A 144,179-nucleotide genomic window follows, 5' to 3' on the forward strand; every position below is an offset into this window, starting at 1 on the left:
TCAGTGGCCCAGGTTCACAGGTTCAGATCCCAGGCACAGACCTACACTGCTCATGAGCCATACTGTGGTGGCAACCCACATATAAAATAGAGGAAAGATTGCCATAGATGTTAGCTCAGGACAAATCTTCCTCAGCAAAAAACAAAAAAAAAAGAAGAAGAGGAAAGAAAAGAAAAGAAAAAAGAATAACTGAATTTAGTGTTCCCCTGAAGCCAACAGGTATGGTAGTGCCACACACTCAGAGAAAAGATTAGCAGAGGAACAGATTTGGGGATGCAAAAGAAAAGGGCTCCTGTTTTGATGTTGTTAGATGTGAAATTCTTTTAGATATCTAAGTGGAACAGTCAGGTAAGCTGTGGGAAAAATTATTGAGCTCAAGGGAGTCTTCAAGACTGAATATATATGGGCTGGCCTGGTGGCACAGCAGTTAAGTGCGCACGTTCCGCTTCGGCCACCCGGGGTTTGCCGGTTTGGATCCCAGGTGCTGACATGGCACCACTTGGCACGCCATGCTGTGGCAGGTGTCCCACATATAAAATAGAGAAAGATGGGCATGGATGTTAGCTCAGGGCCAGTCTTCCTCAGGAAAAAAAAAAAAAGGAGGATTGGTAGCAGTTAGCTCAGGGCTAATCTTCCTCAAAAAAAAAAAAAAGACTGAAGATATAAATTGGAAGGTCATCAGCTTGTTGTTGTTTTTTACAACTATGGATCCAGATGAGATCACCCAGGAAAGAGTACAGACAGATAAGAGGACACAGGAACACGCCTGGGCACTCGACAGTTGAGAGCTGCAGGAGAGGGGTGAAGGTTTCCCATTGGTGCTATACCAACAACATAAAGCCTTCACTGAAGTCAAGGGGGAAATTTTGCCCTTTAAAGTACTCTCCTACCATTCGGGGAAGTGCTCAGAGCTAAGTCAAAGAAGCAGGTGAGGGCTCCAGCTGGGGAGACTCTGCAGATTCTGGAGGAAATTCAGTCCTTAGAGGAGGGGTCTCATTGCTGCCCACACCCAGGCCCTTTTTTATTATTTAATTTAATTTAATTTAATTTAATTTTTATATATCATTAGAAAAGATAAGGAGGAAGGAAGGGGAAATATCTGTCTCTCACACGCTCACACACACACACACACACACCCTTGAAACCAAAAGTGAACAGCAGAGAACATTACATCTCAGAGCTATCAAAGATCGTGAAGAATGGAATGATCAACTCAACATTCTAGTCTTCTACCTCAACTTCCCCTTCTTCCACCTCTCCATGTCTTTTTTCTCTTTATATCCCATAAAGAAGCTCGACCAGAGGAATATGTGGATTTGCTCGGGGCAGGGCACACCGTTCTTCCGTTCTAGTGGAGTGCCTTTCCCATGCTCATGTGCATATGAATCACCTAGGGATCTTAACAGAATACAGATTCTGATTCAGCAGGTCTGGAGTGAAGCCTGACATTCTACAAGTCTAATGAGCCCCTAAGTGATGCTGGTGCTGCAGATCCAAGGACACACTTTGAAGAGTGGAGTGCCAGTAGTCCCCACCCTGCCATGTTGCAGAGTTGAGCTCTGAGCCCTGAGGCCTGGAGATTTAGAAATATGATTTACGTTGGCACCTTGAGTGAAAGTTCTCCTTTCTGTGGATCGCTCACATTAACGAAATTTACACATGTAATGCACACAGGCAGAGAGGCAAGAAAATGGGCTATAATGAGAAGCAACGATCACAAGGATCAAGTTGTTTAAATCCATATGGCCAGCCATCATCGCCCTTGGACGGATCACAGCCAAAGTTAAATAGTAATTAAGATACAGATTGAAAAGCATGGAATCAGAACAAGGATCGTCGGATGAATTGAATATGCGTATATCTCACAATTTCTTATGTGTCCTCAAATTCAAATTTGTTAGTTAGTGCCTACCTCTCTGAATCTCTTTTTCCAGTGATTTCAAGTCTAATGGACCCCAAGCCAAGACATACAATCTTTTCCCACATTTGTTAGAACAGTAGAAATTCTTCCTCTGGAACATCCACTTAAAGACAAGCATATTATTGATTTGTATTTACGGAGTTTAGATATTTGAACTACAAAATAGTAATAAGTACTAATATTTAGGGAATGCTTGCTATGAACTAAGCTCAGTGTCACCATCTTATGCACACAATATCACCATAAGGTAGATACTATTATTTGTCTTTCCTATGGAGGAGAAAGGAGAGGCCATGAAAGATTTAGTAGGTGCCAGAGCTGGAATTTATAGCCAGGCAGCCTGGTTCCCAAGGCTGAGTTGTTAACCAAGAGTTGAAAAAGACTTCACTGCAACACTATACAGCAATTTGTTTTGTAAGTATCATATGTGAAAAGAACCTATAATACTGGAAGAAATGGATTCACTTAAAAGTATATATTTATGTAAAATAACTAAATTGTGGGCTTTCGTATAGTTAAAATGAATGAACTATAGCTATCTCAACATGGATTAACTCAGAAACATAACAGGACTACATATAACAAATAGAATATGTATATGACGATTCCATGTATGCAAAGTTAAAATGAAGATATCTGAAACTTGAAAATAAGATAAAAAGAGGCCTCTCAACATGGTCCTAGAGCCTTGTCTAACAAGCTTATCTGAGGGTCATCTAACACAACTTTTGCTTAACTTGCTATTTACTATCACGGACCCTGCTCTGGAAAGTAAACGTTAATTAATTTACTTATTCATTTATTTATTTTTTGGTGAGGGAGATTGGCCCTGAGCTAACATCTGTGCCAATCTTCCTCTGTTTTATGTGGGATGCCACCACAGCATGGGCTGATGAGCAGTGTGTAGGTCTGCGCCCAGGATCCAAACCCGTGAATCCCAGACCGCCAAAGCAGAGCACACGAACTTAATCACTATGCCACCAGGCCAACCCCATAAACATTAACTTTTGAAGGTTGGTAAATTGCAAGTGAGCTCTGTCCAGTAGAAAAGATAATCCTAAAGTTTATAGGTTTTTGACCTGTAGGACATTAGAGTTTTTATCTAATTTAACGATCACATTTCGTTTATTAAGTTGATACTCTTGTCTCTCTTACCCTCCTTTGAATTGGTTCTTTCATTGTGCTCCTTCCTTCACTCCTGAGTTCAATACATCGTTGACGTGTGCTCACTGCATAAATCTAAAGAGGTTATGTTTTTAACTCTTTGAAACTTATACTTCAACAAAGTTCAGAAACAGGCAAAACTAAACATACTTTTTAGGGATATTTACATATTTGGTGAAATTGTAAAGAAAAGGAAATGATTGACAAATTTCAGAAAGTGATTACTTTTTGCAAAGATAGAAGAAGATGCGATCAAGCCGGAGAAAAGAGAATGCTTAGAGATGTTCTGTTACTTAACCTGGGTTTGGGGCATATAGCTATTTGTAATATTATTAGTATGATTAATAAAATGTATGTATGGGGCTGGCCCAGTGGCTTAGTGGTTAAGTTTGCACGCTTCGCTTTGGCGGCCTGGCATTCGTAGGCTCGGAACCTGGGCACAGACCTACACCATTCATCAAGCCTTGCTGTGGCAGCATCCCACATAAAATAGAGGAAGATTGGCACAGATGTTAGCTCAGTGACAATCTTCCTCAAAAAAAAAGAGGAAGATTGGTAACGTGTTAGCTCAGGGCCAATATTCCTCACACAAAAAATAATAAAATAAGTAAATATATAAAATGCATGTATGATGTTTTCTTTTATAAGTATGATATTTTTATACAAATGCCTAAAACATATATCAAAATATTTTATTTATAGTGACTATATTCTATAAACTAATTAAAGAATTTTAAGTATATATCAATAGTGTTTATTAAAATACCTGATTTTTCCTGAGTATATATTGTCATAGTTGTAACTTTACATTTTAAAACAATCCCTAGCCATGAAAATATAGAAAATAGAGAAAGCTTTGATGACCCATGCTCTCTTCCATCATCAGGTCTTTGCTGTGGTGGACCATTCATCCATCCATCCATCCATCCGTCCATCCATCATTCATCTATCCATATGTTCATTCATCAGTCCACCCATCTATCTATCCATCCATCCATCTATCTATCCATTCATTCATCAATCTACCCATCTATCCACGTACCATCTGTCCATCCATCCCTCAATCCTTCAAACACTTATGAAGTACCTGCTTTTCTAATATACTTTCATAAGGAAGATAGATACTTACAAGTAATTAAATTGTGATATATGTTAAGAAACAGAAATATAACAGAAAACCATAGAATATAATACAGAGGACCTAATCTAGTTTGGGGAATCAGAGAAGGTTAGTTAACACCTAATACTTAAATCCTTAGCTTAATATTTTGTTAGATTAATTGACATCACTTCCTTTAGAAATGTTTTTCTTACCTCCCACGTCTAAGAAGCTGCCACATTTCTAAAATCACACAGTCAGAACGCAGCAGAGTTGTTGCTTGGCATGTCTGGATCTGGAACCCACCTTCCTTCTACATGCCATTTTGGAAAGCTTCTGGTTTGTGCTGCAAAGGCCTTTGAGTGACTGGAGGTCATAGAAACGTTCGGCAGGATTATACTGAGATCGTTGAACAACAATTTGTAGAAACGAGCATCAGTATCATGTAATAGGTCAGTCAAAAATATTTATTATAATCCTATTGTATATAGAAATAATTAGGTGCTACCAAATTTTTTAAATTCTAAGAAAAATATAGTCACGATATTTGAAGTCTCCTTTATTTAAGCCACTTTGAATTAGATTTCTCTGTCTTATGATCAGAAAAAGGAAATCCGCTGACTCATGTAGCTGAACATTTCAAGAGGCTAAAGCTGAAGTTGACACAGCAAGAGTCAAGCCCTCAGAGAATATCATCAGTGTCAGTAGATCTCCATGAAAATTCTCTCACACTAGAAGTTTGGGCAGAGCAAACACACGTAAAGAATTGTTTGTCAACATATCTAAGAGTTGGTTTGTTAATCACTTACTGTGATTTTCTGTTGCAAGCAAATAACAGAAAGTAAAACAACATATTTCTCAGCTGGCCACAGAAAGACATGTAGGAGAGTTTGGATGTAAACATCTTGTCACTTCGGGCATCAGGATGGGGCGCTGATAAGATGCCTGTCCAAGGTCCTCAAAAGGAATGGGGAGCACTGGGGAGGGAGGTCAGAGAAAAACTCTGCAAAGGAGCTAAAGATGTGAGAAAGATTTTAAAAGAATCTCTTTTCTTGCATAAAAGGTGACAGACTCTACCAGAAGGAGTCATTTGCATCATAAAACACTAGCAGAAATGAACTAGGCTGAGCAACAGGTGCTGTGGGGCTTGCAGTCAGCAGAGGTGCTCACACATTTTAATAAGCTCCAGGTTTGAGCCTGTGTCTGGATGCACTGGAGTCAGCGTGAATGTGGCAGTCAGGGAAAACTCCTCCTGCACAGAATCTTGGGCAGTGGGTTCCATAGTGGTCTTCAGCCTGGGGACCTCACCTGTATGGAGGCTGTAACTTCTAGTTGGGTGACCAAAACAAGGCAGTCTGACCCCTCTTCCTCCCATCTCTCTTGGTTAAAATTGGGGTGAGAACATCCATCTCCGAGTTCTTGTGAAAATTAAGTACGATAATGAACGCAAAGGGTCTGCTAAATAGTAGGTTCTCAAGGTGAGCCTCACTGCCCCTCCCCAATATGAAAAATTAAAAAGTCACTTTAACATTGGAACACTCAGAGTGGACTCCTCGAGGATTATGAATTCTATTAATATTTGTCTCTCAAATAAAAGAACAATTGGGGGGAAAACTGCATCCAGCCAAATCCATTTGAAATGGATGAGAGTTGAGCAGTAAATAATGAAGAAGAATGTAGACAGATCCAGAAAGGGACTTGGACCATTTTGCCGCTAATAGGTGCCACAGACAGTTCATTACTGATAAATGTAGAATAATGATGTTCTTAATGAGTCTTTTCACGCACAAATTCATCATAAAACAAGAGGATGAGGTACAACAAAAAGTCTCTGAATAGCATTCATGCAGCGTGGAAAGCAAGGATAATTTCACATCCCAAAGAGAGCTACAGATTTAACAAAGCCTTCTGAGATTTTCTTCACTGCATTTATAGGCAGAATCCCAACTTAACAACTTTTCTTCTAATATCTCAAAGGTAAATTTCAACCTGCCACACAGTTTGGGGCACCTGGAAGAACCCAGGAGAGGAAGATCTGTAGCCTTGTGCTTAAATGCTTCTGTGGTCCCTTATTATTTATTTGACCTTGAGCCATTTCTATCTGTGCCCTAGACTTTCTCAGTAGTAGCATGAAGACATAACACCTTTTCCGTGTGCCTCATACTTGGATGGTGTTATAGGTGGAATTGCTTTCCTTACAAAATTCACGTGTTGGTACTCTAACCCACAAAACCTCAGGATGTGACCACATTTGGAGACACGGTCTTTAAAGAGGTAACTGAGTTCAAATAGGTCATTGGGGTGGGCCCTAATCAAGTAGGATGAGTGTCCTTATAACAGGAGGAGATTAGGACACAGATACACACAGAGGGAAGACCAAGTGACACAGCAAGAAGGACACAGCAAGAAGCTGGCCATCTACAAGCTAAGGAGAGAGGCCTCAGAAGAAACCAACCCTACCCACATTGTGCTCTTGGACTTCCAGCCTCCAAAACTGTGAGAAAATAAATTCCCCTTGTTTAAGCCACCCAGCACATGGCACTTTGTTGTGGCAGCCCTAGGAAACTAATACAGTTGGAATGCTCAAAAAATTACGTGATAACTTTTGTGCACCTACTCCTTAAACGGCACTTCACTGCCTTTTTTGACAGCTACAGATAAGGAAGTCAGACACAGATGTGTGGAAGTGCTTTTTGAGTTAATAGTGCAAAACATGATAAACACTTTAGAGCATATGTCCACTATGTTCTCCTGCCTTCTATATATATTTCACTTAAAATTCTTTTTGTGCAATGTTCCAAATAGTGGACTCTGCAAAAGTGATGGAACCAAATCAAGCTGACCTAATTTCAGATCAATTCTACTTAACACCTGTAGCAGGCAGACTTGTAAGAGGCTCCCCAAATTCCCATCCCTTGGTGTATGTGCCCTGGACAATCTCTGATGCTTGAGAGTGAGTGGGACTGTGAATGTGATATAAGTTAAATGGTTAGATTAGGTTACATTGTACGGTAAGGGTGATGGAATAGTCACTCCCGTAATAATGCTAAATTGTATTTAAGACTCCATCTTAGCAGACTGAGAGAAGAGATTCCCCTGATGGTTTTGAAGAGAAAGCTGTCACGTTGTGAAAGAGCCACAGGACCAGGCTCTGAGGTTGGCCTCTAGGAGCCGAAAACAGCCTTTGGCCGACAGCCAACAACAAAACCCAAGGAGCTGAATTCTTCCAACAGCCTGAATCAGTTTGGAAGAAGACCCACGTCTCAGACGAGATCACAGCTGTGATCTTGATGTCAACCTGATCTGACCTGAAACCCTGAGTCGAGGACTGACTAACCCAGCCCCAGACTTCTGGCCCCAGGAAAACCTGAGATAACAAATGTGTGTTATTTAAAGCTGCTAAGTTAGTGGTAACTGTGCCGGCAGAAATAGAAAACCAATGCAAGGCCAAAATGCTGATTCTACGCCTGATTTACACAGCACACACGCGCAGACACCCTCTCACACACATACACGCAGACACTCTTTTTAGGAAACTGTGTCTTAATTAGCGTCCTGTCTTACTACATGCTTTTCCTTCTTCTTTGGTAGAGAATCAGAAAATCTGATTAAAGAAAAGAAAACTTCTTTTCAAGCCTGAGGACAGCTTAAATAACTGGACAGGCTGGATTATAGAATGTCCTCAAGGAAATGGACATTTGTCACCAGCAGAGGTTTCCTATCAAGCGATCAAAGGCCAGCCAGGCAGTCCATGGGAAACTTGATTTTGTAAGTAGAAAAGAGTAAAGATGAATATTAATCCTAGCTCTGGTATTTACCATTCAAGCCTGGCAAAAGTTTTTAATCTAATCCGAGTTTTCTCGTCTGTAAAATGGAAACAATGCCCACTTCATGAGATTTTTTTTGAGATATAATCATGTAACTTAACATTCACCATTTTTAAATATACAATGCAGTGATTTTACACAAAGTTATAAAATTGTGCAACTATCATCACTATCTAATTCCAGAACATTTTCATCACCCCAAAAAGAATCTCCATACCCATTAGCAATCACTCTCCGTCCCCCTCCCTTAGTCCCTGGCAAACACTAATCTACTTTCATTCTCAATGGATTTACCTCTTCTTGACATTTTATATAAAAGAATTAAACAATATGTAGCCATTTGTGTTGGGTTTCTTTCACTTAGCATAACGTTTTCAAGGTTCATCCATGTTGTAACCTCATAAGATTTTTGCGATTAAAAAAAATGCCTCGATCTTGCGCTTGGCTCGCTTTGAGTCATCAGTAAATCAGTAAATGTCAATATCTTATTATTAATAAGATGAATATTATAGAATTATGGACAACTAGCTTTCGAAGGCTGTAGAGATCCTTTCAACCTATCATTCCATGCAATGTAGACATCCCCAATCACAACCTCTTTGGCTGAGTATCCTTCAATTTTTTCTTGAAAACCTCCAGGCACTCGGAGCTCATTATTGAGAAAGAGAGATCTTCCCCATGGCTGCGACATTCTGACTGTTGAAAAATTCATCCTTACATTGAAATAAAACCTGCCTCCAACAACATTTACTAATTAGTCCTTGTTATGGGCTGTGTTGTGTCCCCCCCAAAAAGATATGTTGAACTCCCAACACTCAGTACTTCACAATGTTATCCTACTTGGAAATAGTCTTTGCAGATGTAGTCAGTTAAGATGAGGTCATTAGAGTGGGCCATAATCCAATAGGACTGACATCCGTATAAAAAGGGAAATTTGAGGACAGACAGACACCGAGAGAGAGTGCCATGGGAAGATGAAGATCAGAGCAATGCTTCTGCAAGCCAAGGAGTACCAAAGATTGTGAACAAACACTAGAAGCTAAGAGAGAGACCTGGAGTAGATTCTCCTTCACAGCCCTCGGAAGGACCCCTCCTAATCTCAGACTTCTGCTTTCAAGAACTGAGAGTCAACAAATGAGTTTGTCACTTTGCTACAGCAGCCCCAGAAAATAAATATAGTCCTGGTTTTTTGCTCAGGTGCCAACAGGTTGCCTCTTTCTTCACTTGATGACCTTTCAAGTATTTGAAGGCAGCCCACCTGTTCCATCCCGAGGGCTCTTCTTCTCCAGAGTAACAGTCGTGTTCTTCCAGCTGTGAGACCGCCACCCTGCCGCAATCTCCTGCTCTTCTCTGGCTGTGCACTGGCTTAGAAATCAGTGCAAGTTCTCAGAATGCTTATTGAGCCTTGAGCAGTAAATCTTCTTAATATGTAAAATATTCTCCTTTGCTATTTTGTTTGAATTGTTGGGGTCTACACTCTGCGTAGGAAGAATTCATATTATTTAGCACCTGCTGGAATTTGAGCAAACTCAATGAATAAGGTTGGCAGAGGCAAAGTGGGGCTGCCCAGAGTGGAGTTTCCTCCAAAAATATCCCCAATATTGCCCACCATTCTTACTTCTCTCATCCCAGTCAGGCCACCATAATTTCACACCTAGACTTCTGCGACAACCTCTTAACTGCTCTTCCTAACCCCATTCTTGTCCACCTTAGCGTCCATCCTCCACCCTACAGGCAGAGCAATCTTTGTAAAGCACACATTAGATTAGGAATTAAGATCTTTGAGTGCATTTTCACTATAATTAGACTAAAATCCTTACCTTGGTCTACACGGCCCCACAGGATACAGTCCCTGCCACTCTCTCCAATCTCATCTTCTGTCATTCTCCCCCATTCACCAGGATACCTTCTCTACTCCTAAACACACAAGGTCATTCCCACCTCTGAATACTTATCTCTGATCTTTCTTTGTCTTTTTTGTTTTTTAAGGTATGCTTTCTTTTTTTGATGAGGAGGATTGGCCCTGAGCTAACATGTGTTGCCAATCTTGCCAATCTTCCTCTTCCCCACCCCCCAAAGCCTCAGTACATAGTTGTATATCCTAGTTCTAGATCATTCTAGTTCTTCTATGTGGGATGCCACCTCAGCATGGCTTGAGAAGCTATGCTAGCTCCACGCCCAGGATCTGGACCAGCAAACTCCGTGCCACTGAAGCAGAGTGCGTGAACTTAACCACTATGACACAAGGACCCCCCTAATATTCCTTTTTCATGGAACACTTCCCTCCCTCTCCATCTTCACATCTTTATGGCTACCATTCTCACCATTGAGGCCTCAATTCAAATGTCCTATCCCTAGAGAGGCCTCTCACTTGGTCATACTAACTAAAGTAGTGACCCCATCCCATATCACTCTACCCCAGGACCCTGAGGGGTGTGTATGTGTGTGTGTGTGTGTGTACATGAGTGTGCCTGCCCAGGATTTCCCATTTTCCAAAATTGTCTGACATACTTATATGTTTATTATTGATTTTATTGATGACTCTATTCCCAGCATTTAGAAGAGTGCCTGGCATAAATAGTTGCTCATTAAATATGTGCTGAAAGAAAGAATGAACATATGGATAAATGAGAGTTAGTAGAAAAAGGAATTGGGAGATGAGGTCAGCCTTGGAGCAGGACCACCTCTGAATTGTACGCAAAACTGTTGTGCCAATGAAGTGTAGCAAACGTTCTTGGAGGAAAGTTACAGTTGGAAACCCGTTCAACGAGGTGGACTCCTCTCTCATATGCTATGATATCCTCTTCTCCCACTTTCAAGTTCTCATGTACTAACATGAGGGGCTAAGAATAAGGAATCTGGTATGAAACAAACCAGTTCAGAGACTTGAGGGGTCCAAATCCACAAGCGCGGGGCATGGGGTGGAGCACTTCCCTTACTCTGAACATCCTGCCAGGACCCAGGTGGGGTCTTAAACATGTCACATGAGGAAGATGAGAAATTCAGAGTTACTATTTTCCAGGCTTTCCAGGAGTTCCTGAAGATTATCAGTTTTGCCTGCAAACCATTGACAATCCATCTGAGCCTCTTTGGAAGAAATCTGCCAGACAGGGGGTGTTTGTTAAAGGAGGCACAGACAATCCCTGAACAGAGAGCCAGGGGTCTGGCCCAGGGCAGCCCAGCCTCGAACAAATCAGCTCCCAATGAGCCGCCTGAGCGGGAAGTGGCTCACGGCAGGCCACCTTATGCTCCACACCATCTGGCTCCCTGCACGCCCTTCCTTGCTGAGTTTTAATTTCCGAACCAGACGCACTGCTACAATTATACTTTACTTCCTTTTATGCATCCTGCTGTGGGAACACAGAAGCTTCTGGTAATTAAACGTCTACTTTGTGAACGGTGAGGAAGTTTCCGCACTTAACCGTTACTTTATTTGCTGGAGATACAGCAGGGGAAAAATCCCAAGATTTTCGCACCTTAGATAGATCCCAGGTCACCAGGACGCTGACCCATTGACTCTGGAAGCAAATCTGTAATGCGAGAAAGGGGATATTGGAGTTTGATGAAGTCCCGGCCTGGTCTTTTATGAGCCGTGTGCCTTTGAGCCCTCTTTCTGTTCCAGGAGCCAGTTTTCTTCTGTTTCCCCACCCATGAAAGGAGTAAATCACATAAGATAGAGGTAAATTTCAGTAGGATAAAAGAAGCGAATCTGTTTTGTTGACATGCATTCCAAGCACCACCCTTTGTTTCTTTAAGCATATGTAGCCATCTGACCCAGCTGCTCCTATGAAGCCCAGAGATGAGTTCTATCCAGGATGCACACCCTTAAAAATATAAGTACAGTGTTGAAAAATCAAAGGATTTCACATATGTTTTTGGTAATTTCCAGTTTACCCTGAAAAGTTGTGAGATCTGATAATGTGCAAGACGCATGTTTACCTACCAACATTCACCTGAAGCTGCGGCACACCTTTAGCAGAGATCCTGTGGACCAGTAGTTTCTCAAAGTTTTAAGTGCATGTTAATCACCTGGGCATCTTGCTTAAACACAGATTCTTATTCAATGGATCTGGGGCCCCAGATAGTGTGTTTGTAACAATCGCCCAAGATGTGGCTGCAGGTGGGAGTGAAGCCTGTTTTGAGTAGCGAGGGTTTGGACTCCGGAGTGCCCTGCGCCTCTCCCTTTTTCTTCCCCTCCCTGTCGTCTTCCAACCCTGATGCCAAACAACAGGTGCCATTTATCATTACACTCACTCTATTGTCCTTTTTATATTAGGGATATATTTTTCTACACCTGGCCCACTTCACTCATTTGTCATCTGACAAACTAAGAATACATTTGAATATTTAGCCCAACTTTAAAGGGTTTTTGGTAACCCCAGCCTGGTTGAATCAGTCAAAGTCATTCCAGGAAGAAAAGTGTCATCAACTACTTTTAGTGGAGGGAATTTAGGTCACACAGGTAATGGAGAAACTGATAGTGAGTTAGCCCAGAGTTAACAACAGCACACACCATTGAGCCCTGGAGTGGCAAGGGCAAATGGGGGAGGCAGTGTCACCAGAGTCCAGGGCTCAGCGTCCCCAGGCAGATGCTGGGAGCTCGACGAGCCTTTTGGGCAGAAGCTGGAGTCATAGAGAAGATGCAGTTGCTCACAAAGGACGCTGCTTGAGGCAGACAGGAAGGGTGAGAGGTGCCCTGGCTTCTCTCTTTCACCAGGACATAGTCTCCACTAGTCCCTCATGTCGGAAGAACCAAGCCAGAAGCCAGCTGACAAGGGAGCTTGAAAAATGCAGCCAGCAAGGGACAGCATCTACTCCCATACAAAGCAGAAAAGAAGTAAATTTGGACCTGAAGACAGAGAAACCAGGTCTGGCACTCCGCCCTTGGGTATATCCTCACTGTTGTCAATCAGAAGGAAGGTCTTGAACCAGATTTCCAAACAGCCAAAATGTTTTTTCCGTATTTCCTTAAAAATGAAAGGAAAAAAATCATACCACCTTTCAGTATCTACACATTATTCTCATTATTTTTTTTGCAATACCCTTGAACAGTTGGAAAGATCACTTGCTTAGGCATGAGGAGAACTATGGCTCTGGTCTAAACATTGCCATATGATGATTTTTTTTTTTGAGGTACAAAAAGCTGTAGGTATTTAAGTATACAACTTGTTTGCGTGGAGATAAGCATACACTAGTGAAACCATTATCACAATCAATGCCATAAACTTACCCATCACCTCCAAAAGTTTCCTCCAGACCCCTTTGGTTTTTTGTTTGGTTCTGTTTTTCCTTTTGTGGTGACTGTGCTTAATATAGATCTACCATCTTAGCAAATTTTTATGTCTACACTACAGCACTGTTAATCATACGTCCTATTCTGTATAGTAAATCTCCAGAACTTATTTCCCTTGCATAACTGAAACTTTGCACCATTTTACTAACATCTTCCCCTTTTCCCCTCCCCACAGCTCAGGGCAGCCACCTGGCAACTATTGTGTGCTTCTGTGAGTTTGACTATGTTTGCATGGTTTGCCTAGAGTCCACGTATAAGTGGATCATGCAGTATTTGTATTTCTGTGTCTTACTCATTCCACTTAGCATGATGTCCTCTAGATCCATCTATGTTGTTGCAAATGGTGACATACATATTTTTTTTAAGGCTGAATAATATTACTTTGTACGTATATGTCACATTTTCTATGTCCATTCATCTGTCGATGGACGTTTAGGTTGTTTCCATATCTTGACTATTGTGAACAATTCTGCAGTGAACATGGGAGTGCAGATATCTCTTCAAGATCCAGATTTAAATTCCTTTGAATAATATCCAGAGGTGGGATTGCTGGAGCAAATGGTAAAGAATTGTCATATGATTATTGTGACCTTGGTAAATTGATATGACCAATTGGCTTCCACATACTTACTTGTTAAGTGGTAATAATAATGCTTCTCTACTTTATAAGACATTTGTAAATAGAAAAGTAACATTAAAAAGCATTGATCCATTCAATGTGTAATTAATGAATTCCAAGCACCATGGTTTCTAAGGTTGGAGGGTGTCTCCAGTAAGAAGCTCTCCTGAAACCCCAATCTCCATTAGGTATAATGTTAAAGGCCTTATATATGCTTTCAAAGTCCCTGAGTTCCCCATTGTGTTGTTCAGGGTCCTCTTAGGAGACAGAAACCACATCAGTAATTGAACAGGGGAAATTAAAATGTAAAGAATCATTAGTTTGAAACAAGGGATTGATGACTAAGGGACACCTATTTCATAGCACTTATAACACATAGTATTGAGTACCCATCTTGCCATCAGTCTGGGAGTTTCTTGAGAGCAGGAACTGTGTCTCCAGTTAATATGTTTAACCCTAGAACTTGAGGTATCTCCAGACCTAAGTACAATATTTGACTCCCAGTGACTGCTGAAAGATTGTTGAGGAAATGAATGTACGGGAACTTAAAGTCCAAGGGGACATAGAGGTTCAAACTATTACAATAGGTAGCTACACATGCTTTAGAGCAGTTCCAGACAAAGATCCACGAGAGAAAGCTGGAGAGGTGGGAAGAAACATCATAGAGAGAGCAGCAGCAACACACACGAGAGGAATGAGAGAGCGATGCATATTCTGGAACCAACTGGTTATCCATATTTTCTAAAGCATGAGTGTTTTGTTGTTGTTGTTGTTTTCTTTTTGGAGAAAGATTAGCCCTAAGCTAACATCTGCCTCCAATCCTCCTCTTTTTGCTGATGAAGCCTGGCCCTGAGCTAACATCCGTTCCCATCTTCCTCTGCTTTATATGTGGGACGCCTACCACAGCATGGCTTGACAAGCGGTGCCATGTCCGCACCCGGGATCCGAACCAGCGAACCCTGGGCCGCCGAAGCAGAACATGCGCACTCAACTGCTGCACAACCAGGCTGGCCCCTAAAGCATGAGTTTTGAAGGAGAAGATAGCAGAATATGAAGTTGGCGAGAGAAGGCAGGAGCTGTGCCATGAGAAGGAGTTTGGATCTTGTCCACTATAAGGGGAGCCGTTGAAGAGTTCCGTCAGGGGCTGTGACAGGATAGGCGAGATGTGGGAACAGATCATCCTACACTCTGTGAGGGGTGCTGTGATTGACTGGGAAGGGCTGCACTTGGGAAGTAAAATTGGTTGCATTTTACGTATACAGACACAAGTATCCAATCAAAGAAAACCAGCTCCAAAACAAAAAGGCAAGAGAGAATTGTAAGTGCTTGCTGTTAGGAATTCTACATGGTTAATTCAAATATGATAAACAGTCCTGGACACAGTTCCATATTTCTTAAAAGCTGTGTGGCCAAAAGAATCAAACACTGAAAACGTACTTTTGAACTCTTTTCAAAGGAACAACCACCAAAGGATAACGGCCTGGAGCTCAAATTGACCAAAAGATAGGGTACTTCAAGTGCTTTTGGTCAGTGGGGGCTTTGAAATAAAAGCTTAAGTTCACTATATGGGAATTTCAACAAAGTCATACAAAATAGAACTTTCCTTCTATTTCCTTTACTCTTTACCCTAATTCATACGTGACACATCAAATGTACCAGAACCAATGCTATTTTAAATAAAATTTCTTTAAGTTCTTGAATTTAGCAAGTTGGCAATTCATCTAACCCGACCGAGCCTTAGTTTTCTCATCTATAAAAGCAGCACAAATGTTCTCTTTTCATGGATTACATAATATTCCTGTTAAAAGTGATTTTTCTTTAAGAAACTAATTTTGCAAAAAGTGTCTATAAAAAGCACAAGTTTTTACCTTTTATGTACTGTCAATTTGTCCTTAGTGGGTCATAATTTAATGGAATCCTAGGGTAGCATCCCCCTGTTATACAGTGGAAACAGTAGATTTTCCCACACACCATTGGTTTACTTAAGTAAAAATGGATAAATAGGGCCTATCCATGTAATAGAGAAGCATTTACTATAGAAAAAAGAGATTGAGTTTCTTGAGTATGGCATGCTGAGAAAGACAAACCCCCTCTATCTTTGGGAACTAGTCATTTATTTAGCTCTACCTAATTAAAATCAAGTTTCTAAAGCTAGAATGCCTCATAAATTTTACTATGTAACAAACATATAGCTTTATTTATTGTTTAATTAAATTAACTATAACTTGATATTTGCATTCATATCCATCATCCTTTGAAGCGTCTTGGTGCTTCCATTGATATCAAAGTTCATCTCAGTGAGCAACAATTGCCTGATCAGTAGAAAAGGTGGGAAGCGGGAACATTCAATTCCGATGGCTGATGTGAGGACTGAGACCATGCCCATGAAGTGCTTATGGTGAGCCTTGCATGTGGTATTTGAGAAATAGACAGTGGCTGCTAATACTGTTTTCATTTTAATCGTGTTCTTTTGCTGCTATTGATGAGAGCTCCTAGAACATTGTGTAGCACACAGGAGTAATTGATCAATAATTTTAAATTACCTTATCTTACTTTAAATGATGCATGATAAATGATTTATGAGTTGAAGGTGGAGAAGAGGACATTAAGACATAATACTCCACATCCTGATACACCTTCGCTAAATAAAAGTGGTTAAATTAATGTCTGTTACGACCCTCTTAAAAAGTAAATTATATGGATCACCAAGTTATGTATATATAATGGAGCAATTCAAACCACGCAGGAGTTTCAAATGGTCGCTTCCTCCTTGTCTTCTATACTTGATTTTCTTTTTGTAAGAGGAACTTCCATTTAAAGGTTGTCAATAGAACTTCTGTTTTTAGTAAAGCAGATAGAAATGTCAGTTGGAGTAAATGGTGTTCACTCAAGGAAGGACCCCAGGGTGACTCTTTACTTTTGAGAATATGAGGCAGTTAGGCATCCACACTTCTAGAGAAATATTATTAATGTGATTTTTTTTCTGAGAAAGCATCTTTTTTTGTACAGCTTAAAGACTGCTGGAGAGAAGGGTGGGAAACAATTTCTCTAGAGTCTACAGGCCTCTTGAAAGTAAAAGGAAAGAGAGAGAATGCCTGCTATATAGTAAGAGCTCAAAAGTGCGTTGAATAAACTAACAAATGAATGAATTCTGATCTTTTCTCCTATTTTTTTGAGCTTCAAGAGAACTACTTATAGACATTGTTATTGGAGTCTGGAGAAATAGTTTCTGTTATAAACTTTTGGAAAAAGAAAATTGGTACAATGTTTAGGAAAGCTGGTTTGCAGCATAGAGTAAATGCTTTTCAAATGCCTTCACCCACTACAGTTAAAGTGAACTAGTTTTGTGTGGATGGACACTGTCACTGCGAAAAACTAGAAATACAGGAAAAATACTTTTTGAAAAGAAAATCTATTTGAAGACAGCTATTTGAACTATTGAAGCCCAAAGTCCATACAGGTGACCACAATGCTTGGCATTACCTTTCACCTTAACGGATCCTCCATTTCTCAAGAACAGTTGACAGGCTAATAAGCAGAGGAGAGCTTCCAGCGTCCTTATGGGGCTGTGACAGGAGAGTCCTGGAACACATCTAAAGTTAAAGAAAAAATGCCATTCAGTTGGAATTCCAAGTGGCTATGCCCAGGACAAGGGTCCAGACTTCATGAAGACTGAATCCCAAGCTCCAAGAGGAGGCTAAGAAGACACGATGAGGAAATGTAATGTGCTATCCTGGATGGGATAGCGGGACAGAAAAAGACAGCAGGTAAAAGTTGAAGGTATCAGTATTGGTTTATTACTTGTAACAAACTACCATACTAATTTAAGATATTAATAATAGAGGAAACTGTGTGTGGGGTATATGGAAAGTCTATGTACTATCTTCTCAATTTCTGTTAATCTAACATTGTTTTTAAAATATCAATAAAAAACAAAGACATTACATTATATATAAATAGATGAAATACTCTAATTAAAAACAGAAATTGTCACACTGGGGTCCGGCCCCGTGGCCGAGTGGTTAGGTTCACATGCTCTGTCTCGGTGGTCCAGGGTTTTGCCGGTTCAGATCCTGGGCACGAACATGGCACCACTCATCAGGCCACGCTGAGGGGGGGTCCCACACAGCACAACCAGAAAGACTAAAACTAGAATACACAACCATGTACTAGGGGGACTTGGGGAGAAGAAGAAGGGAAAAAAAGGAGAAGATTGGCAACAGATGTTAGCTCAGGAACCAAGCTTTAAAAAAAAAAAAGAAAAGAAAAAAAACTGTCATAATGCATCAAAAAAATTAAAAACAAACAAAAATCCCCAAAACTTTGTGTAACATAAAAGAGACACATTGTAAATACAAAGACATAAAGAAATTGGAATTAAATGAATGTAAAGAAGTATGCCATGAAAACACTAATCAAAAGAAGGCTGACAAATATTAATATCAGAATAAGACAGTTAAAATTTGTCTTTTTAAATATCAAAAATTTTAAATACTATTTTAAGATGTGAAAATAATGATATTTAATGGGAAAAGCTATAAGAGAGGAAGAGAGACATTTTATTATTTAAGAACTGTCAACCCATTAGGATTATATAGAACTTCTAATTGATTTTTTCCTCTAATAACATAGCTCCAAATGCATAGAGCAAATATTGACAAATTTAAGAGAAAAAGACAAATGTTCAATTATTGTGGAAATTTTGTCACACCCTTCTTAGTCACTGACAGAACAAGGCAATGACAAAATCAGAGAAAAAATTGGAAAGGACATTGAAGATTAAAAGTAGAATTTAAAAATTCTAACCTGTTTGACCTAGTACACAGAACACTGCACCTGACAACTACAGGATACTTTGATACACACACGAAACTGAAATCATATAAACTATATTCTGATCATGTAGAATTAAGCTTGAGATGAATAACAAGAAGATAACTAAAATTTCTTTTTAAATTTTGAAAGTAAACAAAAACGTTTCTAAATTAACCATAGGTCAATGAAGAAATCACAATGAAAATTATAAGATATTTTGAACTGAATGAAAATGTAAATAAAACTAGTGAAAGCTTGTGGGATGAGGCTACAATTATAGTTAGAAGGACACTTCTCAGCTTGAATATATATATTATTTGTTTTAAAAAGTTAAAAATAGATGGGATAGATATGCTTCTTAAGATACTAGAATAACGTCAAATTAGCCCAAACACAGTAGAAGAAAGAAAATAATAAAATGAGCAGAAATAAATTTTAAAAAATAATAAATATACAGTGCATAGAATCAATAGAGTCAGAACTCAATTGGTTGAAACAATAAGTCAAAACAAAATCAACAATTCCCTAGCAAGACTGATCAAGAGAAAAAGAGAAAAAAGCACAAATCACCAATATTAGAATAAAGATAGGATAGATCCAGCAGCTATTAAAACAAGAAGTTATTGGGGACAACTTTACCCCGTTATTTGAAAATTTAGGTAAAACTGACAAATTCAGTGAAAAACACAACTTACCAGGACTAACCCAAGAAGAAATAGAAAACTAGTTCATGTGATCATTCATATTAGTTGTAGAAAAATTTTGATAAAATTAATGTCTAATCATTATTTGAACAAACCAAAACAAAACCTTAAGCAAACTAGAAATAGAAGTAAACTTTGCTAATCAAATAAAGGAAATTAAAAAAAAAAAACTACAGCAAGAAAGTGCACTTAGTGGTAACGCATTGAAAACTTCACTCCTGACATCAAGAGCCAGGCAATGGAAGACTACTTTTATTCAACATCCTTCTGGAGGTGGTAGCCAGTGCAATAAGGCGAGAAAAGTAATAAGACTGGAAAATCAGTAATGAAACTACTATTATTCACACCATATTTGCATATATCCATTGAATATGTAGAAAATCTTTTAAAAAAACTATAAGGCATTAGAGCTAAGTAGTGAACTCAGCAATTTCATTGGCTACAAAGTTAATAAATGAAAGTCTACTGCATTTCTATGTAAGAGCAACAACTAGAAAATGAAATTTAAATACCATTTGCAAATATGTGTACACAATTATATACATACCATGTCTATATATACAATTATATGTGCGTGTATGTGTTTCCTAAGATCTCCATAAAGAAATTATAAAAGATCTAAATAAATCAAGGACTATAACATGTACAGATTCTCCTTAAATTGATCTTGAGTTTTGACACGATTCCTAGCAGAAGTAGGGGTGTGTGTTTCAGTTGATGACATGCAAGTCTTCCATGTTACTGTTACTAAAGCGTAAGCGGAAATGAGAACAGCTGTGATGATCAAGACAATCTTAGGAAAGATTTTATGTACGGTAGACATAAATTTTTAAATATGGCTTTCATCGTTTCTAAAAATCTGCAAGAATGAGGAGAGTATTCACTAGCCAGAAGCCAGGTGCCCATCTCACTCTCAGTCCCTAACTCATCAATTTTGTGGGTTCGTTTTCATAACCGAGTACAGGAGGAGATAGCTCCCCCACCATTTTTCCAGGTATAGTTTTAGGATTCAGAGGGGAGGAAGGTTCTTGTACTTATTAGTAAATAAATTTCTTACTAGTAATTAGTATATTATTGGTAATTTGTATATAGTATCACTATATGGTATAGAATACTATAACAGAGTAGGCATCCACGATAAACGAGGGAAAGTCTTAGGAATCTTAAAATGAGTGATTTTCCATTTCCCGTCAATAGACCTGGAGTTATTTTTCGGCTCCCACACAGTTTTTCAGGATTCACTTATGGTCTTCAGTAAGTCCATTGTGGATGCCACAGGGTAACTCCCCTTTTCTCTGCTGGGCTGAAGTTGCCCCTGTGTGGTAAAAATTTCTAGATTTGTTGGATTTCAAGTGATATCTGCTATTCGCAGAGGAAGCAGGTTTATCTTGCTTTTGTTTGCAGTTTTAATTTCGCTGTGGCTTGTTGGTGGATTTTTGCATCACAGAGAGCACTAATTTGCAATGAGTTCCCTGTTTCCCACAAGAGCCAACAAGAGCACGCACAGGGCAGAGCCTATCTTGAGAATGAAGCAGTTTTTTTCCCTGAAATTCCTCTGTGTAGACCCAGGGTCCCACCAGATTGCCATAGAGCCCAGTGTGGGCCTGGCAGCACATATTTAGGCTGAGAAGGACTTGGAATAGAAGTGAGCCTTTGAGAAGACAGCAATGTGTGGAGACGGATGCTGATGCTAGAAAGAGCAGCTGAAGTTATCATGAGCTAAAGTCACGGTTATTTAACCTGCACTCCACACCTTTATTAGGACAATGGAAAGACCTCAGGCTAGTTAGGACCTTTTTTAAATGACATTTTATGCTAACAGATATTTTAATCTGGAAGCTAGTTGATGGCTGTTAGGTCAAATCTTATAATTGCAAGAGGAAAGTGGTTCCTTTTCTGAATTCAAGTTAAACGCATTATCTAATTATCCTCTCTACTAACAAAAAGCTGCAACTCTCCCCCCCCCCACCCCCGAGTTGATACATACTTAAAAGTATAAATGTTGTTCTTTTAATTCTAGATATTTAAACCCTGTGGAAGATAACAAAATGCTTAGAAGATAGTTAGAATTATTTCCAAGTGGATTTTGTGTATTTTATATGCCTTTACCGGATTGGAGGGGTCAATGAAAATACTCCATAACCAATCTATAAATGAAAATTTGGGTGAGTTTGTTCTGAGCCAAAATGTGAGGACCATAGTCTGGGGCCTTCCTTCCCAAAGGAAGAAAGGGCACCAAAGAAGTGGGGTATACAGAGTGGTTATATATCCCCAAAGAGGATGTTTCACATATGATTGAAATGTCCCTTTTACAATAGTCATAAGGCTACTCTGTCTTATGGACACAGCAGGTAGTGGGTCTGCAGTCTGGGTGGACACAGCAGGGTGCCAGGTCTGTTGTCTCAAGCTGGTTGGTCACAGGGTGAGCGCAACAATCAGTTCCTAGCCTAAGGAAAGATGCTTATCCTCAAGGAAATGCCAATGTGGGGGCAGGTTGCACCTTTATCTTAAGGGCATTTGTTCTTGCCATAGGAGATGTTTAAAGCAGATAGACAATGCATGCTCAATGGCCATGTCAGGCCCTTTATGAAAAACAAAGTTAGGCTGAATTAGGTTTATACCAAATGGCTTCCTCATATACTCCAATATATCCTACTGCTTGCCATTTCTATTTGTCAGAGGTCACAATGTATACAATCATTCCACTGATGTTCCCAGTGAGTTAGAAAAATATGTTTTCTAGGTGACAGATTTATAGTCATAGTTTCTTTATTTTTCATTGACGCAATACGTGAATCAATAACACCAACATATTTTGAATAGCAAGACCAAAAAGATCACATTTGTCTTCTATTCACCTTCATTTACAGGCCTGTATGCTAGTGTTTTCTCCCTGTGTGAATCATTAGGGACCCATGACGTTTAGATTTACTGTGTATAAATGATCTCTGTCAGTGTTCTTTTGATACCCAGTTGTCTCAACTTGATCAGTAGAAGCTCACCTCAAATGGGGAATTATGTATCCTTTTGATATGATGCTGTGAAAAGCTATTTATTTGTGAAAGCTATCCTGCTTTCTGGCACAACAGGCTTTATAGGCTCACATTTTTTTAAAAGATTAAGATAACGTTAGTTTTTAACATTATACACATTTCAGATGTACATCATTGTATTTTGACTTCTGTATAGATTTCATCATGTTCACCACCAAACGGCTAGTTGCCATCTGTGACCATGCAAACCGGCTCCTTTATCCCTTTCACCCTCCCCTTGCCTCCTTCCTCTCTGGTAACCACCAATCTATTTTCTGTATCTATACGTTTGTTTGTTTGTCTTCCACTAATGAGTGAAATCCTACGGTATTTGACTTTCTCCATCTGACTTATTTCACTTAGCAGAATACCCTCCATGTCCGACCATATTGTTGCAAGTGGCAAAATTTCATCTTTTTTATGGCTAAACAGTATTCCATTGTGTATGTATATCACATCTTCTTTATGCATTCATCCATCTATGGGCACTTAGGTTGTTTCCAAGTCTTGGCTATTGTGAATAATGCTGCAATGAACATAGGGATGCATATAGCTTTTCAAATTAGTGTTTTCATGTTCTTTGGATAAATATCCAGAAGTGGAATAGGTAGATCATATGGTAGTTCTATTTTTAATTTTTTGAGGAATCTCTATACTGTTTTCCATGGTGACTGCACCAATTTACATTCCCAGCCAGCAAGCTATTATTAAAAAGACAAGAAATAACAAAAGATGGAGAGGATGTGAAGAAAAGGGAACTCTCATATACAGGCTCACTTTTTTCTTTTTATGGTGAGGAAGATTAGCCCTGAACTAACATCCATTGCCAATCCTCCTCTTTTTCCTGAGGAAGATTGGCCCTGAGCTAACACCTGTACCCATCTTCCTCTATTTTATATGTGGGACACCTGCCACAGTGTGGTTTGATAAGTGGTGCGTAGGTCTGCGCCTGGGATCTGAACTGGCAAACTCTGGACTACCAAAGCACAGCGTGTGAACCTGACCACTACACCACTGGGCTGGCCCCTACAGGCTCACTTTTTACCTTTCAATCCAAAAGTGGAATCAGCTACTTCTGCAAGGAACCTGGTTTCTCATGGTGGGAAAATAGCATTGGAGACAAGAATGTAAGCGCTGCTGTGAATGATAGGGAGAGAGAGGAAAGCATTCTCCTGGGCTATGTCTTTGGGAAGAGCTAAAAAGGATTTTCTCTGAATTTCCTTTGTAAAGCAGTGATTTGGTTTTTATATTTCCAATTCAATTCTAATAGTACACTGTCCATACTCTCATTTTTGATTGAAAAATTATACTTCCTTTTCTTGTATAGTAAACATCTTGAAAATGAAATAAACATCACTGCCTTTATACTTTACTGAGAACATAAGAAAACCATTCCAAAGTAGCAATTCAACATTAATGCAAAAGTATAACTACTGAATAAGTTCATTTTGGGGGGAGTTCTTTTTGTTTATATTGTATTTTGTTATAGATTTGCAATCAGATTATTTTGTTCTAGAATAATGGTTCTTAAACTTTATTGTGCATCAGAATTATGTGGAAGGTTTGCTCAAAAAAAACAACAGTAGACAGTTGGGCCTCGCCCCCTGAATTTCTGACTCCTTAAGTTTGGGGTGGGGCCGAAAATTTGCAGTTCTAATAAATTTTCTAATGCTGCCACTGGGCCAGGGACCATGCTTTGAAAATCACTGTTATAGAATCAACTAAAAGTTCTCACTGTGTTGCAGGTATTTATCTGATCTGTGGTGTTAACTTCAGAGCTTTCTGCTGGCTTTCAGTCTGAAGTTGTTGGCATTCCAATAGGTGCCACTGATAAATTCACAGACCAGGAAGGTTGCTTTCATTGTCAAAACACTAGGGAAGAAGAATCTGCTCTGTCTTGAGATGGTTAAAAAAAAATCACGAGCACTGTCTTAAAAATTCTGCACAACAGTCTCATTTCATCACTCTCTAACCCACCTGCAATGACTTGGTACGTAGTTACAAGTACAAAATATCTCTATTTGCTTCCTGGTTGAATAAACCAGTCCTGAGTCCTATTATTTAATTTCTGATAATGTCAGAGCACACTTATTTTCATACGTAACATCCCCTTGTCATTTTAATATAGCAGATTATGTATTATCGCAACGAGATTATCCTAATTAGTAGTATCTTGACACAATACCAGCCAAAGATTTTAATTTTCCACTGGGGGATCAAGAAGGTTCCTAGACCTTAGAATCCCAAATGATTAGCTAGACAAATAAAATAAACACAAGCTCTCGTGGTTTGCTTTGAAATTCTCATATATGTTTCATGTCCTCATTTTAGTTGGAGATAAACTTAGTTTAGGACACCGGTTTCCCAGAGGCATTACCTTGACACTATATAAATTCTACATTCACAAAACCAATCAAATGTGCTATAGAAAACAACCAGTATATATGAAAATAAAATACCATTTTATTTTAAAATATCAGCAATTAGAAACGAGTCGGATATTACAAATTAAAACCATGATTCCCAAGTTCACATGGAAACTTTTCTACGATTCATATAATTTCCGGATTATCTGGATCCTGGTCCTCCTGGAGTCATTTCCTAAGAGAAGAATGTTTATAGCCATAACATCGTAACTGCCACAGTTCATTTCAACTGAAGTGCTGTATTTTAGATCATTTGTATAAAGCTTTAGCTATTTAGTTTTAGAGCAGAATCCAAATGTTGAAGTGAAATCAAATATGCCATGTACCAAAACCCCTGATTTTTATTTCTATGTTAACTGTACTTAATACTACAGAGTATCACACAAAATATATGTTTTTTAGAATCAAGGAAAATTGATAAATGCTCCCATTTCATTATTAAATTTACTTTCGCCACCTTTTTCGTATTTGAAAAGAATTTAATACAAAATCTCCAAGTTTTGCATTAATATTTTTAAAAATATGAGGTTCAAAAAGGAGTCTTTTATAAAGAAAAGTAAGAGGCACTATCATTCCCATTGAGCAATATTTTAAGGCTCTTGGCCTCAGGACCAAGCATTATATCAGTTCCTTGGCCTGTGGTTTGTTTTACCAGTCCCAAATTAAAACTCCACTACAAAAAATATCACTAGTTTAAAAAATGTTTAATTCTTATAATTTTTATTTTCAGATATTTACTGTCATCCCATTGCTCTTGTTAAAAATCATTAGTCCTGCACATATAATGAAAATATTCAGATACGATCTTACCACATTTCATATGTTTCACTACATACATCTTACTAGGTTTTTTTTTTTGGAAGCCTCTTTTCCAAACAAATATATCTCAAGACTAAGGTATTTCCGAACTTCATTTTTATTGCAAAACATGTGTAATGTTTTTTAAACTCCAAGCATTTTTTTAAGGTGACAGATTTCTTTATATGAAAAACAATGTGGTGGTTTTAAAATATGGTCACAAAAATTTGGCATTCCTCCTACCAAACGGTGAGGTATGTGTCCATTCTCCTTGTATCTAGGCTCTGTGTCTTCTCGACCAATAGATGGGGGTGATGCCATGCCAGTTTCCAGGCCCCAGACTTAAGAACCTGGTAGCTTCCATTTCCTGTCTCTACTCTTACTCATAAATCCCTGCCACCATGCTGTGAGGAAGCCCACGCCACTCTGTGGAGGAGCCCACACGGAAAGGAACTGACTGCAAGCAACTTCCATCCAGGCGACTCAGTTATCTTGGAAGTGAATCCTCCAACCCCAGTTCAGCCACCTCAGCTAATGCTGCCTGGAGCAGAGACGAGCTGTCCCCACTACCCACATTGAAGATTTGTGAGCAAAACAAATGGTGTTATCATTACAGTCACTAAATTTTGGAGTGATATGTTATTCAGCAATAGAAAGCCAGAACACTGCTGCTTACAATGATATACTATATAACTGGAACAAAGTTCTAGAGTTATAGATTTACATGTTAGGATCTTCTAAATGCTCTCTGACAAACTAAGACACTTTAAATATTAATATTTTAAAATATTTAAAATATAATAATTGTTCCCCCAATTAGACATTTATAATAGATTACACTAAGCAAGTAAAATTATTCTAATTTGATCTTTTTTGAAACATAGTTTGAAAAAATTAAAGTCAACAATGAATGACTTTTTTCTGGTGATGGAACAGAGTGTATTCTGATTGTGGTAACGTTCGCATCAATCTACACATGTGATAGAATTTTGTAGAACTATACACCTAAAGTAAAAATAAAAAAGACTTCATATAAAAACTTATGAACTCTGAATAAGGTCTGCACTTGAGTTAACATTATTGCATCAATGCCCGTTTCCTGGTCTTGACCACGTATTATGATTTTCCAGGATATTAATGTTTGGGAAAAGCTGGATGAAAGGTACCCCAGAAGTCTGGATTATTTTTGCAGCTTCTCGTGAGATTAAAACTATTTCAAAATAAAAAGTCGTAATAAAAATTAAAGTCTGGACAATAGAAATTCACTTCAGTAAACTAACTGGTCCTGGCGAGAAGTCTGTGGTCCATGTATTGTGAGTAGAAAAACAGCTGCAGTCATGATTTCTAGGACGAGCACTCTTCAGGACTCAGAGACTTCAGCGATGATACTTCAAAGGCTTATTCTTATATTAATACAGACAATTTCATAGAGGAGATTCTGCCATCCTCATAATAGAAAAATACAGATGTGTAGACTCTTGGTACAAGAGTGGTTTTAAATATATTGGCAAGACACAGAGGTGACTGAGGTTTGTTTGGACGCCCATGTTTCCAGTGCCCTGGATGCTTCAGCAACTACAGTTTCCCCAACCTGTCCTGAGGGATGGATAAAAATCTCAAATAGGTGAGGGCTTAGTCTTTATCTTGTGGACTTTTGCAAGTATCTGTAGAAGGCTTATAGTTTCTCCACTTCACCTGAGGTTCTTAATGAGGTTCGGAAACCTCCCCTGGGCATGTTGTGAGGGAGGCAATACAGGAAAACATCATTCTTTCAAAAGCTTCATCTTCCTAGAGATACTTTGTCCCCATTTGGCAAGGGAAAGATTTTTCCAAGTTTTCTCTTCCATGGTTCAGGAGCCATCAAGAGAAAACCATCATTTGGGACCATCTATGGGGAGCTGGCCTCCACTCTTAGTGCATTTTACATGTAGGGGACCATCACAGTTTAACAAAAATTGAGCAGTTGCAAGGTTCCTTAATAACTCAAAGATTCAGAACAATCCGTTTTGTATAAGGATCAAAATGGAGCACATGCAAAGAAAAATTGCATTTTTGAAGAAGGGGAATGGGGTCAGAGAGCAGATGGAAACCCAGGTAGCCAGACTCAGTCGGTGCTTCCCACCTAGAAGAGCAAAAGTCTTCCTGAAGGATCAATAGCTCGGGGATGGAGCTTTGCGGCAGCATCAATCCCCAGGTGGCAGAGGGCAGGTGAGGAGGAGGAAAAATCTGGAGACATCGAGGGGTCTCACCACACATACGCCCAATTTGCACTTTGTAGCCCTTTTCCATTGTTCTCAGGATCCCTGTTGTTCCACGTCTTGCAAGACTACACCCATTTGTTGTGAAAACAAGACAATACAGAAGCGTTAAATGCGGCATTATCATTTACTAAGATATCTGCATGTGGAAAGAGATGAGAGGATACACCAGCCAAAAGCCAGGTAAAGATTTGTCACAGTTCTAAACACTCCAGTTTTCCTCAGGTTTGTTTTATTCATGAGTATCACCCAACATTCCATGTCCCGCTTGCTACGTCCTCAAAACAAACATCCCATTTCTGAATTAGTTTGGAGTTCTGTTTCAGAGGGAGGCCCTGAACTCACAAGACACCCAAACTCAAGGGCCTGGTAACAGATGCCCAAAAAATGACTCAAACATAAATTTTGAAAACAGGGAAAGACGAATAAGTGATGTAGGGTACATACTGGAAAATAGGTGCAAATATATGTCTTGAAAACTAGGGGACACAGTAAACAAGATAAGGGGCCCGTCTGAAATGATATGCTGACAGACATTTTAAAAGGAGCTCATGGAAGTCCCACGAGAGAACCAAGGGGGATGACAGTGAGGGGGCAAAAACATAAAGAATAGTTTTTGTTATCTGAGTTTTTAAATTTTAGAATACGTGACGTAAAGTGTTATGTTTGTTAGGTTTGTTATTTGTTTCTTCTTTATGTAAGAGTTTATTCTCCTTATCAAAGAACAAAGTTGTAGGAATCACTCTAACAGATATCAAGATTTATTATAAAGATATAGCAAATGAGACAGAGTGGTATTGGCACAAAAGTAGATAAATTGGAATAGAGGCAGAACCACGCAGATATGAACATTAGATTTATGAATAAGGTGGAACTGTAGAAAAGCACAGGAAAGACTTTTTTTTCAATAAATTATGCTGGTCAAAAAAATATTCATATGGAAAGAAAATGAAACGTGATCCCTACTTCATACTATATACAAAAAAATGAATTGCAGGTAAACAATATTCTGGAAAATAACATTGAATTATATTCCCATGACCTTGATGAAAGCAAAGGTTTTTATACAGGTGCACGAGGTATTAGTCCAAAGGGAAGGATTGGTAAACTAGATCACACTAAAGTTAGGAACTTTATTTTGTCAATAAATACCACTAAGGGAGTATAAGATTAAGTCAGAAAGTGGAAGATATTGGCAATACATACAGACAAGAAAGACTTGGGTTCAGAATATATATATGTGTGGGTATATACAAATATATATATTTATTTACATTACTATGTCTATAAATAAATATATAATATGCAATTATATGTATATAAATTCTAATAATCAGTAATGAAAAGTCAGAAACCCCAGTTTTACAATGGGCAACAGTTACAAGTATTCACTCCACACACGTGAGGCTACCCAAATAGACAATAAACATAGGACGAGATGTTCAACATCTCTTTTAAGAAATACTAGTTTAAACCACAATGAGAAACCACTATATACTCACCAAAATGGTTAAAATTTAAGAAGACTGGCAATTGCAAGTGTGATGAGGATGTAAACTAAAATTCCTATAAACTTCTGGGAGGCATTTTTACTGGCGTAACCACGTTGGAGAACTGCTTCTAGCCACGTCTACCGGAACTAACATTGCCTACCCTATGACTCAGCAGTTCCTTTCCTCAGAAATGAGAGTATAATGGTCCACAACGTTCAAAGTAGTATCAATCAATAATATTGTTAAGGCAGAAACAACTCAGATGTCCTAGAAGAGTAAACTGAATAAATAAATCGTGGTATAGTTAAAGGATGGAATCCTACACCACGATGGAATGCACATGCGGTTGCCATGTGCGACAACTTGGCTGGGTCTCATAAACATCGTGATAAGTAAAGGATGGCAGACACAAAGGAGTACCGCCTGTATAATTCCATTATATAAAGTTCAAAAACAAGCAAAATTGATCTATGGTGTTAAAGTCAGAGTCATGGTTTCTTCTGGGCAAGAGGGGAGCTTCTGGTAGGCAGGTGGGGTGGACTGTATGAGGGCTTCCCCCTGTCCCTTCAGATCCCTTCTACTGTTTCCGTGCACCAGTCCCCACCCCCAAATACCTCCACCTCTGCTTCCTCAGTGCTTTCAGTGGATAGTACCTGGGGTGGTTCTTGAACAAACTGTCCTTTGGGAGGCCTTGTCCAAAGGCACAGAGAGCCAGAAGGGTCTGGGAATTGATGCTCTCTCCCTGCAGGGCCGTCGCCACTGATTGTCATTGGGAGGGAGAAAGCCTGCCCCCATGTCATCGGGTGGGACAGTTCTCCTTCAGTCACGAGTTCTCCTGCAAGACCAGACTGAAGCCACCTGTGGAGACTTTCCCTTTGATGACACCTTTCTCCCCTTCCCTGCTCTGCTTCTCCTGCTCTCTTGTCTGCTTCCACTGGGAGCACTTCCTCAATGATTCCCTTACACACAGGTTCTCACCTTGGTGTCTGCTCCCGGAGAAACTAACCTGAGTTGGCTGGCAATATTCAGCTTTTGTTGAAAAAGCTGGTTGGATAAAAAGAATATTGGTCATGCTGATGTGTCCCCTTTATGATAATTTATCAAGTTGTACAATTATGACTTTTAGTTTCATATATGTACATTATTCTTCAACAAGAAAAGTTTTTTAAAAAGTCCAAACCTTGTGGCTAGAAAAATCCAGAAATGTGTCCCAGAAAATTTTCTTATAGTTATATAGTGATTTATGTTTAAGAGAATTCATTACAATGTAATTACGATAATGAATAAACAAAAACATTCTAAAAAATTAAGTGATAAATTAAAGTATGTTACATCCATATGATTAAATACCACCCATTTATTATAAGACATTTAAAATTGTTTAATGACATAAAAGTGCCCAATAGGTATTGTTAAAAAAAATATATATCGGGTCAGCCCTGTGGCCCAGTGTCAAGTTCAGGTGCTCCGCTTTGGTGGCCCAGGGTTTTGCTGCTTCGGATCCTGGCTGCTGACATGGCACCGCTCATCAAGCCATGTGAGGTGGCATCCCACACAGCACAACCAGAGGCACTCACAACTAGAATATACAACTATGTACTGGGGGGCTTTAGGGAGAAGAAGAAGAAGAAAAAAAAGAAGATTGGTAACAGATGTTAGCTCAGGTACAAATCTTAAAAAGAAAAAAAAAAGAAAAAAAGTCAAATTCCAAGGCAGTACATAGAATATAGTTCCTATTTAGAAAAATAAAGTTGCTTTATGTATTTTTAATGTACATCAAGATATTATAAGTGGTTATGTCTAAGTGGTAAGATTATGCCTATTTTTTCACTCTCTTCTGAAGTCTTCTCCATATTTTCTCAATTTTCTACAATAAATGCATTCTATACTAAAGGTGATTTCTATAATTCATTTTAACCAGAAATGCAAAAAAAAAAATTTTCCTGCCTCTAAGATGAGCACCCACATCATGGAAAATAAAGTAGCCCTTAAAAATGGAGGATTTCTCGCACTCATTGAGATGGCTGCTATCAAAAACAAAGACGGCAACAGAGACTAACAAGTGTTGGTGAAGACGCAGAGAAATTGGAAGCCTTGTGTGCTGTTGGTGGGAACTAAAATGGTGCAGCCACTATGGAAAACAATATGGCAGTTCCTCAAAAATTAAAAATAGAATTACTGCAATTCCTCTTCTGGGTAACTATCCAAAAAAACTGAAAGCAGAGTCTCAAAGAGATATTTGTACACCCTTCTTCCTAGAGGCTCACAACAGCCAAAGGTGAAAGCAACCCAAGTGTCCATCAATCAATGGATAAATGGATCAACAAAATGTGGTAGAAATACATACAATAGAATATTATTTAGCCTTAAAAAGGAATGAAATTCTGACACATGCTACAACATGGATGGACCTTGAAGACGTTATACTAAGTGAAATAAACCAGTCACAAAGGGAAAAACACTGTATGACTCTACTCATATGAAGTATCTAAAGTCGTCAAATCCTTAAAAACAGAAAGTAGGATGGTGGCTGCCGAGGGCTGGGGAGATGGGGACATGCGGAGCTGTTATTTAATGGGTATAGAGTTTCAGTTTTGCAAGAAGGAAAAGTTCTGGAGATTGTTTGCACAATAACGTGAGCATAATTAAAAATACTTAACTGCACATTTAAAAATGATTAAGATGGTAAATTTTATATTATGTGTACTTCATTGCACTTTAAAAAAAAATGGGTGGGGGCTGGCCCCGTGGCCTAGTGGTTAAAAGCGCACTCCGCTGCAGGCGGCCCAGTGTTTCGTTGGTTCGAATCCTGGGCGTGGACATGGCACTGCTCATCAAACCACACTGAGGCAGCGTCCCACATGCCAAAACTAGAAGGACCCACAACGAAGAATATACAACTATGTACCGGGGGACTTTGGGAAGAAAAATGAAAAATAAAATCTTTAAAAAAAAAATGGGTGGATATTGTTATTGCCATTTAATGGATGGGTGACATGGAACAATTCTGGGATTTTCAGTTTTAACCCTAGCACTGCCCTACAAATGCTCGCTCTGCTAATTAGCTCTGCACCATCATCAGTGGCTTTGTTTAATCTCATCACTTTATGCTCTAGATAAGTGCTGTCCAATAGAACCTTCTGCAGTTATAGAATTGTTCTATCTCTGTGCTGCCCAATGCAATAGTCACCAGCAACGTATGGATATTGAGTGTTTGAAATGTGGCTAATGTGACTGAAGACCTGCATTTTGCATTTTAGTTAATTATAATTCATTTAAGTGGCCATATGTAGCCACAAGTGGCTACCATCTTAACGCTGGTCTAGATTCTTTCCCTACCATGGGACGAACTTTTCCTGTGATGATTTTGAGAGAACAGAAGCAAAGTTCCCCCACTCCCAGCAGTTTCCATTTTGCTCTTTGGCTGGGTTACAGTTACCCCAGTATTAGGATCAAATCCCCAAAACAGTATGCTTCCTCTACCTTTCCCACATAAAGAGGTTCCTCTGTGATCTTCCTTCTCATCTGTTCTGCTGGCAAACATTTGTCATTGTGAAACAGCTGATAATCACTTTGCTGAGTTTCCAATTGTTATCAGATTACAGAGTCCTGTAGGGGATCATTGATGAAGCTCAAATCAAGACAGTTTGAGTAATTTAGGGGTAACTACAGCTCCTCATGTCTAATTAGCTGCTGCCAGGGTACCATTTCTTTACCCAGGAAAGTGAGGCATCCGGAGAGATGGCTGGACTGACTATGGAATGAATTCCACAGAGGAGGCAGGAAAGCAACATTTGGAGGAAGACAGGACAAGCACTGGAATCAGATGGCTGTGGGCTTAATTCCATTTACGCCACGTACCATCTATTATCCTGAACAAGTCCAAAACTACTCTGATACCACCATATTTTGCATCTCCAGGATGAGGATAATTAATACTTTTCAGATGATTAAGCCTGGCATATAATGATCAATCAGTAAATGGCATCTGTTAAAAATGGCTAACTCAATGTCTCCTGCTCTTCTTGTCATTATCTCATCTTCATTTCTTCATTCATTTGGCTGTAATCGAAGTAAGATGGTCGTACCTCCACTTGCCTTTTAATGAAAATGTCCTCATGAACTTGGGCCTTCATTTTGCTTGGAAAAATAATGTTTTGATGATTTATCAAATGACTTATTAGGGTAGAAGGATGTTGCAGTTTCTAGTCACAGTTTTGTTTAGTTTTATATTTTGGGCCTGGAGTTGGGCTGGGGATGGAATTCAAGAAATGAGATATGAGCCAGAAAAGCTGGACCAGCATGAAGAAATTGCAAGGTGTGTGTAGAGGGGAGGTGGGGAGGCCACCACCCTGGTACAGCCAAGCAATGACTTTGAAGACTAGAAATATCTTTATGGATTCTGAAGCTGCTGGCTGCCAAGCATGTGATGCAAATTCCCTGCTTTGACACCCCCATAAATTCTTTAGTGGAATTTGCCTTGCTTATTAGAGCTTTTTGCATGAATGGCTGCTTGTTAGGAAACTCAATGAGAAGCTCAATTCTGCATCTATATGAATGTGAGACTAAAACAGAGAGAGCAAGACGGCACACATCTGGATTGCCCATTCATCTAGATTTTTAATCAACCAGAATTTATTGAAATTACTTTCTTGAGCATCTCATCATGTGAAATATCACCAGGCCCAAGGAAGGAGTTATAGTCTTTGTCCTAAAGAATCTTATGGTATAAAAAGAAGGACAAATATGTTAACAGGAGACCTGGAAGGATGCTGAAGAACTTCCAGTACATCTGCTTCATTTCCTTGATAAGAAAAAAGAGGCCTCAAGACTCAGAGGCTCAGAAAGGCCAAGCTATTCCCACTTAGTGTCAGAGGCAGGGCTTGGAGCTGTGTTTTGGACAAGTAGACTAATGGTCTTCCTTGTTACACTGAGAAAGCCCAATGCCATATCAGAGAAAGTAGAGAGAGATCCTTCCATAATCCTCTCAACTGATCGCAATGACAAGGTGTTAATCAAGCTCAGCTGTGGCAGACACTATAGTTGATTCCCAAAATCTATTCTCTTCTTCCTCCATATCAGAGAAACAAAAAATACTAGTTCTCAGCTAAGACTCCCTTCCCCAACTTCTCTTGTGCTTACTGTGTGGTACTGTGTAGTCCTGTGTGTAAGTTTTGACTGGAGAGGGTGAGCTTTGAATAAAATTGCCCTGTGCAATTCCAGGAAGTCCCACTAAAGGGGTGCAATGGACCCCTCAGACTCATTCCCCACCTCCACTGAAGTTCTCGCTATGACTGGGTAGATCAACTCAAAAGAGATTTATGTAAAACATGCTTTGGCCACCTGTATCCCTCTCAGGTACATGTTTATTTCTTTGTTCTAATTTCCTATGCTATATACTCTCCTTTCATCTTTGGAATATTATTCATCCTTGATGTCTCAGCACAAACTCTACGTCCTTCAAAAATCTTTGGCTGACAACACCAACTTTCAGTAACAGCTCCTGCCGATAAACACCTATAACACTTGCTACTTGTATCACCTAAGTCAAGGTAAAGAACCGGAGCCCATGCACTTGGACGTTTTAGACCCCACAGCTGCCCCTGAGGCTCCTGTGTAAGAGCTCCAGGCCTCTGCAGAGCACCGTCTGTGTGTGTGTGAGTATGTGTATGTTGGTGAGATGGAGGAGCATGGGAAGAGAAAATACGCATTACTGTGGATAATAGAAAGTGACCAGAGAAATGCTGTAAAGCCAACTCAAATCACCCATTTATGGGAAAACACTTGTCTGGTGTTTGAGGGCACAAAAGCATATAAGTATATGTGCAGTGAACCGCTAGATACTCCATGAAGACAAAAGAAGGGAATATGAACATGAGCCTACCTATTTTGTATACAAAGCCTCAAATAAATGGCTGTAGGAAACTGACATTACAGGGTATACTAGTATAAAATGAACATGTCTCAAAGGCTTAATTTAATTCATTAGTTAATGAGAGAACTGGCAAAGATGTTACAACCTACTCAGATGAGAAGTCAAAGAACCACAAATCTGCATGTAGTCAAAGAATGTTGACATAAATTTGTAAAAACTGGTCTATCCATAGGGCAGAAATCAACTGCATTCCACTGGACACAATTAATTTGCTTTCACCCGGGTAAAATTATTTGTACTACTATCAGTTTTCTAAAAGTTAACTTCTACCTTAACAGAGTTGTGAAATAGCTTAGTCAAAGTCAAAAGCTGACAACCTGATAGAATCAGACAATCCTCAGAGGCTCCCTCATGCCATGGAAAGGATATCCTTTAATCTCTTTAGCTCATTCCACAGCTCTAAACTTTTCACTTCACTATGTATTGCTTTAACATACTTCAACCTCCTCTCACTCATTTCTAGCCAGAATTTGTTCATAAGATCTCCTCAAACAGGGGACTCTTTCTTGTCTCCTAGGCCTTTGGTCATGCTTGTCCCCTGCGTTTGATGGTCTCTCCTCTCCTCCAGACCCTCTTTACCTGCCAACTCACCTATTCACTTCTTTCCCTTCCTATTCTCATTTCCAATGTCTCTTTCTCAGATAAGCCTTCCGTGACCTCCCAAATTAGAGGGGCCACCTTTTCTTTTTTTTTCCACATTCCTAATGCTACCTAATGCTAGAGGCTTGCTTGTTTTATGTTTATCAGATCAATGGGGACAGGGATAAGGTCTCCATGTATTGCCAGTTTGAGCAAACAAAAAAGAATTAAAGAACGAATGAACTTAATTCAGCTTCCACATCCTCACATATAATAAAGGAAAGGATGGATGCCTGTCCTGCCTGCTCTCAAGATCAGGGTGAGGATCAGAGCAGACCTATAGACAATGACAAATGGGCCTGACAAATCAAAGGGGTTTTTGTTTTGTTTTTTTATTAAACAAAAACTCTTTGGCAATTTCCATCTTTAACAGTCTTCTTTGCTCATGAAATAACCATCCAAACAGTCAATGATAAGAATCTTGACGAGAAGAATGTTTAGAAGTTGATTTAAAATAAAATTGGTCCATAGGAAAAAGCAGACATTTTAGGCAGCACTGGAAAAAAAAAAAGTTAAAATAATAAACACAAACATAAGTTTGGCTTATATTCGTCAGCAAGACTGTGAGTTAATTCGGTAAATATTTATTTCCTTCTGACACGTGCACTGTGTTCTTTTGAGGTATTTATGGAGGGGCTTGGTACTGAGCTGTTTATTATGATCTAAAAACAAACCAAGGCACACGTGAAATGCAGCCACCTAATTAAGAAAGAAGAAATAATATCCCATCATCAGTGCCTCCCACACCCTGAACTCCAATCACGTGTCAGTCCTCGCCAAAGACACTTGAAAGCTATCAATTCACCGTGGGTACCATACGATGCTCACATGGAAGACAGATCTACTGACTCGTTAAAGTGCACTAATTATTCCACAATTTTGGAAATGAGAACATATGGGAGCTGTTTTCCTTGTGAGTGTTTCTGCTTCAAAAACAAACTACATGAAACTGAACAAGTATTTTCCATAATCTATGCTGTTTGCAAATGCTATTCAAAGTTCACCAAATTCACCAAAATTAAAAATGCTTAATTCCCCCTGGTCAAAGGCTATCTGATATTCAATTCTTCTTCTCACATCTTTTTACTTTTAGTCTCCCTTCTCCCTCTGAGCTGTGTCTACTTCTACCAAGATGAGAGCATCTAAGTTAAAAGTGAAATATTTTGATGGTTCAATTAATTGTTGGGTCAACATAATGTGAGCAGCTGTGGAGACGCTTTTTTTGTCTTCCCGAATAGAGTGGATGCCTTGGTGCTGTAAGAACTCAGCCTTTAAGAACAGAGAGCCCGTTTGCAGTGAACACAACAGTGAGCATCCTAGGCAGGGAAGAGAGGACTTTGAAGGATGAGGAGAGACTGTCTCAGACAAGAAGACTCTTGTTTATCTTTACAGTCATGAGCCACTTAACAACATTTTGGTCAACAATGGACTGTATATCCGACAATTGGCCCCATCTGATCAGTACCACATAGCCTAGGTGTGTAACAGGTAGGCTATATATACCATCCAGGTTTGTGTAAAGACATTGTGTTAGCACAACAATGAAATCGTCTAACAGTGCATTTCTCACAACATATTCCCACCATTAAGCTATGCATATCTGTATTCATGTAGCAGAAATCTCCACCTTCTAGATGGGAACAGTTTAAGATCTGGAGCCCAAAGAAAGCTATATCAAATGAGCCTATCATTCACAGAAGCACCCAAATTCCAAACTAACATTGAGATACTTGAAAACTGAACCAGGTCACAGGAGCATAGAGGTGAGATTATTCAGTGATAGTTTAGCATTATCTAGATGTTTATCTAGATATTAACCATTACATTATTAATGAGATTTTTATTCTTTTGTCTCTCTTCATATATGGCCTTTGTTCTTGCTAACTTGCATTTGCCTGGAGGCAAAAAATGAGAATTTGTCCCAGACAGAATGCAAAGAGATGGAGCAAGGTGATATAGGGCTTTTGTCAAGCAAAAACAGGATTGGGCACTAGGACAAAGGTCCTGCAAGCCAGGCAATGGTCTTGAGAGCAAGTTTTCCAAATCTTTATTTCTCCTCCTTTGGCCTGTGAACAAGCATGTCTAAAGGACCACTGTCAATAGAGTTCTCCTGCAATGTAAAAGAGAGATCCTTCCACCCACAGCAGCAAAGACAGGAAGTCAGCCATTTCATGATAAACGGATATGATGTGAGGACTGTTAATGGTTGAATTGTGTCCCCCCAAAAGATATGCTGAAGTCCTCCCCTCCAGTAATGGTATGTGAACATGACTTCATTTTGAAATAGTCTCTGCAGATTGAATCAAATTGAAATGAGGTCATTAAGGTGAGCCAATGCAATGTGACTGGGGCCCTTATAAGAAGACAGCTATGTGAAGACTCAGAAACACAGACGAATGCTGTGTGAAGACACAGAAAAACACAGATACAGGCACACCACCATGTGACGATGGAGGCAGAGATTGGAGTGATGTATCTGCCAAGCCAAGGAGCACCAAGGTTTTCCAACCAAGACCAGAAGCTAGAAGAGGCAAGGAAGGATTCTTGCCTACAGATTTCAGAGGGAGCATGGCCCTGCTAACACCTTGATATTGGGCTTTTTGCTTCCAGAACTGTGAGACAATACATTTCTGCTGTTTTAAGCGATGCGGTTTGTGGTACTTTTTAGGGAAGCCCTAGGAAATTAATACAAGTACTATGGGAAGAAAAAAAAAAGAGAAAGACAGGAAGAAAGCAAGAGGTGAGTATCTGTGTCTTTATTTCTCCTCTCTGTGCTTCTGTCTGCAGAATGCAGGAACCTCAAGTAAGTACATGTGACATCAAAGACTGGGGTAGGGGTGGGGGTCTCTAGCCAAGCTTCTCGGAGGACTTGAGGGGAGGCTACCTTGCAGGTGTCCTGCATCAACCTGGAGTGCTCGAGGAACCGGGTGGTGCAACGTGTCTGATAAAGGGAGACCAAGAGGTTTAGGTTTCCCGAGTCTCTCCTTGGTGACTTTGCATCATTCCTAAGGGCCGGGAAATGCTAGAACCAACGGTATTTTATGTTAGAATTCCGCATTTGTCTTGAAGTTCCAATTACTGCTCTTGTTTATCTCTTCTTCTCAATCTTATAGATTTGTTTCCAATAAGGTGGAATTTCAACTCCTGATTTTCCAGTGGGGTAACCACTGTACAAGCTGGTTAAGGAAAGATTACTTTCTCTGACACCTCAATTTCTTTTAATGAGATGACCATTCATTGAGTCACCCAGTCTTGATGCCACACATTCAGCTTCAGTGCCCACCTCTCTTAATTATAACGTTTTCTACATCATTCCTCAATTCATTAAATACCCTATCAGGCCTTCTAAGATCAGCCTTCTGCCTGCTTCATTCACTCAAGAAACAAAAAAAGTAAAACAAAGCAAGAGTCATCTTTTCAGGTATTTGGGATTTAATAATGAGCACAATGAAAATGATATCTGCCTTCATAGAGATTTTATAGTCTATTAACAAGAGTAGATATAAACTAAATAATTATCCAGCTAAGTATCTAGTTGAAACTGTCATAATTGCTGTGAAAAGAAAGTACAGGGTTCTATGAGAGGTTGTGATAGAGAACTGGTCTAGTCTGGGTAGTGGTAAGGAAAGACTTCCCTAAGGAAGTGACATTTGATGCAAGATCCTAAGAGTGAGTAGGAGTTACCTGGGTGGAGTTACGTAGGTGTAGAGTGGGAACTGGTGGCAAAAACCTTATATAAAGCCTGAAGGACGAATGAGCATCGAAGGAACCTAGCACAGCACAGGAGAATGGCAGTGGAGAGCCATGGTGAACGCTGTCTACCGGGAGGTTGGAAATGAAGGCAAGGGCCAAATCTATTACCATTTTAAGGATTTTGATTTTTTTAAAAAAAGAGCAGCGGAAAACTGTTATAGAATTTCAACTAGGTGGTGACATCTCAGGCTTTGATCACCTGGCTTCACTGTGAAGAGATGGGAAGGTTGGAACTGGTGCAGGAAGACAAACTGATCTCCAGGTCAGCGGTCCTCAGCTTGGTTGTAAGCGGGCATTACCTGGGAGCTGTTGAATATTCTGGAGGCTGGGTTTCATGCCCAGAGTCTCATGCAATTCACTTGGGTATGCCCTGGGCATTTCAATTTTTGAAACTTCTCCAGGTGACCTTAACATGCAGTCAAGATTAAGGACCGCTGTGATACCTGGATGGTTAGCTACACGAGGGCAAGGGTTTCTTTTTTTTTTCTACCTTGTTTAACACCTCTTGCCCCTGCCCCTGTATCTAGAACAGTATCTGATGTAATGCTTAATAAAGGAAAGAAGGAAGGAAGGAAGAAGAGAAGCGAGGAATGAAGGGGGAAAGGGAGGGAAGGAGAGAGGGAAGAGATGAATGAACAATTTTTTTATATATGTTCCACTAGTTCCATTTATACTGTGATCTCTAAGCAAAATATTTTGCCCTTGCCTCTAGGACAAAGCCTACCACACTGTAGTTATAGTTTCTTTCTCTTCCTTTCTCCTCTCTCTCTCTTAATCTAGCACCCCCTAGGTTTCAGATGTGCTCATGGCTGCCCATCTGGAAACTATATTTCACAGCTTTCTTGGCAGGTTGCTCTGGTCATGTGAAAAAATGTTGACCATAGGATGTGATCTGAAGTTACAGGTGCAAGTCTAAGTTAAGTCCTCAGAGACAAACATGGTTGCCTCTCACCTTTTCTTTTCCCCTCCCAGGGCTAGAACATGGACACGGAGTTTGTGAGCCAGTTTCTACACTGCAGACAAAATCAACACACCTTGGGACAAGGCGAAGTGAAGCAACAAGATAGTGTTGCCAAATGTTTGGCCATGTAGAAAAACATTTGCGTAACAACTAGTTTTCCACTAGACAAAATAATTTTCATTTTTCTATCATTCAGAAGATAAGTATTTGATTGTATACTTTATTTTGATAACCAGCCAGGAAAAATAACATCAGGATACTAGCAATGTCATATTTTAATTTAATATATATTTCCCTCTAATAGCTTGGCATCAAAATCCTTTGGGGAGCTTGTGTATTTTAGGCCAAGTTAGCATACAGAATACTTTGTTTTTATTATGGGAATCTCATATTACTTTATGACTGTATGCCAAATCATATTTAATAAGATATCAATTGAGCAAAACATGCAAATGGATTTTATGCACTCCATGGATGTTCACATGACATCTTAAAAGGAGTCAGCTATAGCAGAGCATTTGTTACAATTTGAGATCCCTGTGAAAACAAGGATCATGCGCATTTAGCCCAACAAGATAATGCTTCATTTCTCCATGTCCATTGACTGCTGGTGACAGATGGCTAATGAAAATGCTTTAGTTGCTCAAAAAGGAGTTCTGGCATTATCCTCAGGATACAGTTCTTTGTTTTTAAATCAAAAGTATTTAAACTCTTTAAGAACAAAATAAAATCAGTGTGTGAGAAAGAGTGGGTGAGCATTCACACCAGCTGGCACACTCAGGCCGCCAGTTGTTAAATAAGCTTATGGGAATCTTTTTCATCTCTAAAATGAAAACTATTTCTGCTGGGTAGAATTAAATGGGTTAATGCACCAAAGCCCATTGGACCCTTTACGTGTCTGTGCCTGCAAACTTCTCATACAAGCAGATCAATGAAGTGGAGGGAATGCCATGCAGCTTCAATTTCTCAAAAGTCGTTTTCAAGAATTCATTTTACATTTCACCTGAACCACAAATGTGGTTGACAGAATAATGGCTTTGCCCTTCAAAGATGTCCATGTCCTAATGCCCAGAACCTATGAATCTGTCGCCTTACATGGTGGAAAGGGACTCTAGAGATGTGATTAATTAAGGATTTTGAGATGAAGAGATTATCCAGGATTAGCCAGGTGGACCCACTGTAATCAGAGGTGTCTTTATAAGAGGAAGGCAGGAGACACAGAGTCAGAGAAGGAGATGTGACGGTGGAAGCAGAGGTTGGAGTGATCTGGGGCTACAAGCAGAGGAACGCTGGCAGCCTCTGAAGGCTGTAAAAGACAGGTAAGCACATTCTTCCCTCGAGCCTCCAGGAGGCGGGCAGCCCTGCTGACACCTTGATTTTAGCTTTAGTAAAACCCATTTTGGACTTTCTACCTCTAGAATTCTAAGACAACAAATTTGTGCTTTTTGAAGCAATTATGTTTGTGGTGATTTGTTATGTCACCAATAGGAAATTGTCTTTTTATAGAGAAAAGTTCATCATGACTCCTGTCACATTTCATATGCAAAAATAAACTCAAAATGAATAATAGACCAAAGTTAGAACTGTAAAATCCCTTCAAAAATACAGAACATCAGCGGCCAGCCCAGTGGCGTAGTAGTTAAGTTTGTGTGCTCTGCTTTGGCGGCCCAGGCTTCGCAGGTTCAGATCCCAGCTGTGGACCCACATACTGCTCGTCAAGCCGTGCTGTGGCAGAACCCCACATACAAGAAAAAAACAAAACAGGGGAAGGTTGGCACAGATGTCAGCTTAGGGACAATCTTCCACAGGCAAAAAGAGGAAGATTGGCAACAGATATTAGCTCAGGGCCAATCTTCCTCACACACGCACGCACAGAACATCTTTGTGACCTTAGAGTAGACAAATATTCCACAGACAGGACATGTAAAAGCAAACTGCATCAAACGTAAAAACTCTTGCTCATCAAAATATACTTTTAAGAAAATTCAGAGGAAGCCCCAGACAGAGAGATAATGTTTGCAATACATATATCTATCAAGGGACTTATATCTAAATATATAAAAACGTATACAACTCAATAAAAAGACAAACCCAAAGCTTAAAATATGGACAAAAGACTTAAACAAACACTTCACAAAAGAAAGTATGCAAATGGCCAATAAGCACTTGAAAGTATGCTCAACATCATTAGTCATAAGAGGAATGTAAACTAAAACAGTGGCTGTCAAGGATGTAGAGTAACTGAGATGCTCACACATTGCTGGTAGGAAGGTTAAATGGTATAACTACTTTGGAAAATGGCTCTGTGGGTTCTTATAAAGTTAAATCTATACTTCTCATATGGCTCAGTAACTCTATTCCCTGTTATTTACTAAGGAAAATTGTAATATTTTTCGACACAAAAACTTGTGAATGAATACTCATAGCAGCTTCATTTATAATAGCCCAAAACCGGAAACAACCCAAATGTCCATCAACAAATAAAAGGATGAACAGATTCTTATATATCCACACAACGGAATACCACTTGGCAGTGAAAAGAATGAACCACTGCTACATGAAACAACAGAGATGGATCACAAGAACGTTATTCAAAGAGAAAGATGCCAGATGCAGAAAAGTAGATTTTATATCATTTTAATCTGATGAAATTTGATGAAAGGTAAAACTAAAATCCAATCTATAGTGATAAGAAGCAGATCTGTGGTTACCCAGGGCTGAGAGTACTAGTGGGCATTGATTGGAAACAGGCAGAAAATATTTTGTGGTGATAGAAATATATTCTGTGTAGATTGCGGTGGTCACATCACGGGTGAATGCATTTGTCAAAACTCCTGTAAGTGGGTACATTTTAATTACGTAAATTCTAACTTTAATCATTTAAAGTAGATTTAAAAGTTTTCAAATGACAAAAGTTTAAAGTATGAAAGAGGGTGGTAATAATGTTAAAAGCCCTCTGCCTATGTCTTAGCAAAAAAAAATTAAGACTGAGATACTCTACTGTGTCAGAAAGAAAGAGAGCCATTAAAGACAGTAATTCAAGGTCTTGTCCAAAAGTGCTGGAGCAGGCGTGAAAGGGGTCCCATTGGCCAAAGATAGGGCAACGTGAACATCAAAAAGAATAATAAACTCAGTTGATTGAAATTTATTTAATATTTAAAAACTATTGGATTCATAACAAAAGAGAGGAGAAGTAGGAGAGGAGATTGAGAGAGAGAAAGAGAGAGGACCCATTAGACACCAGTGGGAATAACTGGACAATTGGACCCACCGACTTCTTTCCATGAAAACTGGCAATTAAAGGAAAAGAATTAAGCATCTATCTTGTATTTCCTGTATAAACTATATGTCACGAAAACCAAATAGCCCTAGATGATAAGGAAAATTTCTTATTTACAGAAGAATTCCAGCTCATAAATATGGAAGAAAGCACAGACGCAGAAAATCCCTATTTAAAATTCCGATTAAAATCATTGGCTCAGGCAATGACTGTCAATGCATGAACAATTAGTAAAAGCTTACCTTATTTTATTATTATTAAGATATTATATTGGTGAGATTGAGCTGTGCCATCTGAACCCATTGATCAATTTTAGCATCAATAATAATGAGACAAGGCAACTTCCCTCCTGCAGTGATACAATATGAAGCACGTTAATGAAATGTTCTTGCCCCAAACATGGAACTTGAGTCTAATCAAGCCCATAGCACTAACGTCTATGGATAGGAAATAGGAAGAAGATATAAAAATCTGTTAAATGACACCAGGAAGCAACCACACAAACCCAGAATATGGGATTGTCTACAGAAAATCTAAATCCATATCTGTGACAACACTATGACCAAAAGAAAAAACTGAATGGGGATGGACTGTATTATCCTATCAATGTGCTATTAATTAACAAATTAATTATAATACATTAGTTAATAATGTGTTATTAGTTCAGGATTAGGCAAAAAGAGCCACAGAACAGAATAGGAAGTTGCTGGTTTGTAACATCAGGAGTTCCCTTGGTGAAATCTGAAACTGGCCCCCCCGTACATGGAAGGCAAGGAGAGACCACAGAAAGAGGCAGCCACTCCAGACTGGAAGGTGGCAGGTTTAATGAGCAAGGGAATTGACATATGAGACTTGTCTTGGGCGGCTGCAAGATGAATCGATCTCCACACCCGCCAGCCAGAATCTTAAAAGTTTACATAGAGGCTTTAACGGGGTTCAGTCACACACACCTTCCAGATGATCTCAACAACACATTGCTCTCTCAAAGCTGCATCCTTGAAAATGGCTCCCATGGGGGAACAGTGGGCAGAACATACATTCCAAGGACAGAGGAGGGTGAGGATTGCCCAGGTCCAGCTTGAGGGTTGATCGGCAGTCATGTCCTCTCGATGGCCTTCTCCAGCAGAAGTCCAGAATTTATCACATAGTAAAGATTATATGTTCAAGTGAGTGGGAAAACTGTAAAATAGCCAAAAAATGGTTTTGTGAAAATTAGATAAATGTTTAGCAAATAATAATAAATTTGTTTCTGCCATATCACTAAAAAACTAATTACAGATGAAGTAAGAACTTAGCCATAAAAATACTATGAAAATGTAACACAAATAAAGGAATGCCTTTTTAATCTTGGAATAGGAAAGGCTTTCCTCATTAAAACACAAGATGCAAAATCCATAAATGGAAGTTCTGATCATTTAAGATAAAAATGTTAACATTAAGGGGTGATTTGAAAAGTGAAAGTCAAATACTTATCTGGGAAAAAAATGTTTTCAACTTATATAATACAGAATTCGCTTAGAGGCTATAAGAACTCCTGCAAACCAAAAAGAAAGATACAAAATAATCCTAAAGAAAAGTGGGGAAAGGGTATAAAATTTCAATTCATACAAAAGGAAAAACAAAAGGAATTAGCACATAAAAATACATATCTAACTTTGCAATAATATGCAAATAAAAATAAAAGTGTATATATAATAGTAAATATGATAAATAATGATTATATAATAAATATATATGATATTTCAGCTCACACTATGGGGAAAAAACTGTCAAGATCATGTCTATTGTTGGCAAGTTGTGGAGAAATGAGTACTCTCATATGCCTATTGTAAGGGAATACTTTTCCCTACTTATGATGTTTCTTTTCTTGTGGGGAAAGCCTCCTTAGCATAACACACCTCTCTCTACCTCTCAATCATTTATTCCTGTAGGACAAAGGATTAATATGATTGATACAATTGGGGAGGTTGGAAAAGAAAACTGAGGAAGACTGCGTTAACTTGGCTTCTTCCTCCCCCCTGTCTCTTGACAGTAGACAGCTCAGAATCAGGAGACACTCTGCTTTGCACCTGCTTGGCATTCTCTGGTCCCGAAGTTGAGAGATCAAGGAGGGAAGGCTGCCCCAATCCAGAGATTCTGGAAGGAAAGTTTGCTTAATGCTAGGATTCAGTATAGAAAATTAAATTGGCTGTCGGGATTTATTCCGGGGATGAAGGGAGGGTTCAACATCCACAAATGAATCAATGTGATACACCACATTAACACAATGAAGAAGAAAAATCACAAGATTACCTCAATAGATGCAGAGAAAGTATTTGACAAAATCCAACATCCTTTTATGATAAAAACTCTCAATAAAATGGGAATAGAGGGAAAGTACCTCAATACGATGGTTTGTTCTTGGAGAAACATTGGGAGAGGGATGTAAAGGAATTCTTTAGCTTAATCTCTACTTGATGTTTTATAATAAGAACATATTCTTATATTACTTGCATAATTTTTAAATAAATTTTGAAGTATATAATAAACTAGAGATCAATAAGAGCTATTTTATTTTGATGTTTTATTAATCTCTCTTGGATTTGACCAGTTAACAATAAAGTGTTTCTTAAACAGTTATTGCAGGTAACATCTAAATAATAACACTATATTTCAATAGTTATAGATAGTTAATAAATACTGTCTCTTTCCTATTTGTGTTCAGAAGTAATTAAAAGATAGAGGAAGGAATCAGACAGAGATTATGTAAGCTTTATTGCTGATTAAAGCTAAATTGGAGAACTTGGCTTAAAAATGAAGGCCATATGCAGGCCGGCCCAATGGAGTAGTGGTTAAGTTTGTGTGTTCTGCTTCAGTGGCCCAGGGTTTGTGGGTTCAGATCCTGGACGTGGACCTGCACACCACTCATCAAGCCATGCTATGGCTGCATCCCACATACGAGACAGAGGAAGATTGGCACAGACATTAGCTCAGTGCCAATATTCTTCAAGCAAAAAAGAGAAAGATTGGCAACAGAGGTTAGCTCAGGGTCAATCTTCCTCAAACAAAAAGAGGAGGATTGCAATGGATGTTAGCTCAGGGCCAATCTTCCTCACCAAAAAAAAATAAAAATAAAAATGAAGGTCACATGAGCTAATACTATACCCAAGAAATACGCTCACTTTCTCAATTAGAAGAAGGGCTTGGAAACTGCAGAACCCTTAAAAGGCAGCCCACCCCTATAAAATTTACCGAATAGAGGAGCAGAGAATGTATGGGACAGCAAATTTGCTTCAGATATGTGGTAGACAGAATTCTAAAATAACTCCCAAAATTCCTGGACCCTGGTGAATACATACCTTCTCCCAGTTATTTAGTCAACACTAATCTAAGTGTTGCTTTACGAAATTTTGGAAATATAATTCAGGTCCAAAATCAGTTGACCATATTATGATGGAAAGATTATCCAGATGGGCCTGACTTAATCTCATGAGCCCTTTAAGACTGGTTTAGAAGTTAGAGACAGGGAAATCAGAGACTTAAGGCATGAAAAGGATTTGATAAGCTGCCGCTGGCTTGAAGATGGAGGGAACCTGTAGCAAGGAAGGCGGGTGGGCTCTAAGAGCTGAGGCTGCCCCCTGGTGGACAGCCGGTATGAAATAGGGAAACCTCAGTCCTACAGTCACCAGGAACTGAATTCTGCCAACAACAACAAAAAAATTAATGAGCTTGGAAGCAGATATTTTCCCAGAGCCTGCAGACGAGACCTGAGCCTGGTCAACACCTTGATTTCAGTCTTGTGATAACCTGGGCAGAGGCCAGCAACACCATGTCAGACTTCTGAACTTCAGAACTGTGAGCTAATAAATGGGTGTTGTTTTCAGTCATTAAGTTTGTGGTAATTTGTTACACGGCCATAGGAAACTAATACATAGAGTAAGAAGGCACAAAGAGGTAAGCCATGGATGCACCAGAAAAGCAGAAGAAAGACTGAGGGAGGGGAAAGAGCCGGATGTTACTGTCATGGAGGTTCTGCCACCTGGAACCTTGGGCACGGGAAGTAAGTGTTTTCCACTTAACACATAATTGATGTTCACCACCAGCTCCAGATAGGAACTTCCTGATCGCTTAGCCCTGCGTTCCCAACAGAAGCTCCATATATATATATTTTTTCAGCAGGACAAGTCTCTCTCTCCTGGACTTTCTTGTGCATTACAAAAGGTTTACTTTCCCTGGGTCTCACCCACTGTCAGATGTATCCCCGAATCACTGCGAGAACAGAAACACTCTCTAACACTTCCATGTTCCCCCAAAGGGGGTGACAGTACCGTTGGCTGAGAACTAATGAAGCTCAACCCCATTATTTGACAGATGAAGGAAGTGAGAACTAGAGAGAGAAAGGGACCTTGAGGAGGTCTTACAACCCCCTAGTGTCAGAGCTACATTTACACATGGGCTTCCTAGTACACCTTTTATTGCAAACCTAAGCTATGAATGCTATTCTTTTAGCAAGTCATTTACCATTCTAGTCACTACAAAAGGATTCTGGGTCCCTATGTCTTCCCCCCTTCACTTTCTTTGAGTGTTTGTTCAAATGTCACCTTCTCAGAAAAGCCTTTGTGACCCTCCTATTTAAAATTGCAAACACCCCCTCTCATTCCAATACTCAGTACTCGTCATCTTCCTTCTCTGATTTATTTTTTACATAGTATTTATTACCTTTTAATAGACTATACAATTTACTGATTTGGCTGGAGGGCTATGTAACCAACACTAGACAATAAACTTGAGAATGAAGGATTTCAATCTGTTGTGCTCACTGATGTGTCCCAGTTATTGTATCTCTGCCTGACACCTGATCAATATTCGTTGAATAAATAAATGAGTGAAGCTATTATTCTAAGTATTCCATATGAGTAATTATTTTCCCTCCTTCTGTTTGGAGAGAAAAAATAAATCTTAGAATGCAGTTAAATCGCATTGTATCTGCTTATAAGTATTTCAGAGGACTAAGGTCAAAAAATACGGTGAAGCAATTTATGAAAATAAAGTATAAAAGTATATTCAGTAAGGAGTTTTTGTGGTACATTTCATAAAACTAAGATATGTAATGAAGAAATTTGTTTGATTTTCTCAGTCAGAAAACATATTTTACTTTCATATAAAATCGGCATGAATTAATTATGTATTTCTTTTATATAAATTAAGTATTGATGAGCTCAGAGAGTAATAATATGCATTCATATTCTTTTTAATTTTGCTGTAAATTATTAGTCTACATTTTTTTCTCCTCCTAACCCCCTCTCTAGACCAGCAAGCTCAACAGCTGGATTTTTTCTTAAAAGGGAATGCTGAATTTCAAAGAATTTAACACACGGTCTCGTCAATTTAGTCTGTTTTAAAAAAATACTGAGTCTTTGAGAGATATTGATATAGTTATACTTTTGGAAATATAAAGATAAATTCGATTTGGTACTTGACCTTGAGCAGCTTATCTTCTATTGGCGGGGGGAGGAAGAATGCCTAGAAAATATTGTGAACAACTGGGAGTGTACATGGTCGGCCATACCAGAAGACGGGATGTGTACTTGGAAATCTTAATCATAAGCATTTGAAGTGTCATATATTATTTAAATTGATTTCATTATTTTTTAATCTTTAACTAGATTATTTCATTTCTTCCCACAGTGGAAGTCCTTACTTAAAAATAGAAACAATATAATGTTTTTGCAACGTATCTTCTCTTCTCTGGGTTTCAAGATTGTTTCAAAAAGTAAATATGATTGTGGTAACTTTCTGAGAAATTCACTGGCAACGTTTATGTGCATATCTATCTTTTTCCTTGTAAATGCAATTTTTTTTCCTAAAAACCAAAAAGGATGCCGACGCGTAAATTTGCTGCCCTCCTGAATATTTCAATCTGAGAACTCAGTGTTAAGTGGAATAAAACTGCACTAAAATGTCCTCTGTAATTTATGACAAGTGATTTGAACATACCAGGAACGTTTTGTTCTTATATAAAGTCTGCTTTTTTATATACATTAAATAGATTTTCTGTTACGTAGGGTGACTGGCAACTAACCAAACACTTACTTGAATTGTTACAATGATATTTTAATACAAAAGATCACAGCATAATCAACCCCAGGAGCACTTGCTGTGTTTACCTGAAAGGAAAATGATGACTTTTTTTCCAAGTAGTTTAACTCGAAAACCTGGAGGACTGATGTTTGCTGGAGGGAGGGGCTTAAATTCCATACACTAGCATCACCTCCTGGTGGAGTATAGTGAGAGAGGGTAAATTCTTTTCAGCTTGATTAGGAATCACTGGGCATGTTTTAAGGGCCCAGTTATTATAACATGGGCATGGAGTGCTCTTTGTGCCTGAGGGAATAGGATTGATGAGTTTATGGAATTAGAGGGATACAGGCGAGCACAGCAGAGTTGAAATATGTTAAGAGGGAACCAGCCAGGAAAATAATAGAACAAGACCAGAGCTGGGGTAGATACTGGTCTCCAGGTTGAACATTTTCTGTTTGGGATTGCCCAACTCTGGATGTCTGCTTTTTGCAGGCCCAGGATGTGTTGATTTCCTCTCTCTCACTACGGGAACCCCATAAGAGATTATCTAGAGGAGAATATCAGTGAAATGAGCACCTGGGCCAGAAAGCAGCGGAAGAGTAAAAGGAAGGAAGGTACATGGATCCAACAGACAGTGCTGGAGAATGAAACTGGCCTACTGAAGAGGAACAGTAAAAGGTTAGCAACCCAGGGAGTCCCCCCGAAGGAGGATCAGAAGAGAAAAGGGAAACTGAGCAAATAGAGATGCTATTTGAAGCAAGAAACATTTAAAAGCTGGGGGCAGACTGCTTCTTGAGAAGTACAGGGCAGAGGTATTGGAGCTCTTGGGGCCCTGGGAGCACGTGCCTCTGAGGATCAGTCGCTTGCGTTCAGGAATCCACTGAGGGTGTTGAATTCCAGCTGAAACAGGTGTAGCTCTAAGCAACCACCTTTCCCAGGAAGCAGATTTCCCAGACCTCAGAGGAAATACGGAAACAGTCATGGCAACAAACTTATTGTCAGGACCGGGAAGGCCTGCTTAAGAGAGAAATGCAACCGTGTCACTTGAGAAGCTCAAACTCAGCAGAGCTCTGGCGTTTCAGAAACAAGACACTCAAAGGGAAAATGGAAAATAAGAAGCTTTGAATACGTCGCAAGGAAATGAAAGGCATTTCAGCCAAACCTGGTGATAGGGGTTGATACCGTGTAAATTCCTAAACTTTGAAGAATAATTGCCAACGTTTACGGCGTGCTTGCTGTGGGCTGGGCACTGCTCTCTTTTACACGGATTAGCCCATTTACTTCTCACAACACTCTGATAAGGTGAGAACCACTTTTAATCCATTCTTTACAGACGAGGAAATTCAGATGCTGAGAGCAAGTAACTTGCTCAGTCACACAGCTAATAAGAGGAGGAGCTGGGATTCAAGCCCACGAGTCTGGCTCCAGAGAAAGCACTCTTAATTACCATACCAGAAATCAAAGAAAGAATGAGTCTGCAAGAGAGGAGCTAGTTTCCCCGGCCTGCTGCGGGATATGCTTGGTGCCAAATTAAACTCTGTCAAGAGAAACCTTCCCCTGAGATGAGTTACATATCCCAGAAAACATGTAGGCTGACGTCTTGGAAGACTGAAACTAAGATGGTCTCTTCTGGTGTGGCAGACACTGTGGTTGATCAGCCCTATATCCAATGCCATCGTCTCCCTACCCGCCTTCCAGCCTGAGGTCGTTATGGAGCATCGTTTCGGTCAGTGAGATGCCAGTAGGAAAATTCTGGTTGCAGCTTCCAGGAGAGCTTTCACTCACATGGCAGAAAGGGAAAGTCAGCCGGTGTGCCCTTTCACGCATTGCCCTGTTTTCTTCTTCCTTCTGGAATGCAGATGTAATGTCCAAAGGGGCGGCAGCTCTCCAGGGGCCATGAGGAGAACCACCAGCTGAAGATGGCACCACAAGAGTAGAAGATCCTGACCCCTTGACAGCATCATCCAATGTCTTCCCCAGCCCTGGACTGGCTGCCTCTGGACCTCTTGTCTGGGAGACAAATAAACCACAATTGTTTAAGAAAATATTCAGATATTTCTTTTGAGCATTTTATGCTGATCTTTCTCTTCTTTCTCTCTCAAATCTATCCACATTTTTAACAACCACAATCTCCAAGGAGGTGAGTCCTCAATTCTGAGTTGTTTCTCAATGGTCTCTTAAGTCCTGGCTCCCTCCAGCTGACTCTGGGCAAGTCATTCCACGGCGCTCACCAGGAGTCTGGCCTCTCTTCCTCTGCTGAATGCCATTGCCTTCAAACACCCTGTCCTTCCCCTTTTCTAATGCCCAGTTTAGACAGGAATATGTCACCTTTCCCCTGCATATCTCTTTAGCTTTAATTTTTTTCAAGAAAGTATGAGATCTGACAAAAAGAAGAGACAAACAAGTTATATGAAAAGTTAGGAAACGTTATATTTTAAACTTTATATATGAACAGGTTGATTAATTTTTTTCTTTGTGTGCCTTTGTTTACATTTTTAAACATGGAAAAAAATTATCTGAGGATAGAAGAGTCATTAAAATTGAGGAAGACGTTTAAGATCATAAAAATATTATAAATGAGTAATTCTCAAAGTAGTTTCTTCTGGATCAGCAGCATCTGAATCACCTGGGAATGGTTAAAAAGGCAAATTCCCAGGCCCCACTCCAGGTCTACTAAATCAGGAACTCTGGGAGTGGGGACAGGAAGCTGTGTGTTGCCAAGCTCTCCAGGAGGTTCTGCTGTGTGTTCAAGTTTGCGAGCCACGGCTCTAGGCTCTCAGGCTCAGCTATCCCCTTTAACGCACAGGAAACCACCCATACACTGAAATGCAGCTCCTGGAGAGCAACGTATTAGTCTTATTTATCTTTGTGTCCCGGACACTTAGGAAGGTGCCTCATACAAAGAGAAAGGTCAAAACATATGCAGGCTAATAAATGAAGCAGAGAACAATAGCGGTACTTTAAGTTTAAAGCAGGTCCAAATAAAGATAGCTAATTCACAAATTTAAATTAGAAACACTATATTTGAAATACCAGGCATTATTCTCAAGATTTGTCATAATGGCTACATCTTTTTTGACATTTTTTGTTTCTACTATGACTTATAGTTTATAGGCAGAAAAGTGCATAAAACATATGTGTATATACACACACAATATAACATTGAAAAATGAAGTAAATACATATGTAACTAGCATCTGGATTAAGAAATAGAATTTTTTAAGTTATTTAGAAGCCACTATGCCTCATCACCTCCGCCAACTCCCTTGAGATCATCTCTACACAAAATGTTGTGATAATCATTCCCTCCTTAATGTTTTCCCATCCACGTGTGGATCCTTCAACAAATGTCACTTAGTTGTGCCTGTTTTTGAATGACCGTGAATAGATTCTTTAGGATGTGGTTCTTCTCCAGATGAGAACCAGCCACAGAGATGAATGGCACTTAGTTCATTTTCACTGCTGTATAGTTATACTGTGTGAACATACCATGGTTTTGTGGGGTTTTTGTCCATTCCACTGTTTATGGGCATTTGAGTTCTTTCCAGTTTTTGTTGTCATGAACATTGCCCAACTACAGCAATCACCATCTCATGGCCATATTTGAGCCAAACATACCCCCTTGCCCCTCCTCTGACATCACTTGACTATTTGGAAGCAATTCAAAGGTTCATATAATTTCATCTGTAACCTGTAAAAATTCTTTTGAGGAATAGAAATTCTTCATTTTAACATGGTCCCATTGACCAATCTTAGTTGGGGGGTGAGGGCATTCTTTTAGACTAGTTTTAAGGAAATAAAGCTTTCCTACTCCAAGTTTATGAAGAAATTTTTCTCTTCTTCCTAAAATCTTCTATTTTTCACCTTTCACATATAAGTCTTAACCCACCCAGAATTGGTTTCTGTGTAGGGGAATTTAATTGCATTTTTTGTTCAATATGTTTACTAGGTTAGCTCTAGGACATTCAGCAAAATATCCATCAGTTCACCACTGGTCTATGCTACCGTGTCTTCCATATTTAGAGCTTTGCTATCTATGTGGGTTTGGCATCTGAACTTTCTGTTGTGTTCTATTTGCTTGTATGTCAGTCCTTGCACCAATAACTCAGTGTCCTTAAGTCCTACTGCAGTCTGGTAAAGCAAGTACTCACTTTATCCTTCTGGAAGGGAGAGGGTGGATATGACTAGTCTTAGACTTTGCAATTCCCATATAATTTTCTAGAATCAGCTCACTACATGACAAAGTAATTGTGATTTTGGTTGATTTGGCATAGGACATCTACACAATATCAACTCTGTGAATCCATAAGCATAAGACATATCTCCATTGTTTTAGCACTTCTTTAGTATATTTTGAAAAGAGTTCTGTAATTGTTTCTTATTCTATTGTAAATTTTTAAATATGATTGCTGTTTGTTGTTAGTATATAGAAATATAATTGATTTTTGTATTGATTTTGTATACAGCAGCCATGCTAAATTCTCATTAATTGTATTATTCTTTCTATAGTTTCTTTTAATATTTGTAGTAATCTATTGGTACATAGTAAGTTATCCCAAAATATAGCGGCTTAAAGCAATAATAGTCATTTATTATTGCTCATGCTTTCTGTGGGTCAGGAATTCAGACAGGGTACAGTGGAGAAGGATGTCAGTGCTCTGTAATGTCCTCAGCTGGACAACTAGGGGCTGGAATTATCTGAATCCTTTCCAGCAATTGACGCTTTCCAGAACTTTCCAGGAATTGATGCTAACTATTGCCTGAGACCTTAGCTGAGGCTGTCAGCTGGAACACCCACATGTGGCCTCTCCACATGTCCTGGGCTTCCTCCCAACATGGTGGCTGGATTCCAAAAGCAAGTGTCCTGAGACACAGCAAGCCGTAGCATTACTTCTGTTGGATTCCATTGGTCTGGGAAAGTCACAGATTCCCTCCCAGATTCAAGGACAAGGAGTCCAGACACCAGCTCTCCACAGCAAGAGTGTCAACCACACTCTAAGCAGTATATGAGATGGCATTGGTGGGCTGTGTTGGAACATACAACTTGACACAATATTGTATCCACAGAGAAATCATCTGCAAATAATGACAGCTGTGTTTCTTCTTCTACAATCCTTGTTTCTTTTCTTTCTTTCTTCCTAACCATACTACACTAGCAGGGAACTTTAATACCATGCCAAATAGAACAGGTAAAGTGGAGATGCTTGGACTTCTTTCTTCTCATCTTAAAGGGGATGATTTTAAACATCCCACCGTCAAGAATGACTTTTGCTGCAGGTTTTTGTTTGGGTGCACATAAAAATGAGACACTGGTGTCCCCCCGTGTCCCCCAGCAAGGAAGGATTTGCTGCAGCCGTAGGGATGCGGTCAGCAGACAGCGTCTAGCTGTCAGCCCCTCAGGGTGCTGTCCGAGCTGAGGTCACGCCCTGCCCGGAGCGGCCTGCTTAGGGAGACTGAGCAAGATGGGGGTATGAAGACCTAGCCATTTTGGCCCAACACAGGATCTTCTGATGGACAGTACTGGGTCTAGAAGGCACCACACCCCCGCAATGTTTTCCGAGACTTTGTCAGGCGTGCGTCACAGTTCACTTCTTCTTCCAACCAATCCTGCTCCTGACCACCTCCCTTCACAGGTGATGATGCCTAAAAAGAATCTTGCTGCCAAACTCTACCTAAGCACATACTTCCTGAAAACCTATCTTGCAACTATTGGCACAGGGAGAGGTAGAATAAAGTGAGCAACGAGAGGAGATTTGGAGATGGATGGCCCATCACCTGGCTGGAGGAGGACCCCATCCCTGGTAGTGAGTGGAACACAGAGAGCTTTGGCAGAAGATGGTGTCCCAATTGTTATAACGTTTACTGGAGGTGAATTACGAGGATACTTTGACTGAAGGCAACACGTTGCAGGGAGAGATCAGGCATTTGAGATTTCTGGAGAAAATAGTAGCTACAAAGATGCAGGAATTAGATAGTATATTTGTTTGCTAGGGCCGCCATAACAGAATACCACAGACTGGGGGGTTTAAAAAAACCGAAGTTTAGGGGCTGGCCCCGTGGCCAAGTGGTTAGGTTCACGCGCTCTGCTGCAGGCGGCCCAGTGTTTCGTTGGTTCGAATCCTGGGCGCGGACATGGCACTGCTCATCAAACCACACTGAGGCAGCGTCCCACATGCCACAACTAGAAGGACCCACAACAAAGAATATACAACTATGTACTGGGGGGCTTTGGGGAGAAAAAGGAAAAAAATTAAATCTTTAAAAAAAAAAAAACCGAAGTTTATATTCTCACAGATCTGGAGGCTAGAAGCCCAAGATGAAGGTGCCAGCAGGCTTGTTTCTGGTGAGACCTCTCTCCTGGGCTTGGAGGTGGCCGCCTTCTCGCTGGGTCTTCACATGGCCTTTCCTCTGTGTGAGAGCACTTCTGCTATCTTTTCCTCTGCCTATAAGGACCCCAGTCCTATTAGGTCAGGGCCCCACACTTGTGACCTCATTTAACCCTAATTATGTCTTCAGTGTCCTTTCTTCGAATACAGTCACACTGAGTGTAAAGGCTACAACATACGAATTTGGGGGGAACACAATTCAGTCCGTAAGAGATGGCTGTTGCTAAGCACCATTGATGCCCTACAAGATGATAGAGAAGGGCGGAAGTGAGTAACAGGCAATTAACTGGAAGCCAGGTTTGAAAGTCAAGGGACCTCTTTGCTTGTGTGCAAAGAAGTAGAAGGACAGAGGAAGCCAGGCAGAGTTGAGTGACGCAGTCCCAGGCCACCACAACCCACACTGTTCTCTGTTCAGATACAGTTCACCATACACACTCCAGCAACAGCTCCTCCACGGTCCTGCCAGCCTCTCTTTCTGCAGTGAACCTTAGAAAGTGGACCTTAGTAGGACTAACTGAAGCCTCCATCAGCGCAGTTGGGCTTAGGGCTATAGCTGGTGCTCATTGTCTGTCTCCTGGATATCCATTCAGCAGGCCGTGGTGGCTTCCCTGGAGACGTGACCCAACCCTCATTCCTGGGGGGGTCAGAGCTGCCCTTGTCCATTTGTGATCACAAGTCAATCAGCAAATTTCCTCAAGATTCTTCCAGCCCCTCTTGCATAACTGCAGCTCTGAGCCCTTCTGCCACGCAGGGTCAATTCCCGTGCCAGGGTGGCAACTCCTCTCCCGAGCTACGTCCAGTTATGCTGTCATGTACAACTGTGCGCATACTTCTTTTAGTCTTTGTCAACTTATCTTGGAATATTTACCTAGCAAAGTATGAATTCCAGGTCAGAGAATAAATCTGCATGCACTTGTAATCAATAATGCCATATCCATAGGTGTTGTCCCATCTTGGATTTCTACCAAAATGTTCCCCACAACCTCACCAACAGAGAATGTTGTCAAATTAAACAAGTTTTGTGGTTTGCTGGTTTTGGCAGGGTTTTTTTTTTTTCAAATTTCAGGCTGATGTTGTTTAAGGAAACCTGAGCTACCTCCTAAGGCCTGGAGAAATTGTGGCAGTGCAAGAATTTAATGAGGCTGGCTCTGTGGCCGAGTGGTTAAGTTTGCACACTCTGCTGCAGGCAGCCCAGTGTTTCATTGGTTCGAATCCTGGGCGCGGACATGGCACCGCTCATCCAACCACGCTGAGGCAGCGTCCCACATGCCACAACTAGAAGGACCCACAACTAAGAATATACAACTATGTACCAGGGGGCTTTGGGGAGAAAAAGGAAAAAAACAAAATCTTTAACAAGAATTTCATTCAGTGAGGTGATAGCAAAGGACCTTATCCTTATTTCAATAAGGAAGATTGACAGGGCAAACTCCCTTGGCTAAGGGAGTAGGTGAAGCTTCAGAAACCAGGTGGAAGGTGCCAAATTCCACACACAGCTGACCGATACTTTCCTCAGAGAACCCTGGAAAGTAACATATTGAATCAGGAGATACCAGAGCTGACGGGGACTTTGGTTCTTATCTACTTCTTCCGTTATAAGGAAATGGTGGTCTCTGACAAAGACAAACAAAGTCAGACACTGGTTAAAGTGGCAAGGACAGATTTTAATCAGTAATATACCACTTGCAAAAGAGTCCAGTGTGGACTGAACCCAACTTGGACCCGCACAGAGATGACAGACATTTTAAAGGAAGAATGAGGATGCAGGGAGGCACGTGAGCAGGGGATCGATAAAGTCACAGAAGTAAAGAAGTAGAAAAATCGGGAAGGGGGGGAGTTGGTTCATGTGAACCCATCTGGGTTTGCTCCTTCCTTCCCACAGAGTCTGGGAGACAGAGGCCCCATCTTGAGGTGTTGGGTGGAACGCACAGTCAATTCTTTTGGAAGCCTTGAGTTTTCTCAGGCAGCCACTTTGAGGAGGGCTGGGGTCATCTTAGGGATGTGGCCTTGAGCTGTTAGAAACTATGTTAGTGTCTGTGCAAGGCTTTCCAGGCCAAAGCTGAGGCCTAGTCAAGAAGAGGGCTCAGAGGAGTCTGGCTAGTGTTTGGTCAAGAGAGAAGCTTCGTCACCTGTAAGGATCAAACACCTGGCCCAAGGTCATCCAAGAAAATAAGGACAGAGTCTGAACCAGGACCCTGATTTCCCGACTGCCACTGGCTGGCAACATTTTATTGGCAGAAATTGTCCACTTACAAAGATTATTTACCCACCCACACAAAGAGCCACCAAATCTAGAAAGCTGGCTACTTAAGCCATTCAGGCTGAAATAAAATAATAATATGAATCCTCCTTTCACTCGCTCTGATGAAAGTGACATATGGAGAAGCCTCTTTCTCAGCACACGCTCCATAATTCAAACAGAAGTGCTGCCTACTTCCTCGTTAGCTAAATTGTATTCATCGCAGAAAGCAGCTTTTGGTAGCAATATCGATCAGCAGGAAGGAAGATGGAAAAAATTAACACAACTTGAAAACTTCAGTCTCTGGGGTGTAACTTACCATCTGGGAATGACTTATTAGGAAAAGAACAAGGAAATACTGTCCATATATTACTTCCCCATTTTATATACGCAGTCAGTCCTCATTAATCCAAGCCCACCAGCATGGAATTGTGATAATTCAGAAACAACATTTGCAATCTGAATGTTCCATGCAAGACATTTAACTTGAGACCTTAAAGTTTCTACTGCAACTCAGGTATGTTTCCCTCCAGTTCTTTAATTGTTTCTATATGTGATCATGTACATAATACCCACAACGTACACAGCAGGCGAAATGAACGTAATCTCTTTTTTTTCAGTTTTCATATTCCAGTTGCTTTGATAATTTTATCCCTCGTTCCTCATCTTAAATTAATAACATATTATATGATAAGAACAATTTCCTTTTCATTGTATGCTATTTTATCTCAAAAAGCTTCTTTCCTCCTAGTAACAGAGAGATGTTTTTTAAACAAATGGTCAAAGTAAAAATTCAATAAAATAAGGGTCTGGTTCACAGCACCTGTCCCTGAGAAATTCACAGAAATATGCTACATAAGACATTTGTTACTGAAGATCCACACTATCTTTCCTTTTGTGTGTTCTAATAATTGAACAATTAGCACTCCACGTGTAAATTAAAATAAAATTACACTCTCCTAAATCTATTATCCAAGTTATTTTTAATAATGTTCTGTTTACTTGCAGTTTCAAAATTATTTTTATCTCACTCCGCTTTTTTAATCAGTTCACTCCTTCAGATGAAGCTTAAATGGGTTGACGAGAGATGCAAACTGTTTCTAAAGGATATGAATTGACCCAAATAATTGAGTGAGAATTTGAAGTTAATGAGAGACGGGATCTACCATGAGGCAGAAACAATAGTAGGAGGTAAATAGCATAAAATGATTCATTTCTTCCATTCATACTCCTTCTGTGTTTGTTATAAATTTCCAGTTTGTTGTGAAGTTATTTCAAATTAAAGCTAATTATCAGCTATACATCAATGCTTTTATTGCAGCAAATATACAATAAATGTCTCCATATCAAAGGACTATGCTGGGGGAAATCCAAAGAGAAAGAACCAGACTCTTGCCATCTGAAGGACTTGTGTTCTGGTTGGAAGGGAAAATGCAAAATAGATACAGAAGCAATAGATGGAGATGTGTTAGTTTCCTGTGGCTGCTATAACAAATTAGCACAAACTGCGTGGCTTAAAGCAACAGAAATTTATTCTCCCATGGTTCTGGAGGTCCGAAGTCCAAATCAAGCTGTCGGCAGGGCTGTAGTCCCTCCAGATGCTCTAGGAGGCGACCCTTTCTTGCCTCTTTCCATTTCTGTTGGCTCCTGACCATCCTTGGTGATCATTGGCTTATAGCTGCATTACTCCAATCTCTGCCTCTGTCTTCACATGGTGTTTTTCTCTCTGTCTCAGTATGTCCTACTGTCTTCTCATAAGGACATCAGTCACTGGCTTGAGGGCCAACACTAATCTAGTTTGGCCTCATATTAATTTAGTTATATTTGCAAAGACCCTATTGCCAAATAAGTTTTCATTCTGAGGTTCCTAGTGGATGTGAATTTTATGGGACACTTTTCAAGCTACTACAGGTGGTAAAAAAAAAAAATGGTGCTAGAGAGATAGAGGTAGAGTCTAAGTTGGACTGAGGACTCTCATAAGTTCAGAGAAAGATGGAATAAAAGGTATGATACCAGGCGCCATGGAAAACAGGACTTTGAAAGCTTTTATGACCTAGGCCCAGTCTGCCTGCCCATCCCCACACCCTATCTCTTCCCTAGCCAAAAAACATTTACTCTGGTCACACAAAACTTCTCACTTCTCCTGAGATATGTGGTAATCGTTAAAACCTCAGCAAAACAACAAATTAACATGTTTATTTGTTTCTGTAATTTCCATTGAGATCCCAAACTTCCCATATGATCCCTAGAGGGGAGCTAGGCCCATCTCTTCTGAGCGATAGACAAAACAAGTCCTGAGACCCGTAGCCCAAAACTCACTACAAACCTAACTATCTACAAGAGAAGCCCAGAGATTCATTAAGTAGATTGATCAGAGACTTTTTTTTCAAGAAAGTTGTCAGTCTAGAAGGATGGGTAGAGGCATCTGTCCTCCTCTCCCTGGGGAGGCACGAACAGCTGTGTAAGGAAGTCCTGAGTTCCAGTTCTGACATAGGGCTCCACAGACTACAGTGAGAGAGTTTTCTGATAAACTAATTTGTGCATTAAAGAGTTGAAGGGCACAGAGATGGTGTTGGACACTTGCCTTTAGGGGAAAGGCTGGCTGGAGCTGCCCCAGGAGCAGACAGAAGAAAGCTGGAGTGGAAACAGCACTTCTCCAGCAATACAACAAGGGCATGCTTCCTATGTGTGTAGGGGACACTGTGGGGGACAGCTGGATTAGGGTTGTCTCAAAAGGACCCTCTCCAAGAGGTCTTCCTGCGGGGGGTAGAAGACACCAGCAGAAAACCACTGGGGGAATCTCACCAGAAGCAGGAACTGAGGCGGATTCAAAAACCATCAGTAGGATCAAGCATCGTCCTTCTCAGGAAATACTGCAAAATGAGGAATTCCAGCCCTTGTATTGTAAGGAATGTCTAAGAGATCCCATAAGGGAAGAGTCAGCATTTAGCTATCTGCAGTGTCAAAGAGCATTTACCAGTTAAGGGAGAACTACAACTGGACCAGCTACATAAAACTGTACCATTTGTTTCATCATCCACCTTCACGTGCAGTGGAGGAGCCAGAAACACCAGATCCAACAGAGATACGGAGAGTGGAAGAATTATCAGTAAGGAAAAGCTAAGTTATGCTGTGGTAACACACACACACACACACACACACCTCTGTACTCACACTACACGTCCATCCCAAGAGCTCTGCTCATCGTTTCACCCAGAGACCCAAGCTGAATACTGCTGGTCTCCAAGAAGAGAAAAGGAGAAGATGGCTAAGCATGAACTGGTTCTTATAGCTCCTACCCAGAAGTTACACAGTTTTATGGCTAAACAAGTCAAACGGCCACAGCTAACTTTAAGTGGGTGTCCAAGTATAATCTTACCTGTTCTGAGAAGGAGAGAGAACTGGAATGCTTGTGAGCAGCTCTAAGGACTACAGAAATGATCAAGAATGACAGAACAGACTGCGTCCTCCCTTTCTCACTGCTGGTTTCATAGCCTATCCAGAGCCCTTCCACCTGGGCCAGAGCTAGGCAGTGGAGCAGACCAAGAGCCCACAGTCAAATCCAGCTGACCCACGGCCAGAGAACTGTCCAGCCGAGCCTAATCTAGGCCAGCTGAACCATAGTCACCCTGCAGGCCGGGAGAATGAGAATAACTGCTCACTGCTGTAAGCCACTGAGTTTGGAAATGGTTGTTACAAAGCATTGTGATGGGACTAGCTGACTAATGCATACACAACAGTGATTTAAAAACTCTTTCCAAACATCACTTCAATTTTGGAAAGGGAGAGATGACAGAATGGACTTGATGACAGAGGAGGGAAACATTTTTTAAGGTGTGTTAGGTTGCACTCCATCAAATTCAGCTCATCCAGCAAATCAGTCATGGCTCTTCTCCGTCACCCATTCTGCTTGTCTTTTTTTCCTGCAATTTTTCTCCATCTGAAAAATCTCTACCATTCCTTGAAGACCCAAGCTACGTGTTACCCCCTCAGTAAAGAACTTCCTGACTTGGCCAGGCCTTGTGTTATGCCTTCCCAGAGCACTTTGTTAAAACCTCCACTTTAGGAGTTAAGACTTTACCTCCTAGGCTGGATTCGGTGACTTTCTATGTTCTGGAAGAACTGTAGAAGATTCTTTCCCCCATCTATCTTCTCTCCTGGACTGCGTGCTCCTTATTCATTCATTTCATCAGTTATTTAACATATATGATAGACTGTCTACTGATGGTACAAGCACAAACAAGGCAAGACAGGGCGAAGCATTGTTCTTAGTGCTTTTTTTTTTTTTAAGATTTTATTTTTTCCTTTTTCTCCCCAAAGCCCCCCAGTACACAGTTGCATATTCTTCGTTGTGGGTCCTTCTAGTTGTGGCATGTGGCACGCTGCCTCAATGTGGTTTGATGAGCAGTGCCATGTCCGCACCCAGGATTCGAACCAACGAAACACTGGGCCACCTGCAGTGGAGCACGCGAACTTAACCACTCGGCCACGGGATCAGCCCCTGTTCTTAGTGTTTTTCTATGTATTACTACACATTTCTTAGGCTATGTTGTTAAGCAACTCTAAGATATTCATCAGTGGAGTTGATTATGAACATTGGGTTTTATGTGCTTTAGGAGACAACCAAATGGAAAGGGGCCAATGGAGATTGAACTTAGTGGTTTTGCAGAGAGATCTCAGCTACCAATGATATCAGGGATTCATCTATATGTGGTAGCTATGGATTTGGGCGACATAATACATTGAGTACACCTGAGTGAACAGATTTCTCAGACATCACAAAAAATGCGTGAAACACCAAAATTTGAATGTAAGCTCCTCGAGACCAGAGACATTTCCATCCACTGTTCCATCCTCATTACCTAGAACAGCGCTCAGCACATCATAAGAAGGTGCTCAGTAAGTGTTTGTGAAAGTTCAAATAAATGAATAAATTTAAGGGCCAGACAGAGAACAAGAAGCATAAAATCAGACCACAAAGAAGTGCCTGAATCAGGATTTGAACTAGGGTATCTGATTCCAAAGCCTGTACTCTCTCTACTGCATCCCGCTGCCTTGCTAAAGGTAAAATGATGACTTAAAGGGCAAGGCAAAACTGAAGTGTAGATGTAGACAGCGGATCTACGCAACGCAAAGTCAAGTCCAGTCTGTTTTTCTTTTGCTAATTTCATGGGATTGCTTTAAGGGCAATGGAGACTCTTTGCTTCTCATGACTAAGACTGTAAAAGAGAAATGCATAGTATTGTCACTTGACCAAGGATTAGACGTATGGTGAAAAGGCTGAGTGCCTCCCTGTGTTCCCGTTATTTTCTGAAACACACACACAGTTCACAGATACAGGAAACAGAAAGAAAGAGGGAATGAGCAAAGGAGGAAGGAAGGAAAGAAAGGAGAGAGAGAGACAGAGAAGTGGAGAATAGCAGACCCAATTTCCCTAAAACTCTGTCATTTAAACCTAATTACACCAATAATGATGCACACTTATTTTAATGAGGATTTTGATTGTATAATTTTTAACAATTAGAATGTGGCAGAGAGTGGTATTATTCAAAAGATAATTACAAGCTACGCTAGTTGAAAAGTCAGAGGAGAAATCCCAGATCATTGCCCTGTTCTCCTGAAGGCCCCCATCTGAGATCCCTCTGGAGGCAGCAGTGATGGCCCTGAGATCTCTCTTGGCAGGAGGTGTCCTGAGTGCACAGGATCCTAAGGTAGGAGTTCACCTTCCCAGGATTCAGAGAGATAAAAATAAGAGAGCTAAGGCTCAGGAACAAACAAAAAACCATAAGCACAAATGCCAATCTATGACTTCCCAGCTGTGCAGAATGGAAAACCCTCCCCAAATTTTCATGCCCCCATCTGCTACATGAGGATGGGGACACCTTCCCCAGAGGACTGTTGCGTGCCTTGCCCATAAAGCAATAACACTCCAAGCACATAGCGGGCACTCAGTGTGCAGCAGCAATTGCTAGAGATGGTGGAGGGAAGGCACCAGCAGAGAAGAGGTGTTTGTCATGTGGACATTGTCATGGGGCCTGAGAATAATAACATCCTTGTTATGGGTTGAATTGTGACTGCAAAAAGATATGTTGAATTCCTAATCCCCGGTACCTGAGCATGTGACCTTATTTGGAAGTCGGGTCTCTGCAGATGTAATCAAGTTAAGATGAGGCCATTAGGATGCAACCCAATACAATATGACGAATGTCCTTAGAGAAGATGGTCATATGGGACACAGAGAAAAGGCTGTGTGAAGACAGAGGCAGAGATTGGACTGATGTGTCTACAAACCAAGGAACGTCAAGGATTGCTGGCAACACCAGAAGCTAAGAATGTGTGTAACAGATTTTCCCCTTGAGCCTTTAGAGAGAGCATGGCCCTGTGGGCACCTTGATTTTGGACTTCTAGCTTCCAGAACTGTGAGAGAATAAATTTCTGCTATTTAAAACTAGCCAGCTCACAGAACTTTGTTACGGCAGCCCTAGGAAACTAAGGCAGTCCATAAAGCGTTTAACGTGGTTGGTGCTCAGTTCGAGTCAGTCTCCTCTCCTTCCCTACCATCCACCTATAGCATTTCCTATTGTCGGGCTGATTCCTCTTGTAGGCCTCGAGTTCCAGTCCCAGGGCGTAATTTACTAATGGCACCACAATGGGCACAATGGCAGTGACTATACGGCAGCTCACCAAGTTTGTCCCCATGACTCATCTTCTTCAACCAGAATCTTTGAAGTCTGAGTAACAGTTTCAAAATGTAAACAGATTATCAATTCACCCTCCGCCAAACCCTTCCCAGGTTTCCCAGGCTTCTCAAGATAAAGACAAAAACGTTTTCCCGGCGTGTGGGGCTGGCCCTGCCCACCTGCCCTCTCGCACTTCCTACCACTCTGCCACTAGGTCTTGGACCTACAGCCACACAGAGGGAGCACAGTGCAACTGAGGAACTGAAAGGCCGGGCTCAAGCCCTTTGCACGTGATGTCGTATTGTCAGAAATGGTCCTCACGTCTCCCTTCTCACAGTTAGTGCCCACTCCCATTCAGGTCAAACTTCCCTTCTTTGGGGGAAACTAGATCAGGTCCTCATTTACAGGTTATTTTTTTGCCACAGGTACCTTTTCTTTATAGCATTTATCACAATTCATGTTTATATATTTATGTGATTATTATATAAATTATTCTCAAGACCCCACTGGATTATAACTCCAAAAAGACAAGAACTGAGGCAGTTTGCTCAGAATTGTATCCTCAGTACTTAGCTTGGTACCTGCCATGTAGAAATAGCTCAGTATACATTGGATGGGTGGGATGACAGATGGATTTGGATGGATGAATGAGTAGATGGATGGATGGGTGGACTAAGTCTTAACCAAAGCATAGAATAAGTCCTTGGCTGAGGCAGCTGGACATCTCCATTACTGAGGACTGGCAAGTACAGAATGTCCTGAACCTAGGTCTGATGCTGGCTTTGTCTTGCCCTCTTAGGTTCCATGGTCATACTGGCCTATTGGCAATTCTGTCCTGGTTTCTATCTACCTGCCTGGGTTATGACCTATTGACCATCTTAATCTTGATGTCCTCTACTGTCTAGTAATCTTCCTGAATGTCATTTTGTGGAATGAATAGAGTTTTAATGCTGAGTATATAAGGGTCCAAAGCTCAGACTTCCCAAATATATGCCATGTGGTTTTCGTTGAGTTAGTTTGCACTTCTTCAATCCTCATAACTATGAAATTATATATTATCTTCTTTTTGTAAATTATGAGAGATTACCTATGTAAAACAATACGGAAACTCTGTTTGAGAGAACTTAAATGACTTTCCGAAGGTTAAAAAGGAATGAAGTTTAAAAACTTGAGATTTCCAAGTCCAGCACTTTTTTCCCCTTCCTGATCGTAGTTTACATATATTTTTAAATCTAGGACACTTTCCATTGTTCTTCAAGGATTATGGCACACTCAGGCACATACACATTTGTTCTTGGTCTGAATTTAAGCTTTTCTTCATTGCTGATGTTCAACTTGAATCCCCTGCTCCCACCTACTAAAAGAAAAAAAGGGTGAAATAATGAAGAGACGAGGAACAAATGAAAAGAGATGTCATATCACAGGAAATCTTGATTACTCCACTTGAAATGCTGTATTATTGCTGAATGCGTGCAGGGAGCTTTGGAGGGAAGTATTCAAAAAATTAACCAAGGTTAAATAATTAGTATGAATGTACCCGGGCTGAACAGATTATAACATTCAAAGAGAAATTTTACACAGGATGGAGAAAAATGTTATAAAATTAAAATTAATGAGAATACGCTTGACATTCATGTGTTAGCTTGGATTAACATGGATATGAAGAAAATGGCACATCCTGCTGGGGAAACGGAGGTGGAAGGGCGGTATGATAGCAGCTGAAGAGTTTTACATGCCTGGAGCCACCCTCAATGCTGCTCTGGATGCTCTTTGCCTGGAAACTCACACTTGTCTTAGGTCAGCTCCAAGTTTCTCATACCTGTTCTGTATCTCATCCTCCCAGAGCTAGGTCCATTTTTATTTTCACTTTGAGTCTTTTTGTTCTGTACTCACAACCAGTTCTGAATTAAGACAGAAGACATGCAACCAGGAAGGTGCGTTTGAAAAGGCATAGACTGAGAGCCAAGTAGATTTGCATTCGTATTCTGGCTTGGTCTGGCTATGTGATGCTGTATTTTTCAGTCTTATTTTCCTTGTCTCTACCATGATGATTAGAAGCCTCTATCACATACTCGTTGGAGGATTTATTGCAATTTAATGCATTGGAACAATATTTAACACAATTTGCTCCCCAATTGGGGGGTTTTGGTTGCAAGCAATGGAAGACGACTCTGGATGCTCACACAGAGAAAAGGTTTCTTTAAAAGGATACAGGGCAGCTCACTTAATTTGCGGGAAGGCTGAAAATTGAACTCAGTTTGGATTTCCAGCAATGTCCTAAAGAAAGCCTGATGAGAAAATTGCTGCCGCCCACATAGAACTAGAGAAAACTGCCCCTGTTGCCTCCAATATTATCACTTCTTCCCTTGACACCCCACCTGGCCACCTCCACCTTTTCGAGAAACTCAGGAAATTTCATTACTAGAGATGAAGCTCAAAAATCTTACACCCCACCTTGAGTGGATGCCATCCACATGCCCCTTCATTCTGCTCATCTGATCTCCACAGCAAAATACACTTGGCCCCCAGCCACTTAATTTCTGCCGTGATTGAGAATAAAACATCAGACAAAAGCAGAATTGAGTGCATTCTCCTTTGATGCTTCTTTATTTCCTCTCTGTCTCCCTCACGCGCTAGACTGGAAGCTCTATGAGGGTAGGACCGATTGTTTATTTCTGTATCATCTGCTCCTAGAATTGGGACTAGCAAGGGTGTTCAATAAGTACTTGGTGAATGAATAAATGAGTAAAAGTGGGAAATGGGCTCAATATCTCTCTTGGGAGTCCTTCCCAGTCAGAGAGATGGGTAGAGCAGAGCCCTGGAAAGTCTTAACCTCCCTAAGGGACCAAGTATGTGGCCTGGATGGTGGGATGGGCGGGGTGGGGGAATAAAAGCAGCTTTGCTCCAGATTAAAGGCACAGATGGTCCTGGCTCACAATGTAGTACCACCCTCACCTTGTGGATTAAAATGGTGCCAGTGTGCCTGCCAAGGTCGCCAACCCAGGAAACGGGCTGGCTACATTTCCCTCTCACAGACCCACATGGCCCATGGTCTCCCTTTCCTGGAGGAGAGCCCTGTGCACAGAAAAGAAAGAGTGCTGAGGAAGCCCACATAACCTACTCACCATGATCCCTCTAGTTCTTTCCTCATCAAGTTCATTCTAGATCCAAGTGACTGAGGCAATGGGCCCTGGGCTGCCTGCCTTAACAAGGCACTACCCACCTCATTATCCTCAGACTCACAGCCCCCTCCAGACTCCTCTCTTCTGCATTCTCCCTTGCTTCTCTAGCCTTCCTGCCTTCCTCTCCCCAGAACTGGGCTGTGAAAGCTTCCCCCGATGATGCTTTAGTTGTCATCTCCTTCCCACTGCGGCTCTGCTGTTACTGGTGTTCCTCCTCTCCTCCCCAGGAACCACCAGGGAACCAGGCAAACCCCTCTCCCCACTCACAGTCAGCCATCCTGACAGGGCTTGAACCAGAACCATCCATTCTCTGACTGGGGGCAAGTAAGGACTCACTTCTCCGGCACTACCTTGTTACACTAGGCCTAAAACAAGTCCCACCAGCCGGTTTGCTCAAAGCCACTACTCCATCCTCAGCTCGATAACTTTTAAATCAATGTGAATAGATCCTACTATCATTAGTGTTAATAAAGTGGAACTCCAAGCCCCAGGGAGAGAGTCACCACCAACCTAAATGACTGGGAGTGTTCTAGTCCTGGTGGATTTGGCCAAGCAGATAGTGACCCTGAGCAAGTTCTTCAGCTTGTTGGGTTTGAGTACTCTCATCTGCAAAATGTGAGTCTGGACCTAGCTCACAGGGCTGTTTCAAGGAGTAAATGAGAAGATGTAAGTCAAACACTGCGTACGGACCCTGGACTATAGTAAGAGCTTGGCAGACATGAGCTATGACAATATCACTATGCTATTTAGTCCATCCCAGACCAGCAGGCTCTGACTTTGAGCTGCTAGACAATTGGTTCCCACATGAACTGAACCTCATTATACTGAGTTCATGGAGGTTTCTACCACAAATAGTGTCATCATAAAGGAATTTGGTCCTGATGCTCAAGGAGTGACCCGCATGCCACCCCAATCAGCAGGACCACGGGGAAGGAGAAGAGCACCCAGTTGTCTGGGCACCATGCTTCAGGCACAGCTTCCTTCGGCAAACCTTTAATTCATGCTGCAAAGATACATCCAAATTGCAAATTCATGGGTAAGTTTTTTTCCCCACTGAAACTGTCATTGGAACAAACTTCCTGATACAGTGCTCCGTGGAAGGCCTCCCCTGGTAGAGATTAACATCATGTGGTCGATAATCACACCTCGATGCTCTACCTCGATGCTCTGGGAAAACCGGCCAGCTGCTGACTGTGTAAATAGAGACAGGAAGAGTGAAATTCCAGTTTTACAATCCAGCCTAAACGTTCATTGTGAGCCATAGAATCTTCCAGATAGTCCAGGCCAAGTCACCCAGGTAAAGAGACAGTTGCATTTTTAAGAAATAAACTCTGCCCACAAAATCAGGAGACCAGAACTAGAGCTCAAGATTAGTAGTTCAGTGACATGGAAACTCCCTTCATCTGTGGAACAAGGACCCATGATGACGCCCAGGGGCCCGTTTCAGCACTTTACCTCCATGGGCCTCCTCCTCCATAAAAACATATTCAAAGTGATCATTTATGACTGCATTGGCATAAAGACAAATATATTAATATTGTATGCTAAAACATTTTCTTTGACCTGAAGTTAATTTTTTCTGTTCCAATTTTGAATGAAAGTAGAACACTTTTGTGGGCCCCTAAAAGTATTGTGAGCCCTAGGCCCTATACCCACTGTGATAGCTGGCTTTTCTCCATAAGCTAAAATTTCCTCTTATAATTAAAAGAGAGGAGTGGTAATTCCTGCTTCTGAGAATTTTCATGATAATTAAATGAGATATTGTATGCAAGTGACCCTATCCCCAGGTGGGCCTAAGCCCCCAAGCAACCTTAGATATTTGACTTGAGTCTCAGTGAATGAAGGAAGAAGACAGATGCGGGTTCAGTGTCGAGATTGTGTCTAGGAGCAAAGAGAGCCTTGGTCGGGGGCATCTCCTGGGCCGTGCATGTTGTTGGCAATCAGTGTGGAGGACGAAAAGGAGAAGGGAGACAAAGAGCCATGCTTAGGACAGCCTTACTGATCTCCAGGGGCTCCAAACATCCTAGGCTGACAGATGGGAACATAGCAAAGGTTGACCTGAGAGCCAGGCAAAGGTGGTGGGAGGGCCTCCTGAGAACAAGGACGTCTTCTTCCAGCTTGAATTAGTTCACAGTTCTGCAGTGTAAACTCATGTCTTCAAAATACCCTTCTTCCAGTTACATTTCTTCACTTATGAATAATTTGTTGTTGGTGGTGTTGTCGTGACTTTTTGGTTTCTGATGTTGAGGAAGGAGTTGAGTTTCACATTTGAAATCAACAAAAGTGAGGAGCAGAGATTGCCAGGGAGATGCAGCACTTTGGAGCCTGAAGTGACCTTGAGATGCAAGCCCCCCTGGGAATTTGGAGAAAGCTGGGGGAAGGCTTCACAGTCCAGCCAGCCCTCTAGGGCTCAAGGGTCAGAGGAGGCTCACAGGGGGCGCACAGTCAGGGGCACATTCCTCTTCTGCCAACAGAGAAACTGCAGTCTCTCAAAGGATGCTCGTTTGTGAGAAACGCACACTCACCTGCCAGGTAGCTCTAAACAAGGTCGTTTGGAACACAGCAGCTACCCTTTGACTTATACAAGCAACTCTTTCCATGGGACGCCATGGGGTCATCACCACCAGAGTCCTGTTTCCAGGCAGGGCTTTGGTCTACTCCAGTTCTCCTTTCCAGCCACCATGACCTTTGACACAAGGGCAAGTTTACAGTACTTCTCAGGGGCTCTAAACACAGACTACAAACAAAAGACTACAACTTTGAGAACAAAGCTGTCAGTGGGACGATGAAAGGTGAACAAGGAAACAGCCCACAAGTGCTCTGAACAATAACAGAGATTATCCGAAACAGTGGCTGCGCGCATCTGCGCAATTCTGCCCAAGGGACCTCACCCCAACCCACTCCCACTCACACACGCAGACACTGACGTGCCAAGTACAGAGATGAGGGAGAGAGAGGATGAATAAAAGGAACAGCACAGGATCGTGATTCAACAGACCACCAGCCTCAGAAGGGACTGGAGAGAGAAGCTCGCGCAGAATGCCGCTTTTTCAGAACAGAAGATGAAGCCGAAAGAGGGATGGCCCAGTGCCAAGGACGCACGGTGGGTCACAGGCGCAGCCCAGTATCTCTTAGCCTTTGCACCTCCTGTTTTAGGATAGGCTATGAGCATGCAAAAAATTAAAAGTTAATGTCAACATGCTTATAGTTTGTAAAACAGAAACAAAAAAACTCTCAACTTGGGAGTCAGAAAAAAAAAAACCCTCAACTTAAATCCAATCTTTGCCACTTACTGACTTTGAGACTTTGGGTGGAACCCTTAACCCCTCGCTGCCTCCCTGTTCGCCTGTGTAAGATGAAATTAGCAAAGCCGTCTCCCAGAAGCAGGTGGCCATGACTCCAGGTGGTTTAGATAAAGTCCCTGAAATAGGGACTAGTTAACAATACGTAAAACAGCAGTAAAAATAAACATAAAAGTAATAAAGTCCACTGTTTAGAGACTATTTTGGTTTACCATTTTAAAAGGAAAGCTAGGCCAAGGGATGCCAGTGGGGGATTTCAGGATTTGGTGTGAAAGTTAAAGCAGCAACAAGGACAGTGATTCAGAAGCCAAGCGGCCTGAGCGCCAATGCCCAGCCCCGCCGTTTCCTGCTGATACCAGGAAAGTTACCGAACCTCTCTGTGCTTTCGTTTCTCCATTTGTAAGTGGTGTAGACAGCGCTGCAGAGGAGCTGTATGTTACACATGTTAACATGAAACACTTGGAACAGTGCCTGGAATATCATAACCACGATATGAGTATTAGCTACTCTTTTTATTACACTCTTTAAATGATTTATTCCTAATCCAGTTGGTCTCCAGTGGGCTTTACAGAGATAAGCATGATATCCTTCAGAGTCTCTGTCTATAAATGAGGTGGTTGAGTGTATGACCCACATTTTATTTCTCCAACATAGGGATTTCCATGCACTAATTCAGAGGAATAACCGTGTTTTTCCTTTACTTCATTATAACACTTTCTGACTTTGGAAATTGTAAGGTAAAACACATTGCTAGGGTCTGAATGTTTGTGTGCCCCCAAAGTTCATATGTTGAAATCCAATGTGATGATATTTGGAAGTGAGGCCTTTGGGAGGTGCTTAGTCAGGAGGGTGGAGCCCTCGTGAATGGGATTAGTGCTCTTATAAAAGAGACCCCACAGAGCTCCCCAGCCCCTTCCACCATGTGAGGACACAGTGAGAAGTCAGCGGTTCTTCGACTCAGGGTAGGTCCTCACTAGAACCGACCACACTGGTACACTGACCTTGGGCTTCAGCCTCCAGAGCTGTGAGCAAGAAATGTGCACTATTTATAGCCACCCAGTCTATGATATTTTGTTATAGCAGCCCAAATTGACAAAGGTACTCTGAAAGTCTTAAGGTATCCATCCGATCACTTAAACACAACCTCATTTTTATTCAGTAAGTTTTATTAACTGCATTCTATATGCCAAGTACCAAGCTGGGTGCCGGGTGCTGGGGTTACAGATAATTCTTTGCTATACCATTCAGCCAGTCACTCACATCTCAAAACTCTCCTGTTTAAAAAAAGAGTTCACTTAACCTCAAACTATCAGACGGTCTTAGACCAAGTTTAGATAAGCTTCAACCACTAAAAATTTCAGCCTACAGTTGAGCGCAATTTTAATTTAGACAATTTTTTTTTCAAGCGAGTCCCAGTTTATCCCATCTCTCCCTTCTTAAAGGATGTAATTAAGTTTGCCAAGTCTCAGCGGCCCTTTGCTGATCTTAAGTCAGAGGTGACTTATACCTCGTCTTATTCCCGGTTATGTTGCAACATCAGTGGATGCTCTCTCCCCCCGCACCCCTGAGTTATGTTTTGAACTTGGAGAGAAGAAACTGACTATTCACCACACATTTCTAGAACCACATCACACATATAATACCTGGTTTTATGAGGAAATAACCCAGTTTTATAAACCTGTCAAGAGAATAAGTTGGATTTTTTTTTAAGGGTAGGTAATGCTTTGCTCAAATAAATGGATTCATGGAAGGCTTTGATTTTCCTTTTGAGAGTATTTTTAGAGCGGTTTTTTTAGAGCATTTTTTTTGTGTGTCTCTCATTCATGAGAGACTGGATGGCATATTTGGAACACAAGACATAAATAAGGGCACAGGAGTTAGAGAGAACAGAGTTTAAATCCAGTCCTTTATTTGAATCAAATCACAGATAGCAGGGAGGAAATTAAATTCTCCTAGTGTTTCAAAGGTTAGCTGACGGTCTGAGCCAATGTGGCACTGAAGGGATGGGACAACCTGGGTGGGGACCCTGACTGCATCCCTTCTGTCTATAACCTTGGACAAGTCACTTGACCTCTCTGAGCTACTCATTCTTTGCATTTCATAACCGAGAAAAATAATAACTATGAGGAGCATGAAGTGGGCCCTTCAAATGTCAGCCCCATCCTCCCAAAACAGAACAAATCAAAAAAAAAAAACCTTCCATTCTGCACCTGGCATTTAGGCTAAAAACAATTCTTTCCCTCAGCTCTGGCCCCCTTGTTGGTGAAGTTGAGTATACAAGCAAATGTGCTTTGGCAAGGCAGACTGTTTTTTCAGCTGAAATGGTGGTGGTTCAATTAGCTTAGCAGTTTGCAGAGAAGATTCATTCAAAACACGGAAAAGCAAACATTGGCAAATGGAAAGTTATTTCCTAGCTTGCTTTGGAGATATTTTGAACACTGAAGCTCAGCAGAAAAAGAGCTATAAGATGGCTTCTTGATCAATCAAGGTAGAAGTGGTCTCAGCTAGAATGACTTCACGGAGAAACAAGGGCTTTGTCACGTGGCTTGTGTGGTGTGCTGTGTTCTCCCGTTTACCAAGACTCGGGGTTCCAGGTCCAGGCATTCCCTCATTATTGCTTATTCTTCTATTTAATAGTTATCATCTTATTCTTCCTTTCTTTATATTAAGTGGTTTCTTCTAGCTCTTCCTCCCTTTACAAGACCATGAGCCACCTGAAGGCAGAATATCTTACTCCAAATCTAAGAGAGTAACAAGCGCTTGCCAGTGCAGGAAGCAAGCAGGAATTCTAAGCTTAGGGGTGAGAGAAGCGCTAGCAAACCTAGCCATGAGGTGTGGCTGGGCTGGGGTCACAGACATCTGGGTTTTAGCCCAGCTTCAGCATGGAGAAAGTCACTGAGCACCTCTGGGCCTCTGTTTTTCATCTAGGAAATGAGAATTATGTCTCCTGGCTTGGAAGCTCTGTTTGAGGAGAGGGTGGCACGTTAAGAATTGGACACTTACTTTTGCTGGTTTCCCTCCCCCTCCAATAATCAGATGATAGACACAGACATCAAAGGGCATCAGTGCCTAAAATATAAAATAAAGGAACATCTACTGAGTACCTACTGTGTGTAGGCAGGCCCTTTCTTGCACCGCGGCAAAGGAGGTGCCCAGGGCTCACCCTTGGGTTCCTGCAATGGCTGACCTTGTGCTGGTACGAACCTGAGGTGAGCGCCTCTTGAAATGTTGAGTGCTGTGTGTCTGCTTGTCTCACCTGGTGCCTGTCCTGCCTGCTCTCTCTTGGCTCTCATGTTCCCTTTCTTGAGCTGCTGGAATAAATCACCACAAACTGGGTGGCTTACACCAATTTATTCTCTCACAAATTTGGAGGGCAGAAGCCTCAAATCAAGGCGTCCCAGGGTCTCGCTCCCTCGAAGGCGCTAGGGGAGAATCTGTTCCTTGCTTCTTCCAGCTTCTGGTGGCTCCACGTACTCATGGACTATGGCAGCCTTACTCCAGTCTCTGCCTCTATCTTCACACAACCCTGCCCTCTTTCTCTGTGTCTCTCTTCTTAGGTCTCTTACAGGGATATTTGTCATTGGACCTAGGGGTCATCTGGATAATCCAGGATGATCTTATCTCAAGATTCTTAATTATATCTGCAAAGATCCTTTTTCCAAATAAGGACACCATTCATGGTTCCTGGGGACTAGGACACGTTTATATATTACAGGAACCACCCTTTAACTCATTACAGCTCTCTTGTTCCTCTCCAACTTCCTTCTCATATTCCTTTTCTGAATTCCTTGCTCTGCAACAAAGAAATGTTACCATCACCCATGTTTGTTAAGAACAGAAACAAGGAGTTCTGTTGAAATGGGGAACATTTATATTTTGACAGATGAGAATATTTACAGCACCTTATGATTCTCATTTGTAATTACAGCTCTCATCAAAAATGTAGTTAATCCATTTAAGCTGTAAATTCAATGAGGACAGGAACTGGGGCCTCTTCAAAGCATGAGCTCTAGTCCTGTGACTCATTGGTGCTCAGGAAATGCTCCTTAAATACATGGACGGAGGAGAGTTGGGAAACTGATAGAGCCCGTTACACAGCTTCTAAGCACATGGTCTAGGATTTACAGTCACCTAGTTTTGGCAGAGAAGAGCATCCTAGAAAGAGAATTAGACTAGAAATCAGAAGAGAGAGATTCTGATCCTGTTCCTAATTCCTAGCTTTTTCATCTGTAAAATGGGGAACTAATTCCTGTCTTGTCATTCCCAAAGTTCATTATTATTATTGGTGAATGCATTCTAAGTCATTGGGTCTTGCCAGAAATACAGTGAAGGCAAGGGGAGAAACTTCGGAAGGTGGAAATAAGCCTGTTGGATGGATCTGAGCCAAACTGCATGGCACGATGTCCAGACACTTGAATCCTCCCTTCCCCTCTCTTTCACAGGGAAGACTACCAGTAGGTGCTGGGTAAAGAGAGATGGGCGGTCGGGGCCCTCACGCCTGGGAACCAGGCCAGGAGCCAAAGCCACTTCGTTCTCTGCAGCCAGCTTCTTTCCTCCTGCCTGGTTTTCCAGTGGTGTGTGTGATATCAGCACACAGTGAGATGCAATTAAAATGTGTGCCATGGAGCATGAGCATCTTTACATTCTAATTACAGGTTAATAGGATGGACCCAGAGAGATCGCCTAATTAATCTTGGAAGGAGAGGCGTATGTTTAACGATCCTTCAATAAAAAAGCTATGCTCCTCCAAGAGGATTGTATTAAAAGCAGGTGAAATTCAGGTGAGAGATTCATTTCTGAATGAATACATACCATCAACATCAAGCTCACCAAAAATTAGTTCCACCAAATATAAGTTCAACTCCAGTTCACAAGCACTGTGTTGTGAAAGTCTTCATCTCTCCTACCACAAACATACACATTTTACACGTGGTTTATCCTTCCTTCCTTCCCCCATTCCTTCCTTCCTTCCTTCAGTACATAATTACTAAGTATATTCAACTTAAAACTGTGACCCGGAACCAATTATTTAACGTGTCACCTTCACCTGAATCCCTGATTGTGACTCGTCTGACAATCACCTCCTAAATGATGCCTCTTACTCGAATTTCTCCCAGTCCTGATCTGAACACCACGATGCAGGGGCAGTGCACATTTCAGTCTGATGACAACATTCTCCTGATTTCACAACACAGGAGGGCTTCGTGGCATAAAGAGTGAACTCAAAATGCCTCAACACAGCTTTCAAGACCTGTTGAAAGATCTTGAAAAGGTCCTTTCAGATCTTTCTTAATATTGTCCTTGGTTACTTGACCACATCAGCTCCCATCTTCTCTCTTCTACTTTTCCCTCACAGGCAGCTGTTTCTCAAACTATGGGTTTGTGTGCCCCCTGCGTCAGAATCACTGAGCTGTTTGAAAAAAAGGTAAATCCTGTCCTTTGGGCCAGAAAGGCTGAATCCGGACCTCAGAAGATAGAACCCTGAAGATGCCTTTTTATGAAGTATTCCAGGTAATTCTGATGCCACTAAAATCTGAGAACCTGTGTTCTGGGAACACTAAGTATTAGGCTAAATTCTGAAAGCTCCGCTCTGTTGATCACCTCTGTAAGTCTGCTTGTGCTGATTTCTCCCCGGGATCCCCCTCCCCTCTTCTCTTCTTAAGTGAACGCTTCTCATCTTCCAAGTCCACTCAAACATCAACAATTTGGAGAAAACTTTTTACTCCTTCCATCAAAGGTTTACACGAGTCTCTCTTTCCTTCAGGGCCCCTCATCCCTTACTCTCCATCTCCATTTATAGCACCCAGTGTGTTTTATTGAAGAGATTCATTTTCTTCACCATATCTCCAATTTCTTGCAGAGAAAAAAAAATGATTTTGTCTCAATATTTTCAACTTGGACTACAGTGCTTGTGTCTTTGTTCTATCATAGAGTATCAATGCTCCTTAAGATTAGGATGACAACAAAATAAATGTGAGGTGGACCTAGAAAGAGATGGGTGTGAATCTCAACTCTACCACCATTTTTGGGATAGATTTATTTCATTAATAGCCATAATTCATCCTCCAAGTATCCACACTCTTTGCCATGGAACTATGAAGTCCCTCAATTCCCAGATAATCTACTGTTCTTCATGAAAAGACACATCATTAATTCAACAAACGTTTGTTGAACTGATATTATGTTCTAACTTATTGTGGGTATAGAGGCAAACATGACAGACAGAGTCTCTGCCCTCTTGGAGGAAACAGAATTTTGATATACTGGTGACTCCAGTCAGTCAGTCATTTACTTCTTTGTTCATTCATTAATTCATTAAACATTATTGAGCACCAGTTGGTACTGGAATTGCAGTAGGTACACTTACCAGCTTTTCAAGAGAACCTTAAAGCAATCCAGATTTTTATGTAAAACTTCCAGATTTTGAAATGTTAGCACAAAATTGAAAATATTAAAACTTTGTGTGGGTGAAACAAAAAAATCAAGGGCCACTGTTTGAGATGCTTCTTTGTAGCTCTCATTGAAATTATCTGTGTGCATTTTACCTCCCCTTTTAGATTATGAATTCATTTGGGACAAGATCGGTGGGTTCATCTTGGTTTTGCCGTGCGCCCAGGTGTTCTGCACTGTGCTTTCAGGTAGGAAGTGTCTATGACTCTTTATGAAATGACTGGTGGGACACAATCTTTGTATTCAAAGAATTACAAAGTGATCAAAGAAATAATAGATAAGACATGTTCACAAATGGCTATTACACTTTAATAATGATGTCAAGGCAACAACAATAATTACTTAGTACAGTGCTAGGCATTGTACTAAGTCTGAACCTATGCTGCCTAATTTAATCATCCCAGAAATTCTGCTAAATGTTATAACCCAGATGTCACCTGTCTGAGTATCCTTAAATGCTCTTGTCTTCTAAGGCCACTTGTCCTGAAATTTTAAATTTAAAATTGCTTATACTTCATTCTCCATAAAGTAGAGAATCCACTATCTACCACCAGGGATCGTGATGACATCATTTCCTATTCAATTCTCACTTCGATTTCCTGCCTCTCCTGGATTCTGGCTCTCATTCGTGTCTCATTTCCCACAGGTGATTTATTCTCATACAACACAAATATGTATTGAGACAATCCCTTTTCCTTTGGTTCTTCAAAGCAACCACAAAATCAATACTTTTCGGAGTTTACTGAAGATTTGAGATTAACAAGTAAGGATTTCAGTGAACATATCACAGAATGAGATTCGTAAAAGAATATTTGGACATACTTTTCTTAAAGTCTCTTTGCCTTGCATAATATTGGGGAATGCTTCTTCTCATTTCTGATTATTCTGCAAGTTGCACAGGATCCCTGTCTCTCAAGACCATCTCAAATGTCTTGAGCTCTGTCACCTCTACACATCTTTTCCACAACTACGCCCAGTTTCTCTAGCTGTCCCCAGGAACTCCTAATTTCTATCAAGTTTTTGGCAGAACAAACCACTTCTTGTGATGGTCAATTTTATGTGTCAGCTTGTCTGAGCTATAGTGCCTAATTCTTTGGTCAACTATCAGTCTAAACGTTGCTATGAAGGCATATTTTTTAGATGTGATTAACATTTAATTCAGTAGACGTCAAGTAAAGCAGATGACCCTCCATAATGTAGGTGGGCCTCACCCAATCCGTTGAAGATCTTAGGAGAAAAGACTGCAGTCCCTCAATGAGGAAGGAATTCTGCCTCCAGACTACCTTTGGACTGGAGACTGCAACATTAATTCTTGCTGGAATTCCAATCTGCCTCCCTGAAGATTTTAGACTTGCCAAACTCCACAGTCTCACAAGTCAATTCTTTAAAAGAAATCTCTTTATATATATTTCTCTCTGTGTGTGCCCGATTATTTCTGTTTCTCTGGGGAACCCTGACTAACATACCTCTTTTTTCCTTGATCTCCTTTCTTGGCATCACCCTGGGGCAGAGGAGGTCATCATCTTTCAGACCCAACTGGGCCTATCGAGGCATATTGGCAAACATAGCCAATTAACCCTAAAGATATTTTTCTAATCTCCAAGAAAGCAGAACAAACTGTAAGCAGATGGTTGTTGAAGAGCATTTTCCCTCTTGAATAGAGTTTAGTTTTGGTTTTGTTTGTTGATTTGTAAAGTGGAGAAAATGACAATCAGAGGAATTATATTCTTTCCCTTGAGCTATTAAATGGCCAGCCTGGCTTTATGAACTTCAAAGTTCATGTCCCTCCACCACACTGTCCCAATAATGTCAAAAGAACTAATAGACTAACATATCATGCACTTTGACTTGGTCAGGGGAAACTTCACTGATAGATGCGCACACTGGGACCCCAAAGGATGGGTTGTCTATTCCAGGGATGGCGGTAGGATGACATTGGGAGAAAAGGCAGGGAGATGAGGAAGTAGGTTTACTTGGGGAACTGGAGAATAAAGAATCTGGCTGGAATTCAGAGTTCACTGTGAGACTACTAATAGTCTGGAAAGCTAGAATGAGCCAGGACAACAACTGCAAAGGAAAACTAACACAGGGAGCAATACTATTCAAATCTTAAGTGCCCTGTGTGTACTGCAACAGGCCCCCTAATTCTGGCACTACCCAGAAGAAATGAAATGATGAGCCTTAATTGCACAGGAATCAAGATGATGACAAAGACATAATTCATAATTTGCAGCCCCTCTCGCATATTAAGTAACCTGCAAAGCATATCAACTTGAAGGTCATTTTTAGAATATGAAAGACACTTGGTAAAGTTAGATTGTTTTTCTCTCAAGCTTCCAAAAAACTCTGTGCAGAAATGTCACTGTCTGTTGTCATGAAGATGGCTACTGATGAAGAAATGCTCAGAAACAGGTGAGATTTCATCAGCTATTAAATGGCCAGCCTGGACCGGCCATGTTGACCTGAAATCACTCTCTCCTGCAAGAAGCTGCCTGAAACCCCACAGCTGCAGTTACCTTCCTAAGCTTGAGGCTTTGATCCCTGGGAGATGTCCTCCTCTGCTGAGAGTCCTTTGGGGCTTCCCATTTCACTTAAAAGTTGAGACAAATGGAGCAGACCATTTGGTCTGGAGCAGAACCAGAAGGTGAAGCATCTTCCAGGCTGTAGAAAAGGCATTGAGGTCTTCATCCTGACATTTCCTTCTAACTCTCCTTCTTGAACCAGGCTGTCATGGTGCCCATCAGCTTCTTATACGAACTGCGCTGTCTCCTCTTCCCCCATTGGTTTGTGCACAAGCTGATCCTTCTGCCTGAAATGCTACTCCCACACTCGTTTTTCTCATTCAGGTTTAGTTCAAGGCTGCTTCCCTAGGAAAACCCTTCACGGGGATTGGACAACACTCTAACCCCAGCCTGCGTGTGTTCTTTCCCATCTCTGGCATCCCTCGGGGCTCTGATGCACACCCGTTCCCACCTGAATTCTTGCCCTTCCCTCAGGTCCCCTGAAGTGTTACCTGCTATCTGCTGCCTCCCATCCCCACTCACGCCCCATGGTGACTACTCTGGCTGCTTCCCCCTCAAATTCCGTTTACCTTGAGGCACTTATATCATACACTGTGTTAGATGTCTTAGTCCGTTCAAGCTGCTAAAACAGAATATCATAGACGGGTGGCTAACAATAACAGAAATTTATTTCTCACAGCTCTGGAGTCTGGGAGGTCCAAGACCAAGGCACCGGCAGATTTGGTGTCTGGTGAGAGCCCCAATCCGGGGTCATAGATGCCATCTTCTCACTGTGTCCTCACATGATGGAAGGGGCAAGGAGCTCTCTGTAGTCTCCTTTGCAAGGACACTGATCCCATTCACGTGGGCTCCACACTCATGACCTAATCACCTCTCAAAGCCCCATCTCCTGATACCCTCACACTGGAGAAATGTTTTAACATATGAATTTGGGGAAGACATAAACATTCAATCTCTAGCAACAGAATGACATCCCCAAAGATGTCCTCATACTGATCCACAGAACCTTTGAATTTATCACCTTCCACGCCAAAAGGGACTGTACAAATGTGATTAAGTTAAAGATCTTGAGATGGAGAGATAATCCTGGATTTTCCTGGAGGGTCCAGCAGAATCACCCACCACGTGAAAGAAGGAAAAGAGGGAAGAAAGTGATACACAGCCAGAAAAAGGCAATGTGACAACGGAAGCCAAGGTTGGAGTGACGGGTTTGAAGATGGAATGTGGGCAGCCTCTGGATGCTGGGGGAGGCAAGGAAGCAGGTTTTCCCATAGAGCTTCCAAAAGGAACACCCTGTGGTTTTAGCCCAGTGAGGCTGTGCTGCACTTCTAACCTTTAGAAGAGTAAGATATTAACTTTGTGTTGTCTTAAGACACAAAGTGTGTGGGAATAGCTGCACAGCAGTAGGAAACTAACACCCGCAGCCCTGCTTCAAGGTAATAGAACCTCCTTTCTCCATCACAAGGCTAGGTCTTCGCAAGCAGAGGGAGCTTGCCTTAGTCACTCTTACATTCTCAGGTCGCATCACAAAGTAAATGCAAGAAATACATTTTTGGTTTTTTTTTTAACTAAATCAATGCATAAATGAATGAATCACCCAGTCTACCAAATTGACTCTTATAGACTTTTTTTTTGCTTGTTTACCTTTTCAAACACATTGAATGTTTTATTAAAATATAACATGCTTGGGGAGGAGTGCACATCAGTGGACAGCGTGATGAATTTTCAAAGTGAATACATCCGGCTAACCGATGCCCAACTCAAGAAACAGAACACTAAGAGTGCCTTCAGAAGACCCTCTCATGCCCCCTTCTGCTCATGACCCATACCCCAAGGGGTACCACTCTAGCAATTTGTATCACAATGTACTTCTTTTTCAAATAATGCATTCACATGGTGAAGAATTCAAATGTTCAAAAAATATATACAGTGAAAACTTCAGTTGTGTTGACCTTCTTCTCTGCTGATTCTCTCCAGAGGCAACCACTGTTAACAATTTACTGCGAATCCTTTCTGAGACGTCTTGTGTATCTGTCACTATATACCTTTTGGCTTTTGAATCACTGTCTGCAGAAGGGTTGTCTTTGGGTTAGCTGTTACTTCTAAGTTTTGCTCTAAGCAGGCATGTTGAGAGCTAACACATGCAGTGCGATTCTCAAGAAAAATAACCTCATGCTAGCAGCTGGGACGCCCACATTGCTTTGCTCACTGGTCTAATGCCCATCTCTGGTCCATCCTTCCCGCCTGATTCACCTGCTCTAAGATATGAGAAAAGCAATGTTAACATGGCTGAAAAGAATGCTGCTCTTGAAGAGAGCACATGAGTAACAGCCCCTTGGAGGCGGACTTGGCACCCAGCTGCCAAAATCAGCCTTCTGTTTAAAGGTGAACAAATACAGGCACAGGATTCACTGCTGGTGTGTGTGCATGGGATGTCAGATGCCTTGGAGTTGTCTGCTTGCTGGAAAAGGCCAGATGTAAGAGAGAACCTCTTTGGGACTGTAGTCACGCAGCTGTCATGGCGCCGCTTTAGCTGACTATAGACAAATCCAAGGCAATGTAATTCTGTTGCCCTCACTGACTGGGAAAAGTGAGCCTCTCTCATCCTTTATGCTGATTTGGTAACTTCCAAATCAACTTCTCCCAGAACTCATTTCTGTACCCTACGAAGGCAGCAAAGGGCAAGGGACAAAGCCCGGATTTTGAAGTCAGTACATATGGGTCCAAATCATGCTCGACCACTTAACAGCCCTGTGACCCTGGGAAGGTCACTTCAGTCTCAGAATCTCATAATGTGTACAGACGAAGGAAAAGAAGGACTTGCCTCACCAGGTAGTCAAGGATATTAAATGAGATAATGTATGCAAAACTACCTGGCACAAAAATAAGTGGTAGTTATTACCCCCCAAGACTTTTGGATTGGAAAATAAAAAACCAAAGCTTGCCTGCTTCTTCCATAAACCAGGTTCCTTTCTATATACATTGTCACCATTACCCCAAGTATTCTGGGAACAAACACAAAACTTGGGATCATCTTCGATTCCTTTTTTCTTTGACCTCTTTAATCAACCACCAATTTCCCCCATCCCTCCTTACAATATCTTTTATCACCAGTTCCTCTGTTCCTGCCCCAACTCAAGCATATCCCTCCTTCCATCTAGTCCAGTGGTTCCAAGCCATGGGCAACTTTACCCCTGAGGGCACATTTGGCAATGTCTAGAGATATTTTTGTTGTAATAACTGAAGAGTTGCTACTAGGGAATATAGACGCTACTAAATATCCTACCATCAAAACAGCAGTGCCCTATGACAAAACATTATCTGGTCCAAACGTCAGTAGAGCCAAGGTTAAGCAACACTGATCTAGGCCAAGTCTTTTTCCCATCTAATGTCCTTTCTATGCTCTCTGCTAGGCTAGTTTTCCCCAAATTTTCTCTTATGATCTGTAACTCACAATGATTCTGTGTGTCCTAGAAGGACAAGCCCAAAATTATGGGATTACTTTTGTGAGTTTACCTGTAAAAAAGGAAAATTAATATTAATAATTAATCTTTTTGAGAAATAAATGTGTTAGAAATTGTTCTAAGAATTTAGTATGTATTAACTTATTTTATCTTCAAAACAGTGCCATTAGAATTAAATTCAGGTGTTCGTTAGGCTCTGGTATTATAAGATGGCTTTCTTTAATTGAGCTTGAGACATAGAGGGCACTCTAAGGATTTGTTCAGCAACAACAGTTAACATCAAATGGACCTGCTAATGTTTGCTGAGTTTGGTAACAGGAAGAAAATGCAAGAGCCCAGCTCAGTCATGGTTAGTCAGGTTCTCATGTGGTTCGAAGCTCATGGGAAGACAGAATAAAATAAAGCCATTGTTTTCATTGTACAATGAGAGAATTTCTGTGGGGCTGAGAATTCTAGATGTAAACGTATGTTCCAGCTCTTTTCTTCCCATGTCTTGACTGAAAAGGAACAACTGAGGAGTGGCAGGCTTGGATCTTTGAAGAATCTGTCTCCTGCCTACTGGAGTGCATGGATCTTATCGAGGTTTCCAATGCACTAACCACATCTTGCTCATTCGATCTGATTAGGATGTCATCAACTTTGTAGGTTAGTGTGATGTTGTGCATAATATCCAACTCTGGACGTTCATGCTAAGGTCCTGGACTCTTCATAATAAGACTATATATTACAACAGAGGGTGGATGAGTTAGTATAGCCCTGGACAGGACAGGAAATATACACTGCTCTCTACGCCAGTGAATGCCACTCCTTCTGATCCTCTTTCTGATTGGAATAAGAATGGATTTGCCAAATTGATGGTCACATGCCATGTACCTAGAGACATGCTGACTTGTTCTGGTAAATATCCCACATGTGGCCCAGCAGCTATAATTGGGACTACTTCTTGGATGAGTTAGCAGTAGGCTACTGTCACCCTCCAGGATCTGGCTGGGTTTTGTAGGAACCAGTCTGGGAAATTATTTGTGAAATAGAAGGGACCACCATCCCTGCATCTTTTAAGTATTTAAGGGTGATGCTATTTCTGCCACTCCCCTGGTATGTAATATTGTTTTATATGTACTGTTTTAGGAGTAGGCAGTTTCAGATACTTCCACTTGACATTCTCTGTTACAAAAGTTCTCACCCCACAAGCCAAGGGATTAATGTGGAAGTTGTGACAACTACTAGGAATGTTGTATTAGTTTGCTCGGGCTGCTGTAATAAAGTATCACAGACTGGGGGGCTTAAACAATAGGAATTTATTTTCTCAAAGTTCTGAAGACTGGAAGTTTGAGACCAAGGTGTTAACATGGTTGTTTCTACTGAAGTCTCTCTCTCCTTGGCTTGCAGGTTGCCATCTCCTCCCTGTGTCTTCATCTGATCTTTCCTCCGTGTGTTTCGTGTCTTAATCTCCTCTTATTATAAGGACACCAGTCATATTGGATTAGGACCCACCCTAATGATCTCATTTTAACTTAACTACCTCTTTAAAAGCCCTATCTCCAAATGCAGTCACATGTGAGGTGCTGGAGGTTAGGACTTCAACACCTGAACTTGGAGAGGTCACATTTCAACCAATAACAGAAGTTTATTCCAATGACATAATTAGAGACCAGAAAAAATGACCATCTGGTGCACCCATGGATCAGTCATTGGATGCAGACCACCCTGGGAAAAGGCATGACCCTGGGGTTCTCTTGAGCTGAAGCCACTTTTACAGGGGACCAGAACCAGAGGGCTCTGTTGGCAGTTCTGTAACTGAAGGATTTCGTTCTTTCTTCCTAAACGTAGTTCTTCTGTGTGACACATCGTAGTATCCACCATACAATGCTTTGGCACTTTGATGACATTCAAATTGACTAATCAATCTATTTGTTGACAGTTTACTTGAACATTTTGCAAGTTCAGACTCTGGTTAATTGAAAAGCATACCACTCCTCCCCAGGAGACTAATGACCGCCCTCATTCTAAGCTTCTGTGGTTTCAGCAACAAGGGATAATCCCCAGGTGGTAAAATAAAAGAATAAATTGAGTGTCAAACAATCCTGACTTCTTATTCCCCTCATGGACTATTCCTCTCATGGAATATCCTTACTACTCACAGAGTGGTCCAAGGACCAGCAGCAGCTGCATCCCCTGGAAGCTCATAGAAATGCAGAATCTCAGGTCCCACTCCAGACCTACTGAATCAGAATCTGCATTGTAATGAGATCCCCTCAGGTGATTCTTACTCTCATTAAAGTTTGAAAAGCACTGCTATATATGACCTTGGGCAATCAATTAACCTCTCTGAGTTTGATGTTCTTCATCTGTAAGCAAAGGCAATTATAACTAGAAGACCTCTTAGATCCCTTCAAGTTCTAAAATGCTGTGACAAATCTGAGCAGAGTTTGATCTTTAAAAGCAACATCGTGCCTCTCATAGAAAATGCATTGAACTTTTAGCCCTCCTTATGCATGAACGTTCTGCTTCCTGCAAACTTGACTTCCATCTGTAATCGACAATTAAAGTCATGGTTGAAAGGAGACTTCTGATAGCCTAAATGTAAAAGGCATCCTTGTTAATATGTCAGCTCTGCACCTTAAGGCTAAAGTAACTTAGAGGTGTCTCAGGGTAATGTGTAAATGTGCTAGCCCAACACTTATTGGAGTTGAGAAGTGATTTGGGCGAAGCCAGCAAGGACTATTATCAATTTTACCATTTAGTGACTTGCCCTCAACAGAGGACTGATGACTCCTGGTTAGCCGGTATAATTTATGGCAATATTTCATTTAGATCCAGACATCAGCATGATAGTGATGGAAGTAGGGAGATCCAAGATGAATGAAAGATAGAAGCTTTAAGGTTGAACACCAAATTATCACCCATTCTTTCTGTAGGGATCATTTGACGCCCCAGGCCCCCTTCTAAATTGAAACTTGCCAAATGACTAAAAACCCCAAAGTACTTGAATCTGCAAATAGAATTTGGTATGAAAAATGGAAACCACAGCTTACTCTCAAAGGATGTGTTCATTTTTTGGTAAAGATTGCGAGAATAAAGTTGCACACTTGGTGAAAACTGTATGGAAATTATTGTTTGAAAAATAGTAATAACAGTAATGCTAATATACTAATGAAAATAATTACAACTAACCTTTATTGAGTATTTTCTCAATGCCAGGAACTTTTTAAAATGTACTTCATTTATCTTTAAAACAAAATAATGAAGCAATACTATTATTATGATCTTTAAACAGATGTGGAAACTGATGCTTAGATTTGGAGATGTTCTGAATGTGCTGTAGCTGGAATAGGAACCCACATAATCTAAGCTCAAACCTCTATTTCTATACTGTCATACATTTCTCAATCATCTAATCTTTGCTGCTTGCCACATAAATGTTCTTAATAAATACGCATGATAGGAATTATCATCTTTATTTTATAGAGAAGGAGAGGTCAATTACCTGCCTAGATTTCCCCAAGTTTGTAGCTGGGCAGAATAGACATTGTATCTACCTGACTGGAAACCCTGTCTCTAGTCTCCCTGCACCATGCCTGGGCCAGACCTTTTCCCACTTGTAACAACTCCAAACTAGTAAACAAAGTGACACCTATCTAATAATCCCCATCAGGTCTTCTCTCCAGGTGATTTATCAGGGCCTTATTTGTGCATGATAAAAATGACGTTACAATTTTAACCTAAGAAGAAATAGATGCTCCAACTTCAAGGGAAATAAAACTACATGGAACAATACTATTTGATTAAAGATTTATCAGAGGATTAGTGTTCCAAACAGAGTGAATAACTCATTCAATATGCAGAAATATCTAAGTAGTTGTCATGTGCGTTCTATGGGTGATGAGGCTTGGTCGAGAGAAGTGATGTGGCAGACACCGTGGGCGCCCACTCTTACCCCATCAGCACTTTGGGCACCGTCTCACTTCCAGTTGCCAGCATCCAAGCTCTCTCCCTGAAGGCCTACTTTTCTTTGGCAGATAAGTTCTGTCTGCATGCCAAGCAGACCAGCAGTGCTGGGGAGCTATTGCCACCCCTACCCTCATCTAGCAGCCCTCAACCATGCCTGGTGTGAGCTGATGGCTTCACGCTCCACCTCCCTCACCCCTCAGGCATATCTCTTCAAGTTCCTCAGTGGAATAAGCTCTTCTCCACAGTGCCACAGTACCCACAATCAGAAATTGCTTGATAACATCCTCCTTATTAGCTTTGTTTCCTTCTCTGTCTCATTTCCCCACTCCCCTCACTTTTCCTAGGATCACTTTCCAAATAAACTATTTGCACTTGAAAACTTAATTTGGGTTTCTCCCAAAAGCAAACTCTGAGACAAAACAGAAGACTTGCTCAAGTTTACACTCATATTATGAGCTGAATGCTTGCTTTATGGCAAACACCAAACTAAACAAGTGTTGGGGATATGAAGATAAACAAGACAGATGGGGCCCATACTCTCACTGAGTCTATAGTCTAGTGGGCAAGACATTGAGAAAGTAATTGCAAGTTATCAAAGGAGGTAGTCATAGTGACACGAAAGAAGCCAGTCTTAGAGATCTGTAAGTAGTGTTCCATTTATTTTGATATTCAAAGAGGGGATCGTGATGGGGAGAATGCTGCAAGCAGAAGAACAGTATATCAGAAGGTAAAGCCAAAGGACCATGTAGTGCATTGGAGTAGCAAGAAGATGGGTGTGGCTGGAAACGAGAGAGGCAAGGAGACGAGTGATGAGGATGCACATGTGGGCAGGGGCCAGATCCAGGAGGGACTTTTAATTACAACAAGGGTTTGGGACTTAATCTTCAGGGCAGAGAAAGTCTGCTGAAGGATTTTAAACAAGGCATTGGAAAGACGACTCTGGCTAAAATGTGGAGACTTGATAGGGAAGAAGTGGGGCCAGAAGGCCAATGAAGAGGTCTTACACTAGAAGTCTAAGACTTTTACACTATGCTTTGCTTCCTTTTGATGACTGTGTCACTTAGAGATTGAGCTTAGCAGCACATAGCAGAAAATCAGTATAATGGTAGCTTAAACAAGTTAGGGGTTTATTTTTTTTCTCACATAACAAGAAGTTCAAGAGTAGGTATTTTTGGCCTTGGCTTATTGACTCAAGGATGTTGGGGATGAAGTCTTTGTGAGTATCTTGTTATTGTCCTTGTGGTCACAAGGTGCTCCAATCTCAACCATTATGTCTGCATTCCAGACAAGCAAATAAGTAAAGGAAAGTGGGGGGACAGGTACTGGCTAGCGAAGTCCACTTGTTAAGGATCCTTCCTAAGAAGTCTATCCAGTGATTTCTGCTTACGTGAGGTTGTCTCAAATTGTGTCATGTAGTCATCTTCAGCCACTTTGGAAAAGGAGATGCAGTTTTTAACTGGAAACCTTGCCACGGAACAAACACCCAACATTCCATTAAAAAGGAAGAAAGGGAAAATGGATATTGGGGAAGCAATTAGCAGGCTCCACCAAATCTATGTCTACAATAAAACAGTCAGATTAGATGATGCAACAAACCCACAAACTATAGTAAGAGAACAACTCATAACGATGATAATAATTCTAATATTGCCTGTGTTTGCAGAGCATTTGTACTTTTCCAAGTACATTTTGTGAATTCAATTCCCTTGTTTAATATACTTAATAAAATAGTGGAGCATAAAGATACTGATGTTTCACTAAGCAGAAATAACCCAAGAAAATCTGAAAGCATGATAAATAGAAATGGCAGAGGAAACAACTTGTCACTAAGACTCAAATTGCTTCTTTCCCACTGATTCTTTTTTCTGGGCTTTAACTTACATTTGTAATTGGTTCTGTCTTCCTGAAGTAGGTACATTTGGCAGTTATTTAAAGAAGGGACCAGAGGTATTGTCGTATGGTGGAAAGAGAGAGATTTGGGCTCAAATCTAGCCTGTGCATTCACGACTCAGCAGAAATGAGCCTCAGTTTCCTCTTTCATAAAATCTGGTAAAGTTTACCTGCCATGTAGGTTTCTAAAGTGTTCAAGACAACTCCTAGCTCAATGTATATTAATTTTAGTGCTTACGTATTTTTCCCTTTGTATGCCACTGCTATTAATTAGATGCTAACCAATAGGAAGAATAACAGGGCAACAAATTTGCAAATTTGCAGAGCGAGGGTGGTGAGTGGCAAATTTCGAGCTGGCATGAAGGGAAAGGATGGTTATGTAACCTGAAGCCAAAATGTGCCTAAGCTTGGGGTGTGAGGTGAGGAGGTTTGCACTATACTCCATATATCATGCCTAGGCAACTGGGAGCACAGCAGGGTGTTAGAAAGAGAGCTATTCTGATGCCAGCAGACTCCTTAAGCGCTGAGTTAAATGCAGGGAGGGAGAGGAGAATGGGAAAACCTTTAAGGAGGAGGCCTCTGATTTTTCTTTTCCCTTAGAATGGTATGTTTGAAGCGTGACCAAAGTCTACATTACCTAAAATAGTCTTCTTTCCTCTGAAAGGAGCTTTGGGAAAGGCGGTTGCCACAGCGACTCACAGCTCCTGAGGAGAAAATCCCGAGGGCCTGTGGGATCGGCCTGTGGGGCAGCCCCTATGTATGCCTTCTGCTTCATGCTCTGAGTCCCAGGCACTTTCTCTAAAGGACTGTAGTCCTGTCATCCTCTATCACATGCCTGCAGATGCTGAAACAAAATTAACTGGACCCGCCCCCCGCTGAGCTCAGTTAAGCTGCTCAGAGTTGCCAGGAGGGAACAGGAAAGGCCACTCACATATATCTCAGAGAGGTTGACATCTGGCCTGGGCAGGCAATTGAATCCAACAATCATTTACCAAACGCAGACTTCATGCCAGGCTCTAAGCTCAGCTCTGAAGACAAAGGATGTTAGAGCCTGGATCCTGTCTCCAGGAGTCCACAGTCAAACTGGGGCGGGCCTCTTAGAAGGAAAGGGAGGAGGCGTCCAGCAGCCTGAGAATCTCAGGGAGTTCTCTCCGGAGGTGGTTTGCTTTGTTTGTTTGTTAGAGTGGAGTGAGAAATAGCAGAATGCAAATATCAGGCCAGGAAGTGAAAATGTCCAAATTCACAGGGGAGAGACAGAGCTTGACATGATCTGGCAGCTGGAAGGAGTATGACTAGAAGCCCAGTTTTGGAAAGATGTGCTGGGTGCCATTTTGAATGCAGAGCTAAAGACGGGACATTTTATTTTGCAGTCCATAGGGAATCAATGAAGGATTTTGACCAAGGGTAGGGAGTTTTAAGATATTTAATTTAATAGTTCAGCAGGGTGGAGAGGGAACCAGAGTGGAGCTACATGGGAGTGAGAAAGATGAGCTAAGGAAGTGTTGTGAGAGTCCAGGGGAACTGGGAGGGACCAATAAGGATGCTCTCCCAGGCAGCGCTGATGGGCATCAAGCAAGAGATGGAGCCTCTTACAATGTGCCTATACAGGTGATCTTCATGACAGTTCTGTCTCCATCTCGCAGACTAGAAGACTGGGGCCCGGAGAGAAAAAGTGGCTAACCCTGGGGGCAGATTCAGGACTCCTTGGACGCAATGCCAATTTGTCAATCCAGGGCGGCATATGGACTCAAAGTTTACAAATGAGGCAGGCCCTAATGGCAGAAATAAGCTGTGCCTGAAACTCCTGCCAGGTTGATGAATATCTTGAATGCTTTGTAAAAGAGATCTTTGGACGTGTGGAGAGAAATGCTAGGGACACTGCTGGGGCCCTGAATTTAATCTAGCTTCCTTCTGGGAGCCTCAAGGACAGATTTTGAAACAAAGTCCCCAGAATTTAACTATCTTTACCCAGTCCCCTTCCTAAGTAACTACAGGAGTCACTTCTTGCTTCATCAACTCTAGGCTGAAGCAGATGTGTTTAGAAAGCGTTAGTGATATTTGCCGGAAAATATAATCATTGCCTAACATTTGTATTCATTTCTTTGAGCTGTTGGCTTATTTCTGGATATTAATTTAAATCTGCTCCTAATATTAATTAGAGGTAGGATTTAATAGTGGTGAGTCATTTTTACTTTTTTTTCCTCTTCTTCTAGGAAAGAATGCTAACTTTGGCAGTCCAGGATTTAAAGTATCTGTATTTCTTCTGGGACTTAAACAACAATGAGTGGGCATTAATATTTGGATAGGGAATATGGGAATGCATTCACAGTGCCTTTTGAAATTAATTAAAAATGTTTTCAGATTTTATAATGGGTTATTTAGCTAAATCACTCTGAAGTAATGAACTAGCGTAAGCCAAGTTTTAATGTAAGTCTTAGGTATTTGAGTGTCTTATAGTGTCTGGTTCTGTCTCACCTCCATATTCATTAGCTCATTTCTCCCCATCCCATCTCCTCTTTAGCATCCGTCATCCCAGCTTTCCACTGCTTGCACTTTAAACCGCAGCACTGCTCAATTCCTTTCACCTTTCCTCACACATCACCCAATTCAAGTCCACGTATTTTCACACCTCTTGTCCTCTTTGCTTGAACTCCCTCTCCATGGCCTTATGCAACTGGAAAATTCCTACAGATTACTCAAAACCTTGCTAAGGCATCCTTTTCTTAGCAAAACCTTCAATGAATCTTCTAGACAGAATTTATACATCCCTTCTTTTATCATTTCTATCCCTCGACCAACTACATCTGTATTTCTAATAAGGTATTGCATTAGGGTATTAATGTCTGCCTCCCCTTCTAGACTATAAGCCCTTCGAGGTATTATTTGCTTCTGTCTCTGCCCCACCGGCTTAGCATAGTGTTCAAAATAGTGCTGACTCAAAACCCTGGACTCAGGTCCCTATCCTACCCCTTTCAGGAGGAAGCAATGTAACTACATGATGAAAGTTGACTTTTTTTTAATCTGCCAAGAAGATTATACTTTCAATTTGTCAACAGTACGGGTTGAATTCAACCATATGTTGGAGATTTACTTAGTGCTGTTATTAATTGCCCACTGAAAGAAATGGCAGAAAACTATAGATTTTATAGCTTGGAATTTACAATTTTCTATTTTAAGGAACACCACTGATATAAAGAATGGAAATGAAATAACGATGATATGGTCCGATTAAACTGTGTGAGCAACACAGCAAAATTTTTCCTACACTGGGAATTTGTCTACTTTTTGCTGTGACGGAATCGAAAGTGAGGACTTCGATAAGGAAGAAAGCCCTACTGTTTGCATTCCTCCTTGGCTTCTGATTGGACCAGGGGACCAACCCATGACGCGCAGCAAGGATGAAGTGTATTTTAGAGACGTAATGAGAACTAGATTCAGAAATCGTAGTCTAAATGGACTTTTTTTTAATAAGCTCAGGAATTTACCAAATGTACCTCAAGCTTACTCTGAGAGCAAAATTTCCCAGAGAACCCTCATAAATATTTTTTTGAAACCTAGGATTTTATAAAACCCAGTGTCAAAAAAATGATTCTCTAGACTCAGAAACATCTGTCTTACTTTCCCTATTCTCCAGGTTATTTTCTTTTATAGCACCATGGGTGACACACACACATAGAACACACGCACAGAGTTTGGAATCTCATGCAGAGCTCAAGTCCTAGCGCTGTCACACGTGGCTGGCTGATGGTTGGCCAGCAGCTCCCCTCTCTCAGCTTTAGTGTCCTCATGTAAGGACAATCGCATCATGCAGTAGCCCGCATCAAGCAAAGCGATTACAGCCCAGCGTCAGTGAGTAAGACTGCTTAAGGATGAAGACTTTTTCTGGAAAGGAGGACAGAAAGTCTCAGAGGGTGGTAGAAAACAAAACTCTGTAGGTGACTGAAGTAAATAAGAAAACTCTATTGTGTCTAGCTTTGTAGTACAAAGGATTTCAAATCTATTTTTCCCCAGTTTTCTATGATTTAAAATTTTCTGAAAATAATTTCTTTGATATAATTTATCGCTTTGCATGCCTTCATTTGTCTGTTCATCCAGTGGAAGGAAAATAACCATGTTCTGAGCGCCTACTAAGTGCCAGGCACAGTGCTAAGGCATTCTCACATACTTAATTCATTTAATTTTCCCCAAATCCCTATGAGGTAAATGCTGCCTTCTTCACATTATGGATAATGAGACTGACTCAGAGCTGGCATTCTTTGCCAAAGGTCACAGGACTGGTCAGTTTGGGTTTCCATCACCATTCCTTCCAGGGCTACCATGTTTGTTCAAATGGGTTGTGAACGGTACCCTGTGGGGTTGTTCAGTGTGACAGCCCAGTTACAGCCCTATGTGACATCAAAGGCCAGTGAGACATGCTACCCAGGATCCTGCTATCCCAAACTTCATTATCACACCAATTCTCAATTGTATTAAATTATGGCACTAAAGTATGGAAGAAAGGACTCCACATACTGGAAAGTCAATAAATTCGCAGTAGTAACTCACTTGTTGTAGACATTTGTTTTGTTCTCAAGAAGGTAATCTGTGTAGAAAAACAAAGCATAATAGTTATTTTAAGGCTTTCTAATAAGATCCAATTTTTTGGGTTTTCCTTCCATAATTCCATCTCATTTATCTTACTCAGAATCCTGAGCTCCCCAGGAGAGCTGAGAACACAGGAAAAAGCAAATTAAGACCCCAGAGCCTCAGGAATACCCTTCAGAAAGTTCATGCTCTGAAGCATAGGCAAATTATCCACAGGACTGACTTACATCTTCCTTTTGCCCTTTTATGCACTTTTTCCTGACTTAGAACCTATTCACTCTTCGGTTAGAAAGGATTCCAAACGGTTGATTATGGATTGACCAGCCCACAGCACAGATGAAGCACCAAATTAGGAGGTCTCAGAGATGCTGATGCAGGAAGCAGGATATGATGGTAGAAATGGAAGAACGATGAGAAGACAGAAAGAAACCAAAAACCCTCACAGTTGGCTATAGTTCACGTGAGGGCAGACATCCACCCAGACTTCAAACGACCCCTGAAGGATTTACTCTTGAAGAGGAGTCGACAAACCAGGCCCACAGGCCAAATCCAGCCTGCAGCCTGTTTCGAGAAAAAAGTTTATATTGGACCACAAACAAACTCTTTTATCATGGCTGCTTTCAGGTTGCAATGGCAAAGTTGGGTAGTTGTGAAAGAGATCCTCTGGGCTATAAAGCCTAAAGTATTTATTTTACAGCTCTTTACAGAAAAGGCACGCCCACTCTAGAATAACAGTGTTACAGGGATTTCTCCCAGTCGTCAGGTTAAGCTCAGTTATGCGGGTCACCGCTACGCTGTAACTGTAGAGAAGCTGTGGAGTGATCTTGCAATCATGGTACTCGCATGCATTTAGAGCGTCATCCACTGAACACAGATTCCGAAAGCCCTTAAAAACACATCGAAGCTTAAAATAATCATCTTCCCTTACAGGAAAATGCACTTACTTGATATTAATGGACCTCTCTGCCAGGAATATTCTCTCAGATCTGTGTAGTATGCACTTTCATTTCATTCAGGGCTTTGCTCAAATGGTACTGCCTCGAGGAACCCCTCATGACCCTCATGACCCCTGACTCCTAACCTAAGTAGACATACTCTTGGTTTCCCAGTGCCCCATCCTCTGCTTTATTTTCCTTCAAAGCACTTAGCGCTAGCTGCCCTTGTATTGTAGAAGCATTTGTGCGTTATTGGTTCCCTCTCACCAGAAGCCAGGATGCCTGGGGGAGGGGCCTTGTTCACATCATCACACTACAGCCACGGGCCCTATGAAATTACCCTGTTTGCTCAGTACATACTTGTTGAATGAATAAATAAATGGAGTCAAGCAATGGCACTAAGTAGACGAGATGTTCCCTTCCTCTTATTAATGGTCAGGAAGGTCAGCAAGAAAAAGAAAAAAAATCCCTCATTAAAACATGAATTTTTTTTAACTCGATGATATACCAAGAAGTCTAATGGAATCATGGATGAAAATATTTCTTCTATTCTATGGTGAGACTATGAGACAGAGTGGCAAAGGCGTGGAATGAGACAGGTCTGGGTTCAAATTCCACGTCTGTTTTCTAATATTTGACCTTTTTATATATAAAATATTTGAATACATGTATTACTTATATAGATATTTATATAACATACTATATATACAAACATATGCATATATTCAAATATTTTATATATATGAAATCTATATACATACATATATATATATATATATATATATATATATATATAATGTGGTTACAATTAGTTACCATGAAGAGTTATTACCAACCAAGAGGACTGGACTTTTTTATATATAAAATATTTTAATATATACATACATGTATATATTCAATATTCAAATTTTACATATAAAACAGCCAAATGTTATACATAGGCGGCTGTGGTTAGCCACCACAGGGGGATTACGAGTGAAGACGAGGCGTGCTGAGTTGCCGTAGGAGAGCTTGGCCCTCAGAGCGCTCAGCGAGTCGATTTACTCCCACTTCCCGCAGGAGAAGTGAGACGTCGCTGCTCAGACCCGCCTCCACGGTTCTCCACTAAGCCCTCAGTTCCCCACTTTTCATTTAGAAAGTCAAAATGAGAACCAGAAGTCGGCTCCCAGGCCAGCACTCCTTGGGTCCCCCTCTCCTTTGTTGGGAGGAGGGAGTGACTCACCTCCGAGGGAATTCAGGAAGTCTCTGGAGGACGGTTGCAATTTGTTGACTGTTTTCCACAGTCTTGTCGGTTGTCATAGCTCGACTTGAGACAGCCCTGCTTCCAGCCACCCTGTCAAACAATGCCTGCTTTATGACTTCAACGGCCAGCAGCCTGGAGTCTGCAAGGGCCGCTGGCTCCCCCTGCGCGCCCAGGACCGGTAGGCGGAGGGGACCAGCAGGCTGAGGGGATGCGCCTCCAAATCGAGGGCGGGTACACGTTCCCTGTTCTCAACTCACCGCCAAATAGTGCAATCGCTCCAGAAGTTTTTGGAAAAAAATATCATTCAGCCTAAAAGGCTAATTTTATGCTCTACTCGAAATGACTGCCAAGTTTTTGAAAAATGCCAGAGTTAAAAGGCTTTTGTGAAAAGGGTGCTCTGGGAGAAGGAAGGAGAAGTGAAGGAATGTTCTCACCCAGACACTACCTCACTGTAGTAAGAAAAACAGAATAAAGTAAAATGAAATGAAAGGTTTGCTTTTCACTTTTGAGAAAGAGCAGCCAGCTCAGCACACAAGGAGCCCTTCTGAAATTTTAAGGACTTCTAATTATAACAAATAAGCCTGGCCTCAGACTAACGTCCATCGCTGAGATTAACAACCTCCAGCTGCTTGGAGAAGTTTAGCTCCTCCGTAGACTCCTTCCAGCTCATGTAGCGAATCCTTGTTTGTCTACAATGTTGAAGGAATGGAGGATTTCTAGTCTATTAATTAATTCAGGTCAGGAATGACAAATAAAACCAGACATGGTTTCAAATCCTGGGTCTGTTACTTCACAGCTGTGTGACCTTGGACAAGAGCTTAGCCTCTCTGAGTTCAATTTGTAAAATGTTGCCTAACTTTAAAGGCTGGTTAGGAAAAGTAAGTAAAAACCTATTTTCAAGGTGCCTAAATGAGCGTGGCTTGGAATAATCTCATCTTATTCCTGAACTTCTGGACATGATATTTTAAGACGGATGTAGGAAAGGGGCTTAGGACCATAACTTGAAAACCTAAGATGGAAGTGACAGATGAGTTATAAGAGTTTTTTATGTGTTCTGGATACAAATCCCTTATCAGACATAGTATTTGCAAATTTTTTCTCCCATTTTGTGGTTTGTTTACATTCTTGCTGGTGTCTTTTGAACAACAAACGCTTCTAATTTTGATGAAGTCCAATTTATTTATTTATTTGTTGTATGTGTATTTGATGTCATATCTAAGAAACAATTGTCTAACCCATGGTCACAAAAATTTACTCTTTTGTTCTCCAAGAGTTTTATAGTTTTGGCTGTTATATTTAGGTCTAATATATTTTGAGTTAATTTTTTATATATAGTATAAGTTAGAGAATCCAACTTCAATCTTTTTCGCATGTGTATCCAGCTGTCCCAGAACATTTGTTGAAAAGATTATTCTTTCTTCATTGAATTGTCTTGTCCAAAATCAGTTGATGATAGGGGCTGGCCTGGTGGCGCAGGGGTTAAGTTTGCATGCTCCATTTTGGCAGCCCAGGGTTCGAGGGTCCAGATCCCAGGCACGGACCTATGTACAGCTTATCAAGCCATGCTGTGGCAGATGTCCCACAAGTAAAATAGAGGAAGATGGGCACAGATGTTAGCTCAGGGCCAGTCTTCCTCGGCAAAAAGAGGAGGATTGGCAGCAGATGTTAGCTCAGGGATAATCTTCCTCAAAAGAGAAAAAAATTCAATTGACGATAAATGTAAAGGTTTATTTTGTACTCCTGATTCTATGCCATTGTTCTATATGTCCATTCTTATGCCAGTGCCCCGCTGTCTTCATGACTATAGGTTTTAGTAAGTTTTGAAATCAAAACATGTGAGTTCTCCAACTTTGTTGCTCTTTTTCAGGATTGTTTTGGCTGCTTTGGGTCCCTTGCATTTCTGTATAGAGTTCATTATCCGCTGGTCAATTTCTGCAAAGGAAGTCTGCTGAGATTTTGATAGGAATTGTATTAAATCTGTAGATCAACCGTGGGAGTACCACCATCTTAACAATATCGAGTCTTCTGATACCTGAACATAAAATATCCTTCCATTTATTTAGATCTTTAATTTCTTTCAACAATGTTATATCGTTTTACAAGTCTTTCATTTCTTTTGTTAAATTTATTCCTAAGTATTTTAAATTTTTTGGTGCTACTCTGAATGGAATTGTTTTCTTAATTTTGTTATCAAATTGTTCATTGCTGCCGTAGAGAAACACAGTTGATTTTTATATATTGGTCTTGTATCAATTTAAGCTCACGGTGGGCACAACAGCCACACATGGACAATAGTAAATAGAAAACTGCAATTGCGATCTGCTAAATTCACAAGTCTAAGGTGTCAGCTTTTTCCTTTATATCCTAAAAACATTGGTTAGAATTACATTTTAAGCCCACATTTATCAGAAAATCATTTTAATTTTGCTTTTCTCTTTGAAAGACATTGCCAGAGGAGATGGAAATCTGCACGATGGGCAGGAGCAGACAGGTGGGAGGCTCGTCACGACCAAGGACCTGGAGGTGGGAACGGGCTCTGCTCTGCGTGGCCTGGCCAGCCCCCTACAGTTTGACGCCATCTTTCCATTCTTGCAGTAAGAGAGCAACGAGCAGGGAAGCCCTTTTCTTCATTAGTGCCATGCTAGGACAATAAGGGGGGACATCCTCTGTCTTATTCAATGTGTTGTCCTCTGGACAATGCTTTCGATTATAGTGAAACCTAAAGAAATCAACAACTTTTGTTCGATCTGTGCTTCTTGTTTTACAGTTTCGGTATATTCTCCCCAAACCACTTCTGCTCCTGTTCCCCAGGGACTTTATTCCATTTTCCATTTTAACACCATTCTCGTTTTCAAAATCACTCATGCAGCACACAGAAATAGAAATGTAGGCTACCTGAGTCAGCCTGAAAGAGTAACTATCCGGTCCCTCCCCATCTGTAAGTGACCCCTGCGACACTACGCTTTGCACACACGTCCCTTTCAGCCCCTCTTGCATGTGTCACAGCTATCGGTTCACAGGTCTGTCCACACAGACCCCTTAAGAAAAAGCGGCATGTCCTTTTCAAGGCTGCATCCTTAGAGCAGTGGCCCATAGTAAATGCTTAGGAAATGTTTTCTGAATGAGCGTGCAAGGGAACTTCCTTGTAGCTTCTCCTTTACCCTTTCTGAGGCCCCAGACAGCTTTACCGAAATAACTGCTTTGGCATAATTTTTCTAAACATTTCTTCTGACATTTCTTTTAGGAAATAATTTTACCAAAAGTCAGCAGAGTTATTGAGCACCAGCCGCGTGGAAGCCTCTGCCATATGTTATGAGAAGTACAAAGAACAGGGCCTTTGATCGAACTGGGGGCACAGCTTATTTAGGTGACAAAGATAAGTGCAAACATTGACTGAGTGCTTACTATGTGCCAGGCATGGTGGTTTGGTGAATATAACTCATTAATCCTTGCAGTAAACTCAAGAGAAGGGCGCTGACATTGTCTTTTTCAACAGGTCAGGGGATGACACACAGGTGGGCTAAGTAGCTTACACAAGGTCACCCAACTCATCGATGGCTGGGCCAGGATTTGATCTCAGACAGTCTGACTCCATAACATATTCACTTAACCCTGTGCACTACTCAGCACATAGGAAGTCACAGGTGACCACTGACGGGCAAAATTTTGCATCTCACCAGTAATTCAGGGCAGCAGGAGACTGTAGGTTAGGATGTTCGTTAAAGTACTCAAAGAGATAGTAGATTTGAGTTGGCTGCAGAAAGCTGGGCGAAATTTACAAACAAAGGCAGGGAACTCTAGGCAAGAGGGAAGGATGGGCAACACCATAGAGGCAGGAGGGGGCCCCAGCCGTTCTGAGGTACTATGGTCAATAGGGCCCGATGCACTGTTCTGGGTAATGAAGATCGAAAAAGACAAATTCCATGCTTTCATGTACCTTATAGAATAAATACGTTCAAAAATAAAGATAGACTTGTCCAGTGGTGATATTTGCTATGAAAAAAAATAATATAAAGGAATAGAAAGGGACAAAGGAGGTGCTGCTATCTTATATGGCGTGTGAAGGAAACAGCCTCTCTGAGAAGGTGACGTTTCGCCAGACACCGAAAGGAAGAAGAGGAGGGAGTCATGGGGAAACCTGGAGATGAGGCATTTCCAGGAAGAAGGAACAGAAAATCCAAAGGCCCTAGGGGAGTGGATTCTTATCGAGTTTGAGGAAAGTAAGGAGGCCAGTATGGCTGGAGTGGAACAAGTGAAAAGTAGAGAGGTGGGAGGTGAAACCCAACAGGTAGCTGGGGCCAGGTTCTACAGAGTTTTGTGGACCATCGCAAAGGCTCTGAATTTTCTTCTGCTCAAGACTTTCCAACAGCCTCCCATCTGACTCAACGGGGCAACATATGGGCCTTCTGTTTTATAAAGATCACTCTGGCCGAAGGCTCCTTGGATCAAGGAGTAAGTGAGCAGGTAACCAGGAATATTGGAGGAGCAATCTTCTTAACAGAAACATTCCTGTAGAGAAGTAGGGAGAATTGAAGCTGGAGAAAGTAGACTGGGGATGGTCTTGTTCGCCACGCTGACTAATTTGGGTTTGACCCTCCAACAATCAAAGGGTTGGAGGAGGACACAATACGAAATACATGATACAAGACTCAGATTTCCTGTCTCAGATGTCTTCCTTTTCTATGAATAACATGAGCACTGATGATTTTCAGAATGTTTTTTCAAGTATATTCGACTAGGTGAGATACAGGAAACCAAAGAAACTCTAAACTAGTAAGGGCATAGCTGTCACCAATCCTGGGACAGGTAAGGTGCATTCCAGACAATTGTATTTTACTAAGAGCAGACCTCTTCTGAGCATTTCCTTTGTGTTAGGCATTCCTGTGCATGCTTCCCTTGGATTATCTCTTTGACTCTTTCCAAAACTCATGCAGTCAGGCGCATCTTGATTGCTCTCACAGAAGTGGAACCTGAGACCAGGAGAGTTCAGATAACTTAGTGATGGTTACACAGTTAAGAAAGGGACACCTGAGATTGTTTTCATTGTTATTTTATAGTCCTTTTTTAATATTTCCATACACTAATATAAATATTTACAGCCAAGTTATTTAATCAAGTGTTTATGGACAATTCCCAGCAACTCCTAACAAACTGTTTGTAGTGGATGAACTAATAATTTCTCTGTAACACGTCCTGAAAACCTGAGTTTGGGAGCTGGGAGAGAAAGTGAAGGAACATCGGTCAATTGAGACACAGGAGGTGACCTAGAAGAATGTGGATCCTGCATTCCTCAGTCCAGTCTTGATGATATTGGACCAAAATAAAAATAATAATAATTGGTCTTAAAGTCAAATTCAGAGTTTTTAAGATAAGACAAAATATATAGTTTCCTTTACAGGATGCTTATAAACATCCATATAATTACTCAGAAGGAAATTCAGTAAGGATTTTAGTCCTCATTCTTCAATTTCCACGGGCTAAGATTGACATCCCGAGGTGCCACACCCAGTGAGTGTTAAACTGTGCTAACGTCAGGTACCACTCTCTCATCCCAGGATTTATTTCGTTACCCAACTCTGAATTTAATATCTGATTATCAGTGTAGCCACCATGAGAGAAGGGCCAGATGTTCTATATCAGCCCTCCATCAAAACCCCACATTTCACTCCTAAAGAAAACAGGACATCCTTCTGGCTTAGGGCATTATATTCAACTTTGCCGACTAGAGATTTCTCCTATCAAACGTGGCTACCCCAGATTTCTCCATAGAAGTCAGACATAGGAGTAATGCGTTCTTCACATTAATCACACAGTATATAAGCCAGGAGCAGGGTGTCAGAGAATCTCTTCTCGACAACATCTTTTATCCATCAGTTTGATTTTATTTAGCAGAAAAGACATCAGAGCTGGGGGCAGCCACCCCTTCCAGCCCTTCTAAGACTAAAGATGATCCCTACTGATGCTGCTCATCTTAGTTTCCTTATCTGCAGAACCAGTGGACTCCTAACTCCTGAACATTTAATACTTGTCTTATCAGATTTAATTGGCGAAACATTTTGTTTTCTTATACTAGTTCAAAAGGAAACTAAATCATTTGTAGGTGACTTGGCAAAATTGAATGCTGATTAAATTCAACTACAATAAAAAATTGGTTTACCTTCTACCTTTCCAGGCAAGGAATAGAGAAGGAAACCAACTACTTCAACATAAATAAGATGGTTGAACCTTTAGAATTTTCCAAAGGATTGAATGGAAATGTCATGAAGAATGAAAGCAATGAGATAGGAGAGCAACATTGGCTTGCATCCTTGCATCATTCTTCCTCTTAGCTCCACCTCCCTTATCCACTTATGTGTCCATCTGCCTGTCTATCCCTCTATCCATTGTCCTATCCATATCCGCCCGTCATCTATCATCCATGTCTATCTATGAACAATATGTGCGGTTGTCTATCCATCTATCTCTCTATTCTTATTTTTAAACTTTCTTTATTTGACAAGCATACACTGGGCACTTATGACCTTAGTCAGTCCCTCTATTAGTAGGGATATCATAGTCAATAAAGTAAAGACCTGCCCTCAGTTAGCTTATTACGGAGAGATTGATGAGTGACTATAATGACACCTCAGTCCGATAAACACTATGAACGAGGTTAGCACAGGTTCTGTGGCGACTTGAAGGGGTGACACCTGAAGGAGACTCTGGATGGATAGCAATTAAACCATCAAGGAAGGCAGGAGGAGCAGGATGCAGAAAGAACAGAATGCACCAAGTTGTAGAGATATAAAAGAGAAGTCAGAATCCGGCCAATCCGGAAAGGTGCATGTAGAATCAAGTTAAATCTTTGATTGTACTTTGAACTTGTTTTCCAACAAGAGTCCTGAACGTAACTGGAACTCTGCCCAGAACACCTGCAATCCAAACATAAATACTGCAGTGTGGTTTAATTTATCTTCCCAGAAATAGGTGACTGCTGATGTCATGTAACACATTCTGGCTGTCAACAGAGACTTGAGTGTATTGTCAGTGCGTAGCATAAACATGAATGCCGGGGTGTCATTTGACACTATCTGGAAAACAGGTTTCTGTTAAGAGAGGAACTGGTGGGAAAAACAAGGAAAAACAAAAGGAAGAAAGCATCCCAGCACTGGATGCGTGTATTCTTTACCACCACTTGGAGAGTTTGCTATTCCATTTAATATGTTGCCATCCCAGGTGAAAACAACAGAGAATTTCAGTTATTATCCAAATGGGATTAAGAATCTGCTTCCCACACTGACGTGCTGATCTAACACACTTTCCTCTTTGGATTTGGTCTTTTAAACACAGCCTATTAAAAGTTGCTTTAATTGGCATTTTGTTAGAAAGTTAATGCAAACTTACCAAAAATAGCTTGTGAGAGAAGCAGATAAGAACACAAAAGAAAAATACATTCTAATTGCATAAATTCTTTTCTTTCAGTCAAGCTTCTTTTCAAAGGCAGTTTTAAAAAAAGTGGCTCAGTAAGTTACCCTTCGGCAGTCTTGTCTCTCTGGCAGCCTCCATTCGCCCTTGAGGGATCTCTTCCACTCCTGCTTCTATCCCTCTGTCCATATGTTGTCGGTTAGAAGTCTTTCTTATTCACCCAACCAATGCTATGGATGATGTATTGCGTATTGCCCCTTGCTACACACTATCTCAGTTGGTTTGACTCTGTTCTGTTTACCCCTTTGCTAAGAAACTACCTGTTCATGTGTGTCCTTTGAGAGCTGTTCATAAATCCTGTGTCACAGAGGTTTCACTATAGTCAATTTTTGTTCTTCTCAAACACAAAGATCCACATTGCCCATCTTGTGCCAGGTAACAAAGGTAAAATAGACTCATAGTCCTCCCCTCCAAAACGCACATTGACCTGTGGGCAAGACAGAAAATTACACTAAAACTCTGCATGTGAAACATTGAAGATCTCCACAGAAACAAAGAGAAAGAGAAACACAGCTCGCTCTGCAGAAGAGCAAAGGGAAGGTTTCCGTTCCCCCTGCCCAAAACACGGACCGTCTTACATGTCAGGAAATGGAATTAATCCCATGGGTCACTCAATTTGCCCAAGTCTCTCTAAAACTTCCTTTATTTGCATACCCTTCACTTGCTTACTATATTTGCATAATAATTGTATAATTACCTTTCTCTTGAAGCCACTAAGAGTCCGTTGAATAGTAAAATTAGAATCTACTTAACTTGGCTACTTTCTCTTTCTCCAGCTGGATTTCTCTTCCTGTTCTGCCTAATGCTCTACCATTCACATGCGCCTTGCTCCTGCACAAACCCACACACCTACTCTTCTCTCTCTGGAGCAAGTGGGCCAGTAAAACTACCAAGGTGTGACTCAGAGACTGCAAGAGGTCATCATACACTGTGATCACCTTCATCGCCGTCACATCAACCATCGCATTTGTGAAGCACTTAGCAAAGATGGTTAGTGTGTATTAGTATGTACATTTCACCAATAGGCTTAAGAAAGCCTCATATCAACTCCGTGAGGTTGGGATTCTTCACTTTCTTTGCAGATGAGGAAATAGGCACTCAGAGAGTCCCCAGTACCTGAGCCTTTCCTATAGGAACTGAGACGCGGGCTGAGGATGTGGAGCAGACACTAGATCAATCAAAACTGGAGCACAGAGTCTGACTCACAAGACTGGTGAGTCTGGGAGTGGTTCTGGAACTGCTTAAATCCCTCGCTCCTGTTCAATTCTAAGAGTCCTGGCTGTGGGGAGGAGGATGGGGCAGAGGGCAGGAAGCAGGCAGAGCTGACAGACGGCCCTGAGTTCCCTCCCGCCCAGCAGCTAGGACTGTTCTGCCTTCTTTGCTCACCAGGCTCTGCGCTAATCCCATTTGACATGTCAGTGCTGCTTAGCGTCTCATGGAGGAGCCAGCTTTGTTCGAGATCCCATAGACACAGAGGGCCCGGCGGGGATTTCAACCCAGGCTCTGAAGTGGTTCAGCCTGTGCCCCCTCACTCTGCCAAGGCTGCAGGCCACACATTAGCTGAAAGTTCTGAGTGTCAGGTCAGCTTTGTTCTGGTCACATCTGACCTTCTGCCTCGGTTATGGAAATGGAGTTTCCTTGTCATCCTCAAGGCCAACTGCCCACGTAGTGGCTGAGTACTGGTCCCAAACCCCAGTCTCTTTCTCTCTCCCTGTACTCCAAGATTGATCACTGGGTTGCTACCCCAACCCTTGGGCCCGAAACCCTATTAATTACCCTTTACTCTCATTATCCTCAACTTTTCCAACACTAAGTCTCATGCTTTCTGCCCCATGGCTTCCTTTCTATCCTCAGATAGAAGCTTTTGCTAAAACCAAACATGAAGCTTGAGCCCAATTCCTTGATGTAAGACCTAGCCAATGCTTCTATCTTAGCACCTAATAATTTCTAAGAATTTCCTAGCCTCATGTTCCTATTATTCTTCTTTCTCTCAAGCCTTATTTTATTATCTTGTATATTTCGGCCCTGAGGCTAATTGAAAGACAGGACCACGACCTCCAGAATAAAGTCTCAACTTCTTAACACACAGAGAGTGTGACCATGATGACATGGACCCCAACAAACTTTCCAACCTCATCTCTCACCATCATCTGCCACACCTGTGATGACCCAGAACCACCAAACTTCTTAGGCTTCCCTGAACACACCATTCTGTTCATCCCACTCCCCAGTTACATTTCTTGAGATGTTTTTTATTCTACTTGGTAAACTCTTATTCACCCTTCAGATCCAGAGCTTACATCACCTCCTTGAAGAAGGTGAAATCTACCTGTCTCTTTGAAAAAGACAGAGAAGGCATGTGTTTCTACTATTACTGATAGTCAGTGCTATCCCTGCTCCTTTCATGAATTTCTATCCTTCCATTCACCTGTCCCCAGAGATCCGTCCAATGGGTGCATTGGTAGAAACGTGAACTGAAATCCATTTGACTATTTAGCTAGCTTATTCCAAGGCTATAAAATGACAGTCCTGGGAGCCCTCGTGGTGTACAGACATCCTTAATAGATCACGGTGCTCTTTCATACCAAGCCTGCCCAATCTCAGGCCCCTGTGTAAAGCAATGTTCCAGGAAACTACCACCAATCAATATGAAATGGAAGATGAATTTCTGCTCATCAAAAGATCGCATGAGGGCCAGCCCCAGTGGCCTAGTGGTTAAGTTCGGTGTACTCCACTTCTGCAGCCTGGGTTCAGTTCCCGGGCATGGACCTATGCCACTCTTCTGTCAGTGGCCATGGTGTGGCAGCAGCTCACATACAAAAAAAAGAAGAAGACTGGCAACAGATGTTAGCTCATGGCGAATATCTTCCTCAGCAAAAATAAAAAGTAAAAAAAGATTCCATGAGAACAGTGAGAAAGGAAGCCTCATTCTGGGAAAAGATACTTACAATGTACGTAACAAAGGATCAGCATTCGGATCTTGTATAGAATGCCAACAAAGGAAAAAAGAAAACAAATGGTACCTTTGCTGCCTTCACTCTAGGAAGGGAGATTCCTCGTGTAGGGACTGGAGGGAGACTTGAGTTCCCTGAGCTTAGCCTTTATGAACATAAGGAATGAACACCACAGGAACACACAACTGTTTGATGTCAACAACAGGTGTGAGTCTGGCTTGTGGCCCCACCTTGGCTCCGCTCACCTGCTTCGTCCCAGAGCCAGCAGACTCCAACGTCCTGCTAGCAACTTGTGTCCCTGTGAGTAGCTGGCAGGGATTTCTGCCTGATTTGATTCTCCTTGACCACGGCACCTGTGGACTAGACCAAGATTCTTATGGGGAGCCAGAAAAGGATGAGCTTTCTGAAGCAGCCCTGACACAAAACATTCGACAGTGAAGCAAATCTGGTCGTTCTGTTTGTTATGGCAGCTGGGTTTGCGCCAGAATCTAGAAGACGCACGGTGAAGACAGTTGCAAGTCATTCAGCCATATTTCTTGCTAAATTGCTGTGCCCTCAATGGTGAGTCTATTAAACTTTTCTTTTGTTAAGCTTCCCTCAACTATGAAAAGGACAATTTGTCAACAGATTGGCCCCCATGAAAGGGAGCCTGAAAGGGAGAGGTTGAGCTGAAGGGTGTCAGGATTCCCTCACCTGACAGTACAGTGCCATTGCTTCTGCTCTGATGTTCTGAGAGGTGATAAGTGAGCGGTGGAACTGGGAGATTACTGGTAGACTGACAGCATTGCATGCAGCAGAGAGGTCAGCCTCTGGTGTCTGGCAGGTTCAGGCTCTGCAAGCCCAGGGACTAGGGGCAAGTTCCTTAATTTATCCAACCTTTAGCTAATTCAATTACAAAACCAGGTGCAGGCTATCTCTTCACACAGTTGTAAGGAGGAAACGAGACGATGCCTGTAGAAACCCGCTGTAGTGCAGGCGCGTAGGAGAGCGGAGTGAGGAGGAATCTGCCTCCTGCCCTATTAGCACTCCTAATAAAAAGGGAAAAAAGTCTGTTTACCTAATGGGCTAGTAGTAAAAGCCATAGACTAACTTTGAAAATGCACTTGAAGGATTCGGGCATCAGCAACATGCATCCAGAGCCAACTAGTTAGGAGAAAGGCACCGATGTATTGTGGACATACGGTAAGTCAGCTCTCTGGGGCCACAGACATCGCTATTCATTCTCTGTAGATCTCTAGCACTTCACTGCGCAGCAACACAAAGCTAATATTCTCTGAAAAGTGATGAGAGCATCTTTGGACAAAATATAACAGGCATCAGGTAAATAGCTCCTATGAATTACGGGCCCACCAAGACAACATGGATGACACGGTGCCTGCACAGAACGAATGAGTAAATCAATGGGTCTTTCAAAAACACACAGATGCAGGGCAGGCCAGGGAGCAGATAAAAGTAATAATCATGGAAAGTGATATGTTATCATGCATTGATTGTTCTGGGAACTTTGCTATCCTCATTTCCTCAACACTTAACCTGGAGAGAAATGGGGAGTATTCTACTCCTCACTCAAGAGAACTGAGGCCCAGAGGCTGCCTCGCTTACCCAATGCCATGTGACTGATACACAGGGAAGCAGGAATCTGACTGTCTCCAAAGCCATTTTTCTTAAGGTTAACTCCAGCCAGGACTGACTGGGACTTACTCTGAGGGGACAGTGAAGGGGAGAAGGTGGGCTGTTGTGAAGAGTGTCCAGGGTAGCGACAGCCTGAAGGGTATGGTGCCCAGGGGGAGGGTTGTGGTACAGGGTCCATGGGCAGACACAAGGTCTGGGCTGCCTTCAAGGCTCCTGCCGTGGGGGAGATTAGAGGGGATGCTGGCAGGGGGCCCCCCCAGAGAGGCAGTGTGGAGTTAGGAAGCTGTGGCTAAAACTGGGAGGGCAGAGCGGGTCATGGAAGACAGTGCCATAGCTACAAAGGCCGTAAGCACAAAGGGACTCTCCGGCAGGTTCCTTTCCCTCCTGTGTGAAGCCATTCCTCAGTCTTCCTGGTCTTGGACTGTGCTCTCTGAAATCTCTTGCACAAGGAATTTCATAACATGAGATGCTGTAGCTTTTACTGCTCTATTGACTTCTGCCATGAGGGAGTGGCATTAAATAGTTCACATTATCCTTTTTAGGATCACGTTGGCAAAAATATATTAGCAGATGTAATTGTCTGACACTTCGAGGAAGCGGCATCTCAAAAATAGGAACCCATGAAGAAGGAGGAAGAGAGAGAGAAAACACCTGTCTCTCTCTGCTTCCTGTGGCTATTTATTTTCAAGATAAGGCTTGTTTTTTTTTTTTAATTTCGGCCTCGAGTTGCTGGCATATTTATTTATCTGCTTATAATGTTTTTTTTTTTAAAGATTGGCACCTGGGCTAACAACTGTTGCCAATCTTTTTTTTCTTTTCTGCTTTATCTCCCCAAACCCCCCCTGTACACAGTTGTATATCTTAGTTGCATGTCCTTCTAGTTGTGGGATGTGGGACGCCGTCTCAACGTGGCCTGATGAGAGGTACCATGTCCGCGCCCAGGATCCGAACCCTGGGCCGCCGCAGCGGAGCGCGCCAACTTAACCACTTGTCCACGGAGCCGGTCCCTCTGCTTATAATGTTGAAGACGCCAGATCTAGGCCCTTGACTCATCAGTTCTCTCCTCTTCTATCTGTCCTCAAAAACTCCAGTCTTTCTTTGTTTGTCATGAAAGTTCAGAGCTGAGAGGAACTGAAAGGGTGTCTAGTCCCCATCCAGAGTTTGAATCCTTCTCCCTGTGTGTTTACCCAAATTCAACCGAAACCACCCAGTGACAGAGGAACAACACCCTCCTCCCACAACAGGCCTTTCCCAAGTGCAGTCAGATCATTACACTTCTGCTTGTAAACCTGCAGAGGCTTCACTTGCTGTTAGGATTAAAAGCGAAAAGCCTTAGCAACCTTGCCAAGCTTCCCCTCATCACAGGACCTTTGCATATGCTGCTACCCCTGTGTACTTTCCATACCTAGTTAAATGCACTTGACCTTCAGTGCTGCGCTGGATTTAGCTTTCATGGGCTCACGAGGGCTGACTGTTAAATTTTCAGGAATGTTACAAGCTGGTTGTTAAATAGAGCTATTATTAAAAATAAAATTACATAAAATCATGAATAAATTGAATTAAAACAAAGGTAGCACTCAAAATTCATCACTTCCTGATTATTATACTACACTTTACTACTATCTATGCTCTTCTATTTCCCCAGCCTTATTGAGATATAATTAACATTGCATAAGCTTAAGATGTATGTGTTGATTTGATACATTTGTATGTTGCAAAATGATTACCACCATAGCGTTAGCTGGTACCACCATCATATCACATAACTACCATTTCTTTTTTGTGGTGAAAATATTTAAGATCTACTCTCTTAGCAACTTTCAAGTATATTATATAGTATTATTAATTATAATCACTGTGCTGTACATTGGACCCCCAGAACTTATAACAGCAAGTTTGTACCCATTAACCAATGTCTCCCCATTTCCTCCTCCCCCAGCCCCTGGTAACCATCATTCTAGTTTCTATTTCTGTGAGTTGAGCTTTTGGTAGATTCCATATCACACTGTATCTATGCTCTTAATATCATTTCTGTATGGTAGAAATGCTATATAACGGTGGTTCTTGTTCTCATCTTTCCACTTCCAACTTTACATTCAGACACGCTAGTGATAGCCTGAAATCAGACGTAGAGTAAACATTTACACTATGGAAACTGACAAATGCTACACATCTGAGCTTGTTCCCCTCACTCCCCCACGCCCAGCCCCTTCAACAGAGCCCATCATTAAACCTTTAGCAGTGTACCACGACTTCAAAATAACTTCCATCCTCACTTCCTGTGGCTGCCTTTCCTGATCCTCAGTCTACATCAGATCCTTATGTGGTGCGATTTCATAGGACTGCATTGTTTTCTTGCACAGTCTTCTCTTTTTGTAATTACACATTAACAGTAAATTGCACTACTAAATATGTAGATTCTACATTCTACAGACCATAGAGCAGCATGGAGAGAGCAGAATTCTTGCTGGATTCTGCACAGTATTATTTTGCTCCTAGCAACAAAATGATGCCAAACTCAGCAGAAGTTCCCAATAAATACCTGAAGGGTGAATATCAAACTCAGATTAATAGAAACGTTTAACAAGAGTTGAAATCTTCAGCCTCTTTTAAGGAATAAGAATAATTTATTATCTTAACAGAGAATGAGAATTCTCAGGAAGAAGCTGTCTTCTTTTGGAGTAACATTGATAAGCTATCTGAGGTTAAAAGGAATGCCTGAGGACTGGGCGTTAGCAGGAGCTAGACACAAAGGATGTGGCTAACCCCCCTGCATGAGAGGAGAGAAATGAGTATCCTGAGAGCGTGAGGTTGGAGGACCAGGAGCTTCAAACTATCCAGTGAGAAATCCCCTGTAGTTGGGTGGCCAGAGAGTGTTTAAGAAAAAAGATGTCTGATGTTTCATTTGAAGTTTTTGTTGATGTGCAGTAAATAACTCTAGATTCTAATCTCCCTCCGTAATTAACCGTTAGTGAAGCCCTGTACATACACATGCTATGTGTGTGCACATGAGTGTAAATTCAAGGAAGGGCTATATTTCACGCTTGAATTAATGCCACAGTATATGTGTGATGGCAAGATAATTCATAAGCTGAAATGATTAAACATATACAGGAGTTGAGAAGTAGAAGTGATTATAATCAAGAAAGACTAGGAATTTCGAGAAGTCTTCTTGGTAGTTCTAGACTTCCAGTTCATAGGCATATGAGATTTGGGGTTGTTTGTTGTTTTGCCTCAGATCTTAAGGTGCCAGAAGACTGGGAAACATTTATTTTAGTAGTGGTCCTATTCCTAACCTAGAGAACAGAAAATATTTCATTTGTGGCTGAACGTTCCCTTTGAGGAAGGGGAGAGGGGAAGGTTGGAGCCAGCCAGACCTGTATTCAAATGCAAGATTAAAAATGCATCACCCAGGTCAAGGCTCATCCTCAAAAGCTAATGGAGGCTGAATTTAATGAGGAGCAAGGAGAGGGGAGGGAGCAGATCTTAAGACATATTTTGGAGATAGGAACATCAATAAGACTTGTTAATAGATTAATGTTGAGGGTGAGGAAGGCAGTGGAGTCATAAAATGACTCTAGGATTTCTGGGTTTAGAACCCGAGGGGATGGTGATATCATTTAGCAAAAGGGGAAGAAACTGCAGGAGCACCATGGTGCAGAAGGAAAGTCTGTACCATGTGAGTTCAGGGGTGCAGCGATGAGCTCCTGTTAGAGCAAAGACAGCCAGAGATGGTGGGTGATGCGGGCTTGGCGAGCCAAGGAGTCAAAAGAAAGATTTCTTGGACTCTCAAGTTCTGCTATTAGTGCTCTTTTATTCAGAGAATAGCATGGGGACAGGACCCATGGGTAGTGAAAAGCTTCAATGTGTTGAGGATTAGGGCTAAATTTATAAGGCATGAGTATGTGACTTATTTTTACCAGACAAAGGAAAGATGATGCAAAAAGTCATTAAGATGGTATCACTGCAGGTGGGGTCTGGTGATTGTGTGGTCGTATAACTTTAGATACAAATCGAGTCATATAGATCGGCATGTAGGCCAGGGCTTGGGTTTCTCTACCTGGCACAGTGCTGATCCACATCAGTGGATATGAGAACCTTTCACTTAAAAGGAGGGGGAGTGCCCAGAAATACTCATGGTGAAGTGGCATGATTAGGGTCACACAGCCCCTGCCAACACTCCCGCCGACTATATCTGTTGATTTCTACTCTTTCACTCAAGTTTTGCTGATCAGCATCCTGTGGTTTACTTGGATAGACTTAGAGATTTGAGTCATATTAATGTGTCTATATTTCAAATCCATTTCTTTTTGAAAAGCAAATGCAGTAAAAAATAATGGCTTGAGACTGCATGTAAAAACTACTCTTCTGGGAAATTTCCAATATGCATCTTTCATGACTTACTTATCTAATCTTTCCTACTTGCAAGAACTATATATTAAACTCTGAATGAAACATTATCAAGTAAATATCATAGAGGAAAAGGGGCAGAGGAGCAGGTAATTGTATATAAATTACCTTTTACAAAAATCTTATCATTGTTCTTATAGTTCAAGGTCTAATGAACATCAAGAACAAAACATGGCACTAGGATAATATAATTTAGGTGTGATCTCAAAGAGTTTATATTATCAAGAGTCACCTGTATTCCAAGTTACAAAGTGCCAAATGGGACACAAATAAATTCAGAAGAAAGAGAAATCATTCTCACTTAGCAATGATCCCAAGATTTGAGTATGAGATAATCGCAGTGATTATATAGTGTCAGGAAACTAACAGAACTCCTATAATATGAATATGGATTAAGATTTATGGCAAATGTATGGCTCCACAGAATAATTAATTGTTGTATGAAGTGATCAAACTTGGATATATTTGGTACACAATAAGTAGAAAATAGTATCACATATATGTGCTGAAATCAGGTGAAAAATGCGTCCCAGTGCAAGGACCACTGAGTAGATGGCAAATATGCAGCAATTAGTTGATAACATTCCTCTTGACCAAGGTAGAGCCTGGACATCTTGTTTGAGGCATCAGGCCGGGTCATTCTTCAATATTAAGGTCAACTATGCAAAGGCACTTATATAACACACACACAAAGATGAAATATTGCTTCGTTGATGTTTCTTCTCCCCAACAGAAGACCTAATTCAAAACTCATGGCACGCATGCATTCTTCTTGACACAATTTGGCAGATACTAGTCTGAAGGAGGCAAGAGGGGTTTTGTGTAGAGGTATCAGGGTTTCTCAACATCATCACTATTGACCTCTTGGGCTGGGTAACTCTCTGTTGTGCAGAACTGTCCTGTGTGTTGTGGGATGTTTAGCAGCATCCCTGGCCCCAATTCACTAGAATGACAGTCTTGGTCATCAAATATTTTTGTGCATATGTATGCTTTTAATTTAGATAAATTTCGTTGAGGAATAAACCTCAGTCTCTTTCTTACTTTGTAACTTAAGACGATGCTTGAATATCTTTCCATGTGTCCCTCTGCTTCATTGATTCTCAACCTTGAGCATAGATCAGAATCTCCTGGAGGGCTTGTTAAAAGAGATTGCCAGGCTCCACCCCAGAGTTTCTGATTCGTTAGAACTGGGCTGGAGCCCATGAATTTGCATTTCTAACAAGTTCCCAGCTGATGCTGACGCTGCTGGTCCTGGATCCACAGTCTGAGAACCATTGCTCTAGTTCATTTCTTCTAGCTGCTGCCTAGTGTTCCATTATTGGCATCCTCAGTATGTTACTCATTCATTCCTCTAATGATGGATGGCCTGGCCGTCTCCTACAAACAGTGCTACAGAAGCATCATCCTCGTGCCTGTCCCTCACACACTGGGTGTGACATTCCCTAGGTCTATACCTAGGAATGGCATTTCTGGCTCATTGGGCGCATGCATGCTTTATTTAAATGAGTACTGCCTGATCACACTGTGGAAAGGCTGAGCCCAGCCACGCTCTACCAGCTGTGCCTAAATAGCTTTATCCCCACTTAACAGAGGAGGAACCAGGAATCAGGAAGTTAATTAAACTCACCCCTTCCGCCCCTGTCATTAACACAGCTAGTGAGTGAAGACTCTTGGTGCAAAACCCAGTCGGACTCCACCCTGCTGGTTTCTTACAAAATGATCTTTCAGTGGCTTTGAGTTCCACCACAGAATTTTCCGCAGCTCTCAGACTGACCTTTTTAATTCACCTCACCGGTAAATTGTTCTTATTTACCCTCCCCAGAGCTCATAGTCTTAAGCTAGAAAAAGAGTAACCATTTTATTGAGAATTTTGCCAGTTAAAAGAGTAAAGGCACCTTGTCTTTATGATCACCCCCAAAGTTGGGTTGGATCTCCCAGCCTGGTCAAATTCCGATTTTTTATGAGAGTCACTCACTGTGACGTATTCTCCATCCCTGCTCACTAGAGCCTCAGGCTTCTGCCTTGACCTCCGCAACACAGGGGTGGCTGGGACAAAGCCATGTCTAAGGAAAGAACTCCAGACTTGATGGGATGCTCCACAGATACCTACTGCACGTGACCCTACAGAAATTACCCTTTACTCATATATGTCTGTTAGAGTTGACAAAGCATCTTCATGGCAATGGTCCCCGACCTCCCTGTTAGGCAATGCCAGGTAGTGTCATATCCAAGTGGAGAATAAAGCTCCACATAAGTGATTCTAGGTCTCATGGCTTATAAGAGATGGGGTTAAAATTCTGGAGTGGGCATTTCCTTCCCACTCCACCTAACTCTGAAACATCTCTGGGCTTCAGCTTTCTCCTGCATAAAATGAGGAGGTTGAAGAAGTTGTTGGTTTTTAATCTTTAAATTACAAGTTTTAAATTACAAGCTTTACAATCGAAATGTTAGTTACACCACATATAGATTGAATTGTGCCCCCCCCCCCCAAATTCATATATTGAAGTTCTAAGCCCGGGAATCTCAGAATGTGACCTTTTTTGGAAATATGATCGTTATAGATGCAATTAGTTAGGATGAGGTCTTACTGCAATAGGATTGGCCCCTAGCTTCCACCAGCGCTAGGAGAGAGGCCTTTTCTTACAGCCTTCAGAAGGAACCAACCCTGCCCATGCCTTGATTTCGGACTCCGGTCTCTAGAACTGTGAGAGGATACATTTCTGTCATTCTAAGCCACCCAGTTCAAGGAACGTTATTATGGCAGCCTTAGGAAACCAATACACACCCTAATATATTCACAGCACCCCATCTGATAGGCCCCATCCTTTCTAATTCTAGGCTCTGCATGTTGCACAGGGTATCTCTCTAGCTGGAGGGCAGGGATAGTGGGGGAGTTGAGGGTTGAACCTTCTCTTTCTATAGCTGGGACCCATCTGGGAGTAGTAACTGTCACTTCGTGTCACCAAGGAGCAGGTCAGGTGTCTGCAGGTGTTGCCAAGTCAGAAAGTAGGGAGAGGAGGGCACCCTCTTCTTCTCATTCCGTACATTGTCTTGCCCATCCGTCTTTACCTTAAATTCACACTGCACCAAATGAAGCTTAGGTTCCCAGGCAAGCTGATACATGTACCAAATGGTGACATAAATGTGGGTCCCTGGCCTGGAATAAAGCCACAGAAAGTGGCGATTCTGGCATAGAGGAGATTGTGTGACTGCATAAGGATGTTAGAATTAAATGATCTTTACAAAGAAGGTCTCACCCCTCGGGCCACAGTTAGTCACCACTGGCTTAAGCAATTCTTTACCAAAAGGCCTTTTTTGCCATCTCCAGGGTATTACGGGAACCTAGAGGAGAATCATGCCCCTCGTCTAGTTTCTTTGGCTCTTCTGCTTCACAAGGGAAATAGGCTTTGAGTTCCAGAGATAGAGGATCAGGGACACACCCACTTGTGCTCTGTCATGCCCACCTCTCCCTCGGATTCCACCCACAGGCCTCCCCCCTTAACCCTTTTCTCTGCAGGCATCCTTGTCTCCACCTGTGTCCTCATCTCACCCTCTTCCCAGAATTCAGCAACCCTCACCTTGGAAACAATACGCATCAGTTCACCCACTGGTATGTTCTTGGGTCTTAGATGTGATCTGTCTCAGACAATTGTATTTGAATGGCCTCTTATTCCTTCTGAGGGAAAGCATGGATTCTGGGCATGAGGTCTGCTGGGTCATCAGGAAAATGGGAGGTTCCTCTCCCATGCAGGGGAAACTTGAGTCCTGGGCTGCATTTGCTCCTGCCTTTGAGGGTCTCTAAGCAAACCCATCTCTTCATCATTGGGGCTATTTTCTCCCAAAGCCACATCTAATTTATTCCTTTATTCACTCAATATTGGGCACCTACTGTGTGTCAGGCACTGTTCTAAGCACTTGGCATACAACGGTGAGCAAAACAGATAAAGTTCCCTGTTCTAATGAGGTTTGGGTTCTAATAGGGGAGACAGAAAATAAACTACAAATATGATCATCAAGTGAGGCATATAGTATTCCAGAAGGTGATCTGAACTATAAGAACAAGGAAAGGTAGACAAGGAAAAGGAGGATGGAATACTGAGGATGGGGGATGCGTGTTGTAGAATTATGTAGGGTGGCAGCATGGGTCTCTTCAAGAGGGTGCCATTCGAGCAAAGTCTTGAAGGATGAGGTGAGGGAATTAACCATGCAGATATTTGGCAGAAGAGCATTCTGAGCAGACAGAATAGTGGGTACAAAGATTGTAGATGGGACTGTGCTTGCAAGGTTTAAGGAGCAGCAGGAGGCCAGTGTGGCTGGAGCGGAGTAAGCGAGAGACACCTATATGACCTCCACGAGAAATGTGTATGTATAATATACAAACCTTTATACAATCTCCTTCCTAATAATAAGTAATTATGCTGAGAGTAGCACTCAACCCCTTGTGTCCCTGTTCTGAAAGGTCTCACAATGTATCCCACAGTATAACTCCTGGGCAAAATCATATATCCCATCCACACACAAAAATGATCAAAGCCACGCTGCCTTCCCTCTGCTCGCCCTCTCTCCCTGGCCCCTGGAATATCCTCAGACTCCTCCAGAGAGCACTAGAATTTCAGTGAACATAGATCAATGTGGTATAACTGGAAGAGACGCAGGAAGTCCTGCAATTGAGTGATTTCCAACCTAGCTGTTTCGACAGACATTTATTATCTACTGTGTACCAGGAAGTAATACGTTAAATGGCAGGCATGATTAGTATTAGTAACATTATTGCTACTGTACAAGAGTCCAAAAGCTGGGAATACTAAGATGAACAAGAAATAGTCCCTGCCTCAAGTGAAAAAAAATGCAAAAATGATTTCCCATAATACGATAAGAGCAAGCATTTCCTCGGTGCTACACACGTTCCTGGCAGTTTTCTGGTCACTTTCCATGTGTTATTCCTGAGACCTGATCCCATTTGCATCCATAAAGTCATAAGAAGAAGGAGATTCTGAGAGGTTAACAAGTTTCCCTAAGTTAAGACAATCAGTGAGTGGGAAAAGTGGAATTCAATCTCCATCCGTTTGATCCCTGAGCCTCCTGATACACTCTACAGGTGCATGATTAGAACCTAAACAGTACGTATACTTAAGTGCCGCAGGAACAGAGAGGAGCAGCCCTTCACTCCCTCTTTGTGGAGTCACAGGAAGTCACAGAAAGCTACAGAACAGTGGGGCATCAGGTTTACAAGTGGGGAAAGCACATTCCTGTGGAGGAAACGCATGCAGAGAAAATGGAAAACATAAAGAGCGCAGCTGAACTAGCGGGAGATGGGGTGGGAAAGGGAGGTTGGGGCCACATTGTGGGAGCCCAGTGATCTCTGTTTAGGAGCGTGGAGTTTACACTGGGGCCACCTGACATTCTATCCTGCTGAATGGGTGATTTGACTCACTCCTTAACACAGAATTGGTGAATTACTCCCCTTTCCCAATCTCTATTTACTTTATCTTTTTTCCTGGGTTGTCAGAAGGCCAATAATTTGGCACCCAGCTCTGAAAACATGCTTCCTTTATGTAGTCAATAAGCAATTATAAAATGAATGACATATGTATTCATATTTTAATGCCAAGCAATATGGCAGGCCTTGGGGATAGAAGAGGCGTTTATCAACATTGGATGGTTGGTGGGTTGGTTTGTTGGTTCGTTGGTTGGTTGGGTTGGTAGCCTACTTGGTTGATGGAATGTATCAACGAATACAGTGAGCTCCCCAAATTCAGAGGCCACGTCATGGTCATTCTTCCATCCCCCCAGTGCTTAGTACCATACCTCATCTATAGTTGCTCTCAACAATTATTATTTGAATGAAAGATAAGATGAACATGTGAGTGGGTATATTTATAAATGATTGAATGTATGAACATACAAGTGAGCGGATGAATTGACTGTAAGAACAAGTGAAAGAATGAACAAGAGTGTCCATGTTTCATCCTATCTGTGTCTGTCCCTACAGAGAGTAGAGACTTTTACCTGCACATACATATTCTCTCTCCACTTCTTTCAACCTCCTTCCCCAAAACACAATCCAGAAGTTGCGCATATTCCTGGGGAGAGGATTATGTCAATGTGTTTAATTTTTTAACTAAGCTCTTAAAATTTGAGATTATTGTAGAATCGCATTTAGTTATAGGAAATAAAACAAAGGGCTCCAGTGAGCCTTTACTCAGTTTCCCCCAGTGGTGATATCTCACAAAACTCCAGTGCGGCATCATCACAATCAGGATATGGACATTGATACAGTCAAGATACAGAGCATTGCCGTCACTATAAGGATCTCCCACGTGCCACACCCTCTTCCCTCCAGCACCCCCCATTCTAATTCCTGGCAACCACTTATCTGTTCTCCATTTCTATAATTTTCTCATTTCAAGATTGTTAAATAAATAGACTCACACAATAAGTAACCTTTTGGAATTGGCTTTTTTCACTCAATGCAATTCTCTGGAGATTCATCCAGTTGTGCATATCAATAACTCATTCCCTTTTATTACTGAGCAGTATTTGATGGTATGATGTACCAAATTGTTTAACCATTCACCCATTGAAGGACATTTGTGTTGTTTCCAGTTTTTTTAACTATTACAAATAGTAACCTGTATTTGTGTATGTGTTTTTGTGTGAACATAAGTCTTCATTTCTCTGGGATAAACACCCAGGAGTGCAATTGTTAAATGTTAGTGTTTTAAGAAACTGTGAAACTATTTTTCAGAGTACCTGTACCATTTCACACATTCCCACCAGCAATGTATGAGTGATCCAGCAAGGATATGGAAAAACTGGATCACTCATACATTGCTGGTGGGACTGTCAGACAGTATAAATACTCTGGAAAATAGTCACTAGGTTTTATTTTAGCCATTCTCATGACTACATAGTGATATCTCAATGAAGTTTTTTTCAATTATTTTTTATTGCAGCAGCATTGGTTTAGAACGTTATATAAATTCAGGTGTACGTCGTCATGGAAGTTTTAGTTTACATTTTTCTAGTAGCTAATGGTGTGGAACATCTTTTCACGTGCTTACCTGCCGTCTGTGTATCCTCTTCTGTGAAATATCTGTTCACGTCTTTAGCTCATTTTCTAACTGAATTTTTTTTCTATTGAGCTTTGAGAGTTCTTTAAATAATCTAGATATTAGTACTTTGTCAGATACGTGATTTGCAAATGTTTCCTCTCAGTCTATAGTTTGTCTTTCACCCTCTTAGCAGAGTCTTTCACAGAGCAAAAGTTTTAATTTTGATGAAGTCCAACTCATCATTTTTTTCTTTCATGCCCCAGTATGAATTATAATATAATTATAAGTATAATTCTTTCAGCCCTGGTATTTTGTATTTTTTGAGGAATGGGTCAATTTTATCTAGGTTGGCAAATGTGGATGTGTAAGGTTGTTCATAATGTTCCCTTATTGTCCTGCTGATGTCTTCAGGATGTGTAGTGATATTCCCTCTCTGCCAGCGGTAATTTATGTCTTCTCTCTTTTTCCTGTGTCAGTCTTTCTAGAGGTTTGTAAATTTTCTTGATCTTTTAAAAGAAGCAGTTGTTTGTTTCATTGATTCTCTCTAATATTTTTCTGTTTTCGATTTCGTAGATTTCTGCTCTTATCTTTGTCATTTGCTTCCTTCTGCTTCCTTTGGGTTTATTTTGTTCTTTTTCTAGCTTCTTAAGAGAGGAGCTTAGATTATTGATTTGAGATTTTCTTTTCTAATATATGTAGTTATGCTCTAAATTTCCCTCTCAGCATTGTTTTAGCCATGTTCCACATAGTTCTGTATATTGTATTGCCATTTTCATTCAATTCAATGTATTTTTTAAATTTCCCTTGAGATGTCTCCATGGATTATTCAGAAATGTGTTGTATAGTTTTCAAGGATTTGGAGATTTTCCTGTTATCTTTGTTAGTGATTTCCAGTTGACCCACATTGGTCCCAAAACATACACTATGTGATTTAAAATCTTTTAAATTTGTTGAGGTTTGTTTCATGGCCCAGGATGTGCTCCATCTTGATATATGTTGCACAGGCACTTGAAATGAATGTGATTCTGCTACTGTTGGGTGAGGTGTTCTATGAATATTGATTAGATCCTTTTAATCAATGGTGTTGTCAAGTTCTTTTATATCCTTGATGATTTTCTGTCTGGTTGTCCTATTAATTGCTGAGAGAGGGGTGTTGAAGTTTCCAACTATAATTGTGGATTTGCCTATTTCTCCTTTCAGTTCTATCAATTTTTGGTTCACATATTTTGCAGTTCTGTTTTTTGGTACACAGACACACACACATTTAGGATTTCTATATCTTCCTGATGAGTTGGCCCTTTTATCAAACAATGTTCCTTTCTGTCTGGTAATTTCCTTTTCTCTGAAGTCTTCTTTATCTGATATTAATATTGTCCTTTGATTACTATTTTTAAATTAATTAAAATTACAAGACTAATATATTTTTCCATCCCTTTGCTTTCAATCTGCCTATAGCATTGTATTTGAAGTAAGTTTCTTGTAGACAGCATACAGTGGAGCCATGTTTTTTAATCCACTCTGCCAATATCTGTCCAGATTAAACATAAATCCAATCATTTACATTTAGTGTAATTCTTTATAGATTAGGGCTTTAAAGTACCATTTTATTTTTTTGTTTTCTATTTGTTCTCTCTCTTTGCACTTCTATCTTTTTTTTCCTAGCTTCTTGTGAGTTAAGCAATTTTTTAGAATTACATTTTGATTTCTCTGTACTGTATTTGAGTATTATCTTTTTGAATAGCTTTTCCAGTGGTGTGAACATCATATATACAAAACTTACCCTAGTCTACTGGTGTTATTTCACCAATTCAAGTAAAGCGTAAAAGCCTTACCCTCCTTTACGTCTGTCAACACTCCCTCCTTTATAGTTGTCTTAAATATTTCTTCCACGTAATACCCTCAAGGTCCATCCGTATTGTCACAAATGGCAAGATTTCAACTCTTCTTATGGCTGATTAGTATTCTATTGTACGTATATACATATATCTATCTCACATATTCTTTGTCCATTCATCTATTGGTGGGCACTTAGATTGTTTCCAAGTCTTGTCTTGTTAATTACTGCCGTTCTGACGGACGTGAGGTGATATCTCATTGTACTTTTGATTTGTATTTCCCTAATAATTAGCAATGTTGAACATCTTTTCATGTGCCTGTTGGCCATCTGTATATCTTCTTTGGATAAATGTCTTTTCAGATTCTTTGCCCATTTTTTAATTGGCTTGGTTTTTTTGTTGTGAGTTATACATAAAATAAGTCAGATAGAAAAAGCCAAATACCATATGATTTCACTCTTAAGTAGAAGGTAAAAATAACAACAACAAACAAACAGATAGATATAGAGATTAGATTGGTGGTTACCAGAGGGTAGGTGGGAAGTGGGGAGGGTGAAAGGAATAAAAGGACACACATGCGGTGACAGAGACTAATGTCCCTGGGTGGTGAACATGATGTAGTCTACACAGAACTGAAATATAATGAGGTACCCTGAAATTTATAAAATGTTATAAACCAATGTTACTCCAATCAAAAATAAATAAGGAAATGGAAAAAATAATAAACTTTAAAATTTAAAAAAAATTTCCTCTATATACCTTTAGAACCACAGTGCTGTGATTTTTACCTCAACCATCAAACATAATGCAGAAGGCTCAAAAGGAGGAGGAAAGTCTACCTTGTTTCTTCATATTTTAGGATACTGTGTTCTTTTCTCCTTCCTTGTATTTCAAGTTTTCTTCTTTTAACATTTCCTTTCTGTTTAGAGAATTTCTTTTAGCCATTTGTTAGAGTATGAAAGCTAGCGACAAATTCTCTCTGCTTTTCTTCATCACAGGATGTCTTGATTTCCCCTTCATTCCTGAAGGTTATTTTTACTACATATGCATAGCATTCTGGCTTCATAATTCTTTTCATTTTTTTTTTTTTCAGTACTTAAAAAATGCTGTGCCACTTCCTTCTGGTCTCCATGATTTCTCATGAGAAATCCACTGCTATTTAGACTGTTTTTCCCCTATAAGTAAGGTAATAAGTAATTTCTCCCTTGCTACTTTCAAGATATTTTCTTTGTCTTTAGTTTTCAAAAGATTGACTATGATGTGTCTTGATATGCATTTCTTTGGGTTTATCCTGTTTGGAATTCACTCATCTTCTTGTATATATAGATTTATGTTTCTTACAAAATTAGGAAGTTGTTAGTAATTATTTCTTTGAGTATTTTTTGAACCCCACCTTCTTACTCCTCTCTTTCTGGGACTCCCATGACACAAAGGTTAGATCTTTTATTATCATCCCACAGGTCTCTGGGTCTCCCTTTGTATGCTTGTTTCAGCCTATTTTCTCTTTGTTGTTCAGACTGGGTGATTTCTAATGCTCTACCTCCAGTTCATCAATTCTTTCCTCTTCTCCTTCCATTCTGCTATTGAGCCCATCCATTCAGTTTTTTATTATGGTTATTATATTTTCACTCCTAAAATTTCCCTTTAGTTCTTCCTTATATCTTCCATTTCTTTGCTGAGACTTTGCGTTTCTTTGTTAAGATTCTTTTTTCATTTGTTTCAAGCATGTTCTTAATCGCTCATTGAAGCATCTTTGTGATGGCTCTTTAAAATCTTTGTCAGATAATGCTAATATCTCTGTCATCGCTGTTGACATCTATTGGTTGTCTTTTTCTCATCCACCGGAACTTTCTGGTTCTTCGTCTGATGAGTGATTTTCAATTGAAACTTTACATTCTGCATATTATAAGACTCTGGATCTTACTAAAACCTGATGTTTTAACTGACTTCCTCTGACACCACTCTGACAAGGGAAAGAGAGATGCTACCTCATTACTCCCAGGGGTAATATGCGTGTAGAAGTCTAGATTCTCCATGTAACCTCCACGATACCAAATGGGAGATGCTCTTTGTTATTGCCAGATTGGAGTGGGAATTCTCCTCCCCACCATGCCTTACTCATACCTCCCTGTTTGAGAGAGGTAGCAGTACCTCATTACTACTCCCACTGGGCCTCCTCTGACACCCCCCAGAGTGGGAAAGAGACGTCTCATTACTGCCCAGTGAGGTTGGAAGTCCAGGCACCCCACATGGTCTCCACAGGTACTGTGATGGGGAGAGGGCTCATAACTGCCTGGCAGGGATGAAAGTTGTAGCTTGCTACTTGGCCTCCTCTGACACCACTCCCACAGGGGGCTGGGGGCCTCTTGTTACACATGGGAGGGTGGAAGTCTAGGCTCCCCACTCAGCCTTTGCTGGTATGCGTGGGTCAGTTCTCCTTTGGTGTTTGGCTACAGTAAAGAGGCTATTTTCTAGAAGTTTTCTGTCCTGCTAGCCTGTCCCTTCCTTGTTTATCTGGGTAGAGAGAGTAGGCTTTTGTTGAGTCTTATTTTGTCTGTGCCTGTCAGCATTTCTGGGTTGCTGGCTTCTTCAGCGAGACACATGAAACAGAAAGAAAACTCAAGGAACTCAACACTTTATTGTTCTTTGGGTCTAGAGGTCCCTAGCCAGTCTGATATCTTCTCTCCACATTGCAGAATCTCTTTATGCTTTACTTACTATCATTTCTAGGGTTTTTACTGGACTTAGTGGAAAGAATAGGTCAAAATACATCTCAATCTACCCAGAAGTCTCGAGGTGTCCCTCATGGTTCTCCTTTAGAAATATTAAATTGCTCACATACTTGGCCTTAACTAGACATTTATATATTTCTTATTAACCTATTTACTTGACTTGACCAGAATTCTAAACCTCAAAACCAACAAAAAGTGAAAAAAAGGGGGAAAAACAAAGTCCTAGAAATTTTCCTGAGCCAGGAGAGTGTTAATGTTGCCACTTATAAAGAAAAAACCTCTTGAGAATTAATTCAGATAGAAACTGCTTATTTTTTATTTAATATTGCTGAAACCTCAATTCTACAGCATTCACTCAGAAATCCCAATTTTAAAAATAATCTTGCCTGCTCAACTTTTGGTTAGATATCGTTAAAAACTTCCCTACCTTTTCAAACAGTTGAGACACAGGAAAAGTATTCACCTCTTCTTGATGACTCAGATCCTACTTCTAAGCTGCTGGAGCAGCTTTGCTTTCTCTCCACCAGGCAACTGCCAGCTCTTAAAGCACTTCTTGGCAGCTGCCATTCCTGCATCCCTAGCCTGCTCATAACGTTCTGGGGGATGTGGAGATGAGATAACCATTTCTGACAGAGTTGTGAGTAGAGTAAGAGTCAAATGCTCAAGCTGAGGACACAAGTTCTATCATGCAACAAGCGAGGAATTTGACTCACAGGGGTTTCGATAATAATTTTAGTGCCACTAAAGTAATGGAAACAATTCAGCATTTTTAGCTATACTCTGGGTGGCTGAAGTTGCCAAACAAGTAGAAGCTAAAATTAAAAAAAAAAAGGAAAGAAAAGGAGGAAGAAAGAAGAGAAAAAGAAAGAAAGAAAGAAAGTGTTATTTTGACAACCGTGGGTATACTGTTATCTTGCTGAAAATAAATTTCTGGAGTGTTGTTATGAACCAGATAGTACACTGAGTCCATTACAAATACTATTATTTTGAATATGTCCTACTTTGCAGAGTCATGGTAAAGAATATTATCCACATTTTTAAAATGAGAGCATTGGGGCTGGGAAGTTAAGTGAATTGCCTGAGGTCACACACATTGCAAGCAAAGTAGATGGATTAAACCCAGTTCTGCTCTTATCGTTTCCACTATGATGGTGTGGGGGTAGGGGGACACACAAAATCTAGTTAAGCACACAGCCAGTAAATCCCGTGCTAAATGTAACATGGCTATCGAAAAGAGCTTCTCAGACTCTAATGGGCATACAGATTCCGGTTCAGTTGGTCTCAGAGAGGGGCTTATGGTTTCGTATTTCTAGTAAGGTCCCAGATTTTTCTGATATTGCTGGTCCACCTACTACATTTTAAATAGTAAGGCTCCAAAAGATCCACTACAATAATACATAAAGGGCAAAAATATGGATTTGGTCTTTATTTGAAGGTATTTCAGGCAATTCATTGGTTTTTTTCCCCTGTAAGAAATGCAATGTAGTCTTAAAAATTGCATGGCTGCTTCATTACTGATACTGAAACCAAATGGTAACGTTGACTTAAGGCAAAGAAAAATATCTCAGGGCACCTAAATGAATTAAAAAGATAATGTCTGAATATAAAAAGGAAAACTAATCCCTTACCTATTACCAGTAGTTTTCAATATTCTTTAGCTGCATTGACCGTAATTCCTAAATCAAAAGTCAGAATATACGATTTGACAGTTTAACAAGAGATTAAAAAGTGAAATTAGGATTTTGTTAATTAGAGTGACTTTTCCATTGAGATCTGGAATATCTCACTGTTAAATTCATGGAATAAACATGAAAATAAAACAAATATACACACACACAACACACACAACTATGAACACGTTATCTAAAATACTTTAGATTAAAAGAGATCTAAGGACCCAAGGATGCTTATATGCGAGCTGCTGTCCTGCTTTTTGAAGCTGTGATTTATATAAATCAAACAGTAACCCTCTGCATACCCATCTAAAAGAAAATATTGAGCCATTTGAACAACATATACCTAAATATGTTCCAAATAATTCTATTTTCCATGGTCCTGCCTCTAGTCTCTCCTAAGTAACACAAAATATTCCAGTCAGTTTGTCGCAAGCACAATCTTGCTTTACTATTTAAAAAGTACATTTCCATTTCAAAAGCAAAATTTCAACCTTGACTTAAAGTCTCACCTCCTTCTCCCTTCCCCTCCACCCTTGTGGGGGAGCCTACAGTCAAGGAAGGGGGCTCTAGTTGGCTTTTGCTCCTTCCCCTCCCTAGCACTTTCTCCTGCCACATTCCCCAGGTTTGGAGCACATAGAGGATTCTAAAAGGAGAGGATGACAGGGGAGTTCTTTCTCAGCCAATTATGTCGTGAGCTGGTGATCTGGATTAGGCAGTTGTAAGAAGAGCCGTAAAATATCCAAAAGAGTGTCAACCTCAGAGACCCCTTTCACCTCTGCCCGTATTGTTAGTGGTCTCTCCCTGCAGCTGTCTAATGTGAAAGATGCCTTCATTTTCCTCCAGTCCTTCTACCTCCTCTACCTTCTCTTGGCAGAGACCTTTCAACCCTGCAGGCGCCATCTTGGTTAGGAGCTAAGATGACTCCCCACCAGCTCTCTCTTCTCATGATACTCATTTTGTCAGTGGAAAACACTCACTCACAGAGAAATTCTGGGGAACAGGATATCCAGCACAGCCAACACCCCCTCCCACCTCATCCCCAGTTGATCCATGTGCAGCTGATTGGCTCATCTCTTACTCTTTAGATTTGTCAGAGAAGACTCAGATTCCACAACGCTGTGACCAGCCCCCACCAGGCTTGAGGTGAGGAGCCAGCATCTCCTCTCTTCCCTCTTTGTGAGGTGTACGGGTCTCACAATGCAGCACTGTATTTTCCAAAAACAGATATTCAAAAAATTATCTTTACTCTCCATTATGCTACCCTTTTGATACCCTGGATGTGGTGAAACATCTAACCAGCTCTTGATGTCTACTTTGAACTTCCTGTATACAACCTAGCACCTCCTTTGAAACTCGACATCCATTGTCTCCTGGTGCCTCGGCCAACATTCTGTTAACTATGCTAATGGGCCTCCAGAATCCTCAGGAGTGCTTCTGAAATTTCTCCCAACTTCAAATCTTCTTCTCATGAGACAGATCACAGGACTAGTGTGGAAGACTTCTTGTAAATACTTCAGTAGAAAACAAAAAGACACGGTGAAGAAAATAGGAGCAGTATATATTTCCAAGTCTCTCTTTTCTAGTATTCCGTGAGACATTTTGCTTTATGCATTAATATATACTTTTTATATTTCGAAATGATTTGACAGCTATTCTCTGCGAGAGAATGTCCTGTGACACAGCACTATTAGGCTAGAAAGCCTTCTGAAAGATTAAAATCTCTGAGTCTTAGAGCACTTGTATTTGTGAAGAGGAACTGATGGTTCTCACACTTGTGTGGGATGCCAGGTCCTGCACTGTGTTAAAGCAGCAGAGTGATGCCCTCGCTGGCCCTAAAACCCAAACGTCAGTGCCCCGAAGCAGTTAAGAGCAAGAATCCGTCATGTTCCGGACATAGGTTTAGTCACCAGTTCATACTTTTAGAGAGAGAAAAGAACATTGCCCACAAGTTGCTAATCTGTTAGATTGATCTACAGACTTTCCTCTTTGCTGAGGCGCTATTACCTTCACACCTTGAGTGGGAAACCACCCCGAGACCAAGTCAGACCTGTGGGCAATAAATATCACTCCTCTTAGACTAAGAGTCAAAGACCTCGAGCCCAGGAGGAAACATTCTTAGAGCATCTGGTTTCACATTCAAAGCGAGTAGGATCTCCTACCCGTCTATTCTGTGATGCTCTCTCATCAAATCATTCATTTGGCTTTTATAGAGCAGGTTACATGTGAAGAAGATCACACACAAAATTAACAAGACAGGCCCCAAGTTTGAGGAGGTGACAGTGTAACAAGAGACACAGACATAGCCAAAGGTAGCAGCACACTGCTGCAGCCGACTTTGAGGTGGAACATATCGCAGCTCCATTTCTAAAGATGCAGTGACTTCCTCAGTTAAGATCCTTCGCCGCCAGAGCAACAGTGTCCTTGACCGTAAAACGGGGACAAGGAGTCATGAGAATGAAATGAGTTAATACTTTCAAATTAGCTAGGACAGTGTCCAGCATGCAATCAGTGCCTGACAAACGTTAGCTCTTATTATTAGAAAGACTATGATAGGGAACACGTGCCAAAAAACAAACACTCTGGAAAGGCTGGTGTCCTTCCATTTCTTTACGAGTCTTTCTTTAGCCCACTTTCTTTCCCTCTACACTTTAGTTATGACCAGCTTCACTTTTGCCCTCCTCCTAGGAAGCTGGATGGCCACCCCAGCTCTGGCCATTCTCTCTGACTCCTATCCCTCCCATCACTCACCACACTCAGACCAATGAGCACAGAGAACCAACCACTCTCAACACCTCACTCCTCTGCTCAGAAATCCAAGGGGCGTGTTACTGCCCAGAGACTAGATCTGTACAGTTCCCAGAGAGGGGGAGATCTGGGCAGCTCCCTTTTGCTTGTTACCTTGGTATACTATTAATAGTAGCCTCTTTCCCCTTTTAGAAGTGTTCCAGTCTGGATCATAAATCAAGTGGTTGTGATATCGGTTATCAATAATGCTGCATAATAGACAAACCCCAAATCCAGTGCCTTAATAAGTTTTTATTGAGCTCGTGACTTTGAGGGCTGGTTGGGCAGTTCTTCAGGTCTGGTCTAGACTCAACTAATCTGAGCTGGGTTCCTGCCCACATCTGTGACGTCAGCAGGAGTGTCGGCTGATGACTGGCTAATCTAGGATGGCCTCACATGTCTGCAGTTGTCAGCTGAGATGATGGGGCTACTGGTCCCTGTGTCTCTCATCTTCCACATTCTAGGCTGGTATTGTTTACTTAGTGGATTTTATGGACTAATTGTGTTCCCCCAAAATTCCTATGTTGAACCCTTACCCCTCGTTGTGATAGTTTTAGGAGGTGGAGCTTTGGGGAGGTTCTTAGGTTTAGACAAGGTCATGAGGATGGGGCCCCTATGATGGGATGTCCTTATAAGAAGAACAGAAGGCCAGAGTGCTCTCTCTCTCCCCACCATGTGAGGACATGTACCCCATCTGCAAGCCAGGAAGAGAGCCCTTGCTAGGAACCAAATCAGGCAGCAGCTTGATCTTGCACTTCCTAGCCTCCAGAACTGGGAGGAATAAATGCCTGTTGTTTAAGCCACTTTGTCTTTGGTACTGACAATAGGTTACTTGGCAGAGTTCCAAGAAAGTTAAGAAAACTATGAATGGCTTCTTGAGGCCTGAGCTGGAAATCGGCATAGCATCACTTCCATCGCATTCTATCAGCCAGAACAAGTTACGAGGCAGTGCAGAATCAAGGGGTGGGGAAATAGATTTCATCCCTTGATGGGAAGAGCTGGGAAATCATACTCCTCCCTACAGGGAGGAAGGAGAATTATGGCCATTTTTTCTGTCAATCTAGCAATGTCACCAAACTCAAAGAACCAGAAATAGGAGTTTTAGAGTCAGAAAGATCCAAGTTTGAAATTAGCTGTGAGGTCTCAGGAAAATGACTTAATCTCCCTAAGACTCTATTTCTTTACCCATAAAAAAGGGCTAGTAATTACACCAACATCTCATGGCAATTCTAATGATTAAACAAGAAAATTCCCATAAGTATGGAGCCTGGATCTATTTAGCTGTTGGATATTACAGTAGGTACTCAGTAAACATCAGCTTTATAGATATTCTATGTAAAGTACCTTCCAATGAAAAAATGTTTTAGTCTTTCAAGTGCTATATTTTATAAACAGGGATACCGAGTCAGTATAAGAGCAAGCCTCCAAGTCCTGGGTCCTGTCTGATACCATGCCACTATCCACGATTAATGGAATCTTACTAATATGAAGCTTACTTACTAAAACCATTGAGTAAGTATCCTTGCTTAAGTAGAGTACTTTAATGCTGCTTTGTCTGTTCATCCAAATTAATCTGTTAAGCCAGGCTTTTCAATAGACCTGTCCATTTTATAGAAAAACCCTGGAAAGACAGCTTTACAACATAATCATAGAAGTGTCTCTATGGGATTTTGCAGTCCCAAGTAAAACCTTGGTCTCTCTTCTTTAACACCCTGTCCTCCTTCTGTGACGCTGTAAAGAGTATGAACGGACGCTCTTGAATCTCTTTTAACAAACTTAAAATGTCCTCCAATATCCTGCATAAACCACACGCTGCCTTAGCTACTCCCGGCCTTCCTGCACATAGCCACCAACATGATCATCCCAAATCAAAAATCTGACCATGTCAGGCCCAACCTTCCTGGGCTCTCAACGGCCTATGGCATAAAAAACAAGCATAGTCCTTCATGATCTGGCCTCTGCCCACCTCTATGCTCAGCAATGCCCCCACTGCCCCACCACGTGCTTATTTTAAGTTTGTTCTCTGTATACGCTATCTACACACACTGGTTAAGAGCATCGCTGCATGTGAATTCCAGCTCTGCCGCTAATTAGAATGTGACCTTGGACAAGTTACTTATTTTTCTGCATTTAGGTTCCTCACCTATAGAGTAGGAAAAATAGTAGTGTCTAAAATAAAGAGTTGAGAAAATTAAATAATTAGTAGGTATAACACACTTAGAATAGCGTCTGGAAATAAATATTATTTTAGCTATTCCTACTATTATCCAATATAATCATCATGAAATGACGCAGAATCATATTTCTACTTTCGGATGCAAAAACCTGGTGCACAGAAAGATTAAATAACAACATTAGCTAACAGAGATGGGATCTGAGCCCTGATGTCTCTGAAATCGGCATGGAATGCTGTCCACTCTGCCAGGCCTCCTCCTGCCCCCTCATCAGAGGGAACTGCCTACTCTGTTGTGAAAGAGCCAAGGCATCTCTCACCTCTGTTCCATTGCCCGAAAACCCTGCATCCCACCTCGGTCCAGCGAAGGCCTACTCTGCCTTCAGCATTCAGCACAAGTATTATTTCATCCCTGGGAGACTTCCAACCCTCTCCAACTGGCTCAGGTGACTGCCTTGGTCTAAGCATGCCCTGCACTTTCCGCTGTCACAATCCATGCTGCGCTTTATCGCCGTTGCTTCTCTACCTCTATGCCGTGACATGCTTGAGGGTGGCAACCAGGACTTATTTACTCCCCTATCCCCTAAACAAATGAGTGCATAAGTGAACCTTAGTCGTGTCCTGTGGAAGCCTATGATCCCTGGCACTAGAAGGAGTAGCTGAGAGAACTCACGTAGGAAAAGGAGACACATGGTGCCTTGGCCTGGTCAATGGCCAAATGGGTAACCTCCAGTTTCTTTACCCACACAAAAGTGATAATAAAACACCACTTGTATGCATTTAAGGATTTGAAGGGGAGATCAAATGAGGAAAATGAATGGGACAGCCCATGACATCCATGGGAGATATTCACAAATGACGTACATTCTCTTCTCCCCCTCATGTCCTTACAGCTAATACCAGACTCAATATTTTCAGATATGCCTCAAGAGGACTTGAAATTAAGTCTGTCCCTTGTCCAGTAAAACCCTAGTGTTTGTGTTGGCATCTCTGTGCATACTCCAGGGAGCCCTGGCATGTGGTCATTGACTGGGAACTTCTGTGTGGAATCACCTCAACACAGAAACAAATATTGGGACTGTTTCTAAGTTTCCTCAAATGGACCCCCTTAGCCTTGAATTTCCAGTAACAGAAGCACAGCCCGTGGGAGGACCCTGAAGGTCCAAGAGTCCAGACTACATGACCCCGTCTGTAGAGGGTCCAACTGAGAAGCAGAAGTGGGGTGACTTGGGGTTGGCCCCGTGGCAGAGTTGTTAAGTTCGCGCGCTCTGCTGCCGGTGGCCCACTGTTTCGTTGGTTCAGATCCAGAGCGTGGACATGGCACTGCTCATCTAGCCACGCTGAGGCAGCGTCCCACATGCCACAACTAGAAGGACCCACAACGAAGAATATACAACTATGTACTTGGGGGCTTTTGGGAGAAAAAGGAAAAAAATAAAATCTTTAAAAGAAAAAAAAAGAAAGAAAAAAAGAAGTGGGGTGACTTGCCCAAAGACACACTTGGCCTCGAATGCTGAGATTCTAAGATATGTGGGGTTTCCATTATACCTGTCTCCCACTTTCTTTCCTTTTAGAGGGTAATATCTGGAATATCTTTGTAAATATTCAAGTATGTTACTCCAGCTAGAGAAGAGAGCAAGACATTAACACAGACCCACACTGTACTTGCTTCCTCTCCTTCCTACAATCATTCTGTCTCCAGACAAAGCTGCTGATTCACAGCTAAAGAAACAGGGAACCATCAAATGACCTGTCAGAATCACACAGCTCGTGAACAGTGATGCTGAAACCGGAGCCCATGGCTTCTGAACTAGTCCAGTGCCTTATACTTTTCATGTGCCCCTCACTCAATGTAAACAGCACATTGGATTTTGTGCAACAGTGCCTATGGAAAGCTGAAAAATAGCCCCTGACAAGATGTTCATGTCCTAATTCCCAGAGCCCATCAACATGTTATGTCACATGGCAGGGGAAACTAAGGTTGCACATGAAAGTAAAGTTGCTGATCAACGGACCTTAAAATTAGGAGATTACCCTGGATTATCGGGATGTGCCCGATGAATGACAAGAGTCCTTAAATGTGGAAGAGGGAGACAAGAGAGAGGCTCAGAGTGATGCGACCTGAGAAAGACTTGAACCCACACTGCTGCATTTGAAGATGCAGGAGGTGGCCACAAGCCATGGAACGTGGGCAGCCTCTGGAAGCCAAAAAGGCAAGGAAATGGATTCTCCCACAGAGCCTCTGGAAAGGCCATAGCCCTGCCCACACCTGAATTTTTGCCCACTGAGACCCATTTTGGACTTCTGACCTCCAGAACTATCAGATAAAAAAATTGCATTAAGTTTTTGGCAATTTGTTACAACAGCAAATAGAAAAGTAGTACAGTGTGTAAGTGCAACTAGCATTTCCCAAGGTCACTCCAACGGGAAGGACAAATGGGTCCCATCAGTATGAACGTGTGTTTTGTTCATTCATTCTCTCCACTTGCTGGAGAAGGAACTTCAGCCTCCGGACTCCATTCCTTCTACCTTGTTGCTCCTGGTAGTTCCCCAGGAGTGTTTTACATAAGCATATATGTAAATGATCATCACGAGGCCCAAATTCTTCTTGTTTTCCTCTAGCCCTTTACTGATGCCTACTCCGAAGGCCACCCATGGCTTCTCTGCCCCATGAAGTCACTTCCCTTGCACCCACTCCCTGTACTTGGGCCACACCACCCTGGCCTCTCTGCACTTAGATGTCACACTGACCACATTGGTCCCACCAAGACATTGGAGCCCCTGATGCACCCAAGGGAAATTTGTTCCCTCGAGTCTTCCATCCACTAGAGTCCAGCCCCTCCTCCCTAAGCCTCTCATCCAACTCCCCATGGGCTCATGTCCAAGAACAAATCTGCACAGCAAATACCATCTGATTTAAGATGCCCTGCTTTCTGACTCCAGCAACATTTGCGTAGATCAAGCGTCTATGCCAGGCTCCACTCCATCTGGCTGCGTTTACTGGGAGTTCCCTCCATTCTCATGGGACTAAGAGGTCTCAAATCCAGATGGACATGTTTAGGACTGAATTTACGAAAAGTAAGAAAATCAGCGGGGACCGAGTCTGCTTTGGTTTATATGTCCTGCAAACCTACTCTGTGCTTGGCATTTTACCAGACACTTTATAAAATTGTGTCATTTATTTTTCCCAGTTCAGCACTCTGAGCTTCAGAGAGTTAACTCTCCCCCAACCCCACAACCAGGAAGCATCGTGCCTAGAATGTCGAGCACAGGGAGCCTCGACCCTGTGGATACAGAGGCTCCGCCTGTACCAGCTGCCCTGGGCAGAGATGTCATATCCTGGAACAAGGGGCGGGTATGCTGTCCTAACAGCTGCACCCTGCCCAGCCTGGGGGGCGGACACAGACCCCCTCCAGCATATGGTGGATCAAGGTGCAGGGAGGGAGGGGACTGAAGGCAGTGGCATCCCCAGCGGCTCAGGGTAGGCAGCTGACATCAGCCTGTAACAAAAGAATTTATTTTTAAAACTGCATGAAGAAAAATTAAACTTTCAGTTCATCATTTTGTATAAAAACAAATCAGGAGTGAAAATATACATGGTTCCAAGTTATTTTATTCTGAATTTATTTTAAATGCCAATGACAACAAAATAGCTCTTTTAGGTGAGTCATTTTACAAAACAGAAAACATGATTTCCTGAAATGGCGTTTTACAGAAGCTTAAAGGAAACCACTGTTTGACATGAGAAAGATGGATGCAGCTAATTCTGTCCACTTGGGGGTCTCTCTCTCTTCTCTAGCTAACTCCGCGTTCCTCCTGCAAATCTCATTGAAGCTGTGACTTCCTCAGAGAGGTCTTCTCTGGCCACTCCTCATTTTAAATGGATCCCCCCATTATAGGTGCTCAGAGAACACTGCACTAGCTCTTCATGGCACTTCCTGAAATTGTACTAGTTATTCTGTAGGTTTCATGCGCCAGGCGCTTAGGACACATTGAAGTGTAGACCCAGACGTGACCCTGCTCACTTGGAGCTTTCAGTCTAATAGGGGGAGCGAGAGAGCTTCTGTGTCTCTCTCAATCAATTATACTAAGAAATGCAGAATTCCTGAAAACAATGCCCTTGAGGCAAGAGCTATGAGAGGACTTAGCAGGGGATATGGGCAAATCATTCTTAGACATTAAACAAACACCTGAGTGTAAGTCTCTCCGACAAGTCTGTTTTGTTCACTCTGTGTATGGCCCCCATCCGTTGACCCTGTGTTGGGCACATATTAGGTGCTCAATAAATGATTATTGAAACACTTAATGAAGTGGAAAGCAGCCCACTTCTGACATATGGGCTAGTGGAGTAGCTAATGCCGGTGGCTGTGGATTCAAAGCTGAACCCAAGAGGTCTAAAAGGTAAACCTTTGGACTATCATCACTAACAATCTCGCAAAGCACGTGGCAACTCTCATCCTTGAGGTGATTCCAAATCTGATGGATCGTTTTCAGGCTTCAACTTAATTGCTCTCTGGGATGGGTTGGGTCCTGTTGACATGACCTCCTTGAAGAAACGCACCTGACGTGACATGCGCTTCTGCTGGTGTTCTTCATCTCTGGGCAGTCCTTCTTACAGTCTCCTTTGGCCTGTTTCTAAGATGCTGGTTCTCCTCAGGCTCCTCTCTCTATTCTGCTCAAGACCAACAGGTATCAAGTGAGAAGAAAACGCTCAGCTGCTCGTCTAGATGAGGGTTCAATTTATTATTTTGCTTAACAAGCACATGTACAGCAATGACTAAGTTCTAGGTGCTATTCTAGGTGTTTTATAAATAATAATTCGTTGAGGGCTAATAACTTCCACAACTTAGGAGTGAGGCCTGGCTAGAAGCAGAATTCCACTCTCATATCTAAGAAATGGTGGTGCCAGGGAGTGGTGTTGAGAGGACTTTGGCCACCCACAAGCTCCTCCAAACCTCCTTCCTTGAAAAATAGTCAATTGTCCCTGTCACTATTCTATAAACACAGCTGTGAGAAGACCCTAGTCACCACTTCCATCCAGATTGGTGCCTCTCAGCCCCTCTCTCCAGATGCCGATCCCCACTGTAGTCATCCACCACGTGCACATATCATCCCAGGCCCATCTCCCAAGTGCCTCCAGCACCAAACATCCAAAATAGGACTATCTTCCTCCTCCCTGCTGCCTCTTCTGTGCTCCTGTGGAGCCATCTAACCTGGCCTCCGTTCTTGGCATCTCCCGCTTCTTCACCTGCATGGCCCATCAATTCTAAATCTACTTCTTGTAGGTTTCCCAGGCCATCTTGGTCTCTCTGCTCTTCCTGCCTGCACCATCATTCTGTCCTCACAATCTGGACAATTGTGAAAGTCTCCCCACTTGTCTCTTTGCTTTGGGGGCCACTGTCTCTTCTCTAACTACAGATCTTCTTCCTCATACCTCCTCAAAATGGCCGCATGGGAAATGGAAATGGAAATGGGGTCACACCACTCCACTATGTAAAATTCTTCAATGGATTTTTGCTGTCTTCAGAATAAAGCAGGGAAGTCTTTACCTGGAAAGGACAAGATAAATACACTGACATGTCTAGCCTCACCTCTTGGCACTTGTGTCTTCACACCTGTGTGCCACAGGCATCCCAAGCTGCAGGTCTCTGTCCCTGCCTTGCCTTCTGGGTCCTCTTTGCCTCTGAATAGGCAGCTCTCTCTGCATGGAATGTTCTTCCCACTTCCTCTGACTGGTTAACCACTTCTTCTCCCACTAGCTTGATGGTGTAGGATAGCAGCTAAGTGTATGGACTATGAACCCAGTCTGCCAGGATTCAAATTTCAGCTCACATACCTACAGGGTGACCTCATGTTACTCCCCTTTCCGTGCCTTAGTTCTCCCATTTACAGAACGGGGATGACAGTAACCTACTTCACAGAGTTGTTGTAAGGACCAAACGAGCTAGTATAGGTAAAGCCCTTATTACAGTGACCCATGGCAAGTACAGTGTGAGTTTTATTTTGATCAACTCCTGCTTATTACCAGGTTCACTCCCAGACCCCTTATACACATCTCTATTTTTTCATTCACTACACAACCTCTCTGTTTATTTTTAGTTTCTCACCTCACAGTAAGTTCCTTGAGAGGAGGGGCTAGGTTTCCTTCCTCCTTCCCACGTCGAGCACAGAACACAGCAAGGATCAGGACTTCAGCGAAGATTTGCACTGGCAGCAAATAATGCTGGTTTTCAGCTGTGTTCTAACACTCACAACTGGGTACAGAGGGATGAGGACACGCACATTTAATACAGAACTTTCAACCACATTGAATAGGAGAGAGGCAAGGGAGGGAAGATTTTCAAGGAGAGGATTTTGGTTTACGTCCAGAGGCAATAGATTCAACCAAGCCTGAAATAGACAATGTCTGCTTAGAAAATCTGTAGCAGGATTTTAAGCATTTCCTTGTCAAAGTATTGACAAAGAAATGAAAGAAATGTATCTTCCTCAAGGCCAGAAATGTTGGATGGTGATAGCCCCATAGACATCTTTATAGAAGAAATGGAAGAATTAATTGAGGGCTTAGAGAAATTTTGAGTCGACAATGTTTGAGAGCTGGTAAAACATTTTAGAGGCACAGAAGGTGATCATCAAGTTAAAATCATCACAATTTGCTGAAGTTTTTTAAGCAGTAAAAGAGTTGGAGGATTTAATTTCTAAACACAAAGCCTCTGTGTAATCGTATATATATCATTGTATATATGTGTCACAATGGTTTTTGCATATTCCTATTTGCCATTGTTTACATAAAACCACATTTCTTATGAAGGACATAGAGAGATTTGTGTGTAGTTTTCCCCACCCATGCTGTTGGCTTCCCAACTCATGTAAGAACCTAAGTTCTTTTAAGAGCCAACTGTCCTGAATGAGGGATGGAACACATGGCTTGGAGTCAGAAGGTCTGACCTCCAACACCACCACTGCATTCAAGCTGCATGATCAACAACTCACCTCGTTTCTCCAAGTCTCAAGGTTCCTTACCTGTAAAATTAAAAATAAGACCTACTCACAAGCTGAGTTCTGATGTCTGAATGAGGTAATGAGTGTTAAGTTTTCGGAGACTGTGAAGCACTGTGAATGTATAATAGGAACCCATCTGAGTGTCTCATGCAAAATACTGGATAATTCCAGGGTCTCTGTAAAGTCACCACAGACATTTATTTAGCTTTGGAGTTAAATAGGCTTGGGTTCCTTTTCAGGCTGCACCTACTAGCTGTTTTTTTTTAACCACATGACATTCGGTTTCCTGCAGAATAATCATAACAATGTCCTAGCACTTACTGAATATTTATGATGTTGCATGCATTGAGTGGACTATCTCATTTAATCATCATTGCAATACTCACTTTCTTTCTAGTCCACACCTTTGCCCCATCTCATGCTTTAAATTCCATAAGTAGACATTCTTCCCTTTGCCAAACTGGTTTCTTCTCTAATCCCTATTGAAATGTAAATACTTTATACATGAGTGTATTAGTCAGGATTCTCCAGAGAAGTATGTACATATTTAGAGGGGGGAAGAGAGAGATTGAGATCCCAAAGGACTGGCTCCAGTGATCATAGAAGCTGTCAGCAAGAGGGAGAGCCCCGGGAGAGTGAATGTGTAGCTGCAGTCTGAGCTCAAAGGCCTGAGAACCGGGCGAGCAGATGGTGTGAGCTCCAGTTTGAAAGCTAGCAGGCTTGAGACCCAAGAAGAGCCAATGTTTCAGTCCTAGTCCAAAGGCCGGAAAAGACCAATGTCCCAGCTGCAACAGTCAGGCAGGCAGAGTTCCCTCTTCCTCAGCCTTCTTGTTCTAGTCAGGACTTCAAATTAGATAAGGCCTACCCATCTTCGGGAGGGCAATCTGCTTTACCCACCACCTGAGTTAACATTCCACTGTCGTTCAGCTCTGGTAAGGGTTTTAATTCTGAGTAAAAATCTACCTCCTTCAGCTTCTGCCTCCACAGTCCTTCTTATATCACAGAAATCAACACAAAACAATCAACCCTTCCATAGATGTATGTCCTGTTCCTGTCTTCTGGGTCCAGTTTGATGATCATGATGATAAAAATGATGATGATACTTAATTATAATTTTTTTAAATTCCTATTACATGCCATGACCCTTTTATAATTAGCCTTATTTTATTCGCACAACCCACAAAAGCTGAAACAAAGTGTCCATTTTCCAAACGTGTAGACCAAAATTTAGACACGGTGAACAGTTTGCTCAATGTTCCCAAGATACTGAAACCAAGTTCGGTTTTGAAACCATTCCTGTGTGATCCTCTAAGTCCATTCTCCACCTACCACATCAGGTAGCTTTGCCAAAAAGGAGCCAGCAGAGAGAAAATTAACTGCAAATTTATCCTGTACACACCCAGTGGCCGTGCTAACTACATGAAGAATGCGCTTGAGAATGAGAAGCCATTCTTGTTAGACTCTTGAAGTTGCAGAGTTAATTGTTTTGGGGAAAGGAGGCAATAATTATTTTCTCCTTCACAAGTTCATTCATTGCTGTAACTTTGTTTTCACTGCATTTGTACTTGCGTATACCACCAGTAGCTTCTTTTGCTCACCAAGAGAGATGATGGACTGAAATTTCTCGGCTACTCCAACACTAACTCTGCAGGGACCTTCCTAATCAAGTCAACTGTGCAGACTTTTATAAAACTGTCTTAGCTCTCAAGGAGTCTCTACCTGCTCAGGCATCCATGTCCCCAGACTTCAGGTGTTAAGTGAACCATGCTAAAGCTCAGCAATTCCTCATGGGGGAGTTGGGTGGGAGCAGGCGTGGGGCCAATGTCAGTGAGATTACTGCCCTGAATTTCTGTGGTGGCTTCTAGTGATTCCAGGTACATAACTGACTTTTCTTGAATGGGCTTTACTTTAAGATTTCTTTTGCAATCATATGTGTCTGGAATAAACCACCTGTGGCAGGAAATATGTCATAGGTTGAGGGATGATAGCTGGGTTTGCAAGTCATAGGTAGAGATTTCTCAGTTGTTCCAGGCAAACAGGATGGCACGTGTTGATCACACACCCTGCCCTGCTTCCTCAGTTCACCCTAGACTAGAGCACTGGTTCTCAGGCTGTAATGTGCATGAGAATCACCAGGAGAACTTGTTTAGAATGTACAGCCCTACATCTGAAACCCAGAGATTCTAATCATGGGTCTGGCATTGAAAATCTGCATTTTCAACAAGTGTCCCAGTGATCCAGAGAAAACACTGTACTCCAATTATAGAGGAAACTTGTCTGAACCTGGTTCCCCAGAAAACAGAGCTTAAGGCATTAATGGTCAACTACTTTACTAGAAAATTTGACCCTAGGGAAGCTGGAATGAAGGCAAATGGTAATGTGGCAGCTTAGGAGGAAGTGTCAATATGAAGAGATGACGCTGAGCTGGTTGAGCATTTTGTATCGTCCCCAAGTCATTGCTCCGTCTCACAGTCTCATGGTGCTCTCATCCTAAGATCTTCTCAAGCCACTGTGTCCTGGACAGTCCCTTTGCTGTGATGGAAGGGAAGAGTTTATCTACCAGCTTATATTTCCCACTGTACTTCCAGTTGTTTTCTGCACGGGCCCAAGTGAGTCTTGCAGCATCTCATGCTTCAGCAGCGACTGGAGTGCTCAGGGTTGGAGACAAGAGACTCAAGGTGTGGATATCAGCCTAGGTGCTGGCAGAGTGTGAAGTAGATGTGGAGTAGACGCAGCAAGGGGCTGACAAAGCTCATGTAGACTGTGACTCTAGCCGAGGTGGGTCCTGAGGGCCGGCCAAGAGGACCTGTGGCGACACAAAAACCATCCGATATTGACTTCTTTTTTACTCCATCTACTTGGAGAAGAAACTTTGCGTACAAGAACAAAATGGAGTCCTCAAAGACAAACCATAGGGACTGAACTCCCTATGGGCTGATGAATGAAACTCGGACCTGGAAACTCCTGTCTTCTCTCTTCCCCACATTCGCCTGTTTTGGAAGATGGACTGGAGAATGACACGCCTGGAAAACTGACCTGGACCAGACCGGGAAGGAGAAGGAAGCAAGCCTTAAGGATGTGACCTGGGGGAGAGGGCTTTATTCCCCCTTCTTGTCACTCACCTCTGTCATGAGAAGATCCTGACGGCCCTGCAGGGCCAGCATGGGCATAAAGAGAAGCAGGCACAGAGCAGGCAATGGAGTTTAGTCTAGGAGGAAAAGGGGAGTGCTGAAGGGCTTCCGCGTTAGTCAGGCATGAGTTAGGTCAAGTCCAGACTCAGCTACTTTCTGGTTTTGTGACATTTAAACTCTCAGACTTCAATCTCCTTCCTTTTAAATGGAGATAATGCCCACCCTGAGAAATAGTGGCAGTGCTGACACAAGATACTACATGCACAGTACCTGGGACTCAGCCAGTGTGAGTGCCCTCCTTCCTTACCCACTGGCCTAAGGTGTAGTCTAAAGGTGTCGATACAAGCTGAAGACCTACACTTGGTCCAACCTGGTAGGATAAAAATTAAATAGAACTTAGAAATCTTGTATGAGTCAGCAAAAAAATGGAGTGCATTTGACTGTGCTTATGCCGTTGGTGCTTATGCTGCTCAAAAGGCTGACATGGCAATTGAAGGGTCCTGGGGGATGATTCAGGTATGGGTCCTAGGAATGGTTCCCCCACCTCTACCACAACCAATAGCAAAAGTTGAGGAAGCTGGGGCACCATGTCCAGAAGACAGGGCAGACTTTGTGTTGAAAGGCCTACAATATTTGAATTCATTATCTCAAGTGCTATTTAAACAGAAATCACAGCTGCTGTTCATAGGATCTCTGACCATCAGTGCTTCAAGATGGTTGAAAGCTATGGTCTCCCCCTGGCTATCATATTTGCATTCCTAAAAAAACTCAGATCATTTATTTAAAAATTACATTATAAAAGCATTGTTTCAATGAGGATAAAAGGGTGTTTGGAACTAGAGATTTGTGGACATTCATACTCACACTGTAGAAATTGTTTTTCTATAGGAATTTCCAAAATAAGTGTGTTTCCAAGTTATAAATGTATGGCTCCTTTCCTAAGGCTTCACTAACAAGTACCACAAACTAGGTAGCTTACAAGAGACATGTATTCTCTCACAGCTCTGGGGTCCAGAAGTCCTAATCAAGGAGTCAGCAGTCCATACTCCCTCCAAAGCTTCTAGAGAAGGGTCCTTCCTTGACTCGTCCAGCTTCTGGTAGCCCAGGCGTTCCTTGGCTGTGGCAGCAGAATGCTAACCTCTGCCTCCATCTTCTTGTGGCCCCCTTCTCCCTGTGCATCTCTGTGTCTTCACATGGTGTTCTCCCTTCTGGTGTCTCTCTTCTTCTTTTGAGAACACCATTCATATCGGACTGGTCACCACCCTAATAACCTCATCTTAACTTGATTATGTCTGCAAAGACCCTGTTTCCAAATGAGCTCGCATTCTGCTGTTCTGGCGGCTAAGACCTCATCATATCTTTTTGGAGGACGTAGTTCAACCCATAACAGACTCTAAAACCAAAACATCACTGAACAAATCCAGTCTTTAATTATACCTAACTTTTGCCCCTGAGTCTTTTCTCCCATCAACACCATCAGAATCACGTTGCTTTTTACACATGCCCATCTCATTTACACCCATTGTTAAGACACACCAGGTTCCAGGAGAGCCAAATAAAGCAGCAGTCTCACAAGCCCAACAGCTTCCCCGACAGCCCAGAATTGGGGCTGCTTCCCATCTGAAATTCTGCTAGATACCCAACAGGCCTGTATTGAAAATCCCGTCCTCTAATTAATCGATTAGAATACCCTCAATCCATAATGGGCAATCTCTCAGTACAGGAGGTCATGCCTTCATCTGAGACCTAATATTAAAAATATAGAGGTTTAATATTCCAATTATGTGGCATAAACTGGGAAATCTATTTAACCCTTTAATTTCTCTTTTCTGTCTGCAAATCTACAAAGCTGAGCAAGTGCTGTTCCAGGTACTGGGAACAGAGCGTGAACAAGATAGATAAGTCCAAGCCTCATGGAGGTTGTATCATTCTATTAATATTCATTAAGTTTGTACTATGTGTCCCTGCATGTTCTACATGGCAGACTTCAAGAGGGACAACTCCCCCGCAGTGGAGCGTGTGTTTCAAGAATTTTTCCTTCTTCTCTCCTTAAAATGCTTTAGAATTCTTTCCTCCGCATTTTGCATTTTTATAACCTTCTTCTCAGGATCCTTGTTGTTATGGACTGAATGTTTGTGTCTTCTCAAAATTTATATGTTGAAATCCTACCCCAAAATGTCATAGTATTTATGGGTGGGGCTTTGGGGAGGCAATTAGCATTTCATGAGGTCATGAACCCTCCCAAGTGGATTAATGCCCTTATAAGAACTCACGAGGGAGCTTGTTTCCTCTCTCTGTTCTCCACCCTGCAAGGACACGACGGGAAGTTGTCAGTCTGCAACCTGGAAGAGGGCCCTCACCAGAACCTAGCCTGATCTCAGACTTCCAGCCTCCGGGACTGTGGGAAACATCTCTGCTTTGATCGGCCT

General features: G+C 41.4%; 2 long non-coding RNA genes across 4 annotated transcripts; both read right to left on the reverse strand.

Annotated features, from left to right (window-relative positions):
* Positions 1-12,433: 12,433 nt before the first annotated feature.
* On the reverse strand, positions 12,434-97,089 carry LOC139082381 (uncharacterized). Of its 2 annotated transcripts, XR_011538310.1 has the most exons (5): positions 96,885-97,023; positions 94,689-94,725; positions 44,968-45,196; positions 17,407-17,516; positions 12,434-12,978 (listed from the first exon to the last, which is right to left on the reverse strand). It is a non-coding gene; the product is annotated as an uncharacterized lncRNA (long non-coding RNA). The 2 variants fall into 2 exon arrangements; XR_011538309.1 differs by lacking the exons at positions 12,434-12,978; positions 17,407-17,516 and having other exon boundaries at positions 44,806-45,196; positions 96,885-97,089.
* A 4,470-nt stretch (positions 97,090-101,559) lies between these two features.
* LOC139082382 (uncharacterized) lies at positions 101,560-111,384 on the reverse strand. 2 transcript variants are annotated; one of them, XR_011538312.1, is made up of 4 exons: positions 111,232-111,384; positions 110,361-110,470; positions 104,630-104,796; positions 101,560-101,875 (listed from the first exon to the last, which is right to left on the reverse strand). It is a non-coding gene; the product is annotated as an uncharacterized lncRNA (long non-coding RNA). The 2 variants fall into 2 exon arrangements; XR_011538311.1 differs by lacking the exon at positions 101,560-101,875 and adding an exon at positions 102,767-103,816.
* Positions 111,385-144,179: the final 32,795 nt, after the last annotated feature.

Source organism: Equus przewalskii, chromosome 3 (genome assembly GCF_037783145.1).
Source record: "Equus przewalskii isolate Varuska chromosome 3, EquPr2, whole genome shotgun sequence".
In the NCBI taxonomy this organism is placed as follows: Eukaryota; Metazoa; Chordata; class Mammalia; order Perissodactyla; family Equidae; genus Equus; species Equus przewalskii.